Raw genomic sequence first — 131,683 nt, 5'->3', positions numbered from 1 at the left:
AGGTGGTGGTGGGATGAATTGGGAGATTGGGATTGACATGTATACACTCATGTGTATAAAATGGATAACTAATAAGAACCTGCTGTATAAAAGATAAATAAATAAAATTCTAAAAAGAAAAAAATATAAGGGAAAATTTTTTTAAGTTTTAAAAATAAACGTAGAATTGCAAACTAACGTAAGTGCAATGAAGGAAAGAAATTCAGTCTTTACAGAATAAAGATAGCTCACTTTGGAACTTATTTATCAGATACATTACCATAAAAAAAATGTGTCCCTGAATTCATTGACTTCTTACATTTGTTTTCTACTTATAAACACTGATGGGTTTTTCTCACCAGTCCAATACTCATCTTTTGAATCTCACTCTGAACAATACAGCCCAATCAACAGTCATTTTAAATTTTTCCTCCAATTACAAAATAATACATTGACATTCTAGCATTCAGATTATAATATTGTACATCATTTAAAGTCCAGCAAGGGACTTACTGGTGGTCCAGCAGTTAAGACTCCACGTTTCCAATGCAGGGGACGCAGGTTCGATCCCTGGTCGGGGAATTAAGATCCCACATGCCCCGCAGTGTGGCCAAAATAAAAAAGTCCAGCAAAATCTCACCCATTTGAAATAACTGGTGTAAACAATCTGTTGTGTGGTTTTCACCTATTTTTATGTCTATGTTAAGATTTTATATATGTATATATATGATATTATTTATATCTGTTTAACTTATATACATGGGTCTGTTATAGACTCTTTATTATATCCTGTGCCTTTTAGGCAAAACCATTTTATAGATCATGAGTTTGTAGTATGTTTTATTATCTAATCTAAGGTGTGACTTGTATCTTTTTAAAAACTCTCTTCCATTTAGTGAAACGTTCACCTTCCATATACATTTTAGAAAAACTGTAACAAACGTTCCTCTGAAAATCTTGCTGGAGTGTTTCTTGAAATTGCATTGAATTTATCGATTAATCTGGGGAGAACTGACATCTTAAAAATGTTCATGTGTCCTCCCCACGTGTATTGTTTTTCTCTACATTTAATCAGATCTTCACTTAAATACATTAACAAATTTTTAAATTATGTCCTTAAAGGTCTTGTGTATTTGTTATGATGCCAATTTCTACCTATTAGTAAGTTTTTCCTACTGTAAATGGTATGTTTATTTCTAATATTTTTAGATAATTTTGCTGGTATAAAAAAAACTATTGACTTTTTCAAGTTTATCTTATATTTGAACATCTTACTGAACATATAACTAGTTCTAAAAATTGCTTATTATTTTAAATTATTGTATCATATAAAACTCATGTTAATTTAACCATTTTTATTCTGATCCTTAAAACTCCTCTTTCTTCCTTGATGTATTGTGCTGGTCAGCACTTCCTCTTTTACACTGAACTGCAGCAATGACAAGGGCATTTGGCTGTGTTCCTCTCAGTGCATTGCCCTTGGCAAAAGGGGGCTGCCTCCTCCAAGGTTATGCTCCCTCCCTGGGGCAACCCCCATCCAGTGGTGACTAGTTGATGAAAGAGGAAGAAGGCCTGGCACACAAGTCTCAATAGAAAACTCTGAAAGTCCGTCCCAAGTTCCCTTTGGGGGTGGTTATGTGAGTTCTTTGTTTTCTCAAATATTTTTGGAGAATTTCCACACATGCATGCACCGATCAGTACTCTGCTGAATACTTAAGGGGGTCCCTCTATTGATTTTTGGAATTTTCTTTCTAGGCAATTCTCTTTTCTCCAGTACTCTACCCTGTGAATTCCAGCTGCACTGGCCTCCCCTGACTCCCATGTCCTCAACACAGGAAGACTGTTAGGCTATGCTGAAGTTCACCCTCCCTTTGACATGGCCTGGAATCCCTCTCCAGAACACTGCAACAATCTTTCTCCAGTAAAATGAACTTACCTCATTTGTTTCCTATCCTCCATTGCCTAATGTCCATTGTCTTCAGAACCATTGTTTCATATATTTTGTCCAGGTTTTGTTATTATTGTTTCAAGTGAGAGGATAAATCTAGACCTTGGCACTCCATATTTAAAAGCTAAAGTCCCTCCTGAATATGTATAATCATGCTGGACAAACAGATGAAAGCACCATCCAACCTCCGACACCTCCCTGGGTTCAGGGTTGGATTTGTGACTGCATAAGCCCTCTACTCTACCCACAGCCAGGAGAGATATGTTTTACATCTGAAGACTTGGTATCTTAGGAGGACTATATACCACAATAAAAGGGAATACACTTCTGGGGGAACCTGAGGTTACAGCAATTTGGAGACTCTAAAATATACCCAAGAAATATATATATGGCTGAGTCACTTTTGCTGTGCACCTGAAAATATCAGAACATTGTTAATTAGCTATACTCCAATATAAAATAAAAAGTTTAAATATGTATGTGTGTGTATATATATATATATATATATATATATCTCCAAGAAATTTTAAGAAAATAGATTTTAGGACTGGAGGAAGGGCAGTGGTGTGTAGAAATGGGAAATCAAATGAGATGTGACTACTTCAGGACCTTCAAGATTAAGAATGGCCCTTAGATTTATTTTTAAGTGGAGAGTCTATCAAAATTTTCTTCCCTGTGTGCAGAGACAGACAATAGGATGTGTACTCAGAATTAATATGAGTGTCTCAGGGAAGAACATGTAACTGTCAATCTTTTATTCACAGAGTTAGAGAGTTAAGCAAGGACAGCTACATGACCAGGCCTCCAGGTTAATTATGTTGGGCTCTGGGGAACCCAATCTCTGTCTTCACTCATAAGAAGAGAACCTTATGCCAATATTCCTCGAAAAACCAAAGACTGGAGATAAAACCCACAGAAGTGTCAGCATGAAAATATAGTCATCTTTCTCTCCCTCTCACATATCCAACTGATAATCAAGTTCTGCTTATTCTTTAAAGAAATTCCTTAAAATATAATTTCTAACCAATTTTTCTTGCCTTTTGCAATTAAAGAAATCAAGAGCCTTCCAGCTCTCACTTTTCACCACGTTTTTTAATACTCTAATGCCATATAATAAATACCTTTTCAAATCCAATATCTTCAATTTACCAGTCAAGAGACATTTCAAAAACAGAGATCATATTTGTTGAAAACAATGGATTAGTACTATCTACATTTCAAAGGCCTTTAAGAATTTTGGAATCTACTCACTGGAACCAGTGTTTAAGGACCTCTTAATAGAGTGGCGCTTGCTTTCAGTCTATGGAATTTTACAAATAAGAATTTTGTCTGACCTTTGGGTACGCCTACTGGATGAGCCCCAAACCTTAAATTTCCTACTACTGATGTAAATAATGACACCACTGCCTACCAACTACAATAATATATTGTTTTCTCACCCATATTCACCAGATTGTGACATCCAGAAATTTAACCATATGCCATACTTATACTCTCTTCATTTGAGGCCCTTGAGTGCAGCTCCAGACTGTATGGTACATAATTTTGAGCAAACAGAATGTCCCCTATACCACCACAATCAGCTTTACCATTTCCCACATTACTGGTCTTCTCATTCCCCACATCTACCTCCACTTGGGTCCTCAGTGCCCTGGCCTTTCCATAAAGAGTGTGAAGGTGTGTGAGGATTCTTCTGGGCATAAGCAGTATCATTATGAATATTATCCTTTTGTAACAGAAGCTGGAACAGTCATGATGAGATAAAGATGGTAACCTCTCTGAGTTCTGTGCCTCTCCTTAGTTCTTCCAGACTCTCAAGGGAGAGAATCTAGAGAGAAGATATCTCTCGGCAGCAGCATATTCACAAAAATGGCCCAGAGATCGTGGCCTGCAGAGCAGAACTAGAGCTTCAATTGTATGCAAGGAAGGAGTGCTGTGTCAGAAAGGCTCTGGAGACAGATAGACTTGCACTTGTATTGATGCTCCACCACTCACCAGATGTGACCTTTGTCAATATTTTTCCATAAATTATTGTTTTCTAATATATAAAGGGGAAGAATAATCCCTGCTCTGCAGTATTGTTATGCAGGTGAAATGATTTAAATATATAAATGTTTAGATACAAAGTTAGGTACCTAAGAATGTTAGCTACCTGTACTAGGTAAATGAATTTTGATACTAGAACAACAGAAACTGGGTAGGAAATGTTCACTATCCAAGTATTATGTGCTTTCTGGAATCACAAATGCTGAAATAGAAACAGAGGAAATAGAAATAGGTGTTTCTATAGAGAGTCTCCCGTGTATTTAAAGCCACCTCTGGGAGGAGCTGGAAGAAGTTGCTGCTGCAGGCGGCGCTGCATTAGGAGGACCAGATATCATCTTGTGCTACTGATCATATTGATATGTTCAGGAGAACCTGAGGCCCAGCAGTTATTATTACATGCCAGGAGAGGAAAGAGAAAGGAGACACTGGAATTCTTGTAACGACTAGGCGTGTGGCTGAGAGGGTCTTGGTGCTCCAGCTGGGTGTCAGGCGTGAGCCTCTGAGATGGGGTAGCTGAGTTCAGGACATTGGACCACCAGAGACCTCCCAGCCCCACATAATATCAATCAGCGAGAACTCCCCCAGAGATCTCCATCTCAATGCTAAGACCCAGCTCCACTCAAACACCAGCAAACTCCAGTGCTGGACACCCAGTGCCAAACAACTAGCAAGACAGGAACACAACCCCGCCCATTAGCAGAGAGGCTGCCTAAAACCATAATGAGTTCACAGACATCCCCAAACACACCACAGGATGTGGTCCTGCCCACCAGAAAGACAAGATCCAGCCTCATCCACCAGAACACAGGCACCAGTTGCCTCCACCAGGAAGTCTACACAACCCACTGAACCAACCTTAACAACTGGGGGCAGACACCGAAAACAACAGGAACTGTAAACCTGCAGCCTGCAAAATGGAGACCACAAACACAATAAGTTAAGCAAAATGAGAAGACAGAGAAACACACAGCAGATGAAGGAGCAAGGTAAAAAGCCATCAGAACAAACAAATAAAGTGGAAATAGGCAGTCTACCTGAAAAAGAATTCAGAGTAATGACAGTAAAGATGATACAAAATCTTAGAAATAGAATGGAGACAATACAAGAAATGTTTAACAAGGACCTAGAAAAACTAAAGAGCAAACAAACAATGATGAACAACAAAATAAATAAAATTAAAAATTCTCTAGAAGGAATCAATAGCAGAAAAACTGAGGCAGAAGAATGGATAAGTGACCTGGAAGATAAAATAGTGGAAATAACTACTGCAGAGCAGAATAAAGAGAAAAGAATGAAAAGAATTGAGGACAGTCTCTGAGACAACATTAAACACACCAACATTCGAATTATAGGGGTCCCAGAAGAGGAGAAAAAGAAAGGGACTGAGAAAATATTTGAAGAGATTATAGTTCAAAACTTCCCAAACATGGGAAAGCAAATAGTCAATCAAGTCCAGGAAACACAGACAGTCCCATACAGGATAAATCCAAGGAGAAACATGCCAAGAAACATATTAATCAAACTATCAAAATTTAATACAAAGAAAAAGTATTAAAAGCAGCAAGGGAAAAGCAACAAATAACATACAAGGTAATACCCATAAGGTTAACAGGTGATCTTTCAGCAGAAACTCTGCAAGTCAGAAGGGAGTGGCATGACATATTTAAAGTGATGAAAGGGAACAACCTACAGCCAAGGTTACTCTACCTGGCAACGATCTCATTCAGATTTGACAGAGAAATTAAAACCTTACAGACAAGCAAAAGCTAAGAGAATTCAGCACCATCAAACCAGCTTTACAACAAATGCTAAAGGAACTTCTCTAGGCAGGAAACACAAGAGAAGGATAAGATCTATAATAACAAACCCAAAACAATTAAGAAAATGGTAATAGGAACATACATATTGATAATTACCTTAAATGTAAATGGATTAAATGCTCCAACCAAAAGACATAGACTGGCTGAATGGATACAAAAACAAGACCCATATATATGCTGTCTACAAGAGACCCACTTCAAACCTAGAGAGGCATACAGACTGAAAGTGAGGGGATGGAAAAAGATATTCCATGCAAATGGAAATCAAAAGAAAGCTGGAGTAGCAATTCTCACATCAGACAAAATAGACTTTAAAATAGAGAGTATTACAAGAGGCATAGAAGGACACTACATAATGATCAAGGGATCAATCCGAGAAGAAGATATAACAATTGTAAATATTTATGCACCCAACATAGAGGCACCTCAAAACATAAGGCAAATGCTAACAGCCAAAATAAGGGAAATCCACAGTAACACAATAATATAGGAGGCTTTAACACCACACTTTCACCAATGGACAGATCATCCAAAATGAAAATAAATAAGGAAACACAAGCTTTAAATGACACATTAAACAAGATTGACTTAATTGATATTTATAGGACATTCCATCCCCAAACAACAGAATACACTTTCTTCTCAAGTGCTCATGGAACATTCACCAGGATAGATCATATCTTGGGTCACAAATCAAGCCTTGGTAAATTTTAGAAAATTGAAATCATATCAAGTATATTTTCTGACCACAACACTATGAGATTAGATATCAATTACAGGAAAAAAACCTGTAAAAAATACAAACACATGGAGGCTAAACAATACGCTCCTATACCAAGAGATCACTGAAGAAATCAAAGAGGAAATCAAAAAATACCTAGAAACAAATGACAATGGAGACACGACGACCCAAAAGCTATGGGATGCAGCAAAAGTAGTTCTAAGAGGGAAGTTTATAGCAATACAATCCTACCTCAAGAAACAAGAAAAATCTCTAATAAACAACCTAACCTTACACCTAAAGCAATTAGAGAAAGAATAAAAAAAAGACCCCAAAGTTAGCAGAAGGAAAGAAATCATAAAGATCAGATCAGAAATAAATGAAAAAGAAATGAAAGAAACAATAGCACAGATCAATAAACTAAAAGCTGGTTCTTTCAGAAGATAAACAAAATTGAAAAACCACTAGCAAGATTCATCAAGAAAAAAAGGAAGAAGACTCAAATCAACAGGATTAGAAATGAAAAAGGAGAAGTAACAACTGACACTGCAGAAAAACAAAGGATCATGAGAGATTACTACAAGCAACTATATGCCAATAAAATCGACAACCTAGAAGAACTGGACAAATTCTGAGATAAGCACAACCTTCCGAGACTATACAAAGAAGAAAGAGAAAATTTAAACAGACCAATCACAAGCACTGAAATGGAAACTGTGATTAAATATCCTCCAACAAACAAAAGCTCAGGACCAGATGGCTTCACAGGAGAATTCTATCAAACATTTACAGAACAGCTAGCACCTACCCTTCTCAAAGTCTTCCAATATATAGCAGAGAGAGAAACACTCCAAAACTCATTCCATGAGGCCACCATCACCCTGATACTAAAACCAGACAAAGGTGTCACACAAAAAAAGAAAACTACAGGCCAGTATCACTGATGAACATAGATGCAAAAATCCTCAACAAAATACTAGCAAACAGAATCCAACAGCACACTAAATGGATCATACACCATTATCAAGTGGGGTTTATTCCAGGAATGCAAGGATTCTTCAATATACGCAAATCAATCAATGTGATACACCATATTAACAAACTGAAGGATAAAAACCATATGATCATATCAATTGATGCAGAAAAAGCTTTTGACAAAATTCACCACCCTTTATGATAAAAACCCTCCAGAAAGTAGGCATAGAGGGAACTTACCTCAACATAATAAAGGCCATATATGACAAACCCACAACCAACATCATTCTCAATGCTGAAAAACTTAAATCATTTCCACTAAGATCAGAAACAAGAGAAGGTTGCCCACTCTCACCACTATTATTCAACATACTTTTGGCCACAGCAATCAGAGAAGAAAAAGAAATAAAAGGAATCTAAATCAGAAAAGAAGAAGTAAAGCTGTCACTGTTTGCAGATGACACAATACTATACATAGAGAATCCTAAAGATGCTACCAGAAAACTACAAGAGCTAATCAATGAATTTGGTAAAGTAGCAGGATACAAAATTAGTGCACAGAAATCTCTTGCATTCCTATACACCAATGATGAAAAATCTGAAAGAGAAATTAAGGAAACACTCCCATTTACCACTGTAACAAAAATAATAAAATACCTAGGAATAAACCTCCCTAAAGAGACAAAAGACCTGTATGCAGAAAACTATAAGACAAAGATGAAAGAAATTAAAAATGATACAAACAGATGGAGAGGTATACCATGAAATTGGATAGGAAGCATCAACATTGTGAAAATGAATATACTACACAAAGTAATCTACAGATTCAATGCAATCCCTATCAAACTACCAATGGCACTTTTCACAGAACTAGAACAAAACATTTCACAATGGGTATGGAAACACAAAAGACCCTGAATAGCCAAACCAATCTTGAGAAAGAAAAACGGAGCTGGAGGAATCAGGCTCCTGGTCTTCAGACTATACTACAAAGCTACAGCAATCAAGAGAGTATGGTACTGGCACAAAAACAGAAATATAGATCAATGGAACAGGATAGAAAGCCCAGAGATAAACCCACTCACATATGGTCACCTTACTTTTGATAAAGGAGGCAAGAATATACAATGGAGAAAAGACAGCCTCTTCAATAAGTGGTGCTGAGAAAACTGGACAGCTACATGTAAAAGAATGAAATTAGAACACTCCCTAACACCATACACAAAAATAAACTCAAAATGGATTAAAGATCTAAATGTATGGCCAGACACTATAAAACTCTTAGAGGAAAACATAGGCAGAACACCCTATGACATAAATCACAGCAATATCCTTATTGACCCACCTCCTAGAGAAATGGAAATAAAAACAAAAGTAAACAAATGGGACCTAATAAAACTTAAAAGCTTTTGCACAGCAAAGGAAACCATAAACAAGACGAAAAGACAACTCTCAGAATGGGCGAAAATATTTGCAAATGAAGCAACTGACAAAGGACTAATCTCCAAAATTTACAAGCAGCTCATGCAGCTCAATATCAAAAAAACAAACAATCCAATCCAAAAATGGGCAGAAGACCTTAATAGACATTTCTCCAAAGAAGATATACAGATTGCCAACAAACACATGAAAGGATGCTCAACATCACTAATCATCAGAGAAGTGCAAATCAAAACTACAATGAGGTATCACCTCACACCAGTCAGAGTGGCCATCATCAAAAAATCTACAAACAATAAATGCTGGAGAGGGTGTGGAGAAAAGGGAACCTTCCTGCACTGTTGTTGGGAATGTAAATTGATATAGCCACTATGGAGAACAGTATGGAGGTTCCTAAAAAAACTAAAAATAGAGTTACCATACAACCCAGCAATCCCACTTCTGGACATATACCCTGAGAAAACCATAATTCAAAAAAGTCATGTACCACAATGTTCATTTCAACTCTATTTACAATAGTCAGCACATGGATGCAACCTAAGTGTCCATCGACAGATGAATGGATAAAGAAGATGTGGCACATATATACAATGGAATATTACTCAGCCATAAAAAGAAACGAAATTGAGTTATTTGTAGTGAGGTGGATGAGTGAGGTGGATGGACCTCGAGACTGTCATACAGAGTGAAGTAAGTCAGTAAGAGAAAAACAAATACCATATGCTAACAAACATATATGGAATCTAAAGAAAAAATGGTTCTGAAGAACCTAGGGGCAGGACAGGAATAAAGATACAGATGTAGAGAATGTACTTGAGGACACGGGGAAGGGGATGGGTAAGCTGAGACAAAGTGAGAGAGCGGCATTGACATATATACACTACCAAATGTAAAATAGATAGCTAGTGGGAAGCAGCTGTATAGCACAGGGAGATCAGCTCAATGCTTTGTGACCACCTAGAGGGATAGGAAAGGCAGGGTGCGAGGGAGACACAAGAGGGAGGGGATATGGGGATATATGTATACGTATAGCTGATTCACTTTGTTATACAGCAGAAACTAACACAACATTGTAAAGCAATTATACTCCAAGATGTTAAAAAGAAAAATTAGATAACCAACCAGGACCTACTGTTTAGCACAGGGAACACTGCTCTATATTCAGTAATAACCTGAACGGGAAAAGAGTTTGAAAAAGAATAGATACATGTATGTGTATAACTGAATCACTTTGCTGTACACCTGAAACTAGCACAACATTGTTAATCAACTATGCTCCAATATAAAATAAATTTTTTGTACTACTAAAACATACAACAACACAGGTTAAACTCAAGACCATTATGTTGCATGAAATAGACCAGTCACAAAAGGCTATATACAGCATGATTCCATTTATATGAGGTTCCACACAGATAAAAACCTGTCTATGGTGATAAAAATCATAACAGTGATTGCCTCTGGGGTAGGAGGAAGCAGAAGGCACTTTATCTGATGAAAACATTCTATATATTGAGAGGAGTGTGGGTTACATGGGTGTCTACAAACGTCAGAGGAAGGATTATTTGGAGCATCAAGAAAGAATAAAGAGTAATGAAAAGAGTAGGAATATGGGTAAATGCTTCTTCCCATGAATTTTTTATATCACATGCAATGATTAAAATGAAAGTTCTTACACCATCTGACATTCAAGAAATAATATTTTAAAATGGGAAGAGTAAAGGTGCTAAATGGAACTAAGGTTTTACCATTAAAAGTGGTAAAATATTGTTGTCAGTGGACTGTGTATCATACATGCATATTTTAATAGAGCAACCACAAAGAAAACTATACAAAGCCATACACTCAAAAACTCTACAAATAAATCAAGAAGGAATGCTAAAAATCTTCAAGTAACCCACAGAAAGGCAAGAAAACAGAAACAGAGGGACTTCCCTGGCGGTCCAATGGTTAAGACTTCACCTTCCAATGCAGGGGGTATGGGTTCCATCCTTGGTGGCGGAGCGAAGCTCCCACACGCCTTGAGGCTAAAAAACCAAAACATAAAACGGAAGCAATATTGTAACAAATTCAATAAAGACTTTAAAAATGGTCCACATAAAAAAATACCTTAAATAACAGAAACAGAGGACTGAGACAAAGAAACAAATAATAAAATGTCAGACTTAAGCCCTAATATATTAAAAATTACCTGAACCATGAATGGTCTAAACACACAAGTTAAAAAAACAGGGACTGGCAAAGTAGATGGAAAAAAAAAAAGAAAACACACCCCAATCGTATGCTGTTAAGAAATTCACTTCATATCCAATGACATAGATAGGTTGAAAATAAAAGGAATATATATATATATATATATATATATATATATATAATTATACAAACATTCATCAAAACAGCAGGAGTGGCTATATCAATAGCAGATGAAGTAGACTACAAAGCAAAAAAAATTGCTAGTGACAAAGAGACACATTACATAATAATAAAAGCATCAATTCACCAGGAAGATATATCCTAAGCATGTATACACCAAACAACAAAGCCTCAAAACACATTAAGCATAAACTGAAATAACTGAAAAGAAAAACAGACAAATCACAATTATAATTCAGTACTTCAAAACCCCCTCGGTGTTAAAGTTCTTCTATCTCTGCAACTGATAGAACTACTAGACAGAAAACGAACAAGGATATAGGATAACTGACCAACATAACCAACCAACAGGATCTGGTTGACATACATAGAAGACCACCTAACAAGTGACCATACATCTTTTTAAATCAAGCACCCATGGACAATTACCAAGATAGACCTTATTAGGAACCATAAAACAAACCTAAGCAAATTTTTTCCAGTTTTATTGAGAAATAACTGATATACATGACTGTATAAGTTTAAGGCACACAGCATGATGATTTGATTTACATATATTGTGAAATGAGTACCAACTCGGCTTGGCTAATATCCATCTTCTCATACAGATAAAATAAAAAGAAAAGAAAGGAAAAAGGTTTTCTCCTTGTGATAAGAACTCATAGGATTTTCTCTCTTAACAACTTTCCTACATCATACGGCAACATTAGCTATAGTCATCATGTTTTACATTACATCCCCAGTAATAATTTATCTTATAACTGAAAGTTTGTACCTTTTGACCACCTTTCTCCAATTTCTCCTCCCTCCACCCTCTTCCTCAGGTAACCAAAAGTCTAATCTCTTTTCCTATGAGTTTAGGGTTTTTTCCTTTCTTCATCTTTTTTTTTTTTCTTAGATTCCACATATTAGTGAGATAATACAGTCTTTGCCTTTCTCTCTCTGAGTTATTTTACTTAGCATAATGCCGTCAAAGTCCATCCGTGTTGTCACAAACGGTAGGATTTCCTCATATATATACCACAACTTCTTTATCCATCAACAGACACTTAGGTTATTTCCCTGTGTTGGCTATTGTAAATAATGCTGCTATGAACATGGGGTTGCAGATATCTTTTGGAGTTAGTGTTCTCATTTCCTTTGGATAAACACTTGACCCATGAACAATGCAGGTATTAGGGCCACAGACCCCCCAAACCCCAAACAGTCGAAAATCCACATAAACTTTACATTTGGCCCTCCATATCCATGGATTCAGCCAACTGTGGATTATGTAGTACTGTAGCATGTATTTATTGAAAAAAAAAATTCACATATAAGTGGACCCATGCAGTTCAAATCCATGTTGCTCAAGGGTCAACTGTTTCCCAGAAGTGGAATTGCTAGATCATATGGTAGTTCTATTTTTAATCTTTTGTGGATCCTTCATACTACTTCCCATAGTAGCTGTATCAATTTATAGTCCCACCAGTGGTGCATACATGTTCTTCTTTTCTCCACATCCATGCTGGCATTTGTATTCTCTTGTCTTTTAATGATGGCCATTCTAGCATGCATGAAGTGATAGCTCATTGTGGTTTTAATTTGCATTTCCCTAATTACTAGTGATGTTGAACATCTTTTCATGTACTTATTGGTCTTTCACACATATTCTTTGAAGAAATGTCTATTCAGGTCCTTTGCCCATTTTTTATATTGGGTTATTTGGTTTTATGCTATTGAGTTGTATGAGTTCTTTATGTATCTTGGATATTAACCCCTTATCAGATACATGGCTTGCAAAGATTTTTTTCCCATTCCATAGATTGTCTTTTCATTTTGTTGATGGTTTCTTTTGCTGTGCAGAACTTTTTAGTTTGATGTAGTCCTGTTTATTTTTTATTTTGTTGCCTGTGCTTTAGGTGTCATATCCAAAGAAAAATATTACCAAGATCTATGCCAAGAAACTTTATTTCTATGTTTTCTTCTAGGAGTTCCATAATTTCGGGTTCATTCACTAATGTCTTTAATCTATTTTGAGTTAATTTTTGTGAGTGGTGTAAGATATGGATCCAGTTTCATTCTTTTACATGTGAATATCCAATTATCCCAGCACTATTTATTGAAAAGACTCTCTTTTCTCCATCAAGTATTCTTGGCTCCCTTGTCAAATATTAGTTGACTGTGTATGCTTGTGTTTATTCCTGGGCTCTCAGTTCTGTTCCATTGGTCTATTTGTCTGTTTTTCTTCCAGTACCATACTGTTTTGATAACTATAGCTTTAGAGTATAGCTTATGTTCTTCTTTCTCATGATTTCTTTGGCTATTCATGGTCTTTTGTGGTTCCGTATAAATTTTAGGAGTATTTTTTTCTACTTCAGTGAAAAAAAAATGCTATTGGAATCTTGATAGGGATTGCATTTGAATCTATAGGTGGCTTTTGGTAGTAGTGACATTTTAACAAAATTAATTCTTCCCGTCCATTAACACAAGATACCCTTCCCACTTATCTGTGTCTTGTTCAATTTCTTTCATCAATGTATTATAGCTTTCAGAATAGAGATCTTTCATCTCCTTAGTTACATTTATTCCTAATTATTTTATTGTTTTTGATTCTATTGTAAATGATTTGGAATCATTTCTTTTATTTTTCAGAAAATTTGTCATTAGCGTATAAAAATGCTACTGAATTTTGCATGTTAATTTTGTATCCTATAACCTTATTGAATTCATTGATTAGATCTAATAGTCTTTTGATTGACTCTTCAGGATTTTCTATATATAAAATCATGTCACCTAAAAATAGAGGCCATTTTACTTCTTCCTTTCCAATTCAGATACTTATTTATTTCTTTTTCTTGCCTGATTGCTCTAGTTAGGACTTCTAGTGATATGTGGGGGTGTTTTTTCTGTTGTTTGTTTTGTTTTGTTTTTTAGCCACACCACTCGGCATGTGGGATCTTAGTTCCCTGACCAGGGATTGAACCCGCGCCGCCTGCCTTGGGAGTGTGGAGTCTTAACCACTGGACCACCAGGGAAGTCCTCTAGTGCTATGTTAAATAGGAGTGCTGAGAGTGGGCACCACTGTCTTGTTCCTGATCTTAGAGGAAAAGCTTTCAACCTTTCCCCACTGAGTATGAAGTTAGATGTGGGCTTGTCGTATATGGCCTTTTTTATGTTGAGATATGTTCCTTCTATGCCTAATCTGTTGAGTTTTTATCATGAATAGATGTTGAGTTTTGTCATATGCTTTGTTTGCATCTATTGAGATGATCATGTGATTCTATTTTTCATTCTATTAACATGATGTATCACATTGATTGATTTGTGTATGTTAAATCATCCTTGCATCCCAGGGATAAATCCCACTTGATCATGGTTTATGATACTTTTAATGTATTGCTAAATTTGTTGCTAATATTTTGCTGAGGATTTTTGCACTTATGTTCATCAGTGATATTGACTTGTAATTCTTTTTTTTTAAAATTTCTTTGTCTGGTTTTGATATCAGGGTGATGCTGGCCTCATAGAATGAGCTCAGAAGCATTCCTTACCTTGCAGTATTTTGGAATAGTTTGAGAATAGTTTGAATTTGGTTTGCCGTATTTCATTGAGAATTTTTGCGTCTATATTTATCAGGGATATTGGCCTGTAGTTTTCTTTTCTAGCAGTGTCCTTTTCTGGTTTTGTTATCAGGAGAATACTGGGCTTGTAAAATGAGTTTGGGAGTGTTCCCTCCTCTTGAATTTTTTTTCAAAGAAACTCAAACTCTTTGAGTTTCAAAGAAACTCAAATTCAAGCTCTTTTTTCAAAGAGCTTGAGAAGGCTGGGGGTTAATTCTTTAAATATTTGGTAAAATTTTACCAGTGAAGCCATCCGGTCCTGGACTTTTCTTCACCAGGAGAATGTGATTACTGATTCAATCTCCTTACTAGTCATTGGTCTATTCAGATTTTCTACTTTTTTCTGATTCAGTCTTGAACTGTAAATTGTATGTTTCTAAGAATTTTTCCATTTCTTCTAGGTTGTACAGTTAGTTGGTGTACAGTTATTCACGGTAGCATCTTATGACCCTTCGAATTTCTGTGATATCCATTCTAATGTCTCCTTTTTATTTATAATTTTGTTGATTTGGTCTCTTTCTCTTTTTTCCTTGGTTAGTCTAGCTAAGGATTTATTAATTTTATCGTTTTAAAGAATCAACTCTTAGTTTGGTTAATATTTTCTATCATTTTCCTGTTCTCTACTTCATTTATTTCTGATCTAATCTTTATTATTTCCTTTCTTCTGCTAACTTTGGGCTCAGTTTCTTCTTCTTTTTCTACATCCCTTAAGGTATAGAGTGAGGTTGTTTATTTGGGAATCTTTCTTGCTTCTTAATGCAGGCATTTATTGCTATAACATTCCCCCTTAGAACTGCTTTTACTCATCCCACAGGTTACATTCTAACCTCTTAACGTGTGTAAAATGGTACTACCACTTTTATTAGCTTCCCATCCTTTTTTAAATGTGTCATTGATTAAGTTGTTAATGTTGTGCCCCTACTCCCATTTTTCCCATAGGCCCTGTGGTTTTGTTATATTATCTTACATAGTGTGGTGATTTTTAGAATATGTCTCATTATAGCAGAAAGAATTTTACTCAGTGGACGTGTGGATGATGGTGAATAACTCTTTTTCATTTCCATGGATACCAAAGGCTTCTGAAACTGTAGGAGCCCCTGTTAGCAAATGCTGTTTGCGTGGCTGTTTGGGCCAGCAATTTTGTCCCACAATTAAGAGCAATAAATATTTATTTATAGACAACTAACTACCAGGCATTGTGATAAGCAGTGGTAATACTGAGGCTAATAAGCACTGCCTGTAACTCTTTCAGTCTAGTGGGGGAGAGAGAGACAAGTAATTACAACAGAGGGGAACTGATACTATTAAAGAATAAAGAAAACAAGGTCTTCTCTCCAGACTTCAGGAAGTCAGCAAAGACCTCCCAGAGGAAGTGTTCCTCGAACCCAGATCTTTCCACTGCCAAAAGTCAGTCTCTTTCCTTGTTGCCCCCATCCCTGCCTCCTTACTCTACTTCCTGAGTTACCCAGGCTAGCAGAGGCAGAACAGGGAAGAGTTAATGTGGCCCAGGTGGGAGGGGTAAGGGTCCTGAGGGAAGTGGGTAGAAAGGGCCCCACAGGCATTGGTCAAGGTGAAGAGAAGCTGCAAACACACGGTGCTTAGGCTCTTTCCCCAGTCAAGTTTTCTGCTGGTGCTTTCTTCATCCTTCATTTATCCATCCAACCTTTATTAAGTTTCTACCATTGGCTAGATTCTGGGAGGAATCGGTTCTACTCATCCTGCCTCCTCCAACACCAGAGATGCTTCTTCCTCTTCTGGCTGCCACTCTGGGTTGAGTGCCATCTCCTCCCCTTCTGTCACCTGTTCTGCCTCTGGCACCCCAGCAATGAAACTCGAGGGTAATCCCCTTCTGGTTCGTGAAGAAGGAAAGAAGACAGAGAAGTTCCTTTTTTTTGCTGCCATCTCTTTCTCCATTGCTTCCCAGGCCCAGCATCAATTCTCCAGCCCACGTTCAAGTTCACTACTTCAGCATCAAGTTAAGAATAAAATACACATCCCACACCCCAAAAACCCACGAGGTTTTCTCCTGTCACATCAGCCTTCACTCCAGGTCCCATCTGCCTCCTCCTCCTGTTTCTCCCTTTCTCTCTACTCTCCTTCTTTCTTCTTGTGAGTTGGTGCCCAGAATGTTAAAGCTGGGCAACACTTAAGATCACTGCGCTCACCCGCACTGCAGAGCTGAGGAAGCTGAGGCCCAGGAGTTCTGCTTAAGGATACACAGTCAGGGACAAAACCAGCCTGAGGCCTGATCCCCACCCAGCACTGGCCTTCTCCCCATCTACAAGACCGAAATTGACTCTACTTGGACCCTTAGGAAGAAAAACATTCATCTCCGCTCCACTCTCAGCTGAGCTCCAAATGGAGGGCTCCAGCTATACTAGCCACTGCAGCAGTGACACCACACTTCACTACCACTGTCTCCCATTACTCCCCCTGCAATACTCATGGACTTTCAGGCACAAGGATTCTCCCATCCCAGCTAGGGTTGTGACCTGGATTATCCATCCAAAACAGTCAAAGGTTATAACACTGCAAGTCAAAGGTTATAACACTGCAATCCTCCCAGCCCTGCACCACTCCTACACATACCTGGATGGATCTATGCCACTGAGACACCCCCCATATCTCTCCCTTTGTCCTTCTCCTATCAGGACTGATGCCCCCATGAGCCCTAAAGCTTTGACCCCACAGGATGGCAGAAGCTCCACAGTCCAACTCCCCCTTCTCACGCCCAACCTTCTTCATTCCTTCATTCTTCTGGCATTCCAGAGTTCGGGGTTGCCCAGGCCTGTTTGACACTGGTCTTTGGGCCCATGTATCTGCTTTCCCTGCTGGGCAATGGAGCACTGCTGGCAGTGGTGGAGATAGACTCTACACTGCACAAGCCCATGTTTCTGCTCCTGGCCACCCTGGCAGCCACAGACCTGGGTTTAGCCACATCTATAGCTCCAGGGCTGTTGGCTGTGCTGTGGCTTGGGCCCCAGCCTGTGCCATACGTTGCCTGTCTGGTCCAGATGTTGTTTGTTCATGCACCAATGGCCATGGAATCTTGTGTACTGTTGGCCATGGCCTGTGATCGTGCTGTGGCAGTAGGGCGTCCACTGCACTACCCCGTCCTAGTCACCAAAGCCCGCGTGGGCTATGCAGCCCTGGCACTGGCACTGAAAGCTGTGGCAGTTGTTGTGCCTTTCCCTCTGCTGGTTGCACAATTTGGGCACTTCCGAGCCAAGACCACAGACCACGCCTACTGTGCACACATGGCGGTGGTGGAGCTGGTCGGGGGTAACACTCTGGCCAGCAACTTGTATGGGCTGGCGCTTCCATCGGCCGTGTCAGCTGTATAGATATTCTAGGCATCACAGGCTCTTATGGGCTCATTGCCCACGCTGCGCTGCGGCTGCCTACCTGGGAAGCCCGTGCCAAGGCCTTTGGTACATGGAGTTCCCACATCTGTGTCATTCTAGCCTTCTACGTGCCTGGTCTTTTCTCATATCTCACACGCCTCTTTGGTCATCACACCATCCCAAAGCCCATGCACATCCTTCTAACAACTATTTGCTGCTACCATCTGCCCTCAACCCGCTCATCTACGGGACCCGCACCAAGCAGATCAGCGACCAGCTCCTAGAAACCTTTGCATTCAGAAAAAGCCAGTTCTAATAGGCAGTGAAAACAACGGAGGCTGGGGGTGGAAGTTGGGGACATTCAGAGGAGTCTGGGGTCTGGAGGTATGGATTATGTCATCTTCGTCCCATGGTCTGCCTGTGACTGTGATAATCACTCAACAGGTACTTGCTGTGAAGGCTCTACTGTGTGTACCACTGGCATATGTAGACTGGCCTAGCCATGCATTCTGCCTGGGAGGAGGCAGGAGACAGGCTACCACATGTTACCATGCAGAGAAAATAAGAAAAGGGACCAGGGAATTATCATGGGATCACAGTACACACAATTTAACTTAAAGAAGACTACCCTCCTCCTCCTCCCCCTACTCTGCCCCATCATTTTAACCTAAGTCTGCCCCTGTTCCCACACAAAAGCTCCTCTACAGATCCTGGACCCGGGAGCCTGGGAAGACTGACACTGCCTCTGGAGGCAAGTGCTTGGGTACCTGTCTGGGATCACAGCCCTCTATGCCTGGAGCCAGATGCTGTTTTCAGTCTGTCCTTAGGCAAGGAGCTAAACAGGCTTATTCCCCACCTTCTGAGAATCTGGATAATGTGCCCTGGAGTCCCAAATTTGTCTAAAGACCCTGATCCTTAAGACATATTCAGTTCAGAGAACCTTCTTGGTCTCATGTGTAATCACTATTCCTGCTACCCTCACTGCGCTGCCCAAGTCTCGGGAGTTAGTGGCTACAATGTCTCTCCCTGGGCCTGCAGCTTCAGGGGCCAGGGGTCCAACTGAAAGAAATTTTGATATCCCAGAAAATCGCTGTATTTAATATTTCACCTGTTTGCCTGAGGTCGAGGCATTATGGTCTCTTACCAGTCTGCCCTTTTGTGCATCCTGAGCCAGAATGTAGAATTCTCAAAAAATATCCTCATCAAATAGAACCCCCATTTGTTCTGGCCAATATCATGAGTAGCACACGACGCTGGTGCAATATGATGAAATAGGAATATTTCACACTGTTGTGGCTTCCAGAGAACAGAGATATTAAACAGGAAGCATCGTGGTATTGCCCAACATGGGATTCACTTTCTGCTAAAAGACTCCACACTGCAAGGACATTGCACAAAAAAATCTTTCATGCCAGCATAAAATCCAGAATGAGAATATTCTCAGACAAAAGGCAGGGAGTCACTGTTATGAGGTCAGAGAAAGCTATGGGCTGCACAGGCAGACCCAAGCTCTCTGGGAAAACTATCATAACCGTGGATATTAGGGCTAGCCATTAAGACCTGAAGACCATTAAGACCTGAAGCCCAGTACAATCTGGACCACTCAGACGGCTGGACCAAGCACCATGGGATATCACACAGGAGGGCTGCAGATCCGAAAAAGCAAGTGATGCCATCTCCACAGCCACATGGGGTCTCACCAGGTCCTCATTAACAAGGAACTAAAGAGACAGCCCAGGAGCTCAGTGTGATTTTCAGAGGTGGTAATGCTGAAGCCAAGTGGATGAGGAGGAAATCTACGGTTCTCCTCAACCCAAGTGTGGGCTCAGTCATTCTCAAGGCTAATCTTTTTTCACAAAGTTCTAAGTTAAAAAGCCCTCCAGGCAATGATTTTACAGATAATTGTGACAAAATTCTAATCCTAATGGGTCATGAGTCTTTAAGATGTACACATCCTTCTCTTAGTGATTCCTCCTCAATAAATCTATCCTGACAAAATAGAGATGTGAACAAAGATGTATGCAGTAAGATACTTATTACAACATTATTATAAAGAAATATAAAGAAATGCGTGACAGTCATGTGTCACACACACCATTTTTTGTCTTCCACCTCTGGTACGTGAAAAGGGAAATCATGTGCAGCCGATGTTCAAAAGCAGTGAGTTGTCTCCCTCCCACCACAGGAAGCCTCTCTGCTAAGGCACCTTCACTCCATGGTTGTGCACAACTCCCAAGGCAGCTGAGTCCAAAGCTGTACCTTGTTCACTGCTAAGCCAAAAGTCCACCCACGCAGACATTTACCTTTTGTTTTGGATTGAGATCACATACATACCTTAGCATGCAGTGTGTTCAGAAGGCTTTTCCGGCACGCTTACTCCTCACTACCACCTGAGAACAATTATAAGCCCATAATCCCTTACCTATAATTACAAAATAAAACATCTCTGAAGAAACAATAGTTTTTTCATAACTTTAACCCAAAATCTGGCCTGACCCGTCATGATCATATTTATACTATTTAACTCACTTAGTATGAATATTCATACATTTAGCTACAGAAATATTGATGGGTTTGATGACAGGGCACCGCCCTCAATCTCACTGGGGTATTGCTTTATATATCATAAGGGCACAATATTCCCTTTCTAAAATCTGAAAAATTCTGAATTCCAAAACACATCCATCCCAAAAGGTTTCAAATAAGCGATTAGGGACCTATAGGATTATCCCTGTAGCCTGAGAGAAGTGAAGAGACTTGTTAGGGCTCTTGATCACTCTGAGGTCTTTGCTATCCAAACTATTCTGTACTGCCCTGGAGGCTCTTGCAGAGAGCAGCATGTTCTCCGGATAACAGCCCCTACCTGTTTGTTTCCCTGTGCTCTCCACTCTGGTCACTCCTCAGATATGCTGATAAGCTGTGCCTTTTTTCCCAGGGAGACGCCAGAACGTGCTACCATGGTGGCAAAACCCATGAACAGGATATGGCCCAAAGAGCCCAGGCCTTGGGCTCATCAGCTCCACCTAGAACTCAGCTGTCATGTGCTTTCCTTCATCAAATTTCAGTCTCAGACTCTGTGAGCTGAAAGGAAAGACGGACTTACTTAGAGAAGGGCAGGGTGGAATTTAGGGATCCTAGAGAATCATGGTATTCAGACCACAAAAGACAGAAGACAGAGGTATGGGCTTCTGGTCGAGGAGTTCAACAGTACCCAATTTCCCCTCCAAGCTCCCTCTATGAACAAAAATCTGAAAGAGAGCCTCATCTGATTTCACCAACAGCTCATCATCCTTGCACCCCTATTTCAACCACCCCCTTCTCATTCTGGACCCCCTTCAGGATACAGATGTGCATCACTCTCTGCCTCTGTCTCTCAACAGCTCTCAACGTCTCTGTCCCTCTGCATCTGTCTCCTTGCACTGTTGGTCAGTTTTGCCCCACGTCTGTGTCTCTTGTCCTTGTCTCTGTCTACCTCACTCAGAATTCCTTTCTGAGGGAACAGAGGTGCCAGTTGTACTTTACCAGGTGACCTCTCCTTGTCAACAATAACAAAAAATGTGCTAAAGGGGCAGTAGGAGGAAGAGACTTGGTTTCACGTAACAGGAAGCTTGGGGTTTCCGGTTTGGTCTGTTGCAGCTCTTCTCTCATCCTGCCCATTTCCTTGTCACCACATCACGTTGTACTTCCACCTGGCACACACCCCTCCCACCACACTCAGGAGAGCAGAAGGAACGTGTTGATCTCTCCCTTCACCAAAAGGAACTACTAGTTAATGGTTAAAGCTGGAATCAGGCAGACGCAGATTTGAATCCCAGATCCTCCATTAACTCACTGTATGCCTTGCACTAGTTTATTTAACCTCTCTGAGCCTGTTAATTCACTTGTAAAATGGGGAAATGATAGTTCCTACTTCAAGAAGTTACTAAAAGGATTAACTAAGATAATGTATTCAAAGTGTTTGGAATAGCCCCTAACACATTCAATTTCAACAAATATTTGAATATTAATTCCTCTCCTGGAGCACAGGCCCATGCTCACTTGCCAAACCTTTGCTCAAAGACCTGATACCCAAACTCTCAGCTCTCTAGGAAGACCGGCCCTTTCCTGGGGCCAGTCACCTGTCCTTGAAGAAACTTTTCTTGGTAACACTCTCTCCCACCACGGTAGGACCCTTCCCAGTGCTTCATGCTCATGTCACCTCAGACAATGGTCCACTTTGTGGGATAACTCCACATGCTGGGCAAGGATAGGGGAGGATGCTCCCCACACACAAGGAGTCTTTGTGGGCACACAGGAGTGTAGTGGGAAAGCAGCTACTAGAAGGACTCTCTAGAGTGGTTCTTCTCCAAGGAAAAACCACTCTTCTTCTCCAGCAAAACACCAGGTTGAGATCTCTGGATGGAGACGCAAGTGAAAGCCACACATAGATTTAGGGCCATAAAGGAAGAGTACCCACTAGATACAAAGCAGCCTTGGAAAGGAAGTAGAGGATGAAGAAAAATTTCCTTAAATTTAGCTGGGTAATTTTGGCTTCCTGAAAGTTCTCTCCAGTTACTAAGGCAACATTATCCCAATTCGATTCTTATCCTCCACATTGTCACCACTCAGCATGGCACCCTCCTACACACACCTGGTTCTCACTGCAACTGTAACCCACTCATTAATAATGAGTTTCAACCTAGGCTGCACATGAGAATTGCCTGGGGAGCTTTTAGAAATCCTGATGCCCAGGCATACTCCAGACCAATTAAACCAGAATTTCTGGGAGTAGGACCCAAGTACCAGTAATTTTTAAAGCTTCCAGGTAATTCCAAAGTATGGCCGAGGTTGAGCGCCACTGCTTTGTTCTCAGTTTAAGTCCTGATCTATGCTTCTCCCATGTCCTTCAGGACCCCAATCCAACCTCACAAAGAAGTCATCTGCAACTGACAAGATAGCATAGCAAATTGCTTTAAGGAGGAAAGGCCCGATACTGTTTCCTTAAAGAACTCAGACAAAGAACTACCTACACACACACACACACACACACACACACACACATACAGACATATACAAACACACCCTAATGGAAACCTGCATCTACCTCCCCTAAAGCAGGAGAATGATTAGGTGACTAAACAGTATGGACTCAGGTGGTGGGTACAGTGAGGCTATGAAAGCGACTGCCCTCTCCCCACCCAAGGCCCCAACACCCGGCAGGACCTCTATGACCTCATGCTGTAGTATGTCAGAGTCCAGGGCCTGGGGCATCACCTCTATGGGCAGCTTGGGGTTTCTGCAGCAGCTACTGCCCTGCCTAACCCCTCCCACACTCCATCATGTTGGTTGGTACCCCTCACCTGTTGACACTGGATGAAGCTGATGCTACCTGGACCCTCATCAAAGATAAGGTAGGTAAGTAAAGAGGGCTAAAGAGGAAGTAACAAAGTGGGACCTAGATGGGTCTGAGCAGTTTATAAGTTGGAAGGAGTTGGAAGCCTAAAGACAATAATAACTAACATTTACTCAGTGCTGGCTTATGTGTGAGGCACTGCATTAAGTGCTTTGCACAGAGTGTCCAATTTAATTACAATTGCAAAAACAGTAAGAAAGGTTCCTTGAAAGACAATGGATAGGGAGCTATGAGAGCAGAAAAGAGAAGCGCTAAGTCAGGGGTAGACTTAGGAGGTCAGGAAGGCTTCCTGGAGTGAGTACATTCCAGCTTGGCATATAGGAGTTATTCACATGGAGGGAAGAGGAATACCTGGCACATAAAGGGTGCTTAATAAAACACCTAATGAGCAAGGGGCAGGGGTGTGTGTGTGAGTGAACAGTGTACTAGTTAAAGGCAGAATATATGCAAAAGCCAAGACAGAAAGAAAGAAAAATGTAAATTAGTGAACTACAAATAGTCCTCTAGAACAGGGTTCAAAGAATTAGTGGTGAAAATGAGGAAGAAGAGGTATAGGGGCTGACGGTGAAAGGCCTTTTACGTTTTCTAAAGAACCTGAACTTTACCTTTGACCTCTTCACAGATATTCCCTCCAGCTTAACTTCCACAGAATGAGAAATTTGGGTTTTGAGCCAAATATACAGATTTCCAGGAGCAGGCAGATCTCAGCTCTGAGTTGCTGGTGTCCAGAAAATCCCACAAAATCTAGATGGACACTAATTTCTGATATTAGAGAACTTAGGGATCGGGTTCTGGTCAGCCTATCTGAAGGAGAGTGAATTTAAAGCATTTGCAGAAAGCAGCCCACCAAGTTTAAAACAATCATCTTAAAGCAGTAACTACCAAACTCAAAGCAGCCTTAATGGCACGTAGCTCCCATCGGCAATGGAGTAGCAGCTCACCACAAAGGTCAGCTTCCCAAGGAAGCAGAAAGAGAAGAGCCAAGGTCCTCCCAAGAATGAGAGCAACTAGTTAGAGGTTGGTCCTGGACTAGATCAATCAGAATTAGGGTGAAGTAAATGGGGTCTTTAACTATTAAAAAGCTACACCATCTCTGAGTATCAGAAAAACTCCCTGTCCTATTTAAATGGAAAATTGCCAGGAAAGTCAGGGTAGGGACATTCAGGATAAATCACTGGTAGTATGTGACAAGTTCAAGAAGTAGGATACCTTTGAGTAACCTGGTTTCCTCTTCCAGAACTGCTGATTTACTGGGCACTTTGTAGAAAAACAGAATGTGGCTCAAGGGCTCCCTATTCAGAATTCAAACCCGCCAAGGTACCTCCAGGAAGATAATCTTCCACCATCACTTTCCTGGGCTGCCCTGGGGAGAGCTGAATTTGCAGGCCTCTAAGTCCTCAGAAATTCTACCCAGAAGTGCAGTGGAAGCAGGTCATGGTCTCAAATGATGACTGCCAAGAACACGTTCACCCTAGCATAGTGTTGAGTGCTTTATTTTTCCTGCTTTAGGATAACCACTGGGGCCCTCAGGGTAAGAATAAGGGCCTAATAAACTTCCATGGCAAATTCATGTCTGTATTCTGAAAGAGAGTTTCCAGCTTAATCACCTTTTAGCAGAAATTTAGACCATAAGGAACATCACACTCCTGTTAGAGGGACCTCTCCTGGAGACGTTCCAATTCGTCTCATTTGTACAGAATCCTAGGCACCAAAGGAGCAGCTAGGCTGGGATTCTGAGGTTATATTTGATGATTATGCTTTCACTGTCATGAGGCAGAGCATTCTATACAAAAATGCTAACCCACCATTGCTCTGCTCTCACCCCTGGAAATCCAACTGTTCTTCTCAGGGTCCTGTTCTTCAGACCTATGCCCCCACCCAAAAGTTAAATGCCCCATACGTTAGTGAAACAAAGGAGAAGGAATGATAGGAAATTCTTCCATGCAGATCAACAAAGAGCACCAGTTATTTCCTTGGCTAGGTGACAAGACAGTAGTGACAAGCTATCTCAGCTTGTGTAAAGTCCAGACACAACTAGCTACGCCCCCCTTACGCTGGGGGGCAGCACTTCCAAAACAGCTTTACGTAGCAAAAAGCAGATCAACCTTAAGGGACCATTGGTGAATTCTACAAGAAAGCCAGTAAAGTGGGCAATGCCATCAGCAGGGGCACAGACACATGGGATTGGGGGTCTGGTGGAGGGAAGTAGAGCACACAGCATTTTAAGAATAGGACTCTAACGTGAAAGGGGCCCAAAGAGGGAACTGTGTATGCTCCTTAGCAGAACACAGAGCCAGAAGTCTCAACCAACAATATCTTGGATGAGTCAAGATCATACCTAAGTACAATTACTAGACAGGATCTTACAGGGCTTCCCAGTTGGTCATGAAATTAAATTTTCCAGAACTGGGTTACCCAGCACAAAAAGGCCAGAAGGACAAAACCAAGAGGAACTGTAATCTGTGAAAGCCTACTGGAACTAGCATTACAAAGATGAGGCCTCAAATCCCTAAAAGAACTATCCTCTGAAGCTCGGGCAGAAGGTGTATACTAAGATGTTATAGATGCGGTGTGGACTTCCAAACCTATTTCTGTGTAACCACTCTTGGTTAATGACATCACCCATGTAACCCTAATCCTTGAGGATGCCTTTTCCCACACCCCTTAAGTGACCGAGTTCTACTAATTCTATAACCTAAATACCTTCCCCCATTATTTTAGTTCAGGGCCTCACCATGTCTTGCCTGGAATTTTACAATACTCTTAACTGACTTTTTCTCTATTTTATGCCTTCCTATTCAAAATTAACTTTCTAAAATGCCTATCTGAATTGTGCCCCTCCTAACCAGAATCCTTCAAGTGGCTTCCCACTGTCCTCAGGATAAAAGTCCCATCACTTAGCACACACACAAGGCCTTGAATAATCAAGCTCCTGTGTGCTTGTCCCTCTCCACACCCTACACTTAAGTAATATGAAAGTATACTTCCCTGACTATGCCCCTCTTAGTTTGTAAGTTCAAGTTTTTTCACTGGCTGTTCCCTCTGCCTGGATTGACCATTCTCCTACCTGGCTAATTCCTTCAAAGTTAAAGCATTACTACCTAGAAACTATCCTTGATCCTCTTCTATCAAAGACAAAGGCTGTTAAATCACATCTCATCTGCTCCACAGCTTGCTCTCTGAGCTATATCAGGACAAGAACAAAGTCTCATTTTGTAATGCATTCCCAGTATCTAGCAGAGTCTGGTACATAGTAGAGATTCAGGTTTTGCTAGAGGGAACTGGGAGACAAGCAGGAAGCACAACAGTTTGAGCACAGTGTGCAGTGACAGTGGGAGGGTCAAGCTAGAGTAGGCTACCAGATAACGCCTAACTCTGACCCTAACTCAGTCCCTGACCTATAAACTGGCCACCTGCAGGTTACAGAGGAGCGCTTTGGGCCCAATGTAGTGGCAGTACCTTTCCTGTCGGATGCAGCCTGCTTTGACCTACTGGGTGTGCTAGTGAAACAGTCCCGCCCAGTCCACACCCGCCTGGTTCTGCCAGGTCGGCAGGGCCGGCGGGCACTACAACCAGTGGGGCCACTACCGAACCTCCTGGAGCAGGCAGGCTCTGAAGGTGCCTTTGCCCACTGCACTAGAGAATACTCACCAAATGGCCGGGCAGAGACAGCCTATGAAGAAATGCGACTGTTGGATGGGCAGCCCTGCCGGATCCGCTTACATATGGGTGGCCTGCGCAAGAAGGTGGCCTTCCTGCTGCTGCCACCAGGGCAGGTGAGCTTACAGCAGACTCTTCCCTGGCTCCGAAGCACCCACAGCATCTACGTCATCTACCAGGTCTTCTCCTGTTCCTGGCTACAGCTGGGGCTGCTGCCTACAGCCCGGAAGCCCCAACTGCTCTGGTTACAGCGGTCACTGCCTATTGCCTTCTCCTGCCTCAAGTTTTCACTGCAGCCCAAGGGAGTGCTGGGACCACAGAAGCCCCTGATCAAAGACCCACTGCCCCATGGGGCCAGTTGGGTCAGACCTGACCTCAGCATCATGCCACCTCCAGCCCCCATGTCAGCCCCTGCTGATGTCCCCGAAGCTGCTGATGTGCTCTCACCTGGCCCAGCCCCACCTTCACCACCTCCCCAGGAAGGGCCAGAGGGCAGACCACCCAGATTCTCCTACAAGGGCCGAAACCCCTTCCGAAGGGGGCCCCAGATGCTGTCAGGTACTGCTAGGGGAAATGAAGACGAGAGGGATGGGATAAGGTAGAGGGAAAGGGCGTGGGGTGTAGAGCCCAGGAGTGTGTGGGGCACCCATAACTCCACATTGGACCCTGGTGAGGGGGATGGAGTGAGGGAGCCAGGGGAGGGCGAGATGGAAGCGTGGTCCTGGTGAGGGGGTGGGTACAGCACAGAAGACCAGAGGGAGGGACCAGGGCGGCAGAAAGACAAGGGCATGAGTCAAGCTGTGGCTATCCTCAACCCTGGCAGAGAACTGGCTCTTCAGCCCCCGAAGCCCCGCACCAGGAGCCCAGGGTGGGGGCCCTGGGGACCCCGAGCGGCACTCCATGTCCCTGCCCCTGCTGCAGGGTCTGTCCTCGGAGTTCGACAGCGACGACGAATGAAGCTGAGGCGAGAGATACAGGGGGCCAGGCCCCCAAGATCTGACAAAGGGATACTGGTCCCCAATAAACATCAGCTGCTGCTCCCCCAAACCATCCTGGGCCCATGGTGCTTCTTCCTGTAGGAGTGTGGAGGAGGAAAGTCCCAACGTTTTTCCCCAGGCTTCATGTCCCCTCACCCTCTAAAGGCATAAGAAGTACCTCAAAACCTTGGCATCGTGTCCTCGCCAGACAGAAAACACCCTGACCACTTCCCCATCCATGTACAACTTTCTTGGGGCCCCAGCCCTACAGAAAAAGCGTGGGAAAGAAGAATGAGCACAGAATAGAGATTTCCCTTTTATACATATTGCAACAAGTTCTCCAGAAAACATTCATCGGAAATAAATTAAAAAGTCCTCTTGCCACTGCCTCCAAACATAAAAAGGAGCCTACACCCTGGCCCCAGCACAGGCCACTCAAGGCCCTGATTGTCCATGGAAGAAAGTTAAGGATTGAGGGGCCCAAAGCCTGAGATGGGAGGGCCAGATCCCTCCTCTGAAGTATCCAACAAGAAAGGCGAGGTGACAGCGTGGGCCTGGGAGATGGCAGCCAGCTCCTTGAGAAACTCAGGGAAAATGACTGCACAGTAGACAGCATTCTTGACTCGCAGAGCCTCACCTTGGCGGTCAGGGGCCCCACCCCGGGGGGGTAGGACCGGTGTTGATGCCCCAGGGGAGCCCCCACCTAGGCCAAGTCCTGTGCCGTCTCTCCCAGGCTGAAGAACCATCTGTGCCGCCTGCCGAGCCCTGGTTGGACTGTGTGCATGCCGCAGGAGCAACTCCCCCAAGGATGGCCTCCGGCTCTTCACTGGGAACAAACAGGAGTGTCATGAAGCTGCTGGCGTCAGGCAAAGTTCCCTGGCCTGGGAGAGGGGATTCCCCTCCCCACGCACCCCCACTCCCCCAGGGGCATGGACCTCTCCACTAGAACTCTTAACACCAAAGTGCTGCCTGCCCAGCCTCCTTCCCTCTACCCAACCTCCCCAACAGCCAACCATCATGCTCAGTCTTTAGGCAGTCAACCCTTCAGATACTTCATTCCCAGACAAGACCCCTCCCTTCTCCAGGCCCCTTCACCTTGAGGGGTTCTCTTACTGCGCCTCCCTTTCCAATCACTCTTCTACCATCACCAAGCTCTTTCTCCTCAGTCTGTAACATGCGCTTATTCTTGCTGCCCAGCACCCTCCTATACTAGATGGGTCAATCCTCTAGACATTTCCTCCTTCCCCTGCCTACCTGTAACACCTCACCCACACCCCTGCTCCTTCAATACCCACAGGTGCTACATATGCAGTCATAGTTCAGTGACTTTATCAGATCTGTCACACACCACTGTCCCTCCAAGTTCTGCTCTCCTGTGCCACCACTTGGCCTTCCACCAATCCCTCTCCGACATCCACCAAAGCCACCCTCCCACTGGTTGTGGCCAGACAACTTCATGTCAGCTTAGACTCAAATGAACCATTTAAAATACTGCCTTCTCTTCTCTAATTTCCTTCCTCCTAGATTGCTGGCTCTGGATCTGTTCTTGGCCCTGTCCAGGACCTAGGGCCTAGACTCTAGGGATCTAGTCTCTAGATCATGATACCATTCCCATTCTCGACCTCTAATAATGGCTACAGAGATATGCTAAACAGATATATTAGATTTGGCATTCAGAGCCCTTTACAACCAGGTTCACACACTTCCTCGCACCTCTTCTAGAAACTCTCTACACACTTCCTCCCACCTCTTCTAGAAACTCTCCCTGCTTTGGCATCCACACCTATGTGCTCCTCCTGGAACCCTCCAGGCTCCTTTCATGCCTCTGTAGCCCTTTCTGCCTTAATTTTGCTTTCCTCAATGTTTTCATCCTTGGCCTAATTTCCCCATCCCTACCTCTCCTCTAATTTGCCCTCCACTAACTTCCCATTTTACTGCTCTATCGCATTGCATTTTAATAACTTGTTCTCATGTCTTCTACCTCATACATTAATCTGTGAGTTTAAGGGCTTGGACTCTGTCTTATTTACCTCTATATCCCTGGGCCCTCCACAGTGAACATAGTACCAGGACTGTGGAAGCAAGAAATGATTCCTGGTACTGGACCATGAGGAAATCATGCTAAGGAACTTCAGCTGGGCCTTCACAGCTATCTAATAACCCTTCTGGTACTCTCTTCCCAACCTATACACTTTCCTCCTTAAGCCCCCATCTCACCTCTGCTCTCTTGCTCAGCATATTATTTTGCCTCCTACTTCAATTAGCAAATAAAGGATGACTTCAACTCCCTAAAATTTCCCTCCACACCTCAAAACTCCACTTGTACATAACATTTCCTCCTTTGATCTCTCCTCATTTGCCTCAAAGGGGGAAAAAAACTTTCCTGTGCTCTGGATCCCACTTACTTCCACCACCATTGGGACCTTGCTCCCTCAGTTATGACAATCCTCTAGTCACTATCTAGACTATCAGCTTTTTGAAAGCAAAGATCACATCTTGTACCTCCCTGAGTCCCCTGTATCACAGACAACACCTAGCACATACGGCAAGCACTCAGATACTTGTTGATGAAAGATCTAAATTTAGAATATCAAGGTCATATTTAACTCTTCCTTCTTCCTTATACCCCACAACCACTCACCAAACTCTGCTAGTACTTCCTTCCCATTTCCATCAAGTTCTTCCTTTCTATTTCCACTATTCTAATTCAAGCCTCACAGGTCACATCTGCATTATGGCATAAGCCTCCCAATTGCTCTTCTGACTTCATTTTCTCCTAGCTCCAGTGCAACTAGCACATGAACTAACACACTTATCTCTCCATTCCCAGATCTAAGAACCTCCAATGGTTTCTCACTGCCTAAAAGTTTACAACCTCTGCCTAGCCCAACTTCTACGCTGAGAACCTTCTGCTCTGACCAAATCTTTCCAACCTTACTACCAACTGTTCCACCAACTTCCAAATCCCCTGCTCCAACTAAACAATTCATGCTGTCCCCTGAACAAAAGAATAAAGCCATCCCACTCCTTTGCCTACTCAAGTCCTACCCATCTCTCAAGGCCCATGTCAAATGCCATGTCCTTTACCAAGCTTTAACAATATCTCAACCTAGAGACTCTTCTGTCCCCTTGCCCGTCCCCAACTTCTAGAGTAGTTTTTGCTGGTACTGTTGGTTTGGCTCTCAGTGGACAGAACTATGTTTTTCCTCTGCCCAGAAACCTGAGGACAAAATCAAGACTCTACTCTCTGCAACTCCCTAGTTCCCGGTGCAAGGCTTCAACCTTAATAAGAAACTCAGTTAACCTGAGCTAATTAGTTGCCTAGGGAGGACAGGGAGGTGGTGGCAGGGTACGCCTCACCTAGGGAATCAGACCGGCGGGGGGCAGATCCTGCCGCAGGGCCCTCCGTCCAGTCCAACTTGCCACGGGCAATGAGGTACTTCTTGGCTTTGGATAGCAGTGCTGGGAAGTCCTCCTGGGAGGCTGCAAAGCTCTCAATCTTATTCTTCACAGAGCCCAGCACCTATGAAGCACAACTTCATGACATTTCTGGGTGGCTCTAGACTGACATAGTCCTTTCTAGCCCCGCTGGGCCTATTCCCAGCCCCCCCAGGGCCACTCCAGCTGTGGGCCTGGCCCACCATGGAGCCTGGACGCACCCATGCATGCATGCATCGCACACCTGCAGCAGGGACTTGACACTGGGCTGGAAGACCATGTTGGTGTTGAGCAGGAAAGAGCGGAGCAGGGGCTGGGGGTGACAGGCCAGCTGGGCCACCAGCCCCGTCAGCAGGAAGTTGACATAGACGGAGTTCTGCAGCATGTTCTCGAGTTTGGCAAAGAGCACAGCCATGAAGGGGCCTGGGGTGGGGTGGGTGGGCACAAGGATACAAGGCCTAAACACAATGCACATCACACGCATTCCTCCCCAAAATGAAACCCCCCACCACCACTAGATGAAAATTATTTGTGTCAGAAAATGATTTGCATGTTTAAATATCCTGTGACCACCTATTCTGGAGGAGATAAAATGGCAGACACCACATGGACCCTCAAGAGGTCCAGATGCCAGCTTTATACACATTCTAGCTGAAGGACCAGACCACAGGCTCTGGAATCAGACAGACTTGGTTCAAATTTTAGCTTTACCGTTTACTAGTTAAGTTACTGGATGAATCAAAACTCTCCAAGCATAGTTTCCTACTTGGTAATATAAGAAAATACACCCACCTCATAAGGTTATTAAGAGGATCAAAGAGATACTGATACACAGCATTTAGGCCAAAGTCTAGCAAATTATAAGTATTCAATAATAACCATAAGCTATGTAATATTTCTCAGTTTTTTAAAAAGCTTCACCCAAGAGGACAACTGAAGAAAGAACAAGTGAGAAAGTGATTAGACCAAAAGAAGAAATCAGGTTACATACAAGACAGGGGATAACACTAGACCTGAGTCAGAAATAAAGCAAGAAGAAAGCATAGTGAAGGCAAAGACGGTGACTAGATTGGTCAACTTAAAGTTAGGGGAGGAATCTTTGGAGAACCAAAAAAGAAATCAGGTCTGTTCAGGAGCGGGGAACCAAGGTGGTGAAATAGAATCTGTAGGGAAAAAAGAGCTTAGTTCAGGGCCAGAGAAAACTGATTCAGGACAGACTCTTTGGTGGAAAAGAGGATGGCAGAAGGGATTAGAATGATCTTCCGGGAGAACTGGCCTCAACTGAGCCAGATCACCAACACTAGGACTGTAGAACCATCACAGTCTGTCTGGTCAGGGATTTGTCAGGGAGAGGGAGTGTGCCTAGGAACTGCACTAAGACTTGAGGCAGGAGAACAATGAAGGGCAAGAGACACTGAATCCTGAGAAAGATCCTAGAACATTCTTACTCCACATGCACATGACTAGCCTTAGCTCTAAAACAACTCTAGCTTAGCAGGGTCCTAAGATATCCCATAACTTTGTCCTTCTCATCTCCGGGGACTTTTCTGCAAGAGAAAAAGCTCAGATGAGTTTAGAAGAAGAAAAAGGACAGAACTTCAAATAACGCTTCAAGAAAGTGGTAAAACCTGCACACCACCTTCTAGTGGTCTAGAGAAGGAAAGAGCAGAGCAAAGCCTAAATAAATGAAAAGACATATTTTCTGTAGTCTGCAAGAGAGTTGTCATTACTCCAGAGCAAAAGGCCTGATGCTGTGCAAGGCCCAGCTAGGGCATGTACTGATCAATGCATGATAACTTGACTGCAAACAACAGGAAGATATGCAGGTACCTTGGTCAACTTGTATCCGCCATGCACCCAAGAGATGATAATCCTAAACTACCACATGCTGAGTTCTCACAATGTACCAGCATCATAGTAAGTGATTTACACACAACAAAGACATAGATGGAATGCTAACTCAAGGTATGTCTAGTCCAAAGCACTATACAGCTTCCCAGAAGTGCCTCCCCACCAATCCCCAGCGTGGGGTGTAGAGTAGGGACAAGAGCCAGATGAGGGTTGGGCTGGGTAAAGCTGGCTCTCAAACAAAAACAAAGAGGAGTTAGCCCAGGCACTCAGGCCAGATCTAGCTCCAAGGTCTTTTGGAGAGACCAAAAGAACTTAGCCAGGGGGCTCAGGGCCATGCTTTGTCATTTGCCCTGATAGAGGTATTTCACTGATCTAATTTACCCAGAGAGAGGTATTTCACTCTATCTGCTTCAGTTCTTACCACTAACCATAAACCCTTAGAAAGTCTTACTGAGCAGTCAGGGCAACCAACAAGGTGCAAGGATAGGGAACAGGAGAAACTTGAAGCTGAGCCCTTCTCTAAAGAGGCTGGGAGAAAGGAGGCCAGGGCTGAAGAAGAGAAGTATACCAGAGAGCTGACCCTGGGCCACAGGAGAGCTGACAAGAGACCCAACACCCAGACAGATATATTGGTGGGAACAACATGGAACAGCATGATTTATAGGTGCCTCACATACAGGACAGCACATATGTCTTCCACATGGTTCAGATGTATTGCTGTGATTCACCAGGAAACACCAAACACAGAATATCCTAATCACACATCCCAGAAAATGGCCAGACTGAGGAAGAGGAGGAACATGCATAAAGGACAGACATACAAGACTCAGACATAAGTCAATACTCAAACCAGCACAAGCATGGAAGACTACAGACAGACACTGAGACACAAGTATGACATGATATGTATCTGGAGGGGACCCAGGCAAAATGGATGAGGAGCTAGGCAAGTACACAGGAATGACATGGGCAAGAAGTCTCAGAAACCAGCACAAACATGTGGAGAACATGCAAAGAGTACACAAAGGAGAAGACCTAGGCTAAGTAGCTTACCAGTGAAGGGCTGGCTTGGCAGCTGGCTGAGAGTCCGCAAAGGGCTGCTGAGGAAGGGGCCAGGGGGCTCAGGGGCACAGGTGAAGCTTTCGTAGGCCTCCTCCTCCTCAAGAGGTAGTGAAGGCTCTAGAGGGGGCTCTGAGCCAGCGCCCCCATTGCTCAACGCCACCTCCAGCTCCCGGAGCTCCTGCCCAAAGCTCTCTAGTCCTGCCACGCCCTCGGAGGTGCCCTCTAGTAGTTCCCCAGCTCCCTCCTGTGGCACCCGACGAACCTTCTTGGCCCCCTCAGGCCATGGTCCTGGCACCCCATTGAGCTGGGGAGGGCGCAGGTGGCCAGGGCCCTCCCTCACACCCAGAGCCAGCGCCCCCCGCCCCAGCTCCTCCACCTCCCCTTCCCCTGCATGGCCCCTGCCCTCCTCAGGCAGTAGGCTGCGTTTCTTAGTCCGGGAGCCAACAGGACTGGGCTCAGGAGGGGGCCGCTCGCCATCATAGGGGGCAGACCAGGTACGGCAGGCTTGGACACAGCGGTCCACACCAAGGCGCGCCTCACGCAGATACTCCAGGTAATTGTCTTCCAGCTCACCGGGCTCCTCCACAGGGCTGGGCCGTCGGCCAGGGCTGGAGGCTGGGGATGCAGCAAGCCCCGGTGAGCGAGGAGCTGGGGCTGGGGACTCGGAGCCACCCAGGCTCTGCTGTCGCAGAAAGAGGGCCAGACGAGATGGCGTGGAGGCCCGGGGTACCGTCACCACAGAAGAGGAGTCAACGCTTGGGCTTCCAGGGCCTGCAGAGGGGAAAACACATAAGAGAGATCAAAGAGCCAGAGGTGCAGGAGGAAGGATGAGACACCTTGGGTAACTAAGAGAGAAGGCAATGAAGCAGAAGAAACATGGGACTGATTCAGACAGCTGACTCTCCACCCCTCAAATTAAGCTTTTCCTCATCCACCACCCCCTCCTCATTACCACCAACACCACAAAAACAACGGAAATAGAAGAGTACAACTGGAGTGAAGAAAAGGAACAGCTTTGCTCAGAAGCTAAATTTCTTTGGTGGAGTTAAGGATCCACCCTACAACACCCCTCATCAACCTCCCCAAAGATGGAATGCCACTCACGGCCACCTCCCTCCTCCCACCTTCTTGCTAGCTCCCCCAGAACCCGGGCCATACCCGTCGTGTCCTCCCTTCTCCCTGCCTCTCTGCTAGGCCCACCTCGTGCCCACGAGGCATGCTCTGGACGAGGTGGGCTGGAGGCACGGTGCCGACAACAGCGTGGAATTAAGGAGAGAAACTTGTCTGCTGCTCGTCCATATAGGTCCACATCGCGCACAGCTGGCTTCTGGCTCAGCATCACATGGTTACACGGGACAAGATACCTGGGAAAGACAGCAGAAAAGGGACACAGGATAGATCAGGAAGGAAGGACAGGGCTTGGGAGAACATCAGTGGAACTATATGGCTAAGCCAGGCTTTGAGAGAACACACACACAAGCAACCCCAATGCAACCCATCACCCCAGCAATGCACAAGGCCCTGAGGGCCCGGAGGGTTCAGGATCAGCCATCCCTCAGCCCTGCCCCCACAGGTACCTGAGAACCAGCTGCAGCAGGACATCCTCACAGCTGAGGTTCAGTAGGGTCCTGAAGAGACTCAGAGAGACCATGCAGAGCTGGGGGGGGGGGGGGGCGGGGAGTCACCATAAGAGCTCTCTACCCTCCAAGATGTTTACCAAATGGAAACCTCCCCAACCCCAGGCCCAACCAACCTCTCCTGGAGCAATGATGGCACAGGGCCTGGCACAAAACAATTATTCAAATATTAAATAAATGATCACATGATCTTTGTGGTCAAGACTTCATTATTCACAGATAGGAACGAACCACATGTCAGATTTAATGTATTTCTATAGACCATACACATATCAGCAAACTCTCTGGCTATATACACCTGGCAGCAGAGATACCAGCAATGCTTAAATGGAATGAATACCCATGAAGAGACCCCAGGAAATACTGGGACTGAGTGAATGACTAACAGGAGACAAGAGCAACGTGTTAACTAAGGGAATGCCTGTCAACAGACTATAGCAGCATAGTAACTGAACGCCTACCAACAAAAAACCAGAGGGAACCTGGAAGAATCCCAGCTGGGAAGTGGGTGGGGCTGTGAACAAGGAGTCTGAGTCACCTCTCCAACACCAGTGTCTCTCTCAGAAGGTAGGATAAAGAAAAGTTCAAGGGCAGCTGACAGGAAAAGAAAAAAATAGGTGGGTCCAGAACAAGGGAAACTTTTGTTTTAGAAAAGTAAAAAGGGTGGTTCACCTCTGGCTAGATGAAGAGAAGAGACACATGTAAGCACTCCCTCACTCCTATGAATCCCTGAAGCACTTTCTCTATAATTCCCTTACGGCAAGTATACCTTGAGCACCCTGAAGACAACTATTGGGTCTTAGTCCAGGGCACTACCTGCACAGTCTAGGTGCTCATCATTAACTAAATGACTGTGGGGGAATTACAAGCCAATCATGGGACTTCCCTGGTGGCACAGTGGTTAAGAATCTGCCTGCCTGTGCAGGGGACACGGGTTCGATCCCTGGTCCAGGAAGATCCCACATGCCGCGGAGCAACTAAGCCCATGCGCCACAACTACTGAGCCTGCGCTCTAGAGCCCGCAAGCCACAACTACTGAGCCCATGTGCCACAACTACTGAAACCTGCGTGCCTAGAACCCATGCTCCACAACAAAAGAAGCCACCACAATGAGAAGCCCGTGCACCGCAACGAAGGGTAGCCCTCGCTCACCCCTAGAGAAAGCCCACGCACAGCAATGAAGACCCAACACAGCCATAAATAAATAAATGAATACACACATACATTCAAGGAAAAAACAAAACAAAACCAAACAAAAGCCAATCATGGTGGGAAAGAGATAAGATAGCAGTTCCCATTTTAGACAGCATGGATGTTTATCCTAAATGACCATTTTAACTAGCAATGAAAACATTCAGACTCACTGAAAGATTGTGTGGTAGGTAGAAAAAATGGCCCCTCAAAGATGTCCTGGTCCTAATCTCCAGAACCTGTAAGTTACCTTACATGGCAGAAGGGACTTTGCAGGTATGATTAAGGTTATTAAAAAATTTAAGATGGGAAGAGTAGCCTGGATTATCCAGATAGGCCCACTCAAATCACACGAGTCTTTAAAAGCCAAGAACCTTTCCTAGCTGGGTCAAAAAGGAGAGAGATCTGAAGCATGAAAGGGACTCGATCCACCACTGATGGCTTTGAAGATGGAACAAGGGATCACAAGCCAAGGATTTAGTTGGTCTCTAGAAGATGGGAATGGTCCTCAGCTGACAGCCAGCAAGAAAACAGGAGTCTCAGTGCTATATCTACAATTAAGTAAATTCGACCAATGATCCCAGTGAGCAAGGAAGCGGATTTTCTCCTAAGGCCTCCAGAAAGGATGCAGCCCCACTGATGCTTTGATTTTAGTGGGGTGAGGTCCATGTCAGATACATGACCTACAGAACTGTAAGATAATAAATCTGTGTTGCTTTAAGCCACTATGTTTGTGGTAATTTGTTATGACAGCAATAGGAAACTAATACAGATACGCAGGCTAGCTAGCCAGCATGATTCACCTTAAGCCACAAAAGTTGGACTATAGCAGTTACAAAGTCAGGCCAACAGAATCAAGCTTAAAAGGGCTAAACAGGGGAAAGGAAAGCACCTGCATGTTTAACATGGGCATCCTAAAATCAGAAGAGATTTGGTTCCTCCAAGAACTGAGAGTCAAGAATAAATAACCCAAAACCATGAAAGGCTCCTGAGACCAGGGGACCAAATGCAAGACTAACAGAAATATATGCTGAAGACTAAAGACACTGAGGGAGAATCAAAGAAGTTAGGATAAGATTAAGACAAAAGCAAGACGGACAGAGCCCAATACAGGAAGAAAAATCAAATCCTAGGAAGGAAATCAACATTCCCAAAACATGCACAGGACATTCCATGAGGCCAAACAGATTTAAGACCTTGGTCGAGCTTCAGCATAATGAGAAATAAAACTTTTTCAATGCCTTTGTAAAATTAAAGCTTTGACATCTCTTCCCTATCAGTTTATGACAATAATTCTTAACCCAAGGCATGTATCATAATTACATTTTGGAGTATTATAAAAGTACACATGCCTTGGGCCTACTCCCAAAGATTATAACTCAAGAAATCTAAGGCAGAGCCTAGAATCTGTTGTTATGGTTACTGTCATTTTCAAATTCTAAAGTGTACACTTGGTTCAGAAACACTGGTCAAATCAGAGTCAGGCTAGAATATCTCATATACACCCTAACGTAGCTTCAGAAACCTCAACTATACAAAACATAGCTATCCAGGAACCTTACTTACCTGGAACCCTACTACCAGGTACCTCGGTTATCTAGAACAGTTTTCTAGAACCTTTAGTGATCTAAGAACTTCTATTTTAAACACAAGGACCCAGAGAACGTCAATTATTTATAATAAAAGAAGGAAACAAAAATGGTTGATGGAGCCAAAATAAATGCCATAAAGTCCACGGCTAAACTAATGCTTTACTCCCCCAGAAAGACTTCGGGTCTTTATGACTTAGAAACAATTTACTCCTATTTTATATACATTTCTATTGGTTAAAATCTAAACTTCTTACCATGGTCTACAAGACCACACATGATCTGAACTCACCCACCTCTCCTTCCCTTCTCCCCTTTGCTCACTATACCTCCAGTCACACTGGTCTTTCATTTCCTCAAATACATTTCATTTCCTGTTCCCCACGTATGTACTTTGCATGCATTGCTCCCTCTGCCTAGACTGTTCTTCCACTTGCTCTTCAATAGGCTAACTCCCTCATGACCTTTAGGTCTCAACTCAATGTCACCTCCTCAGAATGGTTTTTTTGACCACTCTACTGTTTTCTAAGCACCCTGTTGGGTTTTTTATAACAATGACCTCAATTTTCAATTATTTTGGTTATGTGTTTACTTGTCTACCTCCTCTATGAAGGAAGCTCCATGAAGTCAGCAACCACTGCTTACCATTATATCCTCAGTACCAGAGAACAGTATGACATATAGTGAACATTCAATCAAAATGTTCTTCAGGAAGAAGGAACATAAGTAGGTAGGCAGGCAAATGGGTGCCCCAAGTTCTATAACTCTACAGCAAATCCAGAGGGAAGAAAAGGTAAACGTACTAGTAGCAGCTGGATCACCTATCAAAGCAGACACAAAGCCTGAAGAAGTGATCTCAAGTCACCCAGAGGAAGTCACAAAGCACTACACAGCTGAAGAGAACCTCAGGTCAACGCTACATAACAAGTGTCACACAATGGCAACACCTATAGCCGTGACGAGCAGCCGAAGTCATCCAGAAAAGGTAACTGTGTCCTAGATTTGTATATTACAAAAGCAGGAGGCCACATTAAAATTGTACCCAAAACAGTTAAAAGTTTAATACTAGAAAGAAAATGCCACCTAACTTTGAAGTGATTGCTGGAGACAAAGGCCAAAGAAGGGCAGGAACACCCTCCCAGAACAAAGGTCGGAGAGAGAAGATGGCTCACCCAGGTAAGCCAGGACAGAGGTAGGGGCCATACCCGGGAGTTGCTGCCAATACGGGCAACAAGGGTGTCAAGGATGGTGTGGGTGTCATGCCGGTGTAATAGCAGGAATCGCAGGAAGGTACGGAGCAAGGCAGGCTCTGAAATACTCCGTAGGAAAAGTTCCAGATAAGCGGTACTGGCAATCATCTCCTCCACAGAGGTCTGGACAAAGAAAGGGAAAGTTTGGAAATTTAGGGCTTCCCCACACATATGCTAAGCCATTTTCCCTAAGTTCTAAGGAGGTACCAGGAGCAGACAGGGAAAAAGGGAGGAGTACCCAGCCCACTGCCACCCACATTGGTCCTGGCATTGAGGTTACCACCCCTCAACCTAATCCCTTAATCTGCCTTGCCACCCATGACTCTCACCTTGTGCAGGGCAGGGCCCATGACAGGCACCAGGAACCCATTATGGATATAATCTACCAGCTGCTTTTGCACTAGAGGGTGAGCCACCTGTAAGGGTGCAAGACAGAGGACGGAGGATTTTGAAGGGGGCCATTGTCAGGAAGGGAGCAGAATGGTAGAATACAAATAGGCACCCTACCCCCAAGCTGAAAGAAAACCAGAACTCCAGGGAATGCACCCCCTCCCACCCCATCTCCCCAGAATGACCAAAGGCCAGACCTCCTGGGAACCCCAGTCCCACCTGAATGACTGCATTGCAGAACTCTAGGGAACTCATGAAGAGAGCAAGGGCTGGCACCCCCAGCCAGTCCTCCCGTCGCAGGCAGTGCCAATCATCTCCTGGAACTTCAATCTTTCGGGGCAGTGAAGAGTACAGGGCACTCAGCCCTGTGGCCAGCACCTGGGGGCCATCCCCAAGGACAGGTTACCAAAGACTCAGACGATATAAAAAAGGGGAACAGGGAACTATTAACCCAGAGTTTTTATGCGAGTAGGGGTAAGAGTTATTACCAGAGCAGATATTTAGTCACCCAAGGTGCCAACACATCACCTGGGAACACTGGCCCATGAAGAGCCTTCATACTTGCCTTATCCACCTAAGCCCATGTTTCATCCCCACCCCAACTCCAGGTGCTGCTTTCAAACCCGGGGTGGGGGGGGGGCTACTGCCTGAAGGAGAGAGCCCTGGTACATAGTCCCTCCACAACTCCTGGACAGGAAGGTGCTCTCCCGTGCCTACACCATACCCTACCCCCCATCCCAGGAGGTGCTGACCGGGCAGAAGTAAGAGTGATCTGCGATGTAGCGGCCCACAGTGGGACTTCCAGCTGATAGAGCCATGAGCAGGAGTAGGGCATCACGGGCCTGCTGGCCCAGGGTGCCCTCTCGATGGACAAAAGGTACAAGGCGAGAAAAGAGGAGAAGACGGGGAGCAGCTCCGGGCTCAGGAGGTGGCTGCAGGAAGAACTCGAGCAATGAAGGCTCCCGGGCCAGACACACGCACAGCTGGCTGAGAAGTAGCACCAGGCCTTCATCCAGTGCTGGGCTACTGGGCACAGGGCGGCCACAGGCATCCAGCAAGATCAGCAGAGCCTCACGAACGGGACTATGCCGCAACAGTGGCTGGCGAGCTTCGCTCACTAGCATCTCAAATAGTTTCAGTTGCTCAGCCCGCCGTTCCTCAACCCCATCCCCAAGCTCATCCCACTGAAGCTGCCACGTCAACACACGGGTTAGCAGGTCCTCGCGCAGAGCAAACTCCAGCAGGGGCCCAGGAGCCGTGGGAGCCGAGGGCACCGCACGATCCTCCGCCAGCAGTGTCAGCATCTGGTAAGTGTGGTTGCACACAGCACTGAGATCGTCGGCTCCCCCAGGAGCTGCCCTAGGGCCTTGCCGCTCCAGAATTCGCACCACCTGGGGAATCAGGACAGATAAGAGAAAAAAATTTAAGATGATCAGGTGACTAGATGGCAAGGTGAGAGAACAAAGAATGTTAGGACTTGGGCAGCCAGCAGACTGGGACCTTTAGCATATCGTCTCCTACCTGGGACCAGTGATTCTTGAAGACCATGAGGCAGGTCTCAGGGTCAGCCATGACAGGAGTCTGCAGACTGGCCCCTTGTGGTACACGATGCCCAGGGCCCCGGGAGGCCAGTCTGCTCAGCCAGTTCATCCTCTCCATGAGGTAGGCCGGGCAGGGCCAGTGGCCAGAGGGCCACACTCTGAGAATTTGCCAGCTGGAGGCTTTCTCTACTTGTGTCTCTAGTCTGCTTCATCCGGTCTGTAGGAGCCAGTAACTGTCCATGGAGCCAGAAGATATACCAGGCTGGAGTAGTGAGCTCAGAGGTCACTGCCCGATCCAGATCTACAAATCTAATTCAAAGAGAAAGGATGGAAGAGGTTAATAGAAGTTTGCCTCTCTCTACCGCCCAGCAGGAAGAACTCAGAACCACCACTCCACTGAGAACTCCACACACACAGTCAGCACCTTAAATTCAACATGTCTAAAACAGAACTCATTCCAACACTAAACCTGTGTTACTCCCCCAGCCTTCTCCACCTTAATAAATGATACCAATATTTACCTACTTGTTCAGGCCAAAAACCTAGGCATCATCCTTCTTTCTTCTTGTCCTTACTTCTAATATCCAGTTCATCAGCCTATCATCTATACCCTCCAAACGTGTCTCACTATTGCAGTAGCTTCCAATCTCGTCTTCATACTTCCAGTCTTGCCACTCTAAGAATCTATTCCCCACACGGCAACCAGAGTTTTAAAACATAAATTATACTACATCTCTCCTCTGCTGAATACCCTCCAATGACTCCCTATCACACTGGTAATAATCCAAATTCTCTACCTTGGTCTCTAGGGCATTACATAATCTAACCTGTATAACCGCCTACCATACCCCTCCTCACTCATACTTTACTCATACAAGGCTTCTTGAATACTTGCTCTTCCCTCTGTCTGGAGTGTACTTTTCCTGATCTTCACATTGCTCACATCGCTCAGTTCTTTCCAAATGCCATCTCCTCAGAGAGGACTTACTTAACAATTCTATCTAAATAGCACATCTTCCCACCTTCACTCTCTAGCTTCCTAAACCTTTCTTCTTAGCAGTTTTTTTACTTTCTAAAAATATTTATTTGCTTATTTATTTGTCTATCTTCCCCACTACAATGAAGCTCATTGAGGGCAAGGTTTCTCTGTTGTATCCCCAGTACCTAGAGCAGTGCCTAGGGACTCAATAAATATTTGCTGAATGTATGGATGCTTAAGTGAATGAGTGAATGAACAAACAAAGATCAGGAAATCCAGTCTTGATCTGACTCCGGCCCTCTGGGACTGTTGAGGAAGAAATTTTTTTCTAACTATTACAGGTCCCTCCCTAGAAGCCCACCCAGGAGGAAATACACTAATAGACCTTTAACTGGCTGAATAATCTTAAGAGGTAAAAATTCAGAGCCAACCAAAAGAGCAGAAGAATTTTCATTCTAGCAAAGAACACAAGGATACACTCCCAATAAACACACATATACCCACTCCTGTCAGATGCATCCAACACTCACTCCTGGGGACATGACGTCACACCCTCACTAGAGAATGGGGAAAAGTACCAAAACAGCTGTTGGCCTCGGCCATGGCTCACAGTTCCTTCTCATCACATCTACCACCCCCTCAACAATACTGTCTGTCAACAATATCTCACAAGTATAAAAACTTCAGAGGAAAAAAACCAAAAAAACTTCAGAGGAAAGGTGTGGTTCAGTTGTCCTTCCTCTTTACACTCAATAAGGCTAAAGGAACCCAGAGACCTGGCAACAGGCCCACATTTGGCCTCCAGTTACATTAACCACCACCCCTTCTACCCAGATACACTCCCTCTCACCATTATCAGCGCACACTAAAGGAAGATAGCAACTATGCTTAAGAAAACCTTCTGGAGAACAAAAGACAGTCTTTTTTTTTTTTTTCAAAAGACAGTCTTATAAAGGGTGGGAGCAGTCCTAAACAGCAGACAGGGCTCACTCGTTGATTAAGTCAGTGTACATCATACTGATAAGTGCTGGGACACTGTGCTAATAATAGGTAAGCACTGGAAATACAAAAATGGATACAAACAGTTGGTGGAGCATAAACAAAAACTCCAATAGATATTATAAACAGAGGTACTTACAAAAATGTCATGGGGGTGCTAAGGAAAGCAACTAAATCTTCCTGGGAAACTATAAGAGGATTCCAGAAAAGAGGTGATATCTGATTTAAATCTTTAACAACGAGATACTGGCCACAAAGAAAGCAGACGGAAAGGCCTTCTTCATATTAAAAACAGTATGTTCAAAAATATGGCACTGTGAAAGAACATAGCAAATTTGAAGAACAGTTGCAAGTTTGGTGTGACTTAATCTCAGACTATTTAGAGAAGAGAGATACAATATTAAGTTGAAGGGTAAACATGGGTGAAGGTTATAAATATCACTGAATATCATGCTAAGGACTTTGGGTTTATCTATCAACACCCTGGAATAAAGGAGGTTTTTAAACAAGGAAATGACAAGATCAAATTTGCCTTTAAAAATATGTCAGATAGCAACATATGGTGGAGCAAAGAGAGACCTAACCTCACACTCATACCCCAGGGGAGCTGAAGAAGGGCCAAGCAACCAGTCTCAGCAAAGTAAGGCCTAAACAGGTCCAAAACTAAACTGCTTCCAGCTTCTAGAACTCAATTCCAAAGACTAACAAACAGCTTCTACCTTGGGATGTCCCTGGGGCGCCCACCTCTGCTCCACTCCTTGACTAACATAGAGCAATGCTCACAGACCCAAGGGGAACTGGCCTCCAGGACTTTCCCTCCCCACCCCACCCCCATTTCTTTTCAAAGACCTCAAAGAGAAAAGCCCCACTGAAATCACTGTCTCAGAACCCAAAAGCTAACACTTAACCTGGACCCTCTTCACGTACTTCAGAAATCTAAAAGAAAGCCACAGCTTGGTGTTCCTGTCACCCACCTAAGACTCCCTCACTCCCTGTTAACCCTGAAAAGTTCAGAACAAGACAGAAGAGAATGGGATCACCACCCTATTACTGTGCCCTTTCCTCCCACAGCAAAGTCTAGAGAAAAGTAGATCCCTCTTCCCAAATTTACCTACAGGCTCAGCCACAAGGAAAAGAGAAGGAGATGATCTTTCAGACCCCCCAGAATGGCCAAGGTCAAGCACTCACCGGAGGGCCCGAAATACAGCCTTATAGGAACACTCAGCAAGGGTGTCCACCAACCTGGGAATAGCAGGCACGAAGCAGGAAATGGCTCAGTCTCACTTATGAACCTTTGCCCTGGGAGAGGCAAAGAGGGAGGAAGGTGGGGGCAGGGATACACCTGCAACATCTACAGCAGACAGAGAGAGACCAAAACAACCTTCTAAGAACAGGTCAGTGAAGTTCTGAGGCTTCTCTCCCCCTACAATGGCTCTTCCTCTTACTGACGTAAGAGGCAGCGATGGGTTCTTACCCTAGATTCTGAAAGTAGAAAGATCTGATTAAAACTTCATAGTAATACAAAAGGGAAAAACAAATAAACAAACCCCACCTCATAGGAGCCTACGATCTAGAGCTCAGCTCAGACATATCCACTCTGCCTGTCTATCCCTCAGCCTATATGTATGAGACAAATGGGTTATCAGTGTATGGTGCTAACTCACTCCCTCCCCTCTCCCCAGTACCACCTCTGCTTCTTGCAGGGATCTCCCCACCTCACTCTGGCAGAGCCCTCATAACTCACAGAGTGAACTCTATTGCATAGTGACTCCCCTTTACAACAGTAAATCCCCACGTCACACACAGCTTTCTCCACCCTTTTGCAGAAGGGCGACAAAGAAGTCAAAGAGGAGGTGAAACTGAACTAGATCCTAATGGATGAGGAAAGTTCACTGGGCAGAGAAGAAAAGGCATTCCTAGCAGAGGAAGCAGCTATTACAAAGATTTCAAGGCTCAAAAAAGTAACATGTTTGTCAGGGAACTGTGAACAATTTATTCAAGCTAGAACACAGAGTAGAGAGAGAGTGGCCCGAGATGAGGCTGGAGAGGTGAGTTGAGGCCAAATGATGCCATATTAAGGAATTTGGATGTTATCCTACAGAACACAAAGAGCCAAAAGTTTTTAGCAGAGGAGCTCCATGATCAAATTTGCATTTTTAGAAAGACCATTCCAGGGACGGATGAGAAAAGAGCAAGCCTGAAGGCAGGAGACTGTCTGGGGAAAAACATCCAGATGAGAGATGAGGAGGTAGTAAACTAAAGCCTTAACTGTGAAGATGTAGCTGTGGAGATGAAGAAAACAGATAATATAAAGGGAAATGTATTAAGATTTTCGTGACTGACTACATACAGGGGGTGAAGGAGCAGAAAGATGGAAGATGACACTGAAGTCCTTGCCTGGATTGCGATATGACACACGGTACAAAAGCAGACTTTCAAAGCAAAGACAATGAGTTCTGTTTTGGACACGTTAACTGCGATACCTGTGGAGATATACCATAGATCACTGAGTAAATATGACTGGAACATAGAGAGAGACTGAGACTAGATACAGACAAGTAATCACCTCATTATGATATACTTTCATATTTCACATTCTCTCTCTCAACTGAAATTATCTTTTCATGTGTCCATCTCTCCCAACCAGATTGAAAATTCCTTGAGACTTCACAGGACCACATCTTATCTATCTTGTTATCTCATAAAATGTGAGCATCACAAGGGCAGACTATATGCTAAAGTATTTGCTGAATGAATAAATGAATTACTATACGAATGAATGAATTTGTCCTCCCAGCACTTATAAGAGTGCCTGGCACATAGCAGATATGGAATAGATGGTTACACACAGCACTCCAAGCATGTTTCTATCTCTACATCATCATCCACATCTATGTTTCATCTCCTCAGATCTACCACTCAGCTATATATATCATAAAGCAAAATCCATTATACTTAACGCACTACTATTCAACAAAGAATTCAGTATAGCAAACAGGAAGCTTACGAAACCCAGTGCTTTCTCCAGATCAGCCAAGAATTTGGACAGTCCCTAAGAACCATCGGACATGTGACTTGACTCACCTATCACTATCACAATGTGATCCAGGTATTACGTACACCTGTTCCTATGTTTTTGCCACATTATTAAACAAAAACTTCAAACCCATGTCACCCTCAAAGTCTCTTTAACCTCTTTTGGAAACAGAACAATTACAAATCATAGAAAAGACTTTTTTGCCAGGATAACGTCCTCCATGTCATCACAACCCTTCCTGTATATCACATGCTTTTTACTCCACATCACCTTCACTCTCTGTTACAAACTTTTTTTCCCCAAGTCACTGTCACTCTCTTGAGACCAAATCTTGGGTCCAGCTTTGCCACTTTATCACTATGTGGTCTCTGGCTCTTCGATTTGATTCTCCATCTATAAAATAAGAATTCCTGCCCTTGCATACTTCACAAGGAATCTATGTAATTCCCGTAAAATCTGACATCGCTATGTAATGCATGAATGCAATTTAGATGTCAGACAGTAATTCTACTGTATAAATGCATGCTTCCTCAACATAATTCAGCAGGCACACTATCATCACCCTAAATTCCTGGATTTCATGAACCAGTAGAAATAGATTTAAAATTTTTTAAATAGGATTGTTACTTTTTATTTTGGCAAATAGATCCGTTTTTTAAAACCCATCATCCGCTGGCACCATTACTTTACCAGTGAGAGAGCACTTTAATACCAAAAGAATAGGAAAGATAATTTCAGAATAAATTTATCTTTATGGAAAACTCATGTTCCGTATGTTGCCTTTCTCTCCTTCCACCTTGAATAGATAAAAAACTTTATCATGGACTGGCACTGTCCTTGGCCCAGTGTTCAGGAATCATTGTTCTAAACTCTTTCATTATACATGTACGTTCTATAGGGGTCTGAACATCTGGGCAGATTGCCAAGGGTTCCACCAGCATGAAAACCTGTTCAGCCTCCAGAGAGAAGCAATGAAAACATACCATAGGACAGAACAGTTGGTTCTGAGGCTCAGACTCTAGAACAGAATGGGGACTTGGGCTGCCCCTAATTCCCAAAAAATGGTCTGGATAGGGAAGGTCTACCTCTTCCTGAGGTTGGGGGAGGTATCTGCTCTGTGGCAGACTGTCAATAGAGAGGAAATTTTAGTGGTGTGAAAGGAGCCATTATCTGAGGGCCAACCCAGCTTTCTAGAACATTCAGAATTTCCATGTGCATATGGGTTGGCAGGGAAAAGCGGACCTGTAAAATGCTAATAAAGTGAACCCAATAACATGTCGTGGAGCGAGGAATGAACTGCAAAGGGACAGGAGAAAACTTTTGGGGGTGGGAGAAATGTTCAGTATCTTGAAAGTGGTGATGGTTTCACAGATGTAAACGTATGTCAGAACTCATCAAACATGTACATTTTAAATATGAGTAGTTTATTGTACATAAGTTCGCTTTTTTTTTAATTTAACTGTAAGAAAATGAAAGCAAAGCCATCCTGTTTGGGAGTCGAAATACAGCGTTGTATGTAACAAACCATATGATTTCCATGAAAGTAGAATTAGCAGCTGTAAGTGGTTAGTCCAATACAGGTGGCAACGGTCAAAGCCCCACAGCTCAGCACAGGTAAGGAGCAGCAGTGGAGTAAGGTTGCCCAGAAGCAGGTGGAAAGACAACAAACATAGGCGGTCATAGCCAAAAAATCTCCATGAGAGGGACCATCTTCAAGTCTGCAGTCCCAAGGAGGAACTTGAGGGAACGAGGGATTCCAATGATGACTCTGTTGAAGAGTAAGCCTAAAAAATGATTTCCATGATCATCGTTACTACTGCCCACGACGCTTATCATTTTTTGATCGTCCAAAATATGTAGAGCCCATGCAGCAGAAGAGCCAAGAGCACAACACTTCCACCCAAGCTGTCCTACTCGGTCTAAAACTACTGCTCTCACTGGGCAGAACGCTCCACTCAGAACCGACCTCTCACCTTTATCCAAGTCTCACAACCCTCATTCCTTCCCCCATGCCCTACTCTCAACTCCCTCCCGATTCACCACCAGCCCGCATGCTCCCGCCTTCGCCCTGTCCATTCCCCCGCCCCGCACAGGCCTCAGCCCCTCACTCTGGTCCCAGGGTTGTCCCAGGAGCCCCAGCTCCTCAGTAAATCGTGTTCACAAGTCCCTTCCACTTGGCCCCTCAGAAGGCATCCCGGCCCCTCATACAACCCAGCTCCTTACTTGCCCACTCACCCCGAGGCTCTCGCCCTACTCCCCTACCTTACACACTCACACCTGGCCCCTCACCACATGCCAGCCCCTCACCCTGTCCCCTCACAACCAGGACAGTCACCAAACCCAGTGCCGTCATTCCCCAGCCCCTCTTCCCCTCTCACACGCCCTCCGGCCCTCACTTACTGTTCAGTCACAGAACTCCGACCCTGAGCAGGCCCGATCGCCACCGCGCTGCTAGGTGAGTTGAGGCCGCCATCGCTCCTCAGGCGCACCAGCCGCGCCCCGCCCCGCGCCACACGCAACCCGCGCCCCCGCGCACCACACGTAACCGCCCAGCGACGCACCGCTGGGCAGTGGCGTGCCAGCTCATTGGCTGGGCCCGGCCAAAGTCAGAGCGTTGATGCTTGTTTCCTGGCAACGGCAGAGCGCAGGGGCGGGGTCGCCGACGGCATTCCAAGCAAGGAGTACCGCCTCTTCCCCCAGGTTCCGCCCCCTCGCACTGAAAACCCCGCCCTTCTGAAGGACTCTGGCGTGTCATAGGGGAAGACCTCTGGGGAGGCGGAGGCCCGCGGGGCGGGGGCGGAGCCTGAGGAAGAAAGGTCGAACCGGAGGGCAGAAGGAGGGACCTAAAGAGCGACGTGACTTAAAGAGGCAGGGAAAGACCGGAGGGCGGGGCTTAGGACAGAGATCCGGCTGAAAGAGAGGCTAACGTGATAGGGGCGGGGTCACGGATCTTGGCTGTGCTGACCGTGGAAGAGGGGGCGTGGAAGGGGAGGAGATAACAAGAGGGTAGGCCTGAGGGGAGGAGTCGGTAGGTGGGCGGGGCCTGTGGAAAAGCAGAGCACTAGAGAGGGCTGACAGCGAGAGGTCTAGTTCCTTTTTTGCACCATCAGCACGAACGGCTTGGATAGTACCCGGGCGATGACCGCCCCTCGTTGGCTCGCCAACACCTGCTGCCTTGTGATCTCTTGGGCACTATCGTTTTCAGTCAACCCAAGGAACATGGAGTAAGGTCCTCTTTGTCAGGCAGGATTCCAGATCAATTAAAACCAGTCTCAGCCCTCCAGGACCTCAGCCCTTATTGGTAGACAATTGCAACGTAGTGTAATTGCCATCTTGGAGCAGCACTTAGCGTGTTATGTGTGTTTAGAAGATGAGGGGAAAGAAGAGCGAAGGGGCCTAGGGAAGCCGTCCAGGAGGAGGTGATGTTCGAGCAGTCTTGAGAACCAAGCAAGAGTAAGACTGAGAAATGGAAGTTTCAGATAAGGTCTGCAGTTTAGTTGCAAGTATTGTATCGATGTTAATTCTCCGGTTTTGATCACTGTGCTCTAGTTATATAAGATGATAACAAGGGAACATGGGTAAGGAGTTTACAAGGACTTTTATACTATTTTTGCAACTTTTCTGTAAGCCTAAAATTAATTCAAAAGGAAAAGTATTTAAAAAGAAAAAGAAATGGAAGTTTCAGCCCAAAGGATCAGCACATAACAAGGTGAGAAAGAATGGACAACATGTGGGAGGAACTCTGGAAACTATAATCAGTACAGCTTGTCTGGAGCCTAGGGAACGTGCAGAGGAAACACTGTGAGATGAGGCTGAAGGCACAAACAGAGGTCAGGTACCAGAGGGCTTTGCAGACCGTGTTAATGTGTTTAGATTTTTATCCTTGGGATAATAGAGAACTATAAAGAATTTTATGATCAGATTGATAAGGCCTAAATTAGAATAGTAAGGATGTAGAGAAATGGATATGTGGTTATTAGGTCACCAGGGCCTGATGACTGGACGAATATGAAAGGAAAATAAGAGGAAGGATTAAAAACTGATGCTTAGTTTATAGAAGTCAAACACAGGCAAAACTAAACTACAGGATTGAGAGCCAGGACAGTGATTTCCCTTGGAAAAGCGTTGACTGGAAGAGGACAGAGTGGGGCTCTTGATGTGAGTGCTGGTTCATGACTGTGTTCACCTTGTGAAATTCATCAAGCTGTGTACTTAGGAAATATGTACTTTTCTCTATGTATGTTCTGGTTACTATGCTGTGTAACAAACCATCCCAAACTTAATAGTGTAAAAAAATGGCCATTTTTTTGTGCTCACAGATTCTGGGAATTTGAACAAGACATGGCAGGAATGGCTTGTCTCTGTTCCCTGATGTCTGGGGGACCTCATCTAGAAAGTTCAAACGTGTGGCGAGTGACTTGAGGCTGGTGGCTGGAATCATCTGGAGGCTTCTTCACTCACATGTCTGATGCTTGAGCTGGGCCTGTCAAACAAAGTACAGACACCTGACTCCTCCTGTGGCTTGGGCTTCTCACAAAGTGGCAGCTAGGTTCCAAGAGGGAGCATCCTGAGAGGGAGCTTCCAGACAGTGAGTGTTCAAAGAAAACCAAAAGGAAGCTGCATGGACTTTTATGATCTGGTCTCAGAAGTCACACAACATCATTCCTGCTATACTCTATTGACTGAACAGCCACAAGGAAGGAGCATCAAAGAATTTGTGACTATTTTTGAAAACTGCCACAATGTTATACAATAGTAATAATAATAAATACTGGTGCTAGGTATTTTGGCTGATAAGCCAGAGATAGGGATTATAAGAGAAAGAGCAGATGGGGGAAGATAATGAGCTCAATTATGGAGCCAATGGGCTGAAGGTGACTGTGGAATGTCCGAGTGGGGACATCCAGACAGCAATTAGTGGTATAGGTAGGTCTGGAGCTCAAAGAGAGTTCTTGGGAGACGTTAGATGCAAAAGGAGATCCTGTGGGTGACCAAGATTGACCAGAGAGAGTTGGGAGGATGCAAAGAGAGGAAGGCCTAGGACAGAGTCCAAAGAAACACCAAAACAGGAAGGGTGGACACAGGGGCTTATGAAAGAGACTGAGAAGAAATAAGCAGAAAACCAAGATATTATGGTATCAATAGAAGCCATGGGGAAAGAGGATTTCAAAAAAATAAAATAAAATGTTGGAAACTATAGATGTTCCTTCCAAGAAACTCTCTGAAAACACAAATCTAGCCGTATCGCTTAACTGTGCAAAACATTTCATGAGTTCTTCATTGCCTTTAGATAAAATCCTAGCTGTATAACATGACTGACAAAGCTCTCCCTGAGCTGTCCTCTGTCCACCATTCAGCCTCATCTTTTACCACTAGCCTCTCAGGTTCACTACAAAAACCAAGTGATGTTCTCCCAGTCACCCATGCTTTTTGAAATCTCTATGCCTTTGCATACTCTATACACTTTGCCTGAGTGCTCTTCACTCTTCCATCTTATACTTGACTAACTCCTATTCATCCTACAGAACCCAGTCTCAATTAGGACACTTTCTATGTACTGTAATAACCCTCTGTGTACCCACCTAATGGAGTACCCATCAGACTGATGTGTAATTGCCTATCTACCTGACTCTTCCCCCCTACCAGACTGTGAGTTTCTGGAGGGCAAGGAATGTGCTTCATTCGTCTTTTATCCCCAATACTTAGCACAATATTGGCCTGGCACATAGCAGGTGTTCTGGTTATGACTTGTTGACTGAGAAAGATGATAGTAGTGAAAGGGACATCAAGTTGAGGGAGAATTTTTAGGATTTTTTGTTTGTTCTGGTATGGGAGGTTTAAGCATGTTCACAGAAAGGGAAAACTGAAAGAGGTTGAGGATGTAGAAAGCACATGAAATAACGGGTGAGATCAGGCATGAGAGGTAACAAGAAGGGAATGAGGGCAAAAATGCCACAGGATGGCCCCCATCACACTCATCCAGCAGGAAGGATAGGGTGCAGGTAATGGAAACAGAGCTCATATCTGATGTGACAGGCATTCTTTGTCCCTGGAGACTAGTTCAGCACCTGACACAAATGAGCCATTCAGTGAATAGTTGTTCAATGAATAAAAAATGAGGTGCAAGCAGGGGACTTGCACAGGGTAAAACAGAATGAATTTCTGAGCCTACACTGACACACAGGTCTCCTGGCTAGAGGGCCCCTGTGTAGTTCAACTTTGAGGAAGGCGGAGGGAGACGAGGCGTAGCCTTAACGTCTGAGGCACGAAACTCCACCATCTCCAGGGACCCCATTAGAGATGTTTAGTTGGGCAGGTGTAAGCCCAGGCCCTAGGAGAGGGGGCGGAGCGCTGGAGCCACACTGCCTCCACTCTTGCAGTAGCGGCTGGCCCTGGTTGTGTTGCTAAGAGCTTTAGAAGCCAAAGATGGAGGAATCGCACCTGGAGACCAAGGGCAGCTTGGCACTACCCCCACCTCCTGAAGCCACCTGCAGGCAGAGGCCCTGGGTATCTTACACCCAGGGACCAGGCCACAGAACCATGGGCCAGGACAGCAAAGTGAAGACGACAGAGTCCAGCAGTCCTGCCCCACCCAAGGCCAGGTGAGAGATCCTGGTCCCCTGTGTAAGATCTGTCTGCCTCACCAGATGGAGCCTGATCCTTCTTTGCTGCTTCCGGTCACAACCACAGCACTGAACGGTGAATAAGTGAAGCACAACTTCCCCTCTTGCCCAACAGGAAGTTGCTGCCTGTCCTGGACCCATCTGGGGATTACTACTACTGGTGGCTGAACACTATGGTCTTCCCAGTAATGTATAACCTCATCATCGTCGTGTGCAGGTTTGGCACTATGGGAAGGGCCTTAAGCAGAGACCAGGGCTAAAGAGTGAGGCCCAGGAGAGGGGCGGGTCCCTTGCACGGGCTGGTGTAGGGGCGGCGTCTATACGAGAGCCCAGCACTTAATGCTCAGCGGCTGCGGGAGAACACCTAACACACGGAGGGCGCCCTTAAGCCAGTCCTTTCTGTCCCTGCCACGCAGAGCCTGCTTCCCCGACTTGCAGCACTATTATCTGGTGGCCTGGTTAGTACTGGACTGCACGAGTGACCTGCTCTACCTACTGGACATCGTGGTGCGCTTCCACACTGGTCAGTGAGTCTCAGGACTGACTTTTTTTCCATGTTCCCTTCCTAAAGAGAGCCTCTTAGTAACAAGAAAGTGACCCCCTCCCTGACAGCACTTTCACATGCCTCTATGTTTACGGTATCCCTGGGCTCACCCCAGAAACCCTGGAGCAGGGTTAAGCCGGCCCCCACCCTGTCCCCGGTAACTGTCTCCCTGGCCTGCCCTGGCCTGCCCACCCTCAACCTCGTTTCTGGAGCAGGCAGATGCCCTGACTCCACCCTATATCTGACACCACCCACGACGGCCCCCACTTCCCCCACCAGGATTCTTGGAACAAGGCATACTGGTGGTGGACAGGGTAGGATCTCGAGTCGCTACGTTCGCACCTGGAGCTTCTTCCTGGACCTGGCTTCCCTGTTACCCACGGAAGTGGCCTATGTGAGTCTGGGTCCGCACACGCCCACGCTGAGGCTGAACCGCTTTCTGCGGGTGCCCCGCCTCTCTGAGGCCTTTGACCGCATGGAGACCTGCACAGTTCACCCGAATGCCTTCCGCATCGCCAAGCTGATGCTTTACGTTTTTGCTGTCATCCATTGGAACAGCTGCCTATACTTTGCCCTGTCCCGGTACCTGGGCTTCGGGAGTGACGCCTGGGTGTACCCCGACCCCGCGCAGCCTGGCTTTGAGCAGCTGTGGCGCCAGTACCTCTATAGCTTTCACTTCTCCACGCTGATCCTGACCACCGTGGGCGATACGCCGCTGCCAGACCGGGAGGAGGAGTACCTCTTCGTGGTGGGAGACTTCCTACTGGCCGTCATGGGTTTCGCCACCATCATGGGTAGCATGAGCTCTGTCATCTACAACATGAACACTGCAGATGCAGCCTTCTACCCAGACCACGCCCTGGTGAAGAAATACATGAAGCTGCATCACGTCAACCGCAGGCTGCAGCGGCGAGTCATGGACTGGTGAGGATGCTGGAGTTCCAGACCAGGACAGGGAGAGGTGTACTGGATAGAGTCTGAGGAAGGTGGCTGGGTTCTTACTGCCTGGTGGGTCAGGCAGGGCATTCAGGATGTGGCTCATTGGAGGGTTCACTGGGTGGGACTTGGAAAAGGATTTCCTCCACTAATTGGATATGGACTTAGGGCGAGGGGTTGGGTAAAAGATTGACAGGGAGAGGAATTCATACACAAGGAAGGATAACCCAGAACCCAGGGAATGGGAACTGCCACCACCTGGTAGGACTCAGAAGGTCCTGGAAGAGGTAAGAGGGAAAAGCAATACTCCTCAGGGGATGGCCAACAACAAGATGGTTGACTATGTCGTGGAGTCCATACTGTAGGCTGAACAAAGGGAAGTGTCACCAAGTTGGGGACCTAGAGCAGAGGATCACTAAAGAAGATGGGGCTTGGTGACTGAAGTAGATATCAGTGATATGGTACAAGACATCACTGAATGGTGGGTGAGTAGAGCCTGACAAGAGCTAAAGGGTATCCTAGTCACTGTTCACTGGTGGAGGCTTCCAGGCCCTGGGTGAGGGAGAAGCTGTCAAAACGTATCTCTGACCAGCAGGTAGTGCATTAAAGATGTTTATCAACCAACTGTCAAGTATTCCCGTGACCCCTGTGAGAACTCGGTGTGGTTGGGTTCTTGGCCGAGGCCGAGCTGAGAGCCCTGATGGAAGACGTAGAGGGAGGCATGTAGCGGGCTGGTGAGGACTGATGATGGACCTTGCCCCCAGGTACCAGCACCTGCAGATCAACAAGAAGATGACCAATGAGGTAGCCATCTTACAGCACTTGCCTGAGCGGTTGAGGGCAGAAGTGGCCGTGTCTGTACACCTGCCTACTCTGAGCCGGGTGCGGATCTTCCAGAACTGTGAGGCCGGCCTGCTGGAGGAGCTGGTGCTGAAGCTGCAGCCCCAGACCTACTCACCAGGCAAATACGTCTGCCGCAAGGGGGACACTGGCCGAGAGATGTACATCATCCAAGAGGGTCAGCCGGCTGTGGTAGCCGATGATGGTGTCACTCGGTATGCTGTGCCTGGTGCAGGGCTCTACTGTGGGGAGATCAGCATCATCAACATCAAAGGAGGGCACGCCATCATTGGTTCCGGAGACAGGGCTAGGGGAGGGGAATGGGGACAGCAGAACCCCATGCTGAGACCAGATGGTACTTCAGAGCCTACAGATTAAGGACACCTGGCCCTTGCCTGAGCCACTAGAGGGCTCAAGAGAGAAGCAGGACAAGGAGGGTCTGTTCCCTGAGAAGAGGCTGTGCCAAGGTCAATGAGCAGCGTGGGTCCTTGGAAGAGAGAGCAGACCTGCTCTGTGGATAGCCACCCAAGGCACCAACAGATCCATGGAAAATGCAGAGATAATAACAATCAATAATAATAATAATAATGGTTAATATTTGTTGCCTGCTTACTACATGCCTTGTTCAAAGTTCTCCACATGTACCAACGCATCAAATTCTCACAGCAGCTCTATAAAGTAGGTACTATTATCCCCATTTTAAAGGTAAGGAAATCAGAGCACGGAGAGTTTGGGGAACTTGTCCGAGGTCACACAGGTAATAAGTATACACTCCTGGGAACAGTACAAGAAACAAATATCTCATAGCCAAGTGGAAAGGAAGGTAGAAGGAAGGAATTCCTATTTATTGCATCAGCTCCAGTCCAGGCCAGGTACTGCACACTGGCTCATTTGTTCCTCCTATCAGCCTGTGCAGTAGGAGTTGTTATACCTAATCATGGGTAAAGACACTGAGGCCACAGGAGATGGGAAAGACTGAAAAGGGCGTGAGAGCACTGGATGTGCTCTCAGTCTGGGGATCCCACTCTCCAGTTGTCCTAAATGCCTCACATCTTCCTCCAAGGACCCCCTCAAGACCCACATCTTGTATGTAGTTGGCCACTGTTTACCTGACTTTGGACAAGTCACTTCCCTCTTTTAGGCCTCAGTTTCCTCACCTACCCAAGAGGGATGATATTAAAAACCCAAAGAGTTATTTGGGAGGATTAAATGAGCTACGAGTGAGGCACCCAGTGCAATGCCTGGCACATAGCAAGAGTTCAACAAACGGTAGTTCCCTTGTCCCTTCTAAGGTCCTTCTACCTCTGAGACGTTGCAGCATTCAGACGAACCTATCTTCCCACCCACCACCCACCACCATCTTTCTAAAATGCAAATGACACCATACAGTTCTCCTGCTTGAAATATTTCAATAGTTTCTCACTGTCCTCAACACAAGGTCTGGACTCCTTGCCAGGGCTACGAGGCCAGCATGACCCGGCTCTCTCCATCTCTCCTCACACCCTGAACTTCAGCCTCCCTGGACTGCTTCCTGTATTCTGTAACCACCTGACTCTTTCCTAAGTCCATCCCTCTGCTCGCCTAGCTGCCCTCCCCACCCCCTCCCCTAGTTACCTCCTACTCAGTCCAGGCTTAAGTTCCTCCAGGCTTCCCTAAATTCTCTGCCTTACAGCTTGTCAGGGGCTCTTTGCCTATCTTCCCACAGTACCAGATGCACATCTACTCTGCATTGGCTTTACTGTTACGTAACTATCCCCTTAAATGTCTAAGTCCTCTAGACTGTGAACTCTTGGAGGCAGGTCACTGATACCCACCCAGCACAGGGCCCAGTCCCTACCCAGTACTCTACTGGATGAGAGAATTAATGAGGCAGGAAGAGAGGCTTGGAAGCACAAATGTGCAAGTGGGGGTCCTGGTTCCAGAGGGAGATGCCCTCTCACGCCCACCCTGACTAACCTCCCACATGTCTGCCCGTGGCCACAGGGAACATGTCTGGGAACCGCCCTACAGCCAACATCAAGAGTCTAGGTTATTCGGATCTGTTCTGCCTGAGCAAGGAGGACCTGCAGGAAGTGCTGAGCGAGTATCCACAGGCCCAGGCCGTCATGGAGGAAAAGGGCCGTGAGATCCTGCTCACAATGAACAAGTTGGACGTAAATGCCGAGGCAGCTGAGACCGCCCTACAGGAGGCCACGGAGGCCCAGCTGCGAGGCCTCGACCAGCAACTCGATGATCTGCAGACCAGGTTCGCACGACTCCTGGCTGAGCTGGAGTCCAGGGCACTCAAGATCGCCTATCGCATCGAGCGGCAGGAGTGGCAGACTCAGGAGTGGCCAATGCCTGAGGAACTGGCCGAGGCCGACCATGAGGGCGAACCTGGGGAGGAAACGTCCAAGGATGGAGAGGGCAGAGCTGGCCAGGAGGGACCCCCAAGCCCAGAGGGACCCCATGGCTATTCCCCAGACCCCCACCACCGGTTGAATCCAGAGTTGTAGGAAAGCCTGCCTGCAGAAACTCTGCCATCCAGTCTGCTAGGTTACAGAGATGGGAGTGAACTGGGTGTGTAGATGCACCGCCTAGAGATGCAGGAGTATAGCACACATTTACCCCCTGCTCACGCAGTACACACACACACACACGCACGCACACACACACGCACGCACGCACGCACACACACCTATGTGCATATATCCACACTGGCCGTGAGACGGTGAAATCCATATAAAATGCTCTGGAGTTCCCCTTCTCAGAGCACACATGCTTTCTCACATAGATACGTCTTATACCCACATCATATGTGCACATTCAGTCACACACCTCATAAACACGCATATACTGAGAATCACACATCAGTACACACAGATGCCTTCCACAGGTTTGCACACACTTGTGAACACACAAAAGTACTCCCATAACCCTCTCGTTCCAAGATATCTTTTAAATGCCCCTCCATATGGGAGGTTCACAAGTGTACCCTGCAAGTAGCACTTCAATAAATATCTGCTTCCTCACTAAGCATTTATGGGGCTGATGGGAAACATCAAAGCCAATGGGGTCCAGGATGAATTCTGTCTGAATTCTCGGTTACAGGGGAAAGGGGCACAGGCTGTGTAGAGTTGTTGGGCTGGATTCAAAGAGGCGGGAGTACCTGATGAATCAAGAAGCACTGAGCCGGGCTTCCCTGGTGGCGCAGTGGTTGAGAGTCCGCCTGCCCATGCAGGGGACGTGGGTTCGTGCCCTGGTCTGGGAAGATCCCACATGCCGCGGAGCGGCTAGGCCCGTGAGCCATGGCCGCTGAGCCTGCGCGTCCGGAGCCTGTGCTCCGCAACGGGAGAGGCCACAACAGTGAGAGGCCCACGTACCGCAAAAAAAAAAAAAAAAAAAAAAAAAAGAAGCACTGAGCCAAGGCAAAGCAGGCTTCTGCATCACACTGCTGTAAGTGTGCACACGTTTTCATAGACACATTCACATATACACACTGACCATTGCATCTCACAGCAGAGTTTGTGTCCTCAACCTCATGAGCTCTGAAGTGTTTGATCTAGCTTAGTAAGCCAGAGGAAATACCTCTGCTCCTTTTTCCTTCCTTTGGTTCAGCCCTGGAACCTGAGGCCAGGGCTACCTTGCTCTCGGGACTGATTCCAAGGGAAGAGTATTTCCCAGAACTACTCAGCTGGCCCCGTCCTACCATGCTGGTTCTCAGAGCTGGCCTTTGTCCTGTCAGAAACCCAGCCCTCCTCCTCTATACATTCCAAGATATAGGGTGGAGAATAGAGACTAGGTGGAGTGGAATATCATGACTGGGGACAACAGGAGATGCGTGTTTGGGGAGTTTTGGAGAAACTTTTACATACTTAGAAGAAGGTCTGCAGGTTTGGGGCGGAAAAGTGTCATAGGGTCTGTGGAGCAGAGTCAGGTGTCATCTCTGAATCAGGTTCACCCTTGCCACAACTCTAGCTCCTCCAGGGCCTGGCAAGTCTTTGGGTGTGGGCTGTGCCAGGTGGTATTTTAAAATGTGCCTGGAATTGAATTTATCAATATCAAACTGATAAATTTATATTACACTGATGAGTGATGACACACTCAGAGATCAATGCCATTGAAAGAAGAATTGATTACTTACAGTCCTCAACAGGAGGGGGCACACTGTGCCATGCAGGGCCACATGGGGAAGCACCAGCGTTGGTCAGGAGGCAGAAGCAACAAGAAGAAAACATGGGTAAAAGAGCCTTTATTTCTATACCGGTAGCAAGTTTTTAGGTGGGGACATCCCCTATTAGGTAGGAAGCGAAAAACAGTTTGGGGTCTTGTGGTTGAAGTGTTTGCAATATGATTTTCAGGCATCCATGAAAGATCACAGGGGAGATGTAAACAACTCTGGCCTTTAATTTTCTCATGATTTCAAGATGTTGAATCATCAGTTACAAAATATCAAGAATGATTATTACAGGTAGTACAAAAGAATGTAGGGTAGGGCCCCCAGTGCTGTGAGGGCAGGATGTGTCCGGAGCATCTGCTAATGTGTTGTCATGGAGACATTCCCCAGAGCTGTTGGGGCCCTCTCAGCTGACCAACCTTTTAGATATGATGCAGGACTCAGATATGAAGGACCTGAAACACAACTTTTTCAAACAGCCATAGAAACTGAGGCTGTGGCTGGAGCCAGGGTGTCAAGAGAGATTATGAGGGTCATTGCACATTGAGTCTTTTTTTTTTTTCTTTTGCGGTACACGGGCCTCTCACCGCTGTGGCCCCTCCCACTGCGGAGCACAGGCTCCGGACGCGTAGGCCCAGCGGCCATGGATCACGGGCCCAGCCGCTCCGCGGCACGTGGGATCCTCCCGGACCGGGGCACGAACCCGCGTCCCCTGCCTCGGCAGGCAGACTCGCAACCACTGCGCCACCAGGGAAGCCCCACATTAAGTCATTTTAAAATGTGTGGTTATTTTTTGATAGCCTCCTCACAAATTATGAGATCCATCAGATTGTCACTGTCTGTCTTGATTATCACTCTATCCTCAGAGCCAAAACTGTGCCTGGCATATGGTAGGTACCTAAATATATATTTGGCAACCAAAGAGATGGGAGTCGAAGCAGGTAAAGGCCCAACATTGGAGGAAGACGAGTGTCAATTTCTCAAGAGGTTTTCCTACCATCTCTACCTTCAAATCATGTTGACATAGAATGGGTGGGTATGTAATGAAGGCCTTTTTAGTGGTTCCTGATGGATTTGGGGTGCTGAGAATAAGCTTTTCATTGATAAGGTGCACACCTGTCCCAAGAGAAGGCTCTCTTAGAACAGGTGGCCGTGCCACCCCATAGAATCCTGGTCTACAGCACAAGGAGGGTAATAACTGGCCATCTTGCCAGCTGCAGAAACAAAATTCTTCTGTAGTCAGCTGTGCATCTTGCTCTGCCTCTGCTTTTCTAGGATGAGGGGATCAAATTCCTCCTGGTAGAGCCACCACACCACAGGACATCTTGAATATCAGCAATACCGTGCTGGGGTCCTCTAGTTGTGGAGAGACTTCTGTGTGGAAGACAGTGTTTTGACAACTTGGGATCAAGCTGCATAGAGTTGAGTCAGGATGGGCAGAAGGGAACACAATTTTAAGTTCCTGGAATCACAACAACAAAACAACAACAAAAATAATCTTTTAGCCCAAAGAATATTATTTACTGTGTGTCAATTGCTAGGCTACGTACTTATATATGTGGCAAGAAACTTCACTGAGATATTCATTTGGGTTTTGTTCATTTTATCCCTCCTCTCATCATAAGAAAGTACCTAAATCTCTGTATCCCCTTGACTTAAAGCTTTTTGAATTGCAGCATCAAAAATAGAAATTTCCAAAATGGGAAAAGAATTTGAAAAAGAATAGATACATGAATATGTATAACTGAATCACTTTCCTGTACACCTGAAACTAATACAGCATTGTTAATCTACTATACTCCAATATAAAATAAAAAGTTAAAAGCATATATAAATTTTCAGAAACTCTCTGCCCTACCTTTTGTTTGTGAAAATCAGAGCTCCGAGGTTTTCACAAAAAATTCACCTAGGAGTGAATTGTGCCCGATTGTCTGCGAGGACTGAGAATTGAGGAAGCGGAAGCTTATGGACTTCTGAGGAAGGAGATTCCCCAAGACTAAGAAAAGGAATGGGATGCTTCAGCATTTTATTAGTTTTCTTATGCTGCTGTAACATATTGCCCTTAAATTTAAGAGCTTTAAACAGCACCCATTTATTATCTCACAGTTCTGGAGAAGTAACACCAGAGGGCAAAGACAATGGAAGTAAAAATTCTACCTATCACAGGGTTTCTGGGAAGGAAAGCAGCCTGGACCCCACTTTCACCGCAGGCCCAGAAGAATTGAGTCTTTGGAAACTGGAGAAAGATCACCTTGCCCCAGCTCACACTGGAGCCTCAGAGCGGCACCCTTAGGGGGAGCACAGGCTTGAGCGAGGTGTATACCTTCATAACCAACATGGTCTGACTGCCAGAGGCCCTCCCCCTCTGCAGCTATTCTGTCCAAAATAAAAACCCCAGAGACTTTTATAAGACCCTAAATTTGGAGGAAGAGAGAATGGAAAGAAAGTCACAAAACACAAGTGAGATTAAATCTTCTGTAAGGTAGGTGGTTAAACACTTAGATGAGAATTGTCTGATTTAGGGAATCAAGGAAATGTCCAACTTTTTAACACACTGTTATGGAATCACTTATAACTGCTCTATATAAATTATCTCATTTGGAAATTTAAATTAGCAATATTAGGAAATTTAGATGATTTTATGCTCATTTTTCCAAATCAGGAAACGAGCCCATGGAGCAACTAAAAATATTACATATGATTTATTGTAAAGCTGTTTTATGCCAGGTCCTGGGCTAAGTGCATTGTCTCAATTCATCTTTACAACTATGAGAAAGATGTTCTTATTTTCCCATTTTGAAATGGGGAAACCAAGGCTCTGGGAGATTAGATAACTTGCCCAGTATCTCAGGGCCCCTAAGTCACATGGAAAGAAACCGAGGTCTGTCTTACTGTTTCTTTTAGGGAGATAAGTAAAGGGACTACCTCAGCTTGAGGTCAAGACCAGGCAAGCTCCTTCTTTTCTTGAGAATGTCTGTTGCAAGCTGTGATGGTGATAACAAGTAGTAACTAGAGGAGAAGGAGCCAGTGGTGCAGAGCAGAACCTGTGAATCACCAGCAAGCCCGCCCAGTGTGCTGAAGTGTGATCTCAGGGCTACTGCCAAAGGCAAGGGACCACCCACTGCTCTGGAGAAGACCTGCCAATTGCAGCTCTCTGCCCGCACACACGCAGCTGTGGGAGGAGGGCAGGTGTTGGGGAGTCACCGCCAGATTCCTACAGGGGTGTCAGAACTGTTCAAGGGCCCTCCTGCTGAGAGCCCAGCTGCTTCTGGCTTACCTCTTCTCCCTCCCGCAGGATCTAGGGCCTCACCCACTTCCCTCCTTGGGTCACTAACCTCAGGACACCTTGGCCTGGCTGAGATTTGAGATGTACACTCCTCCTCAGTGTTCCCAGTTAGCTATTCCCCCCACAGAAGCTTCTCTGGCCCTTGTACTTCACCTTTTCCTTTCTGACAGTTTGGCTGCTAGCCCCAAAGAGAGATGGAAATAAAGTATCAAGCTTGGGAGGAAATCCTATTCATAGCGAGACAGGCCATCCAGCCCGGGGAAGATCTGGCGCAGACACTAGGAGCCAGGAACAGGAGGCAAGGTTGGTGGATTCTAGCTTGGGGCTGAAGCTAGGGTTTGGCTTGACGCCTGGATCAGAAATGGATGGTCAAACTGGACTGGAGCTGGGATCAGGGCATGGCCCAAGTCAGGTCAGGTATTAGGCTGGCCTAAAAGCACAACAGATAAGAAAGAGTTTGGAGCCAATCATGTGCTTGTAGGCCAGTCAGAGTCAGAGATTTTAGTTCCGAAACATTGCTTACTGGCTGGGGGACTCTTCACCTCCTACAAAATCGTTCAAGGTTGTTGAAAGCAGTACTTGGGGAATTAAAATGTAAATGAGATAAGAAATGTAAACTGTCTACCAGTGTCTGACAGATAGCAAATGCTTAATAATGAATAATAGCTATGACCATTACTCCTATCCCTCTAGCAGCTTATTATGCCTTTGAGGACCCTGAGGAGCCAGGTTGTGGCCCCCTGCTTGGCCCTGGGCCTTGGGGCTGTGCTGGCAATGCCAGGTCTGGCCAGCAGAGGGCGCAGGGCTCTCCTTTCCTCCCTTCCTTCCAGCTCCCTCCCGGGCATTAGGATTGCGTTGCCTTGCAAAGCTGAGAGAATTCCCCAGGGAGAAATGGAATCTTAGAGACAGAATCGGGCTCTCGACTGGGTTATGAAAAAACTTATTCAGATGTCTTAACAAAAACTAAAATGCAGCAGTGGTGATGCTGAGAGACATTAGCTGTGCCAAATCAGAGCCCAAGGCACCTGGTGGGATCTACACTTATGGAATGGCTGGGATCATTCAAGACTCCCCTACCCGGGAGCTTGAAAACTCCTGTGCTTTTCACGCAGAATGCATGGGCCCTCTCTGTGTCTGGCATTGCCTTTCCGGTTTCGGTACCTTGGCCTGTTGCCCTCAGCCTTGCCCTTCACCAGTAGGTTTCACAGGGCCCCAGAGGCTCAAATGTATTCCTGGAAGCCCTCTATCCATCTGACTTCCTGGGTGAGCCTTCCTATGGCCATTTTAGTCCTCAAGTGAGGCCCTGACCTGGGGGATCCAGGTCTGTCTTGGCCTACCTGTGAGAGCCACATCTGAAGCCAAATGTAACCCTCCAGCGGGAGCCAGCCCCCAGTGTATGCTCTGCTCTCCCCAGCATAAGGCCAGCCTCTGGAGGGCTGCTCCTGCCCCTGGTTTCTTTCCTCTGGCCAGCATCTCTGCCTGCTCTGGCTCCAGGTGGTGTGTCTTCTCAGCCCATTCCCTCTTTGTTGAATTATGCCAAGAGAAGGGGCTTCTGCGTGGGCAGGGAGTGCGTGGGCAGGAGCTCAGCACAGAAGAATATCTGCACATCACAGAAATGCCCAGAAAAGAAGGCCTTGAACGGGGAGGGGAAGAGGCAACCTGATCAGCCACAGGGGGAGGGGCTGAGCCAGTGGGCAAGCTGGCACCCCAAGGACTAAATGACTGGTTCCCCTCCTAGCACTGGATCCCAGCTGCATGTGTGTCTGGGCCAGGGGTGTGGAGACAGAGCATGTTCAGGACCCTCACATCACCGTGTGTGAGCACTGGGTTTCCCAAGGAAAGTGCTGATGTTCTGTGGACCTGCAAGCTAGCTGGAAATAGGTCCTACCTTATAAAGCAGGTTATGTGGCTGTGCATTCGGCACTATGTGCTCCTGTCTTTCGTTCTTTCCCTTGCACATTTACTGACATGTTGTTTAAACATTCCCCTCTTATCTCAATTGTGATATGGAATATTGAAAGAAGGATCATGTGCCCACCTTGGGCAGTAGCGTGGGTGACTGAGACTTCCCCAAGGCAAAGGTAGATTGTTCTAAGCCACAAGAGTCGAGCGAGGTGGGCCAGCACCCCCTGCAAGACACACACACACACACACACACACACACACACACACACAAGCACCAAAAACCAAAAAACTGACAACATTGACAGGTCAAGGCCTGAGTCAGAAAGGCAGCTTCCCTGAGGACTGAACCTGGCCCTACTTCAGGACCTCATGCACTTGCTTCCTTGACCTCTTAGGTTTCTGACTTGTTCTGGAACAAGGGTCCAAGTCTCTGTCCTCTGGCATTGACTTTGCATTCCCCTCCTTGCTCTCATCTAAAATTCCCCTGTTTCCTGGCCCTAAGCAATCCCATTCTCCCCAAGTGTTGGCTTAACTCTCGCATGGATGGAATTTCCTGATTTTGAGAAATGAGCTTTGACCCTCTTAGCAGTGTGTTTTCATCCCTCCTCCTCCCTCCTCTGATCATGATATGTCCTCTTTCCCCACTGTATCCATGACTTGGCTGTTTTTCCTCTTTACAAACCATCTTCTTGAAACAGTTTATACCCACCGTCTCCTGGACCTCACCTCCCATCACCCAACTGCACTTAGTTCGAGGGGAGAATGTGAGCAGGGTACGCGGATGATGAACAATACGGAAAGCACCATGAAACACTAAACAACTCAAGCTTCCTTGAGCATAAAGAAAAGTTAGAAATGAGAGTAGTGTGGGGAGTGGTTTGAGAAAATGTTGGAGAAAAGGACAGACACCAGGCCCTTGAAATATAGACAAGCAAAACGGCAATTACAAGACACATAATTGTAAGAATTACTGTAATGAGAGATACAGGTGTTACAGAAGTACATGGGTTAAGAGGCACCTAACCCAGATGTGTGGGGCTAAGGAAAGCTTCTCAGAGGAGTTTCGTCCTCTGTAACTCCTTTCCCAACATCAGCAAACTGCTATGTCCTCAACTTTGAACACCCTCTCAACTCCCGTGTTAACTAAAACCAGCCATCCCCCAGGGATAGTATATCCTTCACAGAAAGGGGTGGCTTCTCATCCTCTCATAATCCATGTACACAGATTTGGGGATCCTCTGCCCTCAGCAATGCTGCTTCTTTACTCTCAATAGACCTCTGCTCTTTGACACTCGTGTGTTCATTGTGCTACCCTCTTCCCTTCCTTATTGCTGATGACTCCCAACCTTCTAAAGCCTACTTATTACTCATCTAAACTTTGTCACCTACCTCATAGCTCTGTCTTCTCCACGTCCAGCTGAGATTTTGTGGCCCATCATTTCACGCTTGTCCCTTTGTTTTCCATCCCACCCATCTGGTAAAATCTCAACTTAGGAGGAACTGAACCATCAACATTCTCCATGCTTGCATCCAACTGTCTGGGCTCTGCTGGAGAAACTGATACCACTAGACATTCACGGTCACCAACTCTTAAGTGGGTCCTCAACACTTTCCTAATTATCTTACTACATTCCTCAGATGTCCACTTTCCCTTTCCCATTATATACAGTTTTCTTAAACCATCTTGACTCCTAAAATTTCAGTCCTATACACATACACACATACATATACATACCACTCACTGTAAACAGATCTCCAATTTCATAGAGAAACCAGAAACTATAAAAAAATAGCTCTCCACCAAATCTAACACCTACTGTCTTAAGCTACAGATCAAGTTGTTATGATAAAAGAGAGAAAAAAAATTATAGAGCCTTAAGACTGTAGTTTCTTTCCTTTTCATACAAGAGAACCAGAAGTGGCAAAATGACTTGAGCATGTAGGAGACCCAGGCCCTTTCCATCTTGTCACTCTGCCATCCCTAGTGTGTGAGGGATGCACACTTCACTGCATGACTGAAAGTGGCTTATCCACATCCACAGTCAACCTGCAAGAAAAGTCAACGAGGAAGAGAGAGTTCACTCTTTTCCTTTAAGAACTTGATCTGGAAGCTGCACTTATGACTTCCATCCACAACCACTGTCTAGAATGAAGTCATTAAGCCACACTTAGCTGCAAAAAAAAGTCTAGGAAATATACTTGTTATCTGGTTGCCATGACATTTTCATCTATATACTTGTTATCTGGTTGCCATGACGTTTTCATCTATAATTATTCTCTTCTACTAACTTCTTACAATTGAATCTGTACTCCCATCAAAAGCTAGAACCCTCCACACATGCACTGGGTTCCATACTTCCCTACCTTTTCTCAGGAACCTTGCATTAGTGTCTCTCTCTCGTATCTTCAGTCTTTTCTACACATTGCAGTAATTCCATCTGCCCCTAAAAATATTCTACTTCTTCCATCTTAAAATCTTGCATTCCACATCCCCCTCTAGTTACTACCCTCTTTCCTTTCCTTAATAACTGTTCTTCAAAAAGACTTGTCTAACCAAGGGGGGAAAGTGAGGAGGGGCGGTGCTGTGATGAATTGAGAGATTGGGATTGACATATATACACTAATATGTATAAAATGGATAACTAATAAGAACCTGCTGTATAAAAAAGTAAATTAAATAAAAAATTTTTTTAAATCCTTGTCTAAAGTCACTTGCTCCACTTTCTCCCGTGACATTCAGCGTTCAGTACATCTGATCTGTCTTCTGTCTCTAGGACCTCAGCAAAATGGCTCTTTCTGTGGCCAAGGACCTCCAGGTCCCTGAATTCAGAGAACATTTCTCATCCTTGTTTTCTTCGTGCAGGAGCAGTATTTGATTCCATTCAGCATGTCTTTTGCTTTCATGATGCCTTGCTCCCTTTGTTCTCCTTTCACCCCTCTATATGCTCCTTCTTGGTCTCTTTTACAGACTGGTCTTTCTCTATCCAGCCTTTAAATAATGGTCTTTTCCAGACTTCTGACCTGGTTCCTCATTTCTCCTTATTCAGCATACTCTCATTAATTCTATGGTTTACGTTACTTCCTATACAAGTTGCTTATTCAGCTCCCTACTGGAATTCCTGCTTAGATGTCTAATAGGCATCTGAAACTTTACTTATCCAAAATGGACCAGATTCCCTGGTGGGAGCTGCTGTCTTATAGCTACTATTTTCTCTATGAAGTGGGAGGCCGTGTTACTTGTTGTGACTGAAGGATGGTATGTGTGTGTGTGTGTGTGTGTGTGTGTGTGTGTGTGTGTTTGTACATATGGGCTGTCAACAGGGTAAGAGATGAAATAAGAGATTTTATAAGTCAAGAAAATTTGAAACAAATATATTTTGTAAAATGAGAAAAAGAAGGTGACCAGAGAAACAATAAAACTTACACTGGGAAGCAGCATACTAGGAGCACCTGAATTCTGACTTCCCAAATCCCTGGCTTTGAATTGTGGCTTTTTTCACCTAGTAGCTTTGTGGCTTGGGGCAAGTTATTAAAACTCTCTCTGAGCCAGTTTTTTCATTTAAAATAGTGATCAATAATCTTGTGCCCAAATTTGTAGTTCTTTGTGAGGATTAAAGATAATATGCTTGGAACATAGTAGGTGATTATCAAACAGTTCCTATGCAGTTCCCAGTTGGTCCCATTCCTTAAGTTGCTCTCCAAACCAGCTGCCACTACAATATTTCCAAGTCTTTCTAAATTTTAACGAATTTCCAATGCCCTCACTTCTTCCTTGCACGGCTTGCAAGGGTCTGCATTTGCTACCTCCTGAGATGAGAGGTGTGTTATTTTCTATTTCTATGGTAACAAATTATCATGAATTTGGTAGCTTAAAAACATCCACTTATTAGCTCACAGGTAGTATGGCTGGGTTCTTTGCTCAGGGAGGATATCACCAAGCAGAAGTCAGGATGCTAGCCAGACTAAGTTCTCTTCTGGAAGCTCTGGGTGAAAATCTGCTTTCAGGTTCATTCTTGTGATTAGGAGGATCCAATTCCTGTGGTTGTAGGACTGTGGTCCCTAGTTTCTTGCTGGCTGTCAGCCAGAGATGTCTCTCAGCTAGAGGACACTCTCAGGTACTTGTTCTATGCCCTCCTCCATCCTCAAGCTAACCACAGCCACCCCCATTCCTTGCCTCATGGCCCCCTCCATCTTCAAGCCAGCTACAGTGTATCAAATCTTGTTCCTCAAATCTCTTTGACTTCCCCTTCTGCTGCCAACCTGAGAAAATTCGTGGCTTTTAAAGGATTCATATGATTTAGTTAGGACTAATTGGATAATCTCTGTATCTTGAGGTCAACTGATTAGCATCATTAATTACATCCACAAAATCCCTTTTGCCATGTACCATAATCTTAGGAGTAGAGTCTCATCACATTCACAGGTTCCACCCACACCTGAGGGAAGGAGACCATACAAGAGTGAGAGTCATTAGGGATCATCTTGTGATTCTGCCTACCCAGGAGGGAAAGCCAGGAGAAACACCCCTGAGAAATGCTGAGACCTTGAGCTGAGATCAGAAGGATGAGTAGGAGTTAATTAAATAAGGAAGGAAAACTTCCAGAGAGAATGCCCAGAAACCATGTAACTAGAGGATATACATCCAAAAACTGGACTAAAGGAAGGCCAGTGTCTTCAGTGGAGAGACCAAGAACAACAGTGACTCAAAACAAGGTGGTTAGAGAGATCAGTAGGAGTCAGGACATGCAGGCTTCATAGACTCTGTTAAAACACTTTTTCTATCCCCAAAGCAAAGGTCAGAAGAGTGGCATAATCGGATCTGTATTCTAAATGTATCACTCTGGCTATAAGGTGGAGGGTGGATGTAAGGAGGCATCAGTAAAATGTGGACCACTTAGGAGGCTGGGAGAGTAGTACAAGAAACAGTGGGGCAACGTCAGTGGAGCAGTAGCTAAAATCAACAGCACTTCATGATGGATTGAACACGGGAGGGAGCCTGTTATGTTCCCCAGGAAGCAGACTCTAAGACAGAGATTACTGTGGAGGATGTTTACTAAGGAGTGCTCTCAGAGTCAACACCTGTATAAGAGAGAGGATGAAAGTGGGATTGGGCAAAGGGAGAAGCTGAGCAGCCCAACGACCTCAGTCAACCCTATGAGCAGCTGTGAACATCTTTCAGAGTTGTCCTCTGTCGGGGTGAGGGAGCTGAACCTTCATACCTCTCTGCTGATCAGTCATTGTATGCAGGATGCCCCAGAAAGGGAACATGACCTTAAATGAGCCAGCTTTCTTCAGCTTAGGCAACTCCCAAAGGGGGCTGACAGTTGTGGCCTATCTTCCAGCAGCATTCTCAGTGAAGAAGGAGAGTAAATCCTTCATTTTTCGGCAGGAGTCTGGGCTTTTCATCACAGCCTCCACCACAGGGGTGCAGGAGCATAAGGGAGTAGGGCATTCAGGATGATTTGTAGATGTCCGATTTGTGCATCCTGATGGACGCACTTATGACCGTATGTTGCCATCATTGGCTTACCTGTCATTTTCCCCCACTCGCTTGGGAGCTACTCAGGCACAGACCGTGTCGGACAGCTAGTGTACAGCCCTATACCTGGCACATACTTTGCTGAATAAGTAAATGCCCGTCTACTTCTCCTATTTCCACTCCCCTTTCCCCTACATTTCCTTTGCTTCCCTGCTCCCACACCTTACCCGCATCCAGTGTGGGAAAAGTCCAGCAGGTTATCTGAGGCCTCACCTGTGCTGGAGCTGAACAAACAGCAAAATCAGGCTGCTATGGTGGGGAAGGCAGGTAGTGCCAGGAGAAGGGGGGAGGGGGGCGGTTGACAACATTCCCACTGACCTCAGGCTTAAATCCTCCTTCAGTGTCTCATCCCTTATAAACTCAGTGCTAGCTGGACCAGGTTCTCTCCAAAAGACTGATTGGCTAAGAGTCTCTGAATTCCCCATAAACTCAGACCTCATCCCCAGTCTAATGTTCCCTTTGACCGATAACTCCCACCTCTGACAGCTACTGCTGGAGGCCAGAGAATGGAATTCCAGGTCATATCAGAGTTTCTTTGGAATGGAGAAGAATGACCTCAAGCAGGGCTGAACCATTAGAGGAGTTACGTCCGGCCCAAGGAACCCAGCGCAGGCCTGCGCAGGCCCCCTTCAGTTTTGCTCCCGCTGCACTCGGGTGCTCCAGCCCTCTTCCAGCCCCCTCCCGTGGGAACCTGACGCCCTACACAGGCTGCTCCACCTGCGCTGAGAACAAACAGGGAGCGCCAGTGTGTCGGGTGAGGGTGGGCGCTGCCTGGAGACCACAGAGAAAGCCAGCCGCCTCCTCCCGGGTTATGCCTGTGCTGGTCTGGGAACCGAACCATACCCACTCCTGTTTATCCCAGGCAGTTCTCACCGCTACCCCGGCCGCCCCTCAACCACCAAGTCACTCTTCGTCCAGGCAGCCCTTTTCCCCTGCCAGGGTTCCCCGGAGAAAAATGCTGCCCCTTCCCCATCCTTGCCCGCTGAGAAGGGTTCCTTGAGCGCTTCGGGTGGAAGCGTGGGTGCTGGGCCTGAGGTAAGAGGTGAGGATGCGGGAGCTACCCCAGCACCGAGGCGAGGAGCTGCAGGGAACTACCAGCGATGGTGTCGCGGTCACTGCGGACACTGCGGCAAAGTAGGGAACCCGTGGCGCTCCGCGCGGGCTAAGGCATCTGTGCTGCAGCCAGGGATCCCAGCATGCGGCCCCGTCTCCACGTTCCCCGACCCACCAGGGAAAGATGCTAGACCCCGCGGCAGCCGGGCTCTCCCTCTTACGCTCCCTCCTTGCCCAACCTCTCCATCCACTCCTACCTAACCTCTCCCCAACCCTCGCCAACACACACACACACACACACACACACACTCCTAACCTCTCCCCAACCCTCGCCAACACACACACACACACACACACACACTCCTAACCTCTCCCCAACCCTCGCCAACACACACACACACACACACACACACTCCTAACCTCTCCCCAACCCTCGCCAACACACACACACACACACACACACACACACACACTCCTAACCTCTCCCCAACCCTCGCCAACACACACACACACACACACACACACACACACACACACACACACACACACACACACACACACACACACACACACACACACACACACACACACACACACACACACACACACACACGGAGGCTCCCGAGAATTCTCCGGAACCGGGACGCTGGCGAAGGGGAGTGGGCGGGAAGGAAATCTCTAAGAGAAGACCGGAGAGATCTAGGGAGGGGGCGAGGACAGTCGTGGGGGTCGGGGGTGGGAGGACGAGTAAGTCCGGAGCAGGAGAGGGGGGCGGAGAGTCACCTGGCAGGACCGAGGCGGACCCGAGCCTGGGAGGGAGGCGAGCCGAGGCGGGGCGAGGAGAGGAGGAGCGGAGGGGCGGGGGCCGGGGCTGGGGGCGGGAACCAGGCGGGGCGGGAGCCTCAGCCGGAATCTCCGCTGGAGCAGGTGGAGACGCTGCGGGGAGCCGGCCCGGCCGATCGCAGGGGGCGGCGGATGGGCCGGGGCCATGGAGCTGCTCAAGCCGAACCGGAGCGTGCCGGGATACGGACCCGGGCCGGCGGCTTCCCTGTGCCGCCCGGGGGGCCCCCTCCTCAACGGCAGCGGCACCGGCAACCTCAGCTGTGAGCCCCCGCGCATCCGCGGAGCCGGGACACGAGGTGGGTGCCTCCCTGAGCCCCGTCCACGAGCTCCTTCTCACTGCACCCCGCAACACTCACAGAGGCCCCCACTGCTTCCCCAAACGCCCACGCTGTCCCTTCATAGTACTCCGTCTGTCCCCAAACAGCTCCCCCGACGCATGTGTCCCCCACAGCTCATAAGACTCCATTGCAGCTTCACACTACCAGGTCAGAGCACCTTCACACCCTGGTCCCCTGACCACCCCCAGAGCTCCTGGTCACCCCCAACACACAGCCGCCTCCTAGACAGAGACGGTGGGAAGACAGGGACCTCCTCTGGCCAATCCTCCCAGGTCTCTCCTTTCCTTTTGCAGCCAGTTCACGGAGCCACAGTGGAGAAGGAAAGAAAGGAAGGAAGGCAAGATTGGGGGAAAGTAGGGGCCTGGTTGGGGAAGGGGCACTCGGAAGACCCGAATGGGAAGTTAGCGTTATAATTTCCTGTGTCCCCCACCCAACCCCCTGCCTTCCCAAAAGAGGTCCTCTAACCTGAATTAGGCTGGACATTGGACTGAGGGGCTGCTCTCTAGAGCTGCCTGTCTCCATTTCCTCAGATCCCCTTGCCTCCCAAGTTGGAGTTTTTCTCAAGGGTCTTTACCCTCCCTCTTTTGCTGTCTCCAAGTAATGTCTCCAGGTCCCTTCCAAGCCCCTCTCCAACCTGCCTCTCCTTAGGTTTCAGCCTCCTAGAGCCTGGCTGCCGCATTCATCATCCCACCCCTTTGTGCCACCTTCTCCCCCTCACCACCAGACTGCTTCCACTCACCCAGTCCCCACAGTGACTTTTATTCCTCCCATCAGCCAACATCCACATTTTCTCAACGACCCAGCTCAAGCCTTATTTTTCCCCTTCCTATACCTTTTCTTTCCTTAGATGGTTACTGGACACCTGCTATTATAGTCTCTGGGCTAGGTGCACAGGGCTGAACTAGACCCAGTCTGGACTGTCATCTCCAGTGCAAACGGGAGACAAAAACCAATGGGAAAATCACAGTCAGCATTGGAATTCCCACAAGAGGGACCAAACTCTGGGCACCCGAAGGAGATGGGGTCTGAAAACTTCACAGAGGGAACCTTGAAGTTGGAGTTCAGTAGGCAGAAAAGGAAGAAGTGGGATTCCAGGAGAGGGAACAGTGTTAAGCAGAAGGAAATTATTCCAAGCTTTAGAAGGGAAAATGGGAATACATTGCAATTCAAGTATTTATTTACCCCCATAAAATATTGCATGCATTCTCAGACCAGTTGTCACGCACTCTCTCATTGTTACACCCAGATTCTTTCACTCAACAAATATTTATGGAGCCAGAGATTGTGCTAAGCACTAAGGACAGGAGTAGAACAAAACTGACACAGCTCCTACTTCATGGAGCTCACGGTTCAGTGGGGGAGAAGGACGAGCAAGCAGAGAATTGCCGTACAGAGTGGGAAGTGCCTTGAGAGGGATGTGGGAACACAGAAGAGGAGCACCTCTATCTAGCCTAGCCTAGGCTTAGGAATCAGAGTTGGCTTCCTGAGGAGGTGAAGGCTAAATTGAAATAAAAATTAAAAAGCTGAGGGAAAGCCAGCCAAGTGAAGGGGCAGAAAAAGCAAAAAGCATCTCGAGCAGAGGACCAGTATGTGTAAACAGCCAGAGTTTAAGTCCATGGCCCTTTTGTTCAGTGTGTCATAGTTTCTGTGTGCCTGAGACATGTACCATAAGAGAGGAATAATGAACACTCAAGATGAAGACCAGCCTAAAGCGTTTCCAGAGAGCCTTATGGACCTTGTCTAAGGAGTATGGATTTCATCCTGAGGGCAATGGGAATTACTGAAAAGTTCAGTAGTACTGCCAGGATTAGTTCTGCATTAAAGAGGGTGGATTGGAGGACAATCCAATGGAGAGAGGAGCATCCTTTAGAAGGCTATTATATTACATTGGTCCTGATGAAAGATGATGCTGGCGTAGACTAAGCTACTGGCAATGGGGATGGAGAGAATTGGGTGGATTTCACAGGCACTTCTGGAAGTGAAATCAACAGAACGTGATGATTTATTAGAAATGGAGAGGGAGGAAGAGGTCAAGGGATGACATCTAGGTTTCTGGCTTAGACAATTGGATGGATGTTGGTGCTGTATAATGAGGATAACAAAGGAACAGAAACAGGTTTGAAGGAGATTATACATTCAGTTTGGAACCCACTGAGTTTAAATGCTGGTAAAATATCCAGGTGGAGTTACCCAGTCAGCTGTTGAATCCAAGGGTCTGGAACATAGGGGAGAGGTATGAGCTAGAAATACAAACTTGAAAGGTGTTTGTCTAGAGGTGGTAACGGAAGCCATGAGAATAGATTAAATCATACCGAGATTGTGTCAGATGGGGAAAAAAAAAAAAGAGGTCCTGGGACAGGACCCTGAGGAAAACCAATTTTTTTTAAAAAATTATTTATCTATTTATTTTTATACAGCAGGTTCTTATTAGTTATCTTATTAGTTATACATATTAGCATATATATGTCAATCCCAATCTCCCAGCTTATCCCACCACCACCCAGCCCCGCTTTCCCCCTTTCATGTCCATACATTTGTTGTCTACATCTGTGTCTCTATTTCTGCCTTGCAAACTGGTTCATCTGTACCATTTTTCTAGATTCCACGTTGATATATGATACTTGTTTTTCTCTTTCTGACTTACTTCACTCTGTATGACAGTCTCTAGGTCCACCCACGTCTCTACAAATGACCCAATTTTGTTCCTTTTTATGGCTGAGTAATATTCCATTGTATATATGTACCACATCTTCTTTATCCATTCATCTGTCGATGGGCATTTAGGTTGCTTCCATGTCCTGACTATTGTAAATAGTGCTGCTATGAACATTGGGGTGCATGTGTCTTTTTGAATTATGGTTTTCTCTGGGTATATGCCCAGGAGTGGGATTGCTGGGTCATATGGTTAGTTCTATTTTTAGTTTTTTAAGGAACCTCTATACTGTTCTCCATAGTGGCTGTATTAATTTACATTCCCACCAACAGCGCAAGAGGGTTCCCTTTTCTCCACACCCTCTCCAGCATTTGTTGTTTGTAGATTCTCTGATGATGCCCATTCTAACAGGTGTGAGGTGATACCTCATTGTAGTTTTGATTTGCATTTCTCTAATAATTAGTGATGTTGAGCATCTTTTCATGTGTCTCTTGGCCATCTGCATGGGAAGACCAATTTTTAAAAGCCAAGCAGAGGAAGGAGAGTCCATGAGGTAGATCTAGATGAGACCATCAGAGAGACAAGAAGGCAAGGAAAAAAGAAAGTTTCAAGCAGAGTGGGAGAAGTGATGTCAAATGCTGCCCATATAAGTCAGATAAGGTCATAACAGCATCCTTCCGATTCAATAACAAGGAAGTATTAGGAGGAGCTGTGGGTGTTAGGGGGTGGCTACAGTTGGTAGAAGTTTGGGCCATGGGGGAGGGGTTATAAGAAGTGAACTAAGGTGTGCAGATAAAACTTTCCAGAAGTTTGGTAGGGAGAGAGAGAGAGACAAAGAGAAAACAGAATAGTGCTAGAAATAACATGGGGCTGAGGAGGATAACATGGGGTTGAGGAAGGTTGTGTGTGCGTGTGCGTGTGTGTGTGTGTGAGTGCGCACGCTCACTCATGCACAGTTTGTCTTTTGAGTGTGTATGTGTTGTAGAGATAAGACCATTTTAAAAATGTTTTTGGGGAGTGGGCCGAGAGAGAAAGGTTGAAGTGCAGAAGATAGCAGGGCTAGCTAATAGAGTAAGGGACCTTGAGAAAGCAGAATGTGAAGTGATTCAGAGCACATGTCATCTAGACATTGCTGCCCACACACATTTGGATGTGACACCTGGCAGTCAGAAGCTACCCACAGAGACTCTGTTAGCCACACTCACTCAGCTGTTACCCCGACAGACACATCTTACCCAGGCTCACTCCAGTGTTACCGATAGAAATATGGATGTTACTCACATTATTCTGATATAATCCACATAGACTTGAACGTTACCCATGTTCACTCAGATGCTACCCACAGAAAAGCAGATGTCACCCACACTCACTTTAATATCGCCCGCTGTCATTCAGATATTACTCACCCATCAAACACACTCGCTTTTGTTTTATTATTATCCACGTACAATCAAATATTATCCATGCTCACTTAAGTAACCCTTCTCCAGGTATTACCCATAAAGTCATAGATATTACTCTTACATATTCAGATATTACCCGCAAAGACTCAAATACTACCTATGTTCACTCAGGCGCTCAGTTATTTTACTCAATAAGATTAACATCTTAATCTGTTAATATCTCATATTCACACTCACTTAAATATTGCCCACATATACTTGCATACTACTTCTGCTCAGTCAGCTATGATCACCGTCAGCTGGTTATTCCCCTATTCACATACAGACCTCTGAATGTAACCCACGCTTCCTGAAGATGTTACTTACAAACTGAGATGTTATCTGCAGACCCTGGCTCATTCAAATGGTATAATACTTACTCAGATATTACCTAAACTTACAGGCAGCCCACACTCAATCAGATGCTACCTATAGACACGTAGCTGTTACCCTTCTCCAGATACTGCCTACAGAAATATGTGTTACTCTCACCCACCCAGATATCATCTCCAAGACTAAAGTATTACCCAATGCTCACTCTGATCTTACCTACATACACACCCTGCATATTATTTCTGCCCCCTCCGTTAGAATCCATTAACATGCGGATGTCCCCATCACCCAGCTGTTACCCACAATCAGCTAGATGCTATCCATGCTCACCACAGAGGCGTGGGTACTACTTTGATGCCTGAGGGATGGGTGACCAGATCCAACACACCAGTGAGTGGCAGGATTTGAAGCATCAGCGGCTTCAGTGTTCTGTGGAACCCTTTCTTAGAAAAGCCTGTTTTGGTTTCATGTCGCGTCATCTGGATTTTTGTACCCACACTTCTCTGCCATCATCTGGACAGAACACATGCAGATCCTCTAGACCCCAGAAGCAGAACTGAACTGTCCCAGTCTTCTGAGTCCCCTGGTCTGATTTCTGCTCTCCTCTCATCCCCAGCAGAAGGATGCCCACAGATAGACTGTCAAGGCACTCGTGGCTGTACCCCAGGAGGTGCATGTCCCATTCTGCCACCCCTGAAGCCACTGTGGTCATTCATATGCCACCACACAAACATACACGGATGCATACACACACACACACACACACAGAGTTTCCCCTGTTCTTAACATCCTGCATTAGTGTAGTACATTTGTTACAATTGATGAGCCAATATGGATACATTATTAACTAAATTCCATAGTTTACATTAGGGTTCACTCTTTGTGTTGTATGTTCTATGGGTTTTCAGAAATGTATAATGACATTTAGGTACCATTACAGTACCATATAGAATAGTTTCACTGCCCTAAAAGTCCCCTGTGCGCCAACTCTTTATCCTTCCCTGCCTTTTCCAAGATCCCTAGCTCTAAGATTGCTTTTACTTAGCCTTTTCACATCTCCTAACTGTTCAACAGCAAAGACTTAGAGAGATGGTGATGGCTGGAAATAAAGTAACAGCTGGAAGTGCCCAGTTAGACAGCAAAGCATTGTACAGTTGCTGGTCATTTTTACTGGGACTTTGTCCTCTAGTTTTCAGAGGTCCCCACACAGATTGGGAACTTCATAATAGAGGGCCTAGCCCCATCTTTCAGCTACACCACAATTAGCCAAGTTCAAGGATACACACGAGATCCATTAGCCAGATGAATGAATGAGAAATGTGCTTTTCACAGTTTAGAGTGCCGTACAAACTTGAGGTATGGTTGTTGAATCAAGAACTAGTTGAAGAGAGGGACTTCCCCGGTGGTCCAGTGGTTAGGACTCAGCGCCATCACTGCCAGGGCCCGGGTTCGATCCCTGGTTGGGAACTGAGATCCTTCAAGCCCCGTGGCACGGCCAAAAAAAAAAACTAGTTGAAGAGAAACATTCAGAGGACAGAGGAGGAAGTGTTAGAGAAGATAGAACTAGAGAGATTGAGGGTAGGGGGAGAGAGGCGGAGAGGGGCAATAGACGGGGAGGAGACATAGAGCACAAGATAGACCACCTGCTCTATTCTTCTGGGTCCCTTAAGGACCTCTGACGGAGATCCCCCTCCCAAAGTTCTTTATTTCCCCCTACACACACACACATACACCTCAAATTGTCACACATAAACCGTCCATAAGCCTTCCCTGCAGAGAGGGGCCCAGCTTCTCAATGAGACACAGGTGGTTTGTATATAATAGTAAAAGTAACACATCCAAAATCACAGCCTGTCATTTGCCCCCTCCCCTCCACCAACAAAATCCTCCAACATGGGTCTCTAAAGAGACAGAGGCAGCAAGGAGAGCGCATGCTGGAGCCTTAGAAGCACAGAGGTGAAAGATGGGTGAGGAGGGACAGAGCAGGTGCATTTATGTGGGGAGTAACAGAGATCCGTTTAAGATTCATCCGCAAGCAGGTGTTAACAGCTCCTGTGCAGGGGACGTTATGCCAAATGCTAGGGACATGCTGGAGAACATGGTGGGCATCGCCCTTGTGCTCAAGAGCTCATAGTCTAGTGGTGGAGATAGAAAATGTACAGAATAATACCGTGAGAAATGCCATGGTAGAGTATAGAGGGGGACAGCATCATGAATGACAGAGAAGGGAGGAAGCGATCGAAGGCAAAGCATTTTAGGGATCTAGAGACTGGCTTCTATTCTGAATCGGCTCCTAACTTACTGGGTGCTCTGAACAAGTAGTATCACTGCTGAGTTCAGTTAGGGGATCTCTTGTAAGTAGCACTTACTCTAAGTCTACAACAACTTCTGAATAAGCACAAACTATTGTTATGAGAAAACAGTTTAATTTGGGAGCTCTGGCCAAAGTCAGCCAAGGTATGGGGCTATGAAAAAGGGCCCTGCAGCTCTGGGCCCTTCCCTTCCCCCAACTTGGCAGGCTCTGTCCCTGCCCTCTCTCCCTCCAAGCTTCAGTCTCCCTCATGCTGAGGCCATGGGTGACTGGGTCCAGTTTAATTTAATTCTATTCAATTTTGTCTGGGTTTGCTTGGCTATGATATGGAAGCCCAATGATGAATCCTTCTCCCAATAGGCAATGACAAAAATGAATGGGGTCAGCCCTTTGTCTAGCCCAGCAACACTACATGTCCCTCCCGTGAGCTCCCAGAGCACTCTGTGTATTCCTCAACCTCGCTCCTTACCACACCATGTGACAATTATCTGTTTATACATCTGAGTTTCCCTCTAGACTGTGAGCTCTCAGATGAGAGCTCACAGGGCATTTGCCATGTCCTCTGTCCCCAGGGCCTGGTATAAAGGGAGTCCTCTGTAAATGCTTGTGGAGTGAGAATGAATGTTTATAGATAATTAAAATATAAGGTGGAAAGTAAAAACGGTCCTAACAGATGTGAAGGGAACATGCATGGTCAGAAGAAGGGGAGATTAGCTCCAAATAAGGTGTCCAGAAAGGCCTAACAGAGGAGGGGGCAGTCTGTCTGAGTCTTGAAAGACAATGGTGAATAGAAATTTACCAGATAACAGAAAACAAGTTTGTTATTGAAAGTCATTAATCGGGGGGAGGTATTAATAGTCGGGGGGGGGCAGTGAAAGAGCATTTTAGGCTGAGAAATCGACATGAGCAAAGGAGAGAATCATGAGTACACACGTTGCCTTCTAGAAACTGAGTCATCCGGTGCCTTAAGTTGGGTGCATTGCAGGGAGGAAGTGGGAGGAGGAAAAGGGCAGTTCTGGGAGAATCTGGATGACAAGCTAAAGGGTTGCAGACAGGTGAGAGTAGCTGAAGGGTCTTTTTGTTTGTTTGTTTTGTTGTTGTTGTTTTTTTAAGACAATAAAGACATGCTCGGACCTGCGTTTCAAAAGATAGTGAGTGGTCAACTGGGTCGAATGCTGCCGGGAGGTCAGGTAGAATAAGCTGAGAAGAGACCTTTGGATTTAGCAGTTAAAGCTCAGTAACCTTGAGAAGTGTGCAAACAGTAATGGGGGAACAGGTCACTGGGTTGTAACAGATTGAGGGGTGAATGAAAAGATGGAAATAATCTTTTCGAGAAGTTTGGCTGCAAAGAGAAGGAAGGATTTGGAACAAAGCTTGAGAAGGGACAGGCTTTCTTAAGGAAGAGTAGAGTTAGGCCACTTTAACTAGGCCTCTAGGGGTTAGAGGGTAAAGGATTCAAGTTCACCATTTGCTGAGTGGGTCGTCGGGGTTGGGGGCGGGGGCAGGGATTTGGAAAGCAGGGGATCTGGCTGGGTAGTGGGGGTTTGAGGACTGGGGATAAGTGAAATTGGAGAGCCGGGCTGAGTGGGGGCCAGGACTCCCACTGCCACCTCCCCTTTTTCCTACCCAGAATTGGAGCTGGCCATTAGGGTCACCCTCTACGCTGTGATCTTTCTGATGAGCGTCGGAGGAAATGTGCTCATCATCGTGGTCCTGGGACTCAGCCGCCGTCTGAGGACCGTCACCAACGCCTTCCTGCTCTCCCTGGCAGTCAGCGACCTCCTTCTGGCCGTGGCTTGCATGCCCTTCACCCTCCTGCCCAATCTCATGGGCACATTTATCTTTGGCACAGTCGTCTGCAAGGCGGTTTCCTACTTCATGGGTAGGTGAACAACCGACCGGCCTCCCTTGCCCCTCTCCTCTTCTAAAGTCCTTGCCGGATGTAGGGGGTCTTTCTCCGTCAGCGGGTATGGAAGTCACACTGGTGAGTGTGTAGTACAAGTTTCCTAGGTGACCCCTTCCTCTTCCCTTGCTAGGCGTGTCTGTGAGCGTGTCCACGCTAAGCCTCGTGGCCATCGCCCTGGAGCGGTACAGCGCCATCTGCCGACCACTGCAGGCGCGTGTGTGGCAGACGCGCTCACACGCGGCTCGAGTGATCGTAGCCACGTGGATGCTGTCCGGACTGCTCATGGTGCCCTACCCGGTGTACACTGCCGTGCAGCCAGCGGGACCTCGTGTGCTGCAATGCATGCATCGGTGGCCCAGTGCGCGAGTTCGCCAAACCTGGTGAGGGTCCCTATAACCCATTCCTGGGAATTCCCTTCTCCATCGCCATCAGATACTCACGAGCATTACCCAGAATCTCCCTCCAGCTGCTCTAACAATTATCACTACAATTGCCTTTCCCACCACCCTGGGATTCCCATTCGGGGCTTCTCCCCAGTTCTCTAACCCTTCCCGGCCGCATACCCAAATCCTACTTCTACCTCTGGGGCCTGGTCACCAGCCCTAGAAACATCAACCCTTGCGTCTTCCTCCATCTGTGATTATAGCTGGACAGAGACCCGCGCGATTGGTCTGTGCTCTGTCTCTAGGTCGGTACTGCTGCTTCTGCTCTTGTTTTTCGTGCCGGGGGTGGTTATGGCGGTGGCCTACGGGCTTATCTCCCGCGAGCTCTACTTAGGGCTTCGCTTTGACGGTGACAGTGACAGCGAGAGCCAGAGCCGGGTCGGAAGTCAAGGAGGACTGCCCGGTGGGACCGGACGAGGTGGGTGAAATCCAGGAGGGGCGGGACTTTGGGAAGAGGCGGGACATAAAGTGGGTGGGGTGGAAAGGTGTGTGAGTAGGAAGAGAGACTGGAAATGGGGGGGTTGGGGGGAGACCGCTGGGGATTTGGAGAATTCAGCCTTCGGTTCTGACCGCCCACCGTCTGTGCTCAGGTCCTGCCCACCCGAATGGGCGTTGCGGGTCGGAGACCCGGCTGGCTGGCGAGGACGGCGATGGCTGTTACGTGCAGCTTCCGCGCTCCCGGCCTGTACTGGAGCTGTCCGCGCTGACCGGACCCACGCCTGGGTCAGGATCCTGCACCCGGCCGGCCCAAGCCAAGCTGTTAGCTAAGAAGCGCGTGGTGCGGATGTTACTGGTGATCGTTGTGCTTTTTTTCCTGTGTTGGTTGCCAGTGTACAGCGCCAACACGTGGCGCGCCTTCGACGGCCCCGGTGCACATCGCGCCCTTTCGGGTGCGCCCATCTCCTTCATCCACTTGCTAAGCTACGCCTCTGCCTGTGTCAACCCCCTGGTCTACTGCTTCATGCACCGTCGCTTTCGCCAGGCCTGCCTCGACACCTGCGCCCGCTGCTGTCCTCGGCCTCCGCGAGCTCGCCCCAGACCTCTACCGGACGAGGATCCTCCCACCCCCTCCATCGCCTCACTGTCCAGACTGAGCTACACCACCATCAGCACGCTGGGACCTGGCTGAGGGGTGGAGCGGGAGTGGGAGCTGAGGCGGGACAGACGGACTGGCCCCATCCAGACACACAAGAGACGCAGACCAACGGACACAAGAGACTGACTAACCCCAACGCACAGGAAAAGGTGGCTTACCCCACACAGGAAAGAAGGCACTTGATGTGGGACTGAGCCTGGCACACAGAGACATGGCACTGACCTTGGACATACAGACACAGCGTCCCTAGCTGTGGACTATCTCTACACTGTGGAAACTCTGACAGGGGCTGACTTGCCTCTTACACATATAGTAATGGCATTGAATCTTTTAGGGCTCTGGAGCCTGGCACAGGAATGACTCCTGAGATGCTCCAGGCTGTCCCCAGTTTGACCTCACCGTGCCCTTCCCCAATCAGTGCTGCAAACACCAACCTGTCTAATCTCACACTTCCCAGACCAACAAGCTGTTTTGCACTGAAAAGTCCTCTCATTCCTTTCCAGTTAAATACTATAGGCCTTCCCCTCCTCCCTTACCCAACTTTTTCAAGAAATAATAAATGACTTGGCTTCCCCCTTAATTTCCTTTTTGGACTTTTTTGGGGCACGCCTGGAGGCACAGGATTTTGTAGAGTCCTCTCCGTCAGGTCCCTCCCCCTGCTGTTCACTCCTGTGCATGACCCCCTGCCAAAAAGCCCGTGGTCTGAGTCTAGATGAGGCTGTGTAAATTCTCTCCGAGTGGTCAACCTGGACCCGCCTCACACCACAGTCGTATGCAATAGCTGGGAATGGAGGTGGGGCTGGGAGGTGGGACATCCATGACACATAATGATTCCTGAGCACATTGTCCTAAAGTGGTACCATTGTTAAGGTGCTGTGTTAATAGATGCTTATTAAAATTTTAATGAAAAGAGGAAGCAGTGTATGATAAGACTCAGTTTATTCAATGTGTATTTGAAACACCATGGGTCAGAACATGACAGGTATACAGAATTAATTAAAGAGTAGGGACTTTTTAATGCACTCTTCCCCATGGAAACACCCTTACTGGCCAGCAGCAAGGAGGAGAGGTAGCGTAGGGAGACAGGGGCCTGGACCTGAATAGGAGTCCCAGAGCCCAGCCTCCCTCTTGACTATAAGACTGATCCAGCCCCAGAGAGGGACAGAGACAGCAATACCACCCCTCCACACACATAATGACAAACAGGAAGAACAGATGACCTCACCAAGGGGACATACATAAATAAACAGAGGCATGGTATGCTGGGAGAGGGCTCCTTGACACTTCATCTTGTAACAGTTGGGGAAACTGAGACCCAGAACAAGAAAGAAAGCTGCTCAAGGTAATACAATAAATTGGGCCAAGACAGAAATAACCCTATTGAAGTAGGCACTGAGCTGGAGGTGCGAGAGACGCCGTACCCATCAAGGCGCAGAGCCAAGTTCTGTGGGGCCTGGAGCTTATAAAACTGGGTGCCCTTTTATAAGAAAAAAAAATGAAATTAAAGATACAAAATTGCTAGGACACTGACCAGGGCCTTTGGAAGAGACCTGTGGAATGAGGAGTCCTGAAATTTAAGCCTCATTAGCTTCTCAGCCAATAATATCTTTAAAATCCACCCACTATGCTGGACAAAGGCTGGATGGAGTGAAGGGTAGTGAGAAGGGAGAGTGGTCTTCTCTTTACCAATGCTGAGCTGCTCCCATCCATCCTTTCTACAGGGCTCTGGGCTGCAAGAGGCAGGAGAAAGGAAGAAAAGGGTGGAGAAGGCGTTCCAAGCTGTCAACTAAGACAGCACTGGTTAAAAATAGAATCCCAGCTGGTCGGAGTTGTGGAAAGCAAGATATTGGACCTTTTTCTCTCATGCCAGCTTTCCAGGGGGTGGAAATAAGGTTGCCCATTGCCCTTGCAGCATTCCCCAGCCCCCAGCCCCACTATCCCTTCTGAAGGAGAGACCGCCTTGTTGAGGCTGCCCCACTGTCAGCCCCTCCAGCTAAGGCCTGGGCTCCTGCTGACCATCAGATGGAAGTGGGGAGCTCAGTGGGGGAGGGATCAGTCCAGCCTCTCAGCCTGGAGTATGAGCTCAAGTACAGTGGCCCAGGGCTAACCTAGAACCTAGTGCATAGGCACGGCCTAAATAACACCATTTCACACACCGTGCCGCCCTTTCATCTGCAGAATACTTACACATCCATCACTCCACCCTGTGCCCTATCTAGTTACCAGATGTGGAATCTTGGGATCCTCCCATCTTTTTTCCATCTCTTGAAATCTGACAAAACATTTCGGGTCCAGATGTAATACCACTGTCTCCATGAAGTCCTGCTTGGTCATCCTCGCAAAGCTTGTCTGCTTGTAGAGTACTTACTGCTTTCTCTCTTCTGTCATACTTATTTGTATTCCTGCCTGATTTCCCATCCTGGGCAGGGAACATCATGATGTCACGGGAAGATGACTGAGCCTGGGCCTAGAAGGTGGGGTGATGGAGGGGGTGGGGGTGAAATCTGATGCTTCTTGGTGCTGTGTGACAGGAGTTTGTATATACCAATTCATTTCATTCTCAAAACTCTTCTCCAGAACAATTTCAGTTGACAGAAGAGGAAAGTGAAGCTGAGAAAGCTTAGGGAAGTTACACAAGCCCTACAGCTAGAACGGAGGCAGGAACTGAGCTCGGGTATCTGCCTCCAAAGCTTTGTTTCTTTCCATTATGCTGTTTTGCCTTCTTTCAAGCCTTGAAGATCTGTGTACCAGTGGTCCTGCCCTTTAAAAGTTGTGTGATTCTGCACAAGTTATCTTAGTGAGTTCTCAGTCTCACCTGTAAAATGGGAATAATTACGTTAACTTCTGTGATATTGTGATTCATAATAAGCAAAAGCAAACTTGAGGGAAAAAAATGGAGCTGGACGAATCAGACTCCCTGACTTCTGACTATACTACAGGGCTACAGTAATCAAGACAATATGGTACTGGCACAAAAACAGAGATATAGATCAATGGAGCAGGATTGAAAGCCCAGAGATAAACCCACGCACCTGTGGTCACCTAATCTATGACAAAGGAGACCAGAATATACAATGGAGAAAAGACAGCCTCTTCTATAAGTGGTACTGGGAAAACTGGACAGCTACATGTAAAAGAATGAAATTAGAACACTCCGTAACCCTATACACGAAAATAAACTCAAAATGGATTAAAGACCTAAATATAAGGCTAGACACTATAAAACTTTTAGAGGAAAACATAGGCAGAACACTCTTTGACATAAATCTCAGGGAGATCTTTTTTGACCCACCTCCTAGAGTAATGAGAATAAAAACAAAAATAACCAAATGGGACCTAGTTAAACTTAAAAGCATTTGCACAGCAAAGGAAACCATAAATAAGACGAAAACACAACCCTCAGAAGGGGAGAAAATATTTGCAAACAAGGCAACTGACAAAGGATTAATCTCCAAAATATACAAACAGCTCATGCAGCTTAATATCAAAAAACAACCCAATCAAAAAGTGGGTGGAAGACCTAAACAGACATTTCTCCAAAGAGGACATACAGATGGCCAAAAAACACATGAAAAGATGCACAACATCACTAATTATTAGAGAAGTGCAAATCAAAACTACAATGAGTTATCACCTCACACCAGTCAGAATGGCCATCATCACCACAAAAATCTACAAACAATAAATGCTGGAGAGGGTGTGGAGAAAAGGGAACCCTCTTGCACTGTTGGTGGGAATGTAAATTGATACAGCCACTAGGGAGAACAGGAAGGAGGTTCCTTAAAAAATTAAAAATAGAACTACCATGTGACCCAGCAATCCCACTACTGGGTATATACCCAGAAAAAAACATAATTCAAAAAGACACATGCACCCCATTGTTCATTGCAGCATTATTTACAATAGCCAGGACATGGAAGCAACCTAAATGTCTATCGACAGAGGAATGGATAAAGAAGATGTGGCACATATATACAATGGAATATTTCTCAGCCATAAAAAGGAATGGAATAGTGCCATTTGTAGAGATGTGGATGGACCGAGAGACTGTCATTCAGAGTGAAGTAAGTCAGAAAGAGAAAAACAAGTATCATATATCAACGCCTATATGCAGAATCTGAAAAAAACTGGTATAGACAATCTTATTTACAAAGCAGAAATAGAGACACAGACATAGAGAACAAACATATGGATACCAAAGGGGAAGGGGGGTGGGTAGTGGGATGAATTGGGAGATTGGGATTGACATATATACACTATTGATACTAGGTATAAAATAGATAATTTATGAGAACTTACTGTATAGCACAGGGAACTCCCCTCAATGCTGGTGACTAAATGGGAAGGAAATCCAAAAAACGAGGAGATATATGTATATGTATAGCTAATTCACTTTGCCTTACAGTAGAAAGTAACACAACATTGTAAAGCAACTCTACTCCAATAAAGATTTAAAAACAAAAAAGAAAGAAATATACATTCAGTCTTTGTCCTGTTCCTGGCACAGAGCTCTTTGGAATTTCCTAAGTGATGAGAGCCATAAAGGTATCTTTTGTTATGTTAATGAGGTGACTTTTGGACCACCCCTAGGTTACCTAAAGATGGGAGCTCGTTCGTCAGAGGAACCAACCAAGTAATTAGAGGGTTGTCAATTTCAGCCCCACTCCCTGACCTCCAAGGATGCGAGGAGGGGAGAGGGCCTGGAGATTGAGATCAATCACTAATGGCCAATGATTTAATCAATTGTGCCTATGTAATGAAGCCTCCATAAAACCTCAGAAGGACAGGGGCTGACAGGTTGGTTAACGCATGAAGATTTGGGGAGAGTGTCTCACTTGGGAAGACATGGAAGCTCTGCACCCCTACCCACGTATCTTGCACTATGCATCTCTTCCACCTGGCTGTTCCTAAGTTATATCTTTTTATAATAAACCAGCAACTAGTAAGTAAAATGTTTCTCTGAGTTCTGGGAACTGCTCTAGCAAATGAATCAAACCAAAGGTAGGGGCTGTGGGAACCTTCAATTTATAACTGGCTGGTCAGAAGCACAAGTGACAACCTGGACTCACGACAGCATCTGGGGCAGTGGGGGTGGGGAGGAGGGGCCAGTCTTGTAGGACTGAGCTCTTAATCTGTGGGATCTGACACTATCTCCAGGTAGATAATATCAGAACTGGGTTGAATTATAAGACACCAGCTGGTGTCAGAGCACTGCTTGGTGGTGTAGTAAAAAACATTGTAATTGGTATCAGAATCATAATTCACACTGCCATTTTGAGAATTAGGTGAAACAATGCTCAAAAGTGCTTATTTGGGAATTCCCTGCTGGTCCAGTGTTTAGGACTCCGCGCTTTCACTGCCGAGGGCCCAGGTTCAATCCCTGGTTGGGGAACTAAGATCCTGCAAGCCGCGCAGCACGACCAAAAAAAAAAAGTGCTTATCATTGTACCATTGTACAAGCACATATCATAGGAAGGGTTAGATCTGAGACTGCTTTAAGAGCAGGATGAAGGAACAGCACCAGGAAACAAAGCCCTCTGCAGAGAGAAGGCCTCCCCTAACTGAGGGGGACAGAACCCTGAGTCCAAGGGGAGACTCAGAGTCTGCTAGGAGACGATGTTAGAAAGTGGTGGAGTCAGAATTTGAACCCAGGTCTACCTGACTCCAAAGCCCATGCTCTTTTCACTATACATCCTGACTTTGACCTCCAAGAGGGGACATTCAGGGCTGGGGAGTTGGGAGCAACTAGAACCACTCAGGACACTTCTCAGGGCTCAAAGTAGAAGCACAGGTAAGTCTATCTCTACAGACCTGGATCCTTCAGCAAGCCCCAGTTCTAGTATCTCTATGCCTGGAGGGAAGCCCCCCGGAGAAAGGGAAGCCAGGTCCGCAAAAAATGAGGATGGCAGTTGTCCTGGAAACCTAACCCCCCTCAAACGTTCCAGGAAAGCAGGTTTCCAGCTAAGTCTCAGACGTGGGGACAAACCAGAGAAGGGGAGGTATCACAGTGAACACGCATGGAGGTATGGGGGCCCTTCTGCCAGAAGCTGGCCCCTCTCATAGACAACTCAAGCCAGACCTTTGGAGGACTATACACTCTGCTTACTCACGTATGACTAGTGGGGAGCAAGGGATGTTCTATGGACAGACTTTGTTCCTTCAGGTTATCTATGGGAAGAAAAGCAAATGGAAAGGGTGGGGAAGAAAGCGAGCCCCCTCTGAGGTCAAAGCTTTGTTGCTGGGATATAATGCCTGGAGGTGGGGCCATCCCGGAAGTGACAGTCCTTGTCACAGATTCTAACCGTGGTTCACTGGTTGCTTCCTATTCTCTGAGCCTCATTAACTGTCCCCCAACCTCAGGGGGCACTTGGTCAGCCAGATGCTTAGTCCATCACAAAGATCAGCCCCTCCCTTTCCGTAGGGCCCAGTCTTTTCAAAACAGAATTCTAACCCAGCCAGGTATCTACATCTTGGGAAGGGAAATAGTTAACCAATTAGGCTCATTGTCTTAGGCACATTGTCTTCATCAAGTTAGGCACTTTGCCTTAATCAAACAGTCTGGGGCCCCAGAATACTAACCTGGCATGTAAGTAGTGAGAGATAAGACATGCCAGGGCTCTTGAGGAATGTACATTTATTTGAACGATAAGGCTGGTTTGAGTGAATTTCCCAGGGTGAAACAAATGGGCTTTGACCCACAAGGGAAAGGCAGAACACAAGACACTCCCAGCCAAGATACAAGATCCCATCTACGTGTCAAGAAACAGAGCTACCACACTGCATGTGGACAAGGAAAGGCAGGTGCAAAGGCCCCACCTGGACAGGGGCAGAGCCTTCCAGGTAGAATTCAGTTTGTGGGCAGGGGAAAAGAAATCCCTTTTTCGCCTCAAATCAGATAATCCCTTGATCCTTCTAAATTTAGCTGTATTAGCCCTCCATGAAGCAATGGGCAGCAGTTCAGGGAACTTAAAGGGCAGCCCCTAGGCTGCCTAGATGTGGGGATCTGTAGTTCAGCCCAGAAAAGGCAAGAGCAAGAGCTTAGCGTAGTTGAGGCAGGAAGGCTGGCTTTAAGTGCAGCCAGAGAGACGGAGGACCCTCACATTGTCAGGGAGCAGCGGCATCCACGAACTTGGGACGGTGATGCAAATCAAACCAGAGCTAGGCAGCAAAAGTGGGGATCTGGGCTTCCCTGGTGGCGCAGTGGTTGAGAGTCCACCTGCCAATGCAGGGGACACAGGTTCGTGCCCCGGTCCGGGAAGATCCCACGTGCCGCGGAGCGGCTGGGCCCGTGAGCCATGGCCGCAGAGCCTGCACGTCCGGAGCCTGTGCGCCACAACGGAAGAAGCCACAACAGTGAGAGGCCTGCGTACCGCAAAAAAAAAAAAAAAAAAAAAAGTGGGGATCTGGCTAGAGGAGACCAATATGCAGCTACAGGGTAAAGAGCTAACACCAGTTTCCTGGTCAGAGATCTCCCCTGCCGGTCCAGTGGTTAAGACCCTGTGCTCCCAATGGCCAAAGGAAAAAAAGAAAAACTGGTCTCACAGAAAAGATCTGGTACCCAGTCTACCCAAATACCATTAACTATGGAGTGATTAGCTCTGACTGGTTACTTTCTCTTTCTGAGCCTCAGTTCCCCTCATCTGTCAGTATCCCTCACCTGGGGATATTTTATGCCTTGCTATGGAGTTGTGTGGGCTACATGAGATACAGCAGCTATCTCCCCTGTGAAATACAAGCTAAGGAAAATTATTAGATGCCCTAGCATTGAGACAACGCTGGCAGCCACCTCTATATGTAATCCAAAGTAAAAACAATACTGAATCATAACATCATGTAATGAAGTCCAATAAACTTCTGCCTTTCCCATGATGAGCACTTTATTTTTTTTAATTTATTTATTTTTGGCTGCATTGGGTCTTCATTGCTGCTCATGGGCTTTCTCTAGTTGCGGTGAGCAGGGGCTACTCTTCTTTGTAGTGCGTGGACTTCTCATTGCGGTGGCTTCTCTTGTTGTGGAACACGGGCTCTAGGCGCACGGGCTTCAGTAGTTGCGGTGCACGGGCTCAGCAGTTGTGGCTTGCAGGCTCTAGAGCGCAGGCTCAGTAGTTGTGGCGCCTGGGCTTAGTTGCTCCACGGCATGTGGGATCTTCCCGGACCAGGGCTCGAACCCAGGTCCCCTGCATTGGCAGGCAGATTCTTAACCACTGTGCCACCAGGGAAGTCTCCCATTATGAGTACTTTAGAGTCTTCTTTTTTTTTTTTTGAAATCTCGAACACTGATCTACTTATTTTAATATTTTTATTAGTCATATATGCACACAGTTTAAGGAGTCAACTATTCTACAACATTAAGACAAATAGCAGTCCCCGGGCCCCTGCCTTGCTCATTTCCCCTTCCCCAGCGGGAATGATTTTCAAATCTTTTATCCATTTTCTCCAGTATTTAACACTATGTCTTTTAATAACATGTTAATATTACTTCTGGGTTCTTCTGTTTGGCAGTATTACCTGTTGACTACCCCTCCAAGGAAGATGAGGGTTTAACTCTCATTTCCACCAACCAGACACACGCAATCTTATACCCCCTTTTCACCTAATAAAATAATAGCATAATTATTGTTATTGTGATATCCAGGCTCCAAGGTGATCCCCAATGATGTTCACCTCCTTGTATTCATGACCTTATGTAGTCCTGTCTTACTTTAAGTAGGGCTGATGTATATAACCAACAAAATATCAAAATGTTTAATGAAGATGGGATCCCGTCCTGCACTTGCATGAGCTGGGCTCACTCACCTCACCTTAATCTCAGCCCTGCTGGATTTTGTCTTTATTCAACATTTTGATGTTTTTGTTCAACATGGATTTTTTTGGCATTAATTTTAATTTATTTTAATATTGCACTAAATTATTTTTTATCTTGATGACTAAATTTTTTGATGCTCTTTTAAATTTTGCAACCAAAGCAAGAAAGTACCTAACTTTACCTTGGTCTTGACCCTAACATATCCCAATAGCTTCTTGAGAAAGGATGCATGGAAAGTAAACTTTTGATATATATATATATATATATATATATATATATATGTCTATATATGTGTTATTTTACCCTCACACTGGATTCTTAGTTTGGCCAGATATAGAATTCTAGGTTGGGAATTTTTTAACCAATATTTTGAAGATGTTCTTTTTTTTTTTTTTTTTTTTTTTTTTTTTTTTTGCGGTACATGGGCCTCTCACTGTTGTGGCCTCTTCCGCTGTGGAGCACAGGCTCTGGACATGCAGGCCCAGCGGCCATGGCTCACGGACCCAGCCACTCTGCAGCATGTGGGATCCTCCCGGACCCAGGCACGAACCCGTGTCCCCTGCATCGGCAGGCAGGCTCTCAACCACTGCGCCACCAGGGAAGCCCTGAAGATGTTCTTTTGAAGACCAAAGTCATTTGACTTCTGATCCTTTACTTTATGTAGTGGCTGTCGATTTTGGAATTTGGTTGGTTGTACAGATCAGTCCTATTCACAGTAGGACAGGACTTAGTTTAACAGTGGAGGACTAACAGCTGATCAGAAGTTCTGAGCAGTGGCTAGAGCTGGGCAGCTGGGGGCTTCATTGTAGGTTGATCTGGTCAGGCTGTTTGTTGGGAACTCCAGATGTCTAGACCTTCAGTTCTTTCCTTATTGGCTGGTGAGATGTCCTAGAGAACTTCTCCAATTCCCTGAAGAGAATAAAGGCCCAGGTTGCAGCATTTGGGGAGCCAGTGGGAGCAGACCTTGGGGTGGGGGTAGGCTGACCAGGCATTTTCTGTGCATATGGGCACTCAAGCTTCCGGTTGTTTTATGGTATGCCTGCTTTCAAGTGTGCCTGAAGAACCCTCAATTTTCCTTCACCAGACAAATCTCTTGTCTTCTGCCCAGTGAGAAGAGCAGTAGAGAGTTAGGGAAGGGATCTAGAAATCTTTTTCTCAACAGCTGTCAACGGATCTTCTTTTATTTTCCCTCCCCCTCCCACTTCCAGAGATATCTCGAACCACCAATTCCTAGGCCTTTTGAGGGTTCTGTCATTTAGTCAGGGCAGTTCTTCGTTTACCCTGAAGGGTTAGGTGTCTGCTTACTTAGGTGTCCTAAGTCATAAAACACCTGTCCATCTGTTTTTCAGTTTCCAAAATTTTGTCATCACCTCTTTTTTCTCACCATCTCTGAGGATTTATACCTTTAAAAAAAGTCCCTTGAAACTCAGTTAAGGGATCAGGAAATCCTCAGCGTGGTGCCAGAGGGGCAACAGAGCATGAGAGGTGGGGGCACATTATACATTTTGGCCTGGGATAGATGAGGAAATCCTATTCCCTAACTTCCTCTCACCTTCACCCATATTGCAAATAGTACATTAGGGGGGAAAATCCCTTTCCTGTACTTTTAGTGGGGTTTTAAAAGAGAGCAAAATTTTATGACTGTGTTCAAAGTGTAATCTTTCCTGGGAAGTGCCCGAGGCCTCTGCTGAGTTTTCTCTTGAATTAACCAGCACCCGATGGGCTGCTTTAGGAGGTAAATTTTGGCCTTTAAGGAGCAAATTCTGCTGGGGCTTGTGGAACTACAATTCCACTATCAGCATATTCAGTGCATTCCTTAAATAATCACTTTAGTTGCAACAAGTATAATTTAACAATTATAAAAACAATGATAAAATTAGTTATTTTATAGAGAGAGCATGAACAGGGAGGACACTCCCATGAATGGGTACTAGGTCCGGCTTGCATGGTCTTTGCCTTGTCACATTGCCTTCCAGTAAATCCTCTCAAGGGCAGGTTCTGAAGGAGAGACTGACCCAGGCCAGTTCTGGAGGAGATGTAGACATGTGAGGTGTGCCCAAGGGAGGGGTGGCTCAGCGCCAGGCCCTGCCACACGCAACACGCAAAACTTCGGGCTCCAGCTGGTACCGACCGATAGGTCACCTTGCTTGGGTGAGCCCCGGGAAAATCTGATCTGTCTGTTTCTCAGGGGCTGAGGCACCGCCCTCCCGACGCCCCGCCCCTTGGGCCCCCACCCGTGGGCGCACATGAAGCCCGTGCGCTCCTGCCAGCTTTGAACATGCAGTGTCTGCTGTTGGGAACCTGAGCAATGCACCGGAAACGGCTGTCAGGAACGGCTGGGATGAGAGGAGGGAGAGAGTCTGGTGCACAGAGGGTGCCGCCGGGTGAAATGGGCTTTCTGGACAGGGACGCGACAGAAAAGACGTGCAAAGAAAAGTGGCTGGGTCGGGAGGAGGGTGAGCGGCTGGGGAGACTAATGAGAGGAGGAGGTAATGAACGGAAGGGACCAGGATGAAGGGCGGGGCTGCTTGAGTTGAGTGATCAATAAGGAAGGGAAACAGATGGGCAAGAAGAAGAAAGGAAAGTGAAATAGAGGATGGAAAGTTATTTGGGGAAAGGCAGGACTTAGGAGGAGAGCCAGTGTACTCACTTACTCCAGCAAGGATGGGCCCTCACCAAGTACAGGAAGAACACATGCTGTTATGGACCCCAGAAGTAGCTGCCTGGGTAAGCCTTGATTCTAATATGTTTTGACACTGGCAGGCCTCCCACTCAGCGGGACTTGGAAGACACTGCTGTTAACTGTTGGGTTGGGTTGTAATTGTTGTGATCTGACAAAATGCAAGTAATTAATAATCCTACCTCCTAGTCACGTAATGGTTAATTAACCCTTTCAAAGTACTTCCTCTTGTTCGAACCTGGTCACTGCAGCAACACCAGTAATGTCTTGAGATGGTTACACTATCCCCATCTTTACAGGCAAAGAAGTTAAAACAGAAATGACTTACTCAGAGCCACAGATAAGGTAAATGACTCAGTAGAAACAACAGATTGGTTGCGATATTATTGAAGCCAGTATCGGCCAGTCTGGAATAAAGATAACTCTAGTAGGATGTGACTCAGTGACAAGACGTAACACAGAACTGATGACTTGCTGAGACCACAAAAAAATGTCTCCAGACTCAAAAATCATCCTCTCCAGAAAGGCAGATCACCCTGGACCTCAGGTCTCCTGGTCCCACTACAGCATCTCTGAGAGCCCTCAGTGTGGAGCCCTCTCTCTATCAGGCATGCCTTTACTCAGAGTAATAGTTTAGAAATTGGGAGCCTTTCTTAGTCTGTTTGGGCTGCTATAAGAGAATGTCATAGACTGGGTGGCTTATGAACAGAAATTTATGTTTCTGGAGGCTGGGAAGTCCAAGACCAAGGTGCTGTCAGGTTTGGTGTCTGGTGAGAGCCTGCTTCCTAGATGGTCATTTTTTTGCTGTAACCTCACATGGTATAATGGACAAGGGAGCTTCCTTGGGCTTCTTTTATAAGGGCACTAATCCCATTTATGAGGGCTCTGCTTAGATGACCTAATCACCCCGAAAGGCCTCATCAGCTAATACCATCACCTTGGGGGTTAGGTTTCAGCATATGAATTTTGGGGGAACACAAACATTCAGACCATAACAGAGCCATAAAGGACTCACAGCTTAGGAGGTATCAAATATGCTCAGGTGAAACTATTGCTCCTTAGTTCTGCAGGAGTGAGACGGTGCTACAAACTTCTCTCTTGTCTTTTAGACTGGCTTGCCTGCCCTCCCTTATTGTTTTAGAAGGTGTTTAACCTTTCTTCTGATTGGTGTGCAGGATCCATATAACTTAGGTGTTCATTTAATCTACTGATGCTGAACCCAAGGGAAGATTTAGGGACTTTCGAATGGTGAGTAGGAGCCAGCTACCAGAAGGTCTAGAGGAAGAGCTTTCCAGGCAGATGGAACAGGGAAGGAAAGACTCTAGGGCAGGAATAACCTTGGTGAGTTCAGGAAACAGATGTCCCAGGAGGCTGGGGAAAGTGGCATGAAATGGAGTTAAAGAGAAAGGCAGGGGTCCAACCACAATCATAGGAGTGGTTGGAGGGACTTGCAGGCTAGGGATAAAATCTGGGCAGGGCTGGGCTGCCCGAAGAGATAGAAATGTTCCCTTAGAGGCCCCGATTTAATACTGCAGAACAGCAAAGGAGGTGCAACAAGGCAACCCAGGCCAACCTGGCTGAGCCTCCTACGTGAAGATGGCATGGCATTAACGGGAGGAAACACAAAGACCAATAGTTTGCAACACAGAATGCCAGTGACCTAAAGACCCTCACCAAGAGCCACGCCAACCACTCAAACCCAGAAAATCAGGAGTATTTGAGAGGATATTTAGACCACGAGCCCAATTCAAAGCTGCAGAGTCTCTTAAGTGACTTCCTCTGAGGATGGGAATGCACCTTCCCATTCCCTTGTCTGCAGAAAAATGGGAAATCTTTTATACAGTCGATGTCAGTACATGGAAGTTTATTACTCACTAGCTCAGGGCTTGTCTGCTAAAAATGTATAGCTAGACTGTATATATATATGTATATATATATATATATACAGTTTTAACCAATGTCTGATGGTGGGTATGGTGGCAATGGAACCGTAAGTTTCCACTAAAGTGTAAAAAATACTGGAATGTAACACCACCCAGTAGATTTCAGAGTCCTAATGAGCTTCTATTCAACCCTAGCCTTAACTATTTTACTTGGGAGAAAATGATGATATATAACCCTTAAATGTCTATTTTTAAAGGGCTTATTTTTAAATTATTTGCCCCTTCTGTCTGGAGTTTCTGTATTGTTGCCACCCTTCACAAAGCCACTGTCATCTCTCACCTGGATTATTGCAATAACGAACTAGTTTATCTTTCTGCTTCCATGCCTGTATCCTTACAGGCTGTTCCTCAAACAGTAATCAGAGGGAATCTTCTAAACACTAAATCAGGACTTCTTTTTCCCAGTAATGGTGGGCTAGGTTATTTGGATCAACCCTCTGGCTGAAAATAACTTGAAAGAGGAAAACTGAACAAAACGTAAGAAACATTTTCTTAAGGTCAATGAAGAGATGATAAAACAGTAAGGAATAATCAAGCTAAAATGTGAAGTGGACTTAAGAAGGGTAAGAAGCCATGGGAGCCGCTTTCACCCTGAAGGTACTTGCATATTCCCCAAATTAGAATGTTAGCGTCAAGGGTCCCAGTGCACAGAAATCAAAGCCAGGGGCTTGCAAGGTAGGGAATCTAATAGGAGACTCTGGTAAACAGGCACTAAGGGATCCCCCAGCCCCCGAAGTGTAGGAGAAGAGACCTATATGACTTTAGTCTAACCAAGAGAATATGGCAAAGTGATAGGATGTTCCTCTCATGACTGTTATGTTATAAAAGTCTTGGTCTTGTGAGTAGACACATGGCAAGGAGCTTAGGGCAGCTTCTAGCAAGAAACTAAAGCCACAGATTCAAGAAACCCTATGAATTGCAATAAACACAGAAAGAATCAACACCTAGAGTCATCATAATTAAATTATTTAAAAACCCAAGTAAAGGAGAAAAGCTGAAAATCTGCTAGAGAAAAGGATAAATTATGTTTTAGAAAGGTACATGGTACACGGGAGACATAACAAACATTTGTTAAATGAGTAAACAATCACACTAGATTTGGGAGCTTTTCTGCTTACTAGCTCTATGACCTATATGTCACTTAACCTCTTTGAAACTCAGTCTCCTAACCCACAAAATGTAGATAACAAAGCCTACTTTATAGGGAAAATCGTCAGGATTAAGTCCATATTGAGTTATACATAGAACACCTAACGACTCCTAGAGTATACTAGGTGCTCCTGTTCTAGGCTGATTCTCTCTCAAATTTGGATTTCGGGTCTGTTGTATGAAAATTTACTCTTTAATCCAGATTTCCAGTTCAGGTCTTCTTCGCAGTTCCAAACATCCATCTTGAAATAATTCTATATGCAAAACACATTTCCTTCCTTCCCTTTTAAAGTGCTGGAGAAAAACAAGTCCTCCTGCAGTAACACCTATTCAGCCACAGGGGGAAAAAATAGGTGAATGAGCAAACATCTAGCTTAGGGATAGCACCTGCTAATTCCCTGACCTAAATTATACTCCATGGTATTTTCATTTTTTGTTTTTAATTATTTATTTATGGCTGCGTTGGGTCTTCATTGCTGCCCGCGGGCTTTCTCTAGTTGCGGTGAGCGGGGGCTACTCTTCGTTGCGGTGCACAGGCTTCTCATTGCAGTGGCTTCCCTTGTTGTGAAGCACGGGCTCCAGGCGTGCAGGCTCAGAATTCGTGGCTCACAGGCTCTAGATCACAGGCTCAGTAGTTGTGGCATGCAGTCTCAGTATTTGTGGCTGGTGGCTCTAGAGCGCAGGCTCAGTAGTTGTGGTGCACAGACTTAGTTGCTCCGTGGCATGTGGGATCTTCCCGGGACAGGGATCGAACCCATGTCCCCTGCATTGGCAGGCAGATTCTTATCCACTGCGCTACCAGGGAAGTCACTCCATGGTATTTTCTGAATTTCAGTCATGATAAGAATTACCTGGGGCAGTTGTTAGTACTACAATTTTTTGTTCTCTTTACCTGAACTATATGATTCTTTAGGTTTAAGGTAAAACCCAGGAATCTGACTTTTGAACAAGCACCCAGGTGACTCTAACCTTCATGGAACAGTGGGACTATGTCTAGGAGGTGAGGATTACAATATTGGCCAAGCCACTGATTAATGTGAGTGAACAAATATTTCCTGCTATAGGAAAGGAGAGATGAAAAATACAAACAAGAGGCTGGATCTGTGAAGGTGGATGCAACATGACCCATGTCTGGACAGGTTCACCAACTTTTGGAAGACATAGGTGTACATAAAATACCTTACAGCAAACAGACTACACTCCCATTGAATGCTCAATAATGGACAAAATAGGGCTTTTGATTGTAGAGACTTGGGAAAGCTTTGTGAAGGAAGTACACTCTAAGTTAGACTACTCTCTAGAGCTCTAGAGTTTTTTCAGGTGAATGTAAAAAGGAATTCCAGGGAAGAAAAATAGTTTTAAGCAAAGTTAGAAAGGTAGAAATTTCCCATGTTGGTTCTAGTAAAAGCAAGAAAACTGAGAGATTGGTTCAAGATGGCAGAGTAGAAGAACGTGCGCTCACTCCCTCTTGCAAGAGCACCAGAATCACAACTAACTGCTGAACAATCATCGACAGGAAGACACTGGAACTCACCAAAAAAGATACCCCACATCCAAAGACAAAGGAGAAGCTGCAATGAGACAGTATGAGAGGCGCAATACAATAAAATCAAATACCATAACTGCTGGGTGGGTGACTCACAAACTGGAGAACACTTGTACCACAGAAGTCCACCCACTGGAGGGAAAGTTCTGAGGCCCACATCAGGCTTCCCAACCTGGGGGTCCAGCAATGGGAGGAGGAATTCCTGGAGAATCAGACTTTGAAGGCTAGTGGGATTTGATTGCAGACTTTGACAGGACTGGAGGAAACAGAGACGCCACTCTTGGAAGGCACACACAAAGTAGTGTGCGCACTGGGACCCAGGGGAAGGAGCAGTGACCCCATAGGAGACTGAACCACACCTACCTGCTAGTGTTGGAGGGTCTCCTACAGAGGCGGGGGGTGGCTGTGGCTCACCTTGGGGACAAGAACACTGGCAGCAGAAGTTCTGGGAAGTACTCCTTGGCATGAGCCTTCCCAGAGTCTGCCATTAGCCCCACCAAAGAGCTGGGTAGGCTCCAGTGCTGGGTCGCCTCAGGCCAAATAACCACCAGGGAGGGAACACAGCCCCACCCATCAGCAGACAAGCAGATAAAAATTTTACTGAGCTCTGCCCACCAGAGCAACACCCAGCTCTAACTACCACCAATCCCTCCCATCAGGAAACTTGCACAAGCCTCTTAGATAGCCTCATCCACCAAGGGCAGACAGCAGAAGCAACAAAAACTACAATTCTGCAGCCTGTGGAATGGAAACCGCATTCACAGAAAGACAGACAAAATGAAAAGGCAGAGGACTTTGTACCAGATGAAGGAACAAGACAAAACCCCAGAAAAACAACTAAATGAAGTGGAGATAGGCAACCTTCCAGAAAAAGAATTCAGAATTATGATAGTGAAGATGATCCAGGACCTCAGAAAAAAAATGGAGGGCAAAGATCGAGAAGATGCAAGAAATGTTTAACAAAGACCTAGAAGAATTAAAGAACAAAAAAACAGAGATGAACAATACAATAACTAAAATGAACAATACACTAGAAGGAATCAATAGCAGAATAACTGAGGCAAAAGAATGGATAAGTGACCTGGAAGATAGAATGGTGGAATTTACTGCTGTGGAACAGAATAAAGAAAAAAGAATGAAAAGAAGTGAAGAAAGCCTAAGAGAACTCTGGGACAATGTTAAATGCAATAACATTCGCATTATAGGGGTCTCAGAAGGAGAAGAGAGAGAGAAAGGACCCAATAAAATATTTGAAGAGTTTATAGTTGAAAACTTCCTTAACACAGGAAAGGGAATAGCCATCCAAGTCCAGGAAGTGCAGAGAGTCCCAGGCAGGATACACCCAAGGAGAAACAGGCCAAAACACATAGTAATCAAACTGACAAAAATTAAAGACAAAGAAAAGTTATTGAAAGCAACAAGGGGAAAATGACAAATAATGTACAAGGGAACTTCCATAAGGTTAACAGCTGATTTCTCAGCAGAAACTCTACAAGCCAGAAGGGAGTGGAACGATATATTTAAAGTGATGAAAGGGAAGAAACTACAAACAAGATTACTCTACCTGGCAAGGATCTCATTCAGCTTTGACAGAGAAATCAAAAGCTTTACAGACAAGCAAAAGCTAAGAGAATTCAGCACCACCATACCAGCTCTACAACAAATGCTAAAGGAACTTCTCTAAGTGGGAAACACAAGAGAAGAAAAGGAGCTACAAAAACAAACCCAAGACAATTAAGAAAATGGTCACAGGAACATACATATCGATAATTACCTTAAATGTGAATGGATTAAATGCTCCAACCAGAAGACACAAGCTTGCTGAATGGATACAAAAACAAGACCCATATATATGCTGTCTACAAGAGACCCACTTCAGACCTAGGGACACATACAGACTGAAAGTGGGGGATGGAAAAAGATATTCCATGCAAATGGAAATCAAAAGAAAGCTGGAGTAGCAATACTCAGATAAAACAGACTTTAAAATAAAGAATGTTACAAGACACAAGGCAGAACACTACATAATGATCAAGGGATCAATCCAAGAAGAAGATATAAAATATATATGCACCCAATACAGGAGCACCTCAATACATAAGGCAACTGCTAACAGCTGTAAAAGAGGAAATCGACAGTAACACAATAATAGAGGGAGACTTTAACACCTCACTTACACCAACGGACAGATCATCCAGACAGAAAATTAATAAGGAAACACAAGCTTTAAAGACACAATAGACCAGATAGACTTAATTGATATTTATAGGACATTCCATCCAAAAACAGCAGATTACATTTTCTTCTCAAGTGTGCATGGAACATTCTCCAGGATAGATAATATCTTGGGTCACAAATCAAACCTCAGGAAATTTAAGAAAACTGAAATCATATCAAACATCTTTTCCGACCACAATGCTATGAGATTAGAAATCAATTACAGGGAATTGATAAAGCAGTAAAAAACACAAACACATGGAAGCTAAACAATAACAAAGATCACTGAAGAAATCAAACAGGCAATCAAAAAATACCTAGAGGCAAATTGCAATGAAAACACGACAATCCAAAACCTATGGGATGCAGCAAAACAGTTCTAAGAGGGAAGTTTATAGTAATACAAGCCTACCTCAAGAAACAAGAAAAATCTCAAATAAACAATCTAACCTTACACCTAAAGGAACTACAGCAAGAAGAAAAAACAAAACCCAAAGTTAGTAGAAGGAAAGAAATCATAAATATCAGAGCAGAAATAAATGAAATAGAAACAAAGAAAACAATAGCAAAGATCAATAAAACTAAAAGCTCGTTCTTTGAGAAGATAAACAAAATTGATAAACCTTTAGCCAGACTCATCAGAAAAAAGAGGGAGAGAACTAAAATCAATAAAATTAGAAATGAAAAAGGAGAGGTCACAGCAGACACTGCAGAAATACAAAGCATCCTAAGAGACTACTACAAGCAACTCTATGGCAATAAAATGACAACCTGGAAGAAATGGACAAATTCTTAGAAAGGTATAACCTTCCAAGACTGAACCAGGAAGAAATAGAAAATATGAACAGACCAACCACAAGCAATGAAATTGAAACTGTGATTAAAAATCTTCCAACAAACAAAAGTCCAGGACCAAATGGCTTCACAGGTGAATTCTATCAAACATTTAGAGAAGAGCTAACACCCATCCTTCTCAAACTCTTCCAAAAAATTGCAGAGGAAAGAACACTCCCAAACTCATTCAATGAGGCCACCATCACCCTGATACCACAACCAGACAAAGATACTACAAAAAAAGAAAATTACAGACCAATATCATGGATGAACATGATGCAAAAATCCTCAACAAGGGATTCCCTGGTGGCACAGTGGTTGGGAGTCCGCCTGCCGGTGCGGGGGACACGGGTTCGTGCCCCGGTCTGGGAAGATCCCACATGCCGTGGAGTGGCTGGGCCCGTGAGCCATGGCCACTGAGCCTGCGTGTCCGGAGCCTGTGCTCTGCAGCGGGAGAGGCCACAACAGTGAGAGGCCCGCGTACCGCAAAAAAAAAAAAAAAAAAAAAATCCTCAACAAAATACTAGCAAACAGAATCCAGCAACACATTAAAAGGATCATACACCATGATCAAGTGGGATTTATCCCAGGGATGCAAGGATTCTTCATGCGCAAATCAATCAATGTGATACACTATGTTAACAAATTGAAGAAGAAAAACCATATGATCATCTCAATAGATGCAGAAAAAGCTTTTGACAAAATTCAACACCCATTTAGGGTAAAAACTCTCCAGAAAGTGGGCATATAGAGGGAACCTCCCTCAACATAATAAAGGCCATATGCGACAAACCCACAGCAAACATCATTCTCAAGGGTGAAAAACTGAAAGCATTTCCTCTAAGATCAAGAACAAGACAAGGATGTCCACTCCTACCACTATTATTCAACATAGTTTTGGAAGTCCTAGCCACGGCAATCAGAGAGGAAAAAAAAATGAAACGAAGAAGTAAAACTGTCACTGTTTGTAGATGACATGATACTATACATAGGGAACCCTAAAAATGATACCAGAAAACTACTAGAGCTAATCAATGAATTTGGTAAAGTTGCAGGATACAAAATTAATGCACAGAAGTCTCTTGCGTTCCTATACACTAATGACGAAAGATCAGAAAGAAAAATTAAGGAAACACTCCCATTCACCATTGCAACAAAAAGAATAAAATACCTAGGAATAGACCTACCTAAGGAGGTAAAAGACCTGTACTCAGAAAACTATAAGACACTGATGAAAGAAATCAAAGATGACACAAACAGATGGAGAGATATACCATGTTCTTGGATTGGAAGAATCAACATTGTGAAAATGACTATACTACCAAAAGCAATCTACAAATTCAATGCAATTCCCATCAAATTACCAGTGGCATTTTTTACAGGACTAGAACAAAAAATCTTAAAATTCGTATGGAGACCCAAAAGACACTGAATAGCCAAAGCAGTCTTGAGGGAAAAAAACGGAGCTGGAGAAATCAGACTCCCTGACTTCAGACTATACTACAAAGCTACAGTAATCAAGGCAATAGGGTACTGGCACAAAAACAGAAATATAGATCAATGGAACAGGACAGAAAGCCCAGAGATAAACCCACGCACCTATGGTCAACTAATCTATGACAAAGGAGGCAAGGATATACAATGGAGAAAAGACAGTCTCTTCAATAAGTGGTGCTGGGAAAACTGGACAGCTACATGTAAAAGAATGAAATTAGAACACTTCCTAACACCACACACAAAAATAAACTCAAACTGGATTAGAGACCTAAATGTAAGACTGGACACTATAAAACTCTTAGAGGAAAACATAAGAAGAACACTCTTTGACATAAATTACAGCAAGATATTTTTTGATCCACCTCCTAGAGAAATGGAAATAAAAACAAAAATAAACAAATGAGGCCTAATGAAACTTAAAACCTTTTGCAAAGCAAAGGAAACTACAAACAAGACGAAAAGACAACTCTCAGCATGGGAGAAAATATTTGCAAATGAAGCAACAGACAAAGGATTAATCTCCAAAATATATAAACAACTCATACAGCTCAATATTAAAAAAACAAACATCCCAGTCAAAAAATGAGCAGAAAAAAAAAAAAAATGAGCAGAAGACCTAAAGAGAGATTTCTCCAAAGAAGACATACAGATGGCCAAGAAGCACATGAAAAGCTGCTCAACATCACTAATTATTAGAGAAATGCAAATAAAAACTACAATGAGGTATCACTTCACACCAGTTAGAATGGGCTTCATCAGAATATCTACAAACAACAAATGCTGGAGAGGGTGTGGAGAAAAGGGAACCCTCTTGCGCTGTTGGTGGGAATGTAAATTGATACAGCCACTAGGGAGAACAGTATAGAGGTTCCTTTAAAAACTAAAAATAGAATTACCATTTGACCCAGAAATCCCACTACTGGGTATATACCCAGAGAAAACCATAATTCAAAAAGACACATGCACCCCAATGTTCATTGCAGCACTATTTACAATAGCCAGGTCATGTAAACTTCAATAGAACTATGTATTGTCTATGTACACCCTTCCCATTATCTGATTCTGATCTTGTTGGAGCTGTCTTACTACTCAAGTTGCAGAAAATAGCAATGCCAAACACCTCCCTCACCCCAAACCCCACCCCCCAAAACACTCAGTTTTTGTTCCATTTGCACATGCATTTTAATATTTCTAATTTGTAGATGTATCTGTTCTTTGGATTCTCATTAATGAGTTAAATAAAATCTTTTAATATATCTTTATACGTGTATTAGAATCATACTTCTTAAATTTTGAAAATGGCCTTTTAACAGTTTTGGAGGGGGTTTCCCTGGTGGCGTGCAGTGGTTAAGAATGCTCCTGCCAATGCAGGCAACACGGGTTCGAGCCCTGGTCCGGGAAGATCCCACATGCCGCGGAGCAGCTAAGCCTGTTTGCCACAAATAATGAGCCTGCGCTCTAGAGCCCACAAGCCGCAACTACTGAGCCTATGTGCCACAACTACTGAAGCCCACGCACCTAGAGCCCGTGCTCCACAACAAGAGAAGCCACCGCAATGAGAAGCCCGCGCACCGCAACGAAGAGTAGCCCCCGCTTGCTGCAACTAGAGAAAGCCCGGGCAGAGCAACGAAGACCCAATGCAGCCAAAAATTAATTAATTAATTTAAAAAAAAAGTTTTGGAGGTCTGCCACCAAGATACATTCATCTGATGAGCCAGGTAAACTTCATCACCAGAGATGTGCTTAAGCCCAGGCCTATCTCTTCTTGGCTCCCAAAGGTGAATCCAAAGTGACAAGCCATCTTTGTTGTTTTTCTAATTTAATTTTCCTCTCTACTAATTTTTTATTTTTGGTTTTGATTTTGGTTTTTGATTCATGTATAGCCAATACTCATTAGGGGCAGCAATGACTGAGAATTTTGTTTTATGGTCTGACCATTTAGTGATCTCTGTAAATGGATTATAGAGATCTAGTCTCTGTTGGGTGAGAGATGATGGAGAATTTGTATTGTTAGTCATTTTTGTTAGTTTGTCAATTTTGAACCCAAATGAACTGAGTCCTTTGCCCATTGGGAGGGAAAACAACTCTTTCATACCAGGACTGGTGAGGTTTGGGGTTTCTGCATTTACTCTTGACCTGTGACTGAAATTTTAGAATCCAGGCTATAAGCCCTCTTTATCTGTCTCTGTATGTCTGTGTGTCTGTAGTTCAGAAAGGCCTTTATCCCTCATTGTGTAAATGTGTAATATTTTCTTATTTCCAGAGGGTTCTAATGAATTTGATTATAAAGTCTCATGTTAATTGAGTGCTTTTCTGATTGACTGATAGAGATAAATAAGTGTTAAATAAAGCAAATATTCCTAAAATTCCCAGAAAGTAGTGAAAATGAACTCCTAAATCTTTAAGTGTGTTACACTAATAAAATGTTCTTACAGAAACCATTCAATAACATGTTAAAAATTCCAGCTTATAAAGTTAAGTAAATCTTTGGAAAATGAGTAGTTTAGTATTTGGGGTTTAGGAAAAACAGCTATATTTTCTCTAATTTATTAATGTTAAGTGTAATTCCCAACAGTATTCTACTTAGATATGTTTTTTCTAACTTTATACAAGTTTATTGATCAAATAAGTTAACATTATTCATAATGTTAAAGATTATGAAAAATGAAAATTTGTTTTTCACTAATCGAATCATTATTCAGAAAAACTTTTATTTCAACAGTAATTTTGTTTTGCAATATGTCAGCTTGAAGATAATTTTCAAGAGTTTTTGGTAACTTAAAACCTTGGACTGATATTAAAATTAAGTTAATTAATGGATAATCATTGGATACCAAGATCACTCCTAAGTAAGACAGACTACTAGACATTGATTACTAAGCATAATTTTAAGTTTATATACTTTTGTGTCTTATATGCTGTAAGAGACTGTATCTCTGGGTCTGTTAATGAATATGTTCATTTTTGCCACTTTGATAAATTGTACTGTAAGGGATATAAGTGTCTATGGAAAGTTTTGTTATGTGTAGCTATGAACCCTGCTGGTCTGTTAAAAAGCTAAAAAGCTGGTATCTGGGACTTCTCTGGTGGTCCAGTGGTTAAGACTCCACGCTTCCACTGTAGGGGGCACGGGTTCAATCCCTGATCAGGGAACTAAGATCCTACATTCTGCGCTGCCAAAAAATAAAAAATAAAATAAAAGGCTGATATGTGACATAGTTTCCACATGAGGCGCGGCCAAAAAAAAATAAAATAAAATAAAAAGCGGGTATGTGACATAGTTCACAACTATCCACCTCCTCCCTCCCCCCCACCCTAATTTTCTCTGAAACGGAAGTTACTTTGGTTGAAACTTAGAACTTATGTTAGTGGTTGAGACTATATTGAGGAGCAACAGAGAAATACAACTGTGTGTGCTCCTGTTTCTTGAGAAAAAAAGTGTAGTTTTGTCCTAAAGCAATGGTTCTCAAGGTTTTGTCTGTATGGTTTGTTTTGTCTCCAAAGCCCCCTTTGCACTCTTCAAACATATTGAGGACCTTAAAGGGAGAAGGGGGCTAGGGATGGTACATTTAATTATCAACACAACATATTGGAAACTGAATTGAGAAATGTTTATAATTCTTATTTGTTGAGTTATTTGAAGATAGCAACAATGACTGCATTGCCTATTAATAACATCTTTGTGTTATGAAATTCATTCTGACATTGTAGACGCCATGAGATGGGTCCTAAAATAAAGTGTCAGTTTGTTCCAGAATATAAAAGAACACGATGAAGGGCAAAATTTGGAAATAATCTACCATTTTAACTGTTTTTAAATGTACTTTAGTATGTCTACATTGTTGTGCCACTGTCACCACCATCCATCCCCAGAAATTTTTCAACTTCCCAAACTGAAACTTCGCACCTGTTAAACAATTAACTCCCCATCCTACCCTCCCTCCAACCCCTGGCAATCACCATTCTACTTTCTTTCTGGAAATAAATTTTATTTGCCTTGGTTTATAATACCTGAGTCTGAAAAGCTATGAAATAATATGTCAAAATTTCACCAAAGTTTGCTTCATTTTGATGGCCATGTTTCCCTGGTTTACTGCTTATTGTCTTTACCTCCAATATGGAAAGTTCTTTTTGTGTGTGTACTTTGCCTATATAGCAAAAGATTCTGTGTCTTATAATATGTTAATTGTATTATGTTCTTGATTATTTTTAAAAGCGAACAAAGGTTCCTCACTTAGAACTAAGATTCTTTACAATCATGTTACATTCTGTACTTATTTTTAGATGTTTTATTGTCCCTTTCAAATGACAATATTTGAAAAACAACAACAACTGTTGTTTCTGAGGCACCCAGGATCCTATCTTAAGAGTTCAAATCTCTTGACAACTCTTGATTTTGGCCTCCCTAAACCTATCTTTGAGATTTCCCAGTGGGTCTCTCAAACCCCGAAAGAACTGTTCTTTTACCTTACGAAAGAGGGGTGTTATTTCTAAATAATTAGGTTTTATTTATGTTGTTATTGATGAGTTTCATGGAAAGAGCTCTCAAATCAGAAAAGACGCTTAGCCTTCCCTAGGTTAAATTTGTATGGGTAAAATATTATTGCTGTAACTATTGTAGAACTTGAACGATTCATGGGAAGGCCCTGGAGATTGATCGGTTCTTCTGTTTATCTGTATCCCGATGATGCTTTGCCTGATGTTAGGCAACAACAAAATAGTGTCGTTAGTCATACTTTCAGTTATTATTTAAAACGTTTATTTGGTTGGAATCTTTCTTCTTTAATTTGAATCTAGCGTCTTCTAGGCCAGTGGTTTTCATTTGGGGATAAATATCAGACTTATCTGTAGAGTTTTAATTAAAATACGGATGTTTTGGACCTACACCAAATCTCGTTACTTGATATTCTTGATACATACTTGGTATATGTTTAGTGTATTACATATATATTTTAAGACTCAAGAATTTTGCATATCTCAAGAATTTTTCCTCTGTAACAAGTATGTCATCCATTTTTATAAACCAGATGTAAAATTCAGTATCTTCTTTGAAAATAGCCTTAATCATTATGTGCATAGACATTTTGTCATAGCTTTATGTGTTTATTTATTTATTTGGATTAGCATTGTTTTATATGACAGAAACAACTAAATTTCCTTGTCAGTTGCATCATGCTTGTTATGAACTCTCTCTAGTAATTACCATAGTTATTTTAAGTCTCTGGCATCTACAGATATCTTTTTGTATTGCTTGGAAGCTTCCCTGAAGGCTCTGCAATCAGCTGCAGAGGCCAGATCACGTCCTTGACAAAGATACATGGTCCCCAGAGCCCAAGGAAAAGGACTGTACCAGGTACTTCAAACTACTGACACTTCAACGAATAGATCTTGGGTACGGGCTTCTGATGTCATCACTTAAACAACTTCAAGACAGTACTGAAGGGAAAAAAAAAGAAAAAAAGACTGTACTGTTGGGCTAGATCAGGATTTCCAGAACTCTTTTTAGTAAGAAGCAGATGGGTTCATGATGCCAGCAGAACAAGAATGGATTACATAGAATGGATGAACTAATGACAGAGGATTGTAGCTACTTGTTTGGAATATTGTTGATATTGTTTTAATGTTCTATTTTCTGGATACATAAGGAAGCCCTTTTTCTCTCTTGTTAACTTATTTATAAGCCATAACAATTTAGTAGATTCTGATTTTGTAAACTGAAATGAAACATCTTTAGATGATGTTTTATTCTCCCTACTTGATTCCCCTTCCAAATTCAGAAATTTTTATTAAATATTCTTACTTTTAAATGGTAACTTAGTTATTTGCATAGGTTCACTAAGAATCTACCCTCCTTTTTACTAAATATAATTGGAAAAATGATTATGTAACCAAGGCCTTGTCTGGAATGTCATACTTGAAAATGATGCTTATTTAATTGGGTACGACCAGTCACTGTCTTTTTTTGTCTAAAACTATTTTAAATGTTTTTGCATTCAAACATTCACCCCCAGATTATGGAGTATGAACTAGCCATTTACACTTTTTCTTTTGTAAAGTGGCAATGCTTTTTAAAAATAATATTGTCAATAGGTTGCTCATTTCTGTTACTTCAGACACAAAATTCAAAATCAGCTGTTTTCCACCCTTGATTCTTTTGGATTGCTCCAACTTTCTTCCATGTGCTTACATAGGAAACAAAATACTGTTGTAAAAAATGCTTTTTTTTATGTTTCAATTAGTCTGTTAATTATGAAGATTAGCTGTTCAAAACAGTCCTGTTGGGCTTCCCTGGTGGCGCAGTGGTTGAGGGTCCGCCTGCCGATGCAGGGGACACGGGTTCGTGCCCCGGTCCGGGAGGATCCCACATGCTGCGGAGCGGCTGGGCCCGTGAGCCATGGCCGCTGAGCCTGCGCGTCTGGAGCCTGTGCTCCGCAATGGAAGAGGCCACAACAGTGAGAGGCCCGCGTACCGCAAAAAAAAAAAAAAAGCAGTACTGTTATTCTTGTATCCTTCATTACTGACACAAAGACCTAAGTCCCTTAACTGGTGCTTTTCTGTATCTGAATGGCTGCAACACAGCCGAACAGCTTTTCTGGTGTGAGATCCTCTGCCGATTTATTTAGAAACTGTGCTATGTGAATAAAATATACCTAAAGGAAAATGTCTTCATATAACTGGAGGATTCCTGTCCCAGTTCTAAATAAAAATTCCTCCCCATCTCTGCAAAATACATCCCAGCCTGGACTGGCTGGATCAAGTAGAATAGTGACTTGTGATGCTATGTGAATATCCAGTCTATCAAGTATATGCTAGTGTGAAAACGTAAGACTACTTGATATGGAGAAAATGTGTAAAGAGACTGCCCTCAAAGAATACTTCAGATGTTCCAAAATATTTCAACATCTTGCTGCAATCCACACAGAAAAAGGCCAATTGGGATGGCTTATTCATGCGATTTCCAAATGCAATGAAGGCAACTGCCTCTTCCAAACTGAGAATGAACAATGCCCCAATGAAAGACACCCCTTGGACATAACCAACATCAGGTCTGTAACATGAATATGCTCCTGAGATACTGTATAAAAACATCCTGATATGGACCATCCTTCTGAAAGATGTAGAGAGATGGAAAGGCATAGCATATGTCCAGCTTAATTCCAGACCAGCATCTGGAGAATCATCATTCTGGACCAGCATTACAGAGAATGATATGTTTAGATAGAAGTTGTTGGGGCTTCCCTGGTGGTGCAGTTGTTGGGGGTCCGCCTGCCAATGCGGGGCACACGGGTTCGCGCCCCGGTCTGGGAAGATCCCACATGCCGCGGAGCGGCTAGGCCTGTGAGCCGTGGTCGCTGAGCCTGCGCGTCCGGAGCCTGTGCTCCGCAATGGGAGAGGCCACAACAGTGAGAGGCCCGCGTACCGCCAAAAAAAAAAAAAAAAAAAAGTTGTTTTACTGAAGCTTTCCCACCATTTCTTTCCTCTGGGGAGGAATACTGTATAAAGTTCAGGAGTGATACTTATTTAGTCCACTTACTACAGCTAGACTCCAAGCTTTACCATGAACACTAGGGGGCAATCCCTGCACCTCAATTCTCCAACCTTTTTCCTACTATGAATTTCTTCCCTGGTCCAAATTACCATTGCATTTGCAATATTTTCTTCCTAATTTTTTTTAATGTACTGCTTTAATTTCTCAATTTTAAGACTCAGCTCAAAGGTCTCGTGTTCTCGTCACTGATTTGGCAGGAAGATTTTCTTGGAGTAAGCAAAGATTTCAACAGGACACAAAAGCAATCGTCAATCATATGATGGCCCATACTCAAGAATCAGAAAGGTGGTAGAAGGTGGCTCAAATTCAAAATTCTTATGTCTTAAAGACTGAAACGGTGATTTTTGGTCCTCCCTGTTCATGCTTTTTTCCTGCTGAATGTTTTTTGGATTTTCTGAAGATTCTTTCTGGGAGGGACTTTATCAAATAATTTCCAACAAGGAACACTGTGGACAACTGATCTGAGTTCCTTTTGTCCTTTTTGGAAAAGGTTTCAGACAACCAGGGGCAGGTAGAGGGGCTCTCTGGAAGAGGAGGGAGAGAATAACGCCCTCTGATTCCCAGCTGCTTCAAGTTCATGGTCTTTGGCATCTGCAGCCGCCAGGCAGCTGCTTTGCGGAGGACAGGCTGCCCATACCAGCAGTGACCTCATCACCAGGCCCCTCCAGGTGGACATGACCACAGGAACAAGGGAAGAGGCTCCCTGCCCACCTGGGGAGGCTGTGGCAGGTGCCTGACCAGTCACTTTTAGGGAACTAAGGTTGACTTTATTGAAACAGTGCTGACAAAGCCCTCGTGGTACCTGGCTTACAAGGTCCAGCTGGTAAGGAAGCTCACTTCCATGACCAGCCAGGAGGCTGCAGATGTTTTGAGGACTTTGAGAGGAGAGGAAGTCACCCAAAGCGTGTAAGTACTGCAGATGAAACCTGGTGGATCAAGTTTCTTGGGCGTGGCTACCTAGCCTCAGGACAGCAAGTAATAGAGGATTTTAGAAGTCCAACCTGAGATTCCTTATGGAAACCTCCAGCAGAGCAAACTTAAAGAAGGCCTTTATGCTAAACTAACATTCTTGCTGCACCTACGTAAATAATCAGGCCAAATCTAATGAGGCCACATTCATTTTGTGATCAGAAATCTTTGAGATTCTTTTTGATCAAAAGTAGGGAAACTGTAGGGGAAAATTTGTGCTTAAATGGAAAAATGTTTATTTTTAAAGCAAACCTGGGTTGTCTGATTCTGATTCTGTAAACTGTAGGTAACTGACAGGAATGCCAAATAATTCTTGTCTATAGACATGCAAACAAATTCTATATGGGGAGAAATAGTCAAAAAACCAGTTTGGGCTCTATTTGTACATTCTTTTCCATATTCCTGACTTATAACTCTGTCTGTTATTGATAATATCCTTTGACCCAGTTGTATCACTTCACTTGTTTTCTATGAATGAGTTAAATAAGATCTTCAACTTGTGTTTATTCTTATATCTGTATGAGAGTCATGATTTTACCTGCTTTCGAAAATTATCTTTTAATGCCTGCTTGGAACTAAACCACCCTTTAATGGCTGATCACCTGTGCCCTGAGTCTTCACCTCAGCCCCAGAGGGCCTTAGAGACTTTCAGACAACAGCATCAAAGAGACTTTTGAGGCGGCCCAGTTTGGTGACCTTCCAAACAACCTAGCACAGGATCTTCCTAGCAGCTTTATGGTGGCAGCCCTACAGTTTGAGGTGGCCTGAGACTTCTTGGCTGACATTGTCCTGGCTCCTCTTAAAGGCTGTGTACACCCCAAAAGTAGACTTCAGGAGAAAAGTACACATTGAAGACCCTCATAAACTATCACAGACAAGAGTGAGCTAGTTGAAGCACTGCCACATGGGGTTTCAGAAGCTTGTTTAAAGCCATGGGAAGCTTCATGCTTGTGTCTAGATGGCAGGTAGACTGGGGGCGGGGGACTCACATTTTCCTCAAGGAGGACACCACATGGTCAAGCAAGTCATGACCCAGGAGGGCACAGCCTGTGGTAAAATCGGTGTGTGAAGATGCAGGTGGTCTGAGCTGCTGCACAGATATCCTTTGCATTCTTCTAGCAAGCGATTATCATGTTATCGTCTATGAACTGACCTGGGATGTATTAGCCATCTCTAAAGTTGGAGGCACGTATCTCAGGAATGGTTACTCAGGACAACCTTTCTTAATTTTCATGTTTGCGTATGTGTTTGATATATTAGTAGTACAGGCATATAATTTGTAAATACACATATACTGAGGTTGCACGTCCAACTTTTTTCTCACAGGATGTGCAATCAAGATTAGAAAATTGGATACATCATGCAAACGTCTTGCTGCTGCGTTTCCCAAGTAGACTCACCACATTGGTATTGGGAAGGTTGGACCATGTGCACGTTTATCCCACAATTCATTCAGAAAAAGCATGCCCACCTTGCTGATTATATTCCTGAGAGTTTGTCCTCTGAAATTAAGGACTTTATTTTGCTCGTGTCTCTATTTCTAATACTTAGAAAGGCGATTGGAACATAGTAAATACTCAATATTTGTTTAATGAATTTTACAGTGGTTTAACTCAATATCCTATGTTTAACAATCATTCCTCCACTAAGCCTTCATGGCTTAGAAATTGGAAACCTTATTTTTATAACACGGATGTGGATGAACATATTCACCAAGAGTCACGTGGAAGTTTCCTTAAAACGCCAGACCTCATAAATCTTGTTAGTCCCATACACTTTGACCAGAGCCATATTCAGTTCTACTTAGGGTGACCAATCATCCCAGTTTGCCTGAGACTGAAGGTTTTCTTGGGACAGAAGACGTTTGGTATTAAAACAGGGACAGTCCTAAGCAGACCGAGATGGGTTGGTCACCTCAGTTCCACTGGGCATCTGTAAAGAACTGTTCCTTTTTCTCTACGATGTTGTAAACGAGCTGTAGCATGTGAACATCAGCTTTCTATGGACCTAGAAAGCAGGACAAGATGAAACAGCCCCAGAGTCGGGGTACACATATACTTTTCTCAGTCCTGAATAACATTGCTTAAAATCACCACCATTGCTGATCAGTTTTCAGTGCCCAACACAGTAGTGCTTGGTCTTGTTCACCAAAGGATACAGACTTGTGAAGATATGATGGTATTGTACCCTCTCCCCAGACTGTGAAACAAAGTGTGGGTTAGCTCCATATTTATAACCACCCTCCAACATAAGAGCATACCCAAAAAAAGACCCAAAGCTGGAGATGCCCCTTCTTGGTTATTTCTTGTCCTTCTCTTTTGTAACTGGACCACCCAAATGAACCACATACTGGAAACCTGAGGCTGTCCACAGGGTGAGATCTGACAAAAGTTCCGTTGTGATGGTGCCCAAAGGTGATGTTTCACAGGGTTGTGGTCCCTCACAGCCATAGCAGGGTGGGGAGGAACAGCCATTGAACACAAAGACCACCTTAGTTTCTTGATCAGGGAGAAACCATCCAGGAGGTGGTGCCTGACAAGACCCTTGCCCCCCAGGAAGACATGGCATGTTAGATAACCCCTCATCTGTGAGCCAAATAGCACAAACTTTGCATGAAAAGGAGCAGCAATGAAGGGGGTGATAGAGGCAGCTCTTTTTCTGGTGAGAAGTAAAGCTTATACACATCCAAAACTTATGGACATCAGCATAACCACTGAAAGGAGTCGGTGTCTTATTTTATTCTCCTCATCTGCTCGGGAATGTCTTGTTGAGAGCTGGCCCAGGACTCACGTATACTGACTCAGAACCATGTTAAAAACTGTGAGCAGGACCCCACTATTCACCAGAAAGGCCCTGGCTTCTGGCAGCTTCTGAGAAGTTTAAAGAATCCAGAAAGTGGCTGATTAAGGTTTTGTCCTGTATGTTCAACAGCTTTCCACCCTAGGCCACATGTGAGCCACCTGTCACCCCCAACCCTGGACAACTGAAGTCCACGGGATGTGTTTGGGTTCATTACCTGACCAGAAGAATGTTTTATTTATCCTCTGTTCACCCCATTTTTTCTAACAATACCTATTAATGTTGGCAACACATCTGCAGCAAGCTTTGAATTACTCTGACATATTTGATGTTCTGGGTAAGTTCAGTTGCCATCTCCACCACAGAACAGTGATTTGTTTGACCCCTATCCAAGCTGCCGGAGCTGAATGTAATATTCAGGATACATTTACTTCAGGTTTTATTTAGAATCTCTGGGTACCCCTTTGGCCATTTTCTGGGATGTTAAACAAAAACAAAATCCATGGAAATATTCAGTAGCCCCAGTATGATCCACAAGCCTTTTCCAGTGCATGTCGCTTTCCAGAAATTTATCTACCCCCAGACATCATTCTTTGGGGTCCCAGTTACCTCCGAGCTTCCCCTGAATATTTCCCTATTTTCCTATCTCAGAAGCCCTCTGCACTCCCTCCACTGGGTCCTGGCTGAGCTGGGTAACCCAGCGCAATGGACAGTGACTTGGCTGCCATGACAGGCTGTACAGGTGGCCTTGGCACAGCAACTATGGTTGTGGGAGGCATAGCTCTCAAGTGGGCTCGCAGCTCTGTCTTAAAATCTTCCTTGTTGGGCTTCCCTGGTGGCGCAGTGGTTAAGAATCTGCCTGCCAATGCAGGGGACACGGGATTGAGCCCTGGTCTGGGAAGATCCCACATGCCACGGAGCAACTAAGCCCGTGAGCGACAACTACTGAGCCCGCGAGCCTAGAGCCCGTGCTCTGCAGCAAGAGAAGCCACCGCAATGAGAAGCCTGTGCACCGCAATGAAGAGTAGCCCTCACTCGTCGAAACTAGAGAAAGCCTGCACACAGCAACGAAGACCCAACGCAGCCAAATAAATAAATTAAATAAATAAATAAATTTATTTAAAAAAAAATTCTCCTTGTTATTTTCAGGCAGACTGCTGACAGGCCTGGTCAGCATCCACTGACCTGAATGCCCTTTTCTACATCATCAAGTCCCATTTTAACTTCCTGCTGTGATGATGACATTTATCTTCACTGGATTCACACAGTATCTCTTTTCACTTTCTGTGTAATCACACCTAAATCACAATCAGAAAATAGTATTTAAAAATAACTGTTAAATGCCTCTGAAAAATGCACACACATAGACATACACTTGCCCTTTTGTATCTTTTTTTTTAACATCTTTATTGGAGTATAATTGCTTTACAATGGTGTGTTAGTTTCAGATATACATATACATATATCCCCATATCTCCTCCCTCTACATCTCCCTCCCACCCTCCTTATCCCATCCCTCTAGGTGGTCACAAATCTCCTAGCTGATCTCCCTGTGCGTCAGAAAGAGGAAAACAAATACCATATGCTAACACATATATATGGAATCTAAAAAAAAAAAAAACATTCTGAAGAACCTAGGGGCAGGACAGGAATAAAGACGCCCTTTTGTATCTTGCCCTAAAAATCATTTCTGGCAGTAAGTCAGAAAGAGAAAGATAAATACCGTATGCTAACACATATATATGGAATTTAAGAAAAAAAAATGTCGTGAAGAACCTAGGGGTAAGACAGGAATAAAGACACAGACCTACTAGAGAATGGACTTGAAGATATGGGGAGGGGGAAGGGTAAGCTGTGACAAAGCAAGAGAGTGGCATAGACATATATACACTACCAAACGTAAGGTAGATAGCTAGTGGGAAGCAGCTGCATAGCACAGGGAGATCAGCTCGGTGCTTTGTGACCACCTAGAGGGGTGGGATAAGGAGGGTGGGAGGGAGGGAGACGCAAGAGGGAAGAGATATGGGAACATATGTATATGTATAACTGATTCACTTTGTTATAAAGCAGAAACTAACACACCATTGTAAAGCAATTATACTCCAATAAAGGTGTAAAGAAAAAGTGCTAGATTAAAAAAAATCACTTCTGGCAAATAATCTTACATAGTTTTGCTTGTTTTTATTTCACTCTGCTGGTGGCACTGGTATTGTTTGATTGTGGTGCCTTTCTGTTGACACATCCAAGAACCCTGTTGCATTATAACAAAGGCACAAATAGGTGTCCTGGTAATGGGTGTTAGTATTTCTGAAAAGAAAAAGAACAAAATTTCCCCTCAAATCCCTATGAGAATACTTGCGCACACACCTGCATTTTTTGTTTTTTTTGTTCTTGGTTTTGTTTTGTTTTGTTTTAATGTAATGTCTTTGGTGAGGCAAAGGGGTTACCCTAAATTAATGTTGCATCGTTTTCCTTCATCGTATGCCAGGAGAATATTTTTCATCCACTTCTTTTTTTTTTTTTTTTTTTTTTTTTTTTGCGGTACGCGGGCCCCTCACTGCTGTGGCCTCTCCCGTGGCAGAGCACAGGCTCCGGACGAGCAGGCTCAGCGGCCATGGCTCACGGGCCCAGCCGCTCCGCGGCACGTGGGATCTTCCTGGACCGGGCACGAACCCGTGTACCCCTGTATCGGCAGGCGGACTCTCAACCACTGCGCCACCAGGGAAGCCCTCATCCACTTCTTAATTGTAGATATCCGAATAGGGAACAGCCTGCGTAAGGTTCACAGCAGGGATCAATCAACTGTGAGGTTCAGCAACCTCAGCACTATCAACATTTTGGACAAGTTAATTCTTGTTGGGGGCACCGTCCTGTGCTTTGTAAGATGTTTAGCAGCATCACTGAGCTCTACATACTAGATGCCACTCGTGATACGCAAAAATGTCTCCAGACACTGCCAAATGTCCCCTGGGGGCAAAAGTTCCAGTTGAGAACCACTGGTGTAGAGAAAAGATTGTGATTGACTAGTTTGGATGTAATGCTTTGTCCTGTCCAGTCAACTGTGACCAGGGGACAGGAATCAGGAAATGAGGACATAACTCGAGCTAAATCTATGCCGCTGCTCCTTTAAGGGGTTCTGGGAAATCCATGCACTAAGAGTCTAACGCATTGCAGAGATTCTCTCTACAGTTTGGTTTCTATAGCTTTGCTCTTTGTTGATGATGTTAAACTGTTCAATATTTTTTTATCTTTTTTACTTTTGTCTGTTGGTATTGAGATTTCTCGTCTTATTTTGGAAGCATGTCTTCTGTTTTCAGGTGTTTCTGTTAGCCTTACAGTTTTCTGCCATCTTCAAATAAGCCTTAAGTTCATTTTTGTTTAATCTAGATCAGAGCTCCATTTTTCCTATTCAATTCCCTCTTATTAGTATAAGATGAAAACTCCTAGGCAAACGTGTGGGTCTTATTGTGTCTGTCCTTTAGGGAAAAAAGTGGGGGAGGCCGTGATCATAACCAAATACATTATGCTCACTTGCTTATATATCCTGGAAGTCTAGGGTCATATTAGTGGCTAAATAACAAAGACTTAGAGGAGCAACCCTCCCCCTTCACTATCATAAGGTTTAGTATATTTAACAGTCTGTCTAGGTAATATACTTGAAAGTCAAAGGACCATGAGTCTGTTTGAAGCATTCTGTTAAGTCCCCCAACCCACTGACCTGGAGAAAAGATCAAGATCCCACCCCTTCCTTTGAGAGGTAGGTTGCACTGAGTTATCGGTAGGACAGAAGAGAAATCCTATAACACAGTATGTTCCTTCTGAAACAATAATAGTTGAAAGATCTGCACTTCCAGGAGCATGGTGAGAGCAGTAAGATTCCCTCTTTGGGAAAACTTACCCTGGTTGGAGCAAGGGCAGGGAGGTATAACAGAATATTGGAGCACTGGCAATGGTAAGGCAGAAGAGGGCTTGAGGAAAAGAGATTCCCAGTGACAGAACAAAGAGCTCCCAGGAAAGTAAGCAGAGGAAACTGTGTGGTGGTGACAATATAACAGCAGTCATCCCAGAGCTGTGTGCAGTTGAGAACTGGTGTCTCTCAAAGTGCAGAAGCTTCATCTACTTGTGCCTAGTAGGAAACACATCATGGGCATCAATCCCCAACAAAGGTGGAGGCACACACACCTACCAGCAAACAGGCAGTTATGAAAGGGGATGATAACCCCCGTCTGTTTTTAATGGACTTGCATTAATGTATTTCCGTCACTGATTGGTGGTATGGGTGGGAAACAGGTGCACAGGAGGCAGGTTTTACGGTTCAGAGAGGACATATCAGTTCCATTTCTCTTACCTAAAGCATGTTTTGGAAAGAGCTTCTTGGCACCAGGGTAGGAAGAGAGGGAAGCTAAGTTAATAATTATATACCAAGGCCCCAAGCATTTTTATGACTTCTAAATAAACATGTAGCATTGTGAAGGACCAAAAGATAAATTCAATATATCCCTGCTCTCAGGGAGCTTACAGTGTAGTGGGGAATGGAACAATTACACAAATAGACTATAGCAAATATACAAGAATGCTACCTTGGCTAAGAGGAGGAGGAGGCCACGAGGTTTTGAGAAGATCAAAAATAGTGTTTTAGCCAACTGAGTATATCAGGTAGATTGGAATAGGGATATTTCAGAGATGACTTCAGGAGCTCAAATCAGAGGCAATGAGACTCTGAATGAGGATAAAAGCAATAAAACAGAAATGAGGGACTAGATTTATGAAATGTTGCATAGCTAGCTTCAAGATTTGTTAACTAATGTACATATTGGAGATGATTGAAAGGGAGGAAACAAAATATTTGAGCATTAAGAATGGAAATATAGTTCACAGAAGTAAGGGGAAAATGAAATGAGGTGGAAGATGACAAGCTTACTTTCTGAGATGCTGCTTTCAATACAGCATACAAGGGAATTCCCTGGCTGTCCAGTGGTTAGGACTCCGAGCTTCCACCCCAGGGAGCACAGGATCGATCCCTGGTCAGGGGAACTAAGATCCCGCAAGCTGCGTGGCACGGCCAAAAAAAAACACAGTATACAAGAGGTTGGTGATTATGTAGGATGAGGCCGTCTTGTCTTCTTTTTCCCCAGTGAAGACTCCTGTCTTTTCATTCTGTCTGTTCAGTCATATCCCTGGTTTGTAGACACTGTGCAACATAAGTACTTATGCTTTGAAAGCCAGTTCTTAGGATTCATGCCATCACCACCCACCTCCACCATGTCACCTCTTTATTTAGCTTTAGCTCCCTATGAGTAACTCGGACACCTGCAGTTTCATTTTCCTCTATGTGCTGATGAGATGGAGATGAGCCTGCCCAGCTGGAATGTAGGAGTACTCCATTATTAAAGCTCTGTCGAGGGAGGAATGGCTGCCTGCAGACACTTGAGCTCCTACCAAAGATTGTCTGTCTTTTTTTTTGGCTTCTCAGCACAATCTGAAAGTACCTGATTTGGATGCTGGAAAAATAAATGCACAGGTTCAAGACACCATTCCCTATAAATCAAATGAGGCACTCTTACTAAACTGAGTCTCTTCAGCTCTTCTCTGAATTCTCCACATGTCAGCATAGAATTGCCTCAATCTTCCTACCTCGACTTTGCACTCATAAACTTCAGTCTCATTTCTGACAGGTTTTATTTACTTGAAACTATCTTGTATTGTTGTTTAACATTTTTTTAATTTACTTTTTTCTATTCACAAAAGTAAATATGTACTCATTGCAAAAATTACTTGATTTGGAAACTAAGAAAAAAGGTTAAAGAAGAAAATGTGTGACCTGTCCTCTCATCAATGTTAACATTTTAGCCTAGTCTTTTTCCTCTTATGCACATTTTAATTTTAAAACATAGCTGGGATCCTACTGTGTAAATGGTATAGTTTTCTGATATTTTTAACTATTATAGCTTGAGAATTTTCTTATATAATTAAAATTATCTTACTTTTGATAGCTGCCTGAAATTTCATAATTGTAGATGTTATATTTTTCTTTGTGTATATCTCCTACATTGATTGCTTAACTCTTTATAACAAAAATTTCCCGGTCTCTGTATATATATGCCTATAGTCACAAGAAAAAAAGGAAGGAAAAAGGCTAAAATTTATACAAAGAAAAAAGTTATATAATTCTTAATTTAAGATTTCTGCTTATACTTCTGCTGTGAAACATATATGTAGTTTGATTAAGAAATATAAAATTTTATTTTGACAGTGATTATGTGAAGTATTTATGTATGTTTAAAGGAAAGAAATAGAGAGCTATTTTACTTATCACTTAAGGGCTTCTGAGTTAGGTAGAGTTTTCCCTTTTTATTAACAAAATTAATACATATTTATAAGTGCAAATAATTGGAGAAATATAGAATATAAAAAATATAAGCGTATCTTTTTCCGTCCCGCTACCAAAAAGTAAATAGTTTTCTATGGTATATATGTTATACACTTCATGTACTTATATCTTTTAAGAGAATTACACAATTCGTAGTGTTCTACATTTGCTAAGTTAATATTAATGACACCTTTCCATATATTTACATATTCAATATTTCAGATATTTTTATATTTCTTCTCATTTTATTATATTAAGTAGAACTCCCAGAATAATACTGTATAATAACAATTATAGTGGACTTCTTTGTCTAGACACATAAAGGGCCCTTTGCATTAGTATGCTCAATATATTATCACCTGTTTACTGAGCAGAAAAGAGGATGCTTTGGTAGTGGAGAACAGTTTTTCACTCTTCCACAAATGTATCTCATGCCTGCCACAGTTTTCACCATAGCCTCTGCTGAGTCTATACCATCATCTAGGGATCAGCAAGTTCTCAGTGCCAAAACCTGTTCTCCCATGATATTGCAGGTGGTGACATGATCTGTTAAGGACTTCCCTAATGGATACCATTTGTGATTTTTTTCCTTTTGCTAATGTTGTCTCTATTCTCTGATCCCTTAGCATATCCCTGGGTACATCAACAACCTGAGATCCACACAATGTTCTGCAAATTTTAAAGGCAAATTCTATCAAATCAAAGAAATAATAATTCCTACTTTATGTAAAATGTCCCTCCATGTGTCAACTTAAAATAGAGAGGATCTAAAATAATGAAGAATCTTAACTTAGCAAAAGGAAATTCAATAGAAGTCAATAGATGTGAGAGTGGTGACAGTGGAAACTGGAAACAAACTAAAATATTGAAGTTGTAAGCACTTATACCTGCCCAATTATAAACTGATGCTTTTAGCTTTGAATTATTCTGTTTGAAATGCATATTTTTAATCTTTCTGTCCATGGAGGAAAGAAATGTCTTCCAGGAGTTGGGGGCAGGAAAGGGTATTCTGATCTTGAAATAATGTGACAATATTTCCAAAATGTGTTTGCTCTAAAAGATGCCTTCTAAGCAAATATTTGAAAATAGGGACTTCCCTGGCGGTCCAATGGTTAAGACTTCGCCTTCCAATGTAGGGGGTGCGGGTATTTTTATTTATTTATTTATTTATTTTGCGGTACGCAGGCCTCTCACTGTTGTGGCCTCTTCCGTTGCGGAGCACAGGCTCCGGACGCGCAGGCTCAGCGGCCATGGCTCACGGGCCCAGCCGCTCCGCGGCATGTGGGACCTTCCCGGACCGGGGCACGAACCCGTGACCCCTGCATCGGCAGGTGGACTCTCAACCACTGCGCCACCAGGGAAGCCCGGGGGTGCGGGTTTGATCCCCGTTCGGGGAGCTAAAAGCCCACATGCCTTGCAGCCAAAAAACTAAAACATAAAAAAACAGAAGCAACATCGTAACAAATTAAAGACTTAAAAAAAAATTTTTTTTTTAAGAAAATAGTTGCGAACATGAAATTTCCATTCATAAATATGAGACACTCCGTTTTGAAACTTATTTCCTGAAGAGTGCATTTTGACCGGAACGAATGTGTGAGTTATATGTGTGAAAAGCTGAGAAATTGTAAATATTATCAGTTCTGGTTAAATGTGTGATTTGCCTGTGAAAACATTTTTTTACTATCAGCTTTGTGTATCCCAAAATGAACTATAGTTCTCAAGCATACTGAAGTAATATGGACATCATTCGAGGAAAGTAAAATGCCATCCTGACTTAAATCATGTCTAAAGTCGTGACTTTTTTTCAGGATAGTTTTTCATGAATTTTCCCTTTCAGAGATAAGTATGATCTTGATAAACTGAATCAAGCAACATATCAGGGAGAAAAATAAAGATACTTAAAACAAAATATACCCAAATAATTATCAAGAAGTTTCTCCCACATGGGACTTCCCTGGTGGTCCAGTGGTTAAGACGCCATGCTTCCAGTGCAGGGGGCACAGGTTCGATCCCTGGTCAGGGAACTAAGATCCCACATGCTGCACAACATGGCCTAAAAAAAGAAAAAGAAATTTCTCCTACATATAAATTCTAGAGGGAGAGACAAGGATGGATGGGGTCTTTTCAGCCAGTCAAAAATTCTACCTAGAAACTGATGCTTCAGAATCAGGAAGGAGAGGGAATCTATCACAACTCCCATTTAAGTCCAATTCCTGTATGAGGTTTCTTGAATTAATTTGTACAATTCCAAGTTTGGCAACTTTTATTCTAAATGTTTTGTTTTAAATCCAAAAGTATAGTGGTAAAAGTATATAATATAATAGAACTGCAAGATGTATTATCTCTCAATTTGGGCATTTCCTTATTTGATGTTGCTAATTAAAATAGAAAAATGTTTATTGGTAAAATAAGTCATTTATGAGCCTTAATTCTTAAAGATGGCCATATGTTTTATCTCTGTCAAAATCAAGAAAATTATTACAGAGGATGCATTTGGGGGATATGAAAAGGGCATGTTTTAATCCATGCAAAGAGTCAGTTATTTCTTTTCTTTTTTTTTTCTTGGTCGCGCCGCGTGGCATGTGGGATCTTAGTTCCCCAAGCAGGGATCGAACCTGTGCCCCCTGCAGTGGAAGCGCTGAGTTTAACCACTGGACCGCCAGGGAATCCCTAAGAGTCAGTTATTATACTTAAGCTGAAACGACTTAAATTTCTTATGAACAAAGTTTTCTAAATGTTCTCTATTTGCTTTTTTTTTTTTTTTTTTTTTTTTTTGCGGTATGCGGGACTCCCACCGTTGTGGCCTCTCCCGTCGCGGAGCACAGACTCCGGACGCGCAGGCCAAGCGGCCATGGCTCACAGGCTCAACCGCTCGGCGGCATGTGGGATCTCTCCCGGACCGGGGCACGAACCCGCGTCCCCTGCATCGGCAGGCGGACTCCCAACCACTGCACCACCAGGGAAGCCCCTCTATTTGCTTTTAAACAAAAAAGCGATAATGTCTGGCTTGATATCTGGAGAACTAAATGTAAATGATAACACGAGATAATAACGGAAATATCTTTTGAGGAGCGATTTTGTGAAGATCAGCTGGATTTGTAGATATTGTTCTACACAAAGTTGCTCATTTAAGTTTTCAGAAATGTAATTTTATTTCTTTCTCTAATAATTTTAGTATGATTTGATTGTGTTTTAATGTTATATTAATTTAGTTCTAACTTGACATTCCTAACTGTTTTTTGGAAATTTATGAAATATAACATTCAGGTAGAAATATGTGTGTATGTGTGTGTACATATATATAATATATGTGTGTATATGTATATATACATGTGTGTATGTGTGTGTGTTCATCCATATGTAGATGGATATATCTGTGTGTATAGACATCAATAGAGAGTTCTCCAAAGGTCTCCCTAGAAACTGGAATTCAACTAAGGTAAATATTAAAATGTTTTAAAATGTTTGTGTGTGTGTGTGTGTGTGTGTGTGTGTGTGAAAAAAGTAAGCAGGATCAAGTTATGACTCTAAGGAAAAGTTGTCTATACTTTAACCCCCCAAAATTGTAAAAGCTGGGGAATTTAAGGTAAAACTCCATTAATAAGGGTTCGTCTGTTTTATCTATGAGCTACTATTCTCTGTTAGTTGCACGAGAATGCCATCTGAGGAGCTAAATGCTCTGGCTTCATGATCCTTAGTGTTTCCCTGGATGAGGTTATATTTTTCTTTAATTTTCAGAGATATTTGTATTACATTCAGATGATCGGAACACCCTGTTTGGATCTATACTCTATAAAATCAATTTTAAGTTTCTTAAACCATCACGCGAGAGGGAAATGGTGCATATTTGTTACATGATGTCCCATACTTGCACTGTGTATTTTTCTCCTCATCTTATCCTTTTGGAAAAAATCCTAAAGTAGGAAAGAGAAACATAAATGCAAACTCTGTGCATCTTTGATGAAACTAGGAAACATCTGAAAGCCCAAACCACAAATAGGAAGTGCTGCCAATAGCAGTGAGGATCAAAGCAAGGATGGTCACAACTGCAAGTCACAAAGACGCACGCACAGAGCTGGCAGAACACACAGTGAGTGGGCACGTCCAGAAGTGCAGAAGAAACATAATTTAGTTTGTAGTAATGAGAACAGAGTCCATGGGCTGCAGGCCTGAGCTTCTTTGAAATGAGTTTGATGCTTATACAAGTAGAACTTGCAGAGCTGACCAAGAAATCAAACAGACCACCATCCTGCAGCAAGTAATTTCAGGGAGGAGAAGGAAAACTCTGCGTTGTTAATTGCTAAAGAAAAGAGAAAAAGTCACACTGAAAACTCTGTGTCATAAGGAGAACTCCTGCTAGCCTGGACCATTGCCCTGGCTCATTTACCATACAGTGAATCTCCTCCAAATACAGTCCAGAAGAAATCATCTCTTTCAATGATAAGCAATAGTTTTAAAAATTGTACTGAACTTAGTGAATGGATAAAGAAGATGTGGCACATATATACAATGGAATATTACTCAGCCATAAAAAGGAACAAAATTGAGTCATTTGTAGAGACATGGATGGACCTAGAGACTGTCACACAGAGTGAAGTCAGAAACAGAAAAACAAATACCATATATTAACACATATATGGAACCTAGAAAAATGGTACTGATGAACCTAGTGGCAGTGCAGGAATAGAGACGCAGACGTAGAGAACAGACTTGTGGACACGGGGGGAAGGGGAGGCCTGGACGAATTGAGAGAGTAGCATTGACAGATATACACTAGTATAGGTAAAATAGATAGCTAGTGGGGAGCTGCTGTATAGCACAAGGAGATTGACTGTGCTCCTGTGATGGGGAGGGTGGGAGGGAGGCTCAAGAGGGAGGAGATATGGGGATATATGTATACGTATAGCTGATTCACTTTGTTGTACAGCAAAAACTAACACAACATTGTAAAGCAATTATACTCCAATAAAGATATATAAAAAACAAAATTGAACAGAACTTAAATAGAGTTACCCTAAAAAAAAGGAGGAAAGAAACTAGAAAATTAGATGGGAAGCTCCTTCCTCCATTAAAAATTTTTTTTCTTCCAGTTTTGTTGAGACATAATTAACATATAGCACTGTATACGTTTAGCATAATGATTTGACTTGCATACATCATGAGATGATTATCACAATAAGTTTAGTGAACATCCATTGTTTCATAAAGATGCAAAGTTAAAGAAATAGAAAAAAATTTTTTTTCTTTGTGATGAGACCTCTTAAGATTTACTCTTAACAACTTTCAACTATAACACACAGCAGTGTCAATTATATTAATCACGTTGTACACTACATCCCTAGTATTATTTAACTTATAACTGGAAGTTTGTACCTTTTGACCACCTTCATCCAATTCCCATGCCCCGCACCCCCCGTCCTTTGGTAACCACATTTTTAATTACATTTTACAACTGTGTTGTGTAATTAATATATTAACATCATATATTAAAACGTTTCTTTTACCTAAAAGTTCTTTTTTTTTCTTCTGATTTTAAAAAAACTAAAGCATTGTCATGGGCCCAGAAAGGATTGTGGGCCCCAGGTACTGTCTCTACTAAGCCTTAGTCTGCCTGGGAGGAGGCAACAGCGCTCCGACGAAAGACAACAAACAAGGTTCAGCTGTGCGCCAGCTCCTCGAGGGCAGGTTCTTGTTCGTTCTTGTGTCCCTAGCACCTCAATGGAATAAATTTGCTTATTCTCCAAATATTCAGTATCTACTCTGTGACAGGTCCTGCACTAAGTGCTGAGGATACAAGGATAAGATGCTGCCCTCGCCCTTCATGTTGGTTTCACCGCCAATGAGACTGTATCTATTAGGAATCTTTCAGCTGCAGGGGAAAATCAAATACATCAAAAAAACTAAAACTAGGGTTAAACAAAAAGCATATTTATTAGTTCACATAAATGAAAACGTCCATGGTAAACCTCGTTTCGGGATTGACTGAATTTAGGGATCAAGTGACCATAACAAAACAACAGTGAAAGTTAAGCTCTCATATGCCTGGCACAATTCTGAGCCTTTTACATGTACCCAGCCATTTAACTCACAACAAACCTGCATGGTAGGTAGTATGATTAGCTCCATTTTGCCCAGGAGAAAAGTGCAGTATTCAACTTCTCTCCGGTTCTCTGTTCTGCCTTCCAGACTGTAGGGTTTCTTCTCAAATCCTCCTAGTGGACCCAAATTTATTAGTTATTTATGAGAGAAAATTTCACAAGAATTACTAAGAAAGAATATGCAGGACTTGGCGACTCATTGGATGCCGGGATTTCAGCGGGTGGTGAAATTCAGGTCTTTGACTGTAACACTTTCTAAGGTGATTGTAACACTTTCTAAGGTGATTAACGGAGGAGAATCATGACTTTTGAGAAAAGAGGAGCAGTTTTAAATGTGTTCAATTTAGTGTGTCAATCAGACACTCAGATGACTAGTTTTTATTATATATCAGGTCATTCCAAAAAGTCACTTGAGAAACTTACATACTAAGAAATAATACAACAGGATAGAAAAAAAAAATAAAAGAGGAAATCAGGTTAGAGGGAACGACTCCTCTGTAATTACTGCCACCCTACTGGATAAAAGGTCCCATTTCTGGGGCTCTTATAGGACCTTATATTTCTCTCATTATAACACCTATTTAAAACTTTATTACAATTCGCAGCTTAATATAAGTTCCAGTTTAATATAAGTTCCATGAGAGCAGCACTCCTGTCTGTGTCATACACCATCCATCCCCATCACCTAGCACAAGGAATATCAAGTGAATGAATGAATACATGAAAAACTTTATTTAATCCTCCTAACAGACAGACCTGAAAAAAGAGAATTCCCATTCACCAGCAATAAAGTTCAGCTGTGAAGAAGATGCTTTTTCCATGTACTTTGCCATCTCTCTATTTAACATGGATACAAATGAACTAAAACAATTCGCCAAAGAAAGGCCAAGATTGGAAGGAACATATCACAAGGAATGACTGAATAAAAGCAGCGATGTTTAGCCTAAGGAAGAGATGGTGGGAGAAATCCTACATAAGTCAGTCCTGTGTGCCCTGCTGGAGCTGGACTCCAAGGACACGCACATCATAAAAATAAAGGAATTTTGGTGTACAGATGTTGCAGAAGTGAGGCCAACTGCCACATATGGGAAACCATAATGACATATTGTGATCTTACAAAGTTTCCTATCAAAGTTGTCCAAAAATAGAGTTGCCTAAGAGGCAGTGAGTTCCTTGTCACTGGACTTTTTCAAATGTAAGCCAGCTAAGGATAGGCTGTAAAATGGTAAAGGATGTTTAAGTGTTGGAAATGCAGGTGGATTCAATGGCTTTCTAGTTCTCTTCAATGCGGAAGTTATATGATTCAACTCTCAGTAAAGGGAAGTCAAAAGGATCTCCAGTACTTAACAGAGGAAGACACTTCCTACCAGGAATGTAGTCTTACCCATGCAGGAGGAATATCACAGCAGAAAAAAAGCAGGCAGGTTGGATAATTATCCCTGCCCATTATCTTCATCCTGTTTTCACTATTCCTTTTTTTTTTTTTTCTGCTTTGGTTCTTCATTGCTGTGCGCGGCTCTCTCTAGTTGCAGTGAGCAGGGGTTACTCTTCGTTGTGGTGCACGGGCTTCTCACTGCGGTGGCTTCTCTTGTTGCACAGCACGAGCTCTAGGCCCACGGGCTTCAGTAGTTGTGGCACGTGGGCTCAGTAGTTGTGGCTCGTGGGCTCTAGAGCGCAGACTCAGTAGTTGTGGTGCACAGGCTTCGTAGTTGTGGCGCACGGGCTTAGTTGCTCCATGGCATGTGGGATCTTCCCGGACCAGGGCTCAAACCCATGTCCCCTGCATTGGCAGGTAGACTCTTAACCACTGAGCCACCAAGGAAGCCCTATTCTGTTTCTTTACACTTTAAGATCTTACTTCAGTTTCCCATGTAGACTTTCTTGCAGGATGGAAAATGTTCTGACTAGCTAGCTAGATTATTCTAGTTCACTTACCAGTTAGACTTCTCAGGGAAATTAATGAATTCAGCACTCAAGTTAATCAGTGTTTTCTGAATAGGTCATTGCTGATTAATCCCTTTCAGCCTATTCATGCCGGAACACATAATAAATTTGCATTTCTGACCTTAAAAACTGAGAACGAGTCTCTGAATTTTGGTAATCCACCAGTGTGCCTCCCCCCTGGTTAAGGCAGCCACCTAAATGCCACATATGCTGGATGACAAGTTGGATCTCTGTGTCAGTGTCCCCATTCCCTTTAGTTTATAGTAATAGTAATAATAATGATAGCAGCGACAATGAAGAATGCAATGTCACGAAGAGAACTATTAAAAAATGAAGTCGCTTTTGTTTTAACTTGATTTTTATTATTTGCTGCGGTAGAAGCATCAGGAAGGAATAAAAAGTAACACCCATCAAAGTTAGCCAAGCCTTTGGATTCCTAGGGGTCAGGGTCCAGGATCTCTGAGCCTTCGTGTGCTTCCCAATGATCTATCAAGCTATTTTATGTGAGAAACATGCATTTGAGCTCTCAGTTTTGTGCGGGGGTTGAAAGGGGGAAATTGGATTTCCAAGGATTTGAAATGCAACAAGGATTTATTCTTCTTTGGGGACAGAGAACTGAGCCTGTTCAGACCAGCCCCTCAGTGATGGCAAAACCTTGAAATGAGTGGTTGCTGGGAAGCTGAATGGTCTGTGCACTAAGGTTTGGAAGCCTGGAGGAGGAGCCCTGAATTTCTCCAGAGGAAATGGAGCAACTGCAGAGCCACCCTCCATGGAAAGACCTCTGGTTCAGGGCACAGAGCTTGACAGGCCGACCTCTGGGTTGTAGGATGAGGCACCAACCAGGACACTGGTACCCCAACAGTGACATCGTGTGGCTATAAGGAGCAATAGCAGCAGAGATATACAGTCTGAGAGACACTGAGACGGTGTGAACCCCCTGGTATAACTGCACAATCTAAGGAAGTGGAAGAGCCCTAAAGTGACTGGAAACAGACTTCCTACCAACTGTAGCAGGTAGGGGCTTGGCCTCTTCTAATTGAGTCCATAGAAATTTATTTAAAACGTCACTGTTGAACTCTGGTCCCACTTTAAGGACGTCTCCAACGTCCTCATTTAAAGCACTCATCCTCCCCAGTAATTATCTGTATCCTTAGTGTTTTCTTTTCTTCAGAGCCCATAACCAGAAGGCCCTTCTAGTTCATACATCTACTTGTTTTTATCTGGCTTATAAGTTTACTTCTTTATTGCCTGTCTTCCCCTTACTAGAATTTAAGTCCACGGAGGCTGGGATCTTGTCATTCTTGTGTGTCACTGTATTCCCAGCTCTTAAAATAGTGCCTGGCAGACCCTCGGGATTCAGGAAATATTTGTCAAATGAGTGGACGAATGGATTATATACCTGAAACAAACTATGTTCCACGTACTGTGCTAGGCACTTAACATCATTTAATCCTCGTATCAGCCCAGTAGGGGCTATCACCATCCCTTTGAATAGCTGAGGGAACTACGAACCCAAATCATTAACCACTGAGCTCTACTGCCCCTCACCATTCCTGTTTCCCATCCCTCTAGTTACCTTTTCCAAGAACATCCCCTCCCTTTCCTCCTTCAGGTTAGGTTGTGTCCCTTTCCCCTTTCCTCTCAAAATAACCTAGGTATAACTATCACTGCACTTACATCAGTCATTATATGTTTGTATCTCCCTACACTCTGAGGTCCTTGAGTACCTCAGAAGGGATTGTCCTCTTGGTGTTCACGAGAGATACTATAGGGCCTGGAACACAATAGGTACTC

General features: G+C 44.4%; 6 protein-coding genes across 9 annotated transcripts in view; 4 read left to right on the top strand and 2 right to left on the bottom strand.

The window, feature by feature from the left end:
* Nucleotides 1–17,487: 17,487 nt before the first annotated feature.
* Nucleotides 17,488–18,564, top strand: OR52W1 (olfactory receptor family 52 subfamily W member 1; the record flags this gene model as incomplete). Its single annotated transcript, XM_079929359.1, is given in 4 exon segments — nt 17,488–17,650; nt 17,652–18,242; nt 18,245–18,449; nt 18,452–18,564. Coding segments are annotated over 4 exon segments (963 nt in total). The 5' UTR covers nt 17,488–17,596.
* Nucleotides 18,565–23,424: 4,860 nt separating this feature from the next.
* Nucleotides 23,425–28,257, top strand: LOC307190394 (uncharacterized protein C11orf42; the record flags this gene model as incomplete). The annotated part of the gene is made up of 3 exons (XM_079929561.1): nt 23,425–23,638; nt 27,060–27,858; nt 28,124–28,257. Exons 1-3 carry the CDS (start codon nt 23,567–23,569, stop codon nt 28,255–28,257), a joined length of 1,005 nt encoding a protein of 334 aa, XP_079785687.1. The 5' UTR covers nt 23,425–23,566.
* Nucleotides 28,258–28,588: 331 nt separating this feature from the next.
* FHIP1B (FHF complex subunit HOOK interacting protein 1B) lies at nt 28,589–49,814 on the bottom strand. Of its 2 annotated transcripts, none has more exons than XM_079930153.1 (12): nt 49,642–49,814; nt 42,207–42,535; nt 41,438–42,076; nt 40,905–41,063; nt 40,625–40,711; nt 40,251–40,418; nt 36,206–36,285; nt 35,787–35,992; nt 34,620–35,399; nt 31,960–32,138; nt 31,638–31,800; nt 28,589–29,103 (listed from the first exon to the last, which is right to left on the bottom strand). In XM_079930153.1, the coding sequence occupies exons 2-12, from the start codon at nt 42,342–42,344 to the stop codon at nt 28,742–28,744; spliced, it is 2,961 nt and encodes a 986-aa protein (XP_079786279.1). In that variant the 5' UTR covers nt 42,345–42,535; nt 49,642–49,814; the 3' UTR covers nt 28,589–28,741. The 2 variants fall into 2 exon arrangements, with proteins under 2 accessions (XP_079786279.1, XP_079786280.1); XM_079930154.1 differs by having other exon boundaries at nt 35,829–35,992.
* Nucleotides 49,815–53,781: 3,967 nt separating this feature from the next.
* CNGA4 (cyclic nucleotide gated channel subunit alpha 4) lies at nt 53,782–58,679 on the top strand (the record flags this gene model as incomplete). The annotated part of the gene is given in 7 exon segments (XM_079929560.1): nt 53,782–53,843; nt 53,980–54,081; nt 54,281–54,387; nt 54,688–54,720; nt 54,723–55,332; nt 56,109–56,476; nt 58,168–58,679. Coding segments are annotated over 7 exon segments (1,794 nt in total).
* Nucleotides 58,680–73,111: 14,432 nt separating this feature from the next.
* Nucleotides 73,112–84,239, top strand: CCKBR (cholecystokinin B receptor; the record flags this gene model as incomplete). 3 transcript variants are annotated; one of them, XM_079929306.1, is made up of 5 exons in its annotated part: nt 73,112–73,262; nt 81,674–81,925; nt 82,080–82,329; nt 82,638–82,795; nt 82,983–84,239. In XM_079929306.1, the coding sequence occupies 5 exons, from the start codon at nt 73,112–73,114 to the stop codon at nt 83,519–83,521; spliced, it is 1,350 nt and encodes a 449-aa protein (XP_079785432.1). In that variant the 3' UTR covers nt 83,522–84,239. The 3 variants fall into 3 exon arrangements, with proteins under 3 accessions (XP_079785432.1, XP_079785431.1, XP_079785433.1); XM_079929305.1 differs by having other exon boundaries at nt 82,638–82,810; XM_079929307.1 differs by lacking the exon at nt 81,674–81,925.
* A 43,071-nt stretch (nt 84,240–127,310) lies between these two features.
* CAVIN3 (caveolae associated protein 3) overlaps nt 127,311–131,683 on the bottom strand; it is a 7,378-nt gene continuing 3,005 nt past the window's right edge. The window contains exon 2 of the mRNA XM_079930327.1: nt 127,311–131,683. This exon is cut by the window's right edge and continues 1,901 nt beyond it. The gene's annotated coding sequence lies outside the window, so the exon portion shown is untranslated.

The sequence above is a fragment of the Stenella coeruleoalba genome, assembly GCF_951394435.1.
Source record: "Stenella coeruleoalba genome assembly, chromosome: 8".
NCBI classification, from domain to species: Eukaryota; Metazoa; Chordata; class Mammalia; order Artiodactyla; family Delphinidae; genus Stenella; species Stenella coeruleoalba.
The sequence above is the reverse complement of the archived record's forward strand: the minus strand, read 5'-3'. Positions and strand labels throughout refer to the sequence as shown.

What these genes read in the sequence shown, in the direction of transcription:
- FHIP1B (XM_079930153.1), bottom strand. Translation starts at nt 42,344, where the DNA reads ATGGAGAGGATGAACTGGCTGAGCAGACTGGCCTCCCGGGGCCCTGGG. An exon ending in ATCACTCTTACTTCTGCCCG is followed by an intron (nt 41,064 to 41,437) that starts GTCAGCACCTCC and finishes GATGGCCCCCAG; the next exon opens with GTGCTGGCCACAGGGCTGAG. An exon ending in CCGCCGGTCTGATTCCCTAG is followed by an intron (nt 29,104 to 31,637) that starts GTGAGGCGTACC and finishes GTTTGTTCCCAG; the next exon opens with TGAAGAGCCGGAGGCCATCC.